At 45.6% G+C, this 112,957-nt stretch overlaps 4 protein-coding genes and 1 pseudogene across 9 annotated transcripts; 2 read left to right on the top strand and 3 right to left on the bottom strand.

Annotated features, from left to right (window-relative positions):
• Positions 1-31,921: 31,921 nt before the first annotated feature.
• On the bottom strand, positions 31,922-32,041 carry LOC142834498 (small nucleolar RNA SNORA70; annotated as a pseudogene).
• Positions 32,042-33,011: 970 nt separating this feature from the next.
• Positions 33,012-55,960, top strand: Zbtb8a (zinc finger and BTB domain containing 8A). Of its 2 annotated transcripts, none has more exons than XM_075947072.1 (5): positions 33,012-33,409; positions 40,310-40,403; positions 44,939-45,759; positions 48,126-48,295; positions 55,291-55,960. In XM_075947072.1, the coding sequence occupies exons 3-5, from the start codon at positions 44,940-44,942 to the stop codon at positions 55,621-55,623; spliced, it is 1,323 nt and encodes a 440-aa protein (XP_075803187.1). In that variant the 5' UTR covers positions 33,012-33,409; positions 40,310-40,403; position 44,939; the 3' UTR covers positions 55,624-55,960. The 2 variants fall into 2 exon arrangements, with proteins under 2 accessions (XP_075803187.1, XP_075803188.1); XM_075947073.1 differs by lacking the exon at positions 33,012-33,409 and adding an exon at positions 36,721-36,749 and having other exon boundaries at positions 55,291-55,763.
• A 991-nt stretch (positions 55,961-56,951) lies between these two features.
• Positions 56,952-69,949, bottom strand: Zbtb8os (zinc finger and BTB domain containing 8 opposite strand). 3 transcript variants are annotated; one of them, XM_075947074.1, is made up of 7 exons: positions 69,387-69,949; positions 64,998-65,022; positions 63,349-63,470; positions 63,076-63,158; positions 61,462-61,514; positions 60,602-60,638; positions 56,952-58,391 (listed from the first exon to the last, which is right to left on the bottom strand). In XM_075947074.1, exons 1-7 carry the CDS (start codon positions 69,481-69,483, stop codon positions 58,305-58,307), a joined length of 504 nt encoding a protein of 167 aa, XP_075803189.1. In that variant the 5' UTR covers positions 69,484-69,949; the 3' UTR covers positions 56,952-58,304. The 3 variants fall into 3 exon arrangements, with proteins under 3 accessions (XP_075803189.1, XP_075803190.1, XP_075803191.1); XM_075947075.1 differs by lacking the exon at positions 64,998-65,022 and having other exon boundaries at positions 58,219-58,391; positions 69,387-69,493; XM_075947076.1 differs by lacking the exon at positions 61,462-61,514 and having other exon boundaries at positions 58,242-58,391; positions 69,387-69,515.
• A 197-nt stretch (positions 69,950-70,146) lies between these two features.
• Rbbp4 (RB binding protein 4, chromatin remodeling factor) lies at positions 70,147-91,433 on the top strand. Its single transcript, XM_075946339.1, has 12 exons — positions 70,147-70,276; positions 70,749-70,896; positions 76,002-76,147; positions 82,784-82,957; positions 83,509-83,624; positions 83,740-83,900; positions 83,998-84,124; positions 84,783-84,860; positions 85,799-85,875; positions 87,174-87,231; positions 87,342-87,452; positions 90,470-91,433. Exons 1-12 carry the CDS (start codon positions 70,261-70,263, stop codon positions 90,533-90,535), a joined length of 1,278 nt encoding a protein of 425 aa, XP_075802454.1. The 5' UTR covers positions 70,147-70,260; the 3' UTR covers positions 90,536-91,433.
• A 480-nt stretch (positions 91,434-91,913) lies between these two features.
• Sync (syncoilin, intermediate filament protein) lies at positions 91,914-112,254 on the bottom strand. Of its 3 annotated transcripts, none has more exons than XM_075946336.1 (6): positions 112,092-112,254; positions 105,057-106,212; positions 96,594-96,718; positions 96,373-96,449; positions 94,721-94,769; positions 92,831-92,918 (listed from the first exon to the last, which is right to left on the bottom strand). In XM_075946336.1, the coding sequence occupies exons 1-5, from the start codon at positions 112,139-112,141 to the stop codon at positions 94,729-94,731; spliced, it is 1,449 nt and encodes a 482-aa protein (XP_075802451.1). In that variant the 5' UTR covers positions 112,142-112,254; the 3' UTR covers positions 92,831-92,918; positions 94,721-94,728. The 3 variants fall into 3 exon arrangements, with proteins under 3 accessions (XP_075802453.1, XP_075802451.1, XP_075802452.1); XM_075946337.1 differs by lacking the exon at positions 112,092-112,254 and adding an exon at positions 108,524-108,615; XM_075946338.1 differs by lacking the exon at positions 94,721-94,769 and having other exon boundaries at positions 91,914-92,918; positions 112,092-112,253.
• Positions 112,255-112,957: the final 703 nt, after the last annotated feature.

Raw genomic sequence — 112,957 nt, 5'->3', positions numbered from 1 at the left:
GACTTCTAGGTATTATCTGGTCATTGAAGGGTTAAAACGTTTGTTTGTCTGTTTTTTCAAGACAGGTCTCTCTGTGTAGCCTTGGCTGCCCTGAACTCACTGTGTAGACCAGGCAGATCTCTATTATAAGTCCAAGGCCAGCCTGGTCTATACAGTTCCAGACCAGTTTGTGATACATAGTGAGACTCTATCTCAAAAATAAATAAGTAAGTAAATAAAGTTTTGGAATTTTATTAAAGTGTTGAAAGTTTTTTAAGCCAGTCTTCTACCACGTGTCACCTGAAGCCAAACAAAAAGCGCTGGGGATGTGGATTCAGTCCTCAGCATTGCAAAACGAATTCACTGACTAGATCAAGAGTTACACTTCGAACGTTATCAGGGTCCAGAAATATTTTTCTTGCCTGAAACAAAACCGTTATTTGCAGTGGGACATGTTGGCCCATACCTGCGAGCCTAGTCCTGAGGAGGCCGAAGCAGGAGAATTTGTAGGCCAGCCAGAGCCACATAGTACGTAGCAAGACGCTGTCTGTAATAGACTACGAGAGATCTCAACAGAAAGGGCACTCAAATGGATGTATGCATTTACCTTACAGGAGTTGTAGTTGATATTTTGCTCTTATTTAATCTGTTTCAATTTTAATATGACCTTTCTACCTCACAATTCAGCTTCTCTGCCTGCTTCCTACCTCCTTGGGTAGAGCCATGACTGATCTTATTCAGCTATCTTGTGACTTCTTCATGTCTCTGGGTAAGAAAAAAATCAATTTAAAGGTTTTACCATAAAACACTGCTTCTCGGCTGGATATAATTTTGTGCTACACAGAAATTTGACATCATCTGGGTTACCTTTGATTGTTAGAAGCAGGGCGGGGAACTTCTGGCTTCTGGTAGGTCTAGGCCAGGGATGTTGCTGAGCCATCTTACATTGGAGAGGCCCCAAAAACAGGTCAGCAGGCCTTTACTCTCAGTACCCAAGGAGGCGGAGACAGGTGAGTTTGAGGCCACCCTGATTTACATAGCTACCTCTAGGCAAACTAGGGATACATAAGTGAGACCCTGTCTCAAAATAAATAAGTAAATAAATATAAAAATTAAAAAAATCAGTAGTACCAAGATTGAGAAATTCTAGATAAATGATAAATTGGGGTTTTAAAAATGATCTTTTATTTTTAAATTTTGTGTTTTGTCCTGGATGGTGTGGCTTTAATCCCAGCACTTAGGAGGCAGAGGCACAAGTCACTCTCTGAGAGTTCGAGGTCAGCATGGTCTACAGTGTCCAGGTAGCTGAGGCTGTTACGCAGAGAAACCCTGTCTTACAAAACAAAACAAATTTTGTGTTCCGTTTCTGAGACCAGGTGTTTCACAGTTTGCCCAATGTCTGATGTACCTTTATAATGCAGAAACTTAGACATCCAGCCGCGTATGGGTATGAAATACCAGGTGTCTCAGCCAGAGGATCAGGAGTTCAAGGTCATCCTCAGCTACAAACAGCCTGGTCTACAGAACCAATTCCAGGGCCAAGAGGGCCTGTCTCAAAAACTTAGAATAAGATTGAGGAACTGGAGCTGGGCGGTGGTGGCGCACGCCTTTAATCCCAGAACTCGGGAGGCAGAGGCAGGCGGATCTCTGTGAGTTCGAGACCAGCCTGGTCTACAAGAGCTAGTTCCAGGACAGGCTCCAAAACCACAGAGAAACCCTGTCTCGAAAAACCAAAAAAAAAAAAAAAAAAAAGATTGAGGGACTGGAGAGATGGCTTAGTGGTTAAAGAGCTCTCATTGCTCTTGCATAGGCCCCAAGTTCAGTTCCCAGCATCCTTGCTGCCTGTAGCTGTAGCCCCAGGAGCAGTTGATGCCTGTGGTTTCTGCAGGTAGCTGCATTCGTGTGCATCTACTCACACCCACACAGTCATACAAAAGCACACGTAAGAGCAAAATCCAGAAAGAAAGAAAAGACTCCAACTCTGGTTTATGTACCTAGAATCGTGCCTTCCTGTCTCTGACCTTTTGGTGTTTTTTGTTTTGTTTTATTGTTTTAAGATGGGACCTCACTGTTTGCCTCACCTCAGCTGGGACTCAGCCTCAAACTCAGAGAGGCCTGCTGCCTCTGCCTCCTGGGTGACTGCCTCGGGGTGGCGGAATCTTGGAGGAAATCAGGCTGCGAAGCCCAGTGTGTACTGTGTTAGTACTCTGTGATGTCTCAGATCGTTCCTTCCTAGTTGACTGTCTGGAGTGTGTGTCAAGCACATTATAACAATAGCTGGTTCGCTGTAGTCTGTCATGTTTTAAAGAGAGCTGCTTCTCTGGCATGTACTGTCAGAACATAAGCAGGATCCCCTTTTAAACATGCTTTCACATTTAGTGGTCATTGTTTATCATCCTAGTATCTCATGAGGTTAATGGTTTATGTTGGGGATTGAACCCAAGGCCGCTCACAGCTAAGCAATCAGAAGCAAGCAGCATACCACTGACCCATACCTGTAGCCCTTGTCCTCCCCCCCCCCTTTTTTTTCAAGACAGAGAAATTTCTGTGTAGCTCTGGCTGTCCATGATGACATTTTTATAGGTAGATTCACAGCTGGGTCCAACACTGACCACGACTGACTTGAGTTTATATTACATCATTCTGGCACATTCAGTCCAAGTTCATAAAAGGCAATTTTTGTCTTGTAGTAGTTTCAGTGCGTGGATGGGTCTAAGATACAAACTTAAAGTGAGGTTCAAAAGTGCCTGTTTAGGAATCTGGTTCTCTTGAGGGGAGGGAAGGAGTGTACTTGTGGGCTGGAGAGATGGCTCAGAGGTTAAGAGCACTGACTGCTCTTCCAGAGTTCCTGAGTTCAAGTCCCAGCAACCACGTGGTGGCTCACAACCAACTATGAGATCTTGTGCCCTCTTCTGGGCGGCAGGTGTATATGCAGGCAGAACACTATGCATAATAAATAAATAAATAAACCCACAACTTGTAATTAAGAAATGACTTTGACGTCAGGCAGTGGTGAGCACACCTTTAATCCCAGCACTTGGGTTCCAGAGGCAGGTGGATCTATGAGTTGGAGGCCAGTCTGGTCTACATAGGCAATTTAAGCTAGCCAGTACTATACAGTAAGTAAGACCCTAACTCAAAAGGGGGGAAAATGAAGAAATTACTCTGAGCGTGGTTTCTGACCATTTGGCAGAAAGATGCTATTTTGCTGTTAATGGGTGTAGGAGCAGAGAGAAAATGATCACTAGCTTAGGGTGAGAACTCTGTGCTTTGCCAAAGGGTTGGTAGGAGCAGGCATGGGGATTTCGCAGGAAGGCATCCACCAAGATGCACACCTTGATGATGTCGTGGATGTGAACCAGCTGTGGAGGGCTGTGCGGGGTGTGGTGAGGGTTTTCCTTTAGAAGAAGAAGACACGTTCCAGACACTTGTGTATCTTTTACTATCCATACCATTGTCCTTGGCTTCTCAGCAGCCCTCTGAAATTTTTTTAAAAAATTTATTTATTTATACTGTAAAATGTATGACTTTTTTTTTTAAATGTATGACTCTTATCAGGTTGTCAGGGGAACAGAGCTAGGAAAGCTAACTAAAGGTCAAAAACCTCATACAGAAAGCAAATGAATCATTTTTATCAAATATGAAGTAATTGCACAATAGATACTCCACCTAATTCTTATAATCAGAGAATTTTCTTATCAAAATATAGCCAGCACTTAGGGCTGGAGTGATGGCTTGATAGTTAAAAACATTTGCTGTGGCCAGGTGGTGGTGGTGCACACCTTTAATGCCAGCAATTGGGAGGCAGAGGCAGGTGAATCTCTGTGAGTTTGAGGCTAGCCTGCTCTACAGAGTGAGTTCCAGGACAGCCAGGCTACACAAGAAACCCTGTCTCTAACCCCCCGCTGCCAAAAACCCAAACAAACAAACCAACAGAAAAAGAACATCAAGAATATTTGCTGTTCTTCCAGAGGACCCATGCTAGACAGCTCAGCTCACATCTGCCTATAACTCTAGCTCCAGGGAATCTGTTCCCTCTTCTGATTTTCTTGGGTACCTGTACTATGTCACACACACACACACACACACACACACACGCACACACACACACATACACACACACACGAGAGAGAGAGAGAGAGAGAGAGAGAGAGAGAGAGAGAGAGAGAGAGAGAGAGAAAGGGAGAGAGAGAGAGAGAAAGGGAGAGAGAGAGAGAAAGGGAGAGAGAGAGAGAGAAAGGGAGAGAGAGAAAGGGGGGGGAGAGAGAGAGAGAGAAAGGGAGAGAGAGAGAGAGAGAGAGAGAGAGAGAGAGAGAGAGAGAGAGAAATACATAGCCATCACCAACTCAGTTTTCCTCTCTTGAGTAATGTTCATTCTTGTGCTTAGCTACTTATGAGTGATACATTGTTTACAATTTTTACTGAAGGGTTTTTTTTTGTGGGTTTTTTTGTGGGGTTGGAGATTGAGTTTCTCTGTGTAGTCCTGGCTGTCCTGGAACTTGCTCTGTAGACCAAGCTGGCCTTGAACTCAGATTCGCCTGCCTCTGCCTCCCAATTGCTGGGATTAAAGTATAACCTGAAACTGTGTTTATGTTTTCCGGCTGCCCAGACCTGAATAATCACAGAGAAACTATATTAATTATAACACTGCTTGGCCAATGGCTCAATCACATTTCTAGCTAGCTCTTATATCTTAAATTAACCCATTTCTATTAATCTGTGTATCTCCATGAGGAAAATGCCATTTGAACCTTGAAGAGACTAGAATGCAGTGCCTAAGATCCATTGATTTGATACCAGAAAAACCAGTTCTGAGTCCTGCTTCTGCCATAGCTAGGTCCTTTCCTATCTTTGGTTTCTTTATCAGAGAAATAGGAACAAAATTAGTACTGACAAGGGCTAACTTGGAAATAGCTATATATTGCTCAGGATGGCCTTGAACTCCTGATCCTCCTGCCTGTAAATGGATACCTCTCTTTGGTTTCCTGGCTGCCCAAACTCGAATAATCACACAGAAACTAATTTAACTACAACATTACTTGGCCAATAGCTTAGGCTTCTTTAATTAACTCTTACATCTTAAATGAACCCATTTCTATTAATCTGTGTATCGCTACAAGGCTGCAGCTTACTGGGTAAGGTTCTGTTCTAGTGTCTTTCTCTTTTTGGCAGCTATATAGCATCTCCTGCCTACTCTCTTTCTATATTTCTGTTCAGATTTCCCGCCTGGCTTTACTCTGCTAATCCATCAGCCAAAACAGCTTTATTCATTAACTAATAAAAGCAACACACAGAAAGACATCCCACATCATTAAAGGTGTACACCCCACTACTCAGCTTGCTCTGAAGTATTATAAGAATTGGATAAGCAATCAAAATGGGACCATCAAAATATTGTCTATCAAGTGTTCATGGTACTTGAAGGTCCTCTGCATACTACCAGAGGAGAAGGGAAATCATCACTATCTCCCAGCTACAAGCTCTGCAACCTACAACAGTGACCTGCCTGCAGGACAGACCAGCGCAGTACTGACATAGATGTCACCTGAGTAACCAACCACGGTTTTTTATTAGACATGAAGGTGCAATCTAAGAGATGGAACCCATTCCTGACACTGCTAAAGGGACTGAGAACCTGCGATTGGACAGGCCATGGAACTAGGGACAAACCTGGTGCTGTTACTCTGCTACAGGAACTTAGCAATAAACGACCACTAATGACATTCTGCTATAGCCAAACATCAGTTGCTCGCTCAGTCATCAGAGAAGCTTCTTGAGGTAGACGGGAACTAACACAGAGACCCACACTGGGCAGTGTGGAGGGAGTGAGAGATTTTGGTGCACCAGGTCTTAATGGGATGTCTTCATCAAAGTCCACCCCACACCTCACACCCACACGCCCCACAAGGCTCAGGCATCTGTGAGTAGGAAGAGGGTAGAAAGATTTTAATTGACAGAGGTGATGAGTGAGTCCAAAGAAACGGTGTATTTCAGATACATCAGGACAGATGCATATATGAACTCACAAAGACTGTAGTAACACACACAAGGCTTTACAGGTTTAGAGAACATAGGGTAACAGCACTGAAAGAGGAAAGGGGACATAGACCTCCCCACCCCTAACCAAGACACTTGCTGGCAAACAACAAACAAACAAACAAACAAAACCAGTTCCTTCTGCGGAGTCTCCCTGAGCATATTAACCAATAGAAGTTCATCAACACAAAACAAAGCAGTATTTTTGTAGACTTTGTCTCATTTTGCTTTGTTTGGCATTTTTTTTGTCTTATTGGTCTTTTGCTTGTTTATTTTTCTATCTGTTTTAAATTTTTTTTCCAGACAGGGTCTCTCTACATAGCCCAGTCTGTCCTGGAACTCGCTATATAAGCCAGAACTCAAACTCACAGAGATCCACCTTCCTCTGCCTCCTGAGTGCTGGGATTAAAGGCACGCAGCCCCAGCCCTAGCCTCATTTTTGTTTTTGTTTTTGTTTTTTTTTCGAGACAGGGTCCTAGCCTCATTTTTTTGTGGGATTTTTTTTGTGTATGTTTCTTGTTTATTTATTTTGTCTTTTATTTGTTTGTTTTTAAAGAGAGAAGTAAAAAAGAACAAAGTTGGGAGGTGGGGAGGAACTTTGAGGAATTTGAGGAGGAAATATGATCAAATATTTTCTTTTTTTGTTTTATTGAGACAGAGTTTCCCAGTAGCCATGGAGATAGTCCTAGGACTCACTGTGTAGACCAGGCTGGCCTTGAACTCACAGAGATTTACCTGCCACTGTATCCAAGTGCTGGGGTTAAAAGTGTGCACCAACACTGCCTGGTATGATTAAAATATTTAAGTGAAAAGTATTCTTTAAAAAAAATGTCATAAAGCCAGGTAGTGATGGTGTACACCTTTAATCCCAGCACTCGAGAGGCATAGGCAGAGGCAAGAGGAGGATCTCTTTGGGACTGAAAGGCTGTAGGACCAGGCTGGACAGAAACTTCTGTCTACAGAGTTCAGTTGCCACCACCCACATGGCAGCTTACAACTATCTGATGCCCTCTTCTGATGTGCAGATGTACGTACAGACAAAGCACCCATATATAATACATATAAAAATATGTGTTACAGGGTTTCAAGAGGTGGCTCAGAGGTTAAAGCACTGACTGCTCCTCCAGAGGTCCTGAGTCAATTCCCAGCAACCACATGGTAACTCACAACCATCTATAATGAGATTTGGTGCCATCTTCTGGCCTGTAGGCATACACGCAGGCAGAACACTGTATATATATAACATAAATAAATCTTAACAGAAAATATGTGTTAAGCTGGGCAGTGGTGGCACACACCTTTAGTCCCAGAAATTGGGAGGCAGAGACAGGTGGATCTCTGTGAGTTTGAGGCCAGCCTGATCTACAAGAGCTAGTTCCAGGACAGCCAGGACTCTTACACAGAGAAACCCTGTCTCGAAAAATCGAAAAAAAAATGTGTTTTAAGCTGGGTGGTGGTGGTGCATACCTTTAATCCCAGCACTTGGGAGGCAGAGGCAGGCAGATCTCTGTGAGTTCAAGGCCAGCCTGGTCTACAGAGCTATTTCCAGGACAGGCTCCAAAGCTACACAGAGAAACCCTGACTTGAAAAACAAATAAATAAATAAAATAGAATAATTATTTCTAAAAGTCCAATGTCATCTTTTGCTACATAGCAAGTTTGAGGTCTACCAGGAATACTAAGAACCTCTCCTTAGGGGCTAGAGAGATGGGTTAGTGGTTAAGAGCACTGGCTGCACTTCCAGAGGACCTGGGTTCAATTCCCAGCACCGACACGGCAGCTCCCAACTGCCTGTAACTCCTGTCCAGGGCATCTGCCCCTTCATACAGACATACATGCAGGCAAAACACCATTGTACAGAAAATAAAAATAAATAGCTAAAAATAATTCAGTTTGACTTTAAAAATAAAACCAAACAACTACATATATTTGTCTGTCTGGCTATCTATCTATCTATCTATCTATCTATCTATCTATCTGTCTATCTATCTACAAAGGAAGCTCTTTTTGAAAATCCTATATTCTCTGGTGTTGTTCATAGTCGTATGTATGATGTACAGGTGTATAGGTCTTACTATAGGGAGATTATTGACTGGAAGCTCCTGAGGGTCCCACCTGTGGTAGTCTGATGGGAACCCTGTACTCACCCAGGAGCCAGCAAGCACTGGGCTCCGTGATTGCTATGTCATGGAGTGCCCGAGTGCCCTTGCCTGCTTCAGTTGCTTCCCATCAATAAGTGAAGATAGCTGGTTATTTATTCAGGAGTTACCCAACAATTATTTATGAAGTTCTGACTGTACGTCAGACTCTGATTTTTTTCAGTGAGAGAGCACCGTGCTTTTCAGGGAAAGCGGTTGTCACACAGTGTGTGGTGATGCCAGCAGGAGCTCGGGGAACAGGCAGGTGGGAGCCCTCACCCTGGCTTACAGCCTCAGCACAGGCTGTCTTGACCAAGTTCCTTTGTTGTGACCCCACGGCAATGAACTCCCGATTGTTTCGGGACAGAAACAAAGTGTACACGCTTCAGAACTAGAGATGTAGTTCTCTTGATAGTGTGATCCTCAGCACCTTCTGTTCCAGGCATTGTGGCATTTGGAGGTGGAGGCAGGAGGATCAGGGATTCAAGGTTATCTTCAACTGCATATAATTTGAGGCTAGCCTGTGTTAAAAAAAATAAAGCAAAAACAAAAACCACTGATTGCCGGTTGTGGTGGCGCATGCCGGTAGGATTTGCTGAAGGAGGCAGAGGCAGGAGGATCACGAGTTCGAGGCCAGCCTGGGCTACATATTTAAAAAAAAAAACACTGATTGCAGAATATTCTAATCTTTAGAAAACATATTTCAGACACTCTAGAATTCTTAAAAAAAATCAGTGTTTCTAGGCATTGGTGACACACGCCTTTAGTCCCAGCACTTGGGAGGCAGAGACAGGTGGATCTCTGTGAGTTTGAGGCCAGCCTGGTCTACAGAGTGAGTTCCAGGACAGCTAGGACTGTTACACAGAGAAACCCTATCTGGAAAAAACTACACCAAAACCCAAACAAACAAACAAACAAACCATTAGCGTCTACATAAGAAAGTAAGAGAGTAAAACCGCTCATTGTAAAAATGTAAAAAAACAAAAACAATACTTATTTTTCAATTAAAACTAGATTTAAAGCAACAGCAAACAGCTATTGTTTGGTTAATTTCATATGAGAGATAGAAGGAAACTGTTACTGCTGTGGCAAATAGAGAGGCCCATAGCCTCTGGCCTGGGCTCTGGTCACCCATGAGAGCTGGTCGGCATCTCAGGAAGCCGCAGGACAGCTCTCAGACAGGACTGTCAAAGGATTTGAACAGTAGGAAGGACCTGAAGCACGCTCCACTTTACAGAGACCTAAAATGAAGTTCCTAGTTCCCCCACGGCTGGGTAAGGTCAGAAACCAGGTCTTGACAGTCTTATGCCGATAGCAAATACATCTGGGCAGGCAGAAAATCCCACCCAATGATAACATTTGTTTCCTTGGTTACCTATTGGACCAAAGTGCTGCTTGGGCATGTATGATAAAGTATGTATGATAAAGATCACAGCTCCCTGTGATCATGGCCTGCATTCTTGTCATGCTTAGACAGGAAGCGGGAAGCCACAAGTTGAGTGTAGGGGAAGTTAATGTAATGTCTTTGCCTTATAATACTCCCATAGATCTGCAGCTTTGTTACCACCACCACCATACACACACAAACACACACATACACACATTTACACACACACACATACACACATTCACACATGCACATATAATGTAAATTGAAATTTTTGGCTTGTCTAACTACTTAATATACATCATGTATTTTATCTTAATCTATTCATTCTATTTGTTAAAAACCTTCGAAAGTAAAAATATCCAACATTTCTTTTTCTTTTCTTTCTTTTCTTTTTTTCAAGACAGGGTTTCTCTGTGTAGCCCTGGCTGTCCTGGAACCCTCTTTGTAGACCAGGCTGGCCTTGAACTCACAGAGATCCGCCTGTCTCTGCCTCCCAAGTGCTGGGACTAAAGACGTGTGTCACCACTGCCTGGCCCAATATATTCTTTTTTTTTTTTTTTTTTGAGATTGAATGTTTGTTTATTCAGGGGGTTATGGAGGAGGAAGGGTGAAGGGGAGGACAGAGGAAGAGAGAGAGAGAGAGAGAGAGAGAGAGAAGAGGAGAAAGAGACAGAGAAGGGGGAAAACAGAGAAGTGGGGAGAGAGGCAGAAGCGAAGCTGCCTCTCCGAGAGGAAGATGGAAAAGAGCCCAATATATTCTTGAAATAATAATATTATTATTATTATTATGGTTTTGGTTTTTTAAACTGGGTCTCTCCGAGTAGCTTTAGAGCCTATCCTAGAACTCGCTCTGTAGATCAGGCTAGCCTCTAACTACAGAGATCCATCTGCCTCTGTCTCCTGAGTGCTGGGATTAAAGGTGTGTGCCCCCACCGTCTGGCTTGAAATGATTTTTCCAGGACTGAGGCTGTAGCTCAGTTGGTAGTGAGCTTGCCTTACAAGCATGGAGCTCTTGATTCCTGGCTCCTAGGAGATGGAGGCAGGAAGATCAGAAGTTTGAGTCAGCCTCAGTGACATAGGATTGTGCTACATGAGTTAAGAGCACGTAATTGCACTTCTAGAGGACCTGCGTTTAGTTCCCAGCACCCACATAGCAGCTCCTAACCATCTGTAACTCCAGTTCCAGGGGTTGTGCCTCCTTCTTCCAGCCTCTTCAGGCACTGTAGGCAGGTGGTGCATATGTATATGTTTATGTATGTATGCAGGTTAAACACTCAAAAATAAAAATAAACCTTCAAACAGTTGTGAGTATGTGCATGTGTGTGTGTGCATGTATGCAGATGTTAAAGATGCCAGAGCCGTGGGACACCTGCAGAGGAGAGCTCCTACCAAGGAGTGGAAGCAGCCTAAGAGAGAGAAGTGTGTTGCAGTCAGCGGGCTGAAAGGAGGTCTGAAGAGCATTCTCACATCAGACATGGAGATGCAGTTTGTCCATCTGGTTTTCGGTCTTGCTTTGGTCTGGTATTTCCTCACTGTGCTTCCTTCTCTGCATTTTGGAATGGTGTTGTATGTCCTGTGCTATTGTATGTTGGAAGGATGTGATCTGCTTTTTGATTTTGATTTTTTTAAAGGGAAGTACAGTTAAGAGATTGCATGAATCTCAGAAGAGACTTTGAACTCTAGACTTTTAAATAAGTTTGAGGTGGCTCAGCAGTTAAGAGCACTAGCTGCTTTGGCAGAGGACCCCGGTTCTGTTCCCAGCACCCACATGATGGCTCACCACAGTCTGTAACTCCAGTTCCAGAGGATCTTTTGCCCTCTCCTGGCTTTCACAGACACCATGTACCAAGTGTCCAGACCTATACAGGCAAACAGCCATACACATAAAATAATTTTTAAAAAAGGAGTTGACAGATACCACAACAACACAGAATATGTAAGCAACCTAAGATGTGAGTTCCATAGACACATACTTTTCATAGTAAAGCCTGACTTCATTTTTGGTCACCAAGTTTCCAGGTGGTTTTACTTCATCTTACATGGGCATTTGTCAAAATGGAGATTTTTTTTTTTTTAGAAGAAAAGTAGGACATGGCGGCACATGTTAATCTTAGCACTCAGGAGGCAGAGGCCAATGGATCTCTGATGTGGGAGTGTCATATCAATCTGTTGATTTCATTGGCTAAGCAATAAAGAAACTGCTAGGCCCATTGGATAGGCCCACCCTTAGGTGGGTGGAGTAAACAGAACAGAACGCTGGGAGGAAGAGGAAGTGAGGTCAGACTCCACAGCTCTCCTCTCGGGAGCAGAAGAGAGGCCATGCTCCGCTCTCCCAGGCAGGCGCACGCAATGAAGCAAGCCGCCAGGTCAGACATGCTGAATCTTTCCCGGTAAGACCGGTGCTCACAGATTATTAGAGATGGGTTGATTGGGATATCAGAATTAGCCAGTAAGGGCCAGAGCTAAGGGCCAAGCAGTGATGAAAAGAATACAGTGTCTGTGTAATTATTTCGGGGCATAAGCTAGCCGGGCAGGCGGCTGGGGTTTTGGAGATGCAGCCCTGCCGCCCCTTATTACTACAGATCTCTGTGAGTCTGAAGCCAGTCTGGTCTAAATAAATGCATTCTAGGCTGGCCAGGACTATAGAGAAGCCTTGTCTCAAAAAAAAAGTGTGGGGGGGGGGCAGGGAAGGAGAGAAGTCAAAATTGGTAATAATCTTGATCATGAGCAAAAGAGCAGCTGATAATCAATCCTTAAAAAAAAAGGTGAGAAGCAACCAACACAGCTGCTCACGCCTGTCATCCTAGCATGTGGGAGAAAGACAGGTGTGGTGGGGAAGACGGCCACAAACTTGAGACCCGTCAGAGCTACGTAGCCAGACGCAGCCTCAAGCCTTCCTCCCTCCAAATGAAGAACTTTGGGGCCTTCATGTTCAAGCCAGGTCCGGTCTTCTGGTCCAGCAGTGTCCACATTCTGTGTTGCTTTGCTGGTTCAAGTTTCTTTTTAAAGATTTATTTTAGGTATACAATGTTCTGCCTGCATGTATCCCTGCAGGCCAGAAGAGGGCACCAGATCTCATTATAAATGGTTGTGAGTCACCATGTGGGTGCTGGGAATTGAACTCAGTATCTCTGGAAAAGCAGCCAGTGCTCTTAACCTCTGATTCATCTCTCTAACCCCTGTTTTGGGTTTATATATATGTGTGTGTATGTAAGTACGTGTGCGTGTGTGTGTGTGTATATATATATATATATACTTATATATATGTACACATAACTATAACTATATGTATATATCTAAAACCATGAAACAGTAAAGTAATAAATCAGTGGCTATCACCCACAGGAAACTGACTTCTCATCTCTGCTGTCTCAACATTTTATATTGATGGTTTTAAAACATATGTGCATATTTGGGTTTTAGTGTGATCTCAGCTGAACAACAGTTTCAAATATTTTTCATTTGAAGGCAGGAAGTTGGTCCAGTTTCAGCAATATATTGATATAATTTTACATTTTTTAAAATGTTGAAGCTGAGTTTATTTAAGATGAGCTGGGCTCGCTGCCTGCAGTTGAGGAAAACATTTATAGATTCCACATAACAATATATAACTGTTAATGTTAAATACACTTCCCGTCTGTCTGAAGACTCATTAACTTCATTTAGTATAAGAAAAAAAGCTCTTATTCTGTTCCTGGTGGAACAAGGATTAGGCCACTTCTTGCTTGCTGCCTGGTTTTTGGAAACGATTTTTTTTTCCAGGTTCCCCTCTGTGTTGCCAATGCCAGTTTTTCCACTGTAGTGGCAACATATATTGGTTGTGACTGGCATCTTTTATCTGCAAAGCCTAAAATGTTTGTGGTGGTTGTGAATGAGATGCCCCCCATAATCTCAGGCATCATACGCTTGGTGCCCAGTTAGTGGTGTTGTTTGGATGGTTTGGGAGGTGAGACCTTGCTGGAGGAAATACGCAACTGGAGCGGGAGTTGAGAGTTTAAAGACTCACCACGCGGTTCCTAGTTTTCCTTCTCTCTGCTTTGGGTTCAACATGGGAGCTCTCCGGCTTCCTCTTCCTGCTGCCGGGGACTCCAGCTCTTTAGAAACGTTAAGTCCAAATCAACTCTTTCTTCCATAAGTTGCCTTGGTCATGGTATCTTACCATAGCGACAGAGGATTAACATATATGCTGCTCACCACTCCTTTCCACATTTGCCTACCTATTATTCTCACGGACAGGACTGCAGAGCTGTTACTCTTCCTCCAGGAGGTTTAGACCAATCTGTAAGGAGGGAGAACAGGGGCTCTGCCTGCTCTGTCACGGCACCCAGCACCTCCGTGTAGTTCCTAGTACTCCTCTGGCTGACAGAGAGTGGCAGAGAGCTGAAGTCTGGCTGATGAGCTAACAATAGAGACAGCCATGGTCTGCTCTGTTGTAAGACAGTGGCTCTTGTCGCCCAGGCTGACCTCAAGCTGTAGCTGATGACCATAAAGTGCCAATCTTTTGCACTCCACCTCCTGAGTGCTGAGATTGCAGGGGGATGCAACCAATGTCCTTCTTATTCTCTGCTGGGCATTGAAACCAGGGCCTCACTCATGTCAAGGAAGTAGTCACCAGCTCAACCACACCCCTATCCACAGGATCTGCCTTCCAGGCACCTCCGGTTTAGCAGTAGACATCCCAGAGGGATGCCGTAGCATTGGGACTTTTTTGGGGGGGCCTGGTGGTTGATATAGGGTTTCTCTACATAGTCCTAGCTGTCCTAGAATTCACTTTATAGACTACATCGGTTTCAAATTCACAGAGATCTGCCAGTTTCTGCATTCCATGTGCTGGAATTAAAGGTGTGCACCACCACTGCCAGGCAGAGCATTTGTTTTGATCAGAGCACCTTTACCTTCAAGGAACAAACACCTGCAAGCGTAAGGCAACAGATGTCAAAGAGTGGCTGGTGTCAGAACTACCAAGTTCAGCTGCATCTGTGAGAGTAGGAGACAAGGTCTGAGAGGAGTTGTGTTTTCCAGGACGAACCCAGACCTTAGCGCATGGTGGAAGTCCCATGTAGGCTGTAAAACTCAGCATTAGACAGCACCACCAGCCAAAAGAAAACAAAGACCTAATCAAGCAAAGTCCATGGTTCTGGGAAAGCCTATAAATGTACTAACCTTGCTTTTTTTTTTTCTTTGGCTTCTGTAGATCTGGTTATGGCTAACTCTTCCTGTTAACCAAAGTGTCAGCTCAGGGCATGGTTTTTGTGCTTAAAAGCTCACCCTGGGAAAGGCTTGGGATCCCAAACATCTGGCTGGCGTAGGAGGTCCTTTTGTCTATGTGTTGCTTTTATTGGTTAATGAATAAAGAATTGACTTGACCTATAGCATGGGAGGAGGAAGGCGGAGTTAGAGAGAAGCCAGCCTGGTCTACAGAGTGCGTTCCAGGGCTACATAGTGAGACCTTGCCTCAACAAAACACATAAAATCCTTCAGGGAGAGGCAGGCCTAGTGGCACAGACTTGGGGGGTTCGGGAGGGAAGAGTGAATGTCAAAGCCTGCTGGGCTATAAAGTGAGTTCTAGGTCAGCTTGGACAACTCAGTTTAAACTAGAGAATACCGCCGGGCAGTGGTGGCGTATGCCTTTAATCCCAGCACTTGGGAGGCAGAGGCAGGCGGATCTCTGTGAGTTCCAGACCAGCCTGGTCTACAAGAGCTAGTTCCAGGACAGGCTCCAAAATCACAGAGAAACCCTGTCTCGAAAAACAAACAAACAAACAAAAACAAAAAACAAATAAACTAGAGAATAAAAAGAGAAAGGGGTTGAGCTCAGAACAAGAGTGGTGCCCAGCACACAAGAGGCCCTGCGAGGTTGCCCAGTACTACGGGGGAAAAAAAGCAAAACTCTTCCAGAGTGGACTAAGGGTCTATGTCGCTTAATGGGTGAAATCTTGCCTGGCACAGGTTGGAAAACATTTCAATGCCCAGAAATGGCCAGAAAAGGCATTTCCTCAGATGACAGGGCACCCCTTCAGCCAGGCAGGCTGGGTATGGTGGGGTGCAATGGCTCATTTGGAAATTGGGGTAGGATCAGCTTCACAGAAGAAGAAAATTGTGGCCGGTTGTGGTGGCGCACACCGGTAGGATTTGCTGAAGGAGGCAGAGGCAGGAGGATCACGAGTTCGAGGCCAGCCTGGGCTACACATTTAAAAAAAAAAAAAAGAAGAAAATTGTGTCATGGAGCTGGGGATGTAGCTCAGTGGCAGAACTCGTACCTAGCAGGCATGAGGCTCCTGGTTCAACCCCCAGCATCGCCAGAATAAAAATTATGGGCTTGAAGAGGGGGCTCGGCTGGTAAAAGCGTTGGCTGCTCTTCCAGAGGACCCAGGTTCAGTTTCCAGCTCCCACATGGCCTTACCACCCAGTGTATCCAGTTCCCTCTCCTGACCTCCACAGGCAGCAGGCATGAATATGGTAAAATACATTCACATAGGCAAACATTCATACACTAGAGGGGGGGGCACTAGAGGTGATAATGCTACCTGAGTTAGGGTGAGAGCCTGTGTCCCCAGAAGCCCTAGCAATCTAGGCTCAGTCACATGTCCTTGATAAACCAATTAAAAGACCCCAAGAGATAATGAAAAGAAAAAAAAAAGAGAGAGAGATATTTATTCATAACGGCCACACTGGGACAAGGTACAAAGAGATTCGGTGGCCTTCCAAGGATATCCACATATGAACATGGGAGTAAGGTTCCAACTGAGGGCAAGAAGTAAATGCAATTAAGTGGGCTGGAGAGATGGTTCAGGGTTAAGAGCCCTGGCTGCTCTTCCAGAGGTCCTGAGTTCAATTCCCAGCAACCATATGGTGGTTCACAACCATCCATAATGAGACCTCCTCTGGCCTACAGGCACACATTCAGATAGAATATTGTATACATAGTAAATAAATAAATCTTCAGAAAAAAAATATTAATAATGTATATATCTAATCAGTCCCAGCTAAGGTGTGGTTCTGCCCATCACTGACCAGCCATTGTCTTGGCTCCCACTGAAATCACTTCCCTTTTCACGGATCCATATTCCCTGTTTGATTGGCAGCAGGCTTCAGCCTTTTCCTTCTCCCAGTCTGTGAAGCCCGAGGGAAAATCCCGACTTCCAAGGCTACTTTGTTTCAATGGCCCAGGTAACCAGAGTGAGAGGCACAAACACCTTTTAGATTATCCTCATTCCTTTGAGGAATTTTGTTTCCAACTTGAGAGAATCGGTGACAAAGGGCTGCTGTGTTTTCTTCAATTCCATTTATAGCTAACATCCAGAATAGGCAAGACCTTAGAGACTGCCACGTAGCGGTGGCTGCCTGGCTGGGCTGGTCGGACCTGCACGGGGTGGGGCTTTAACTCCTTGTGCAGTTGAGGGATCACCTTGAACTCCTGATCTTCTGCCTCTGCCTGCTGAGGGCTGGGGTTGCAGGTATGCACCCACACACCTAGCTAAATTGTCTTTTAAAATGTTAAACTTTTATCACGCAACACATCGATGTGTATTTTGCCGTAATGAAAAAGTCCAGTTACTGTTTCTGGACTCCTGGGAGACCCCATGGTAGAGGATGCTCCCCTGGAAGGACTGTGGGATAATGGCTGAGCTATACCCGGCCTCTGCCGGTGAAAGGCAGGGAAGGCACCCGAGCCTTCTGGCGGCAGCAGGGCAGATGAGGTGTGTCTGCAGCAGTCAGGCGCCGCGGCCGCGGGAGGGTAAAGCCTGGGAGGCTGATTTATGGAGGCTGTGTTGGTCTTGATTCACTTCTGGCTGTGCATCTTAGGCTCTTGCAGAAGCGATGCTGCGTCCTCGGCGCTTGGTATTCACCAGTACACGATTTAAATCTGTCAGATCTCATTACTGATAATGTTCGTTTTTGTCCTAAATTAAGGTGACGTCTGCCAGAATTCTTTGCTGGAAAGTTATTCCTGGCAATTAAAAAGAATTTTGTACTTAAATTACCAATTTCTCTTCTTTTACATTTGTTTTTAAAATTACTTATTTTACATGCACGAATGTTTTTCCTGACTGTATGTATGTGCCTCACATGTGTGCCTGGTGCCTGGAGATCAGAGAATCCCCTGCAACTGGAGTTTTGGATGGTTGTGAGCCACCAAATGGGTGTGGGAGTTGAACCCAGGTTCTCTGGAACAGCAAAGGCTCTAAACCACTGGGCTATCTCTCCTGCCACACCTGTTTCTTTTTAAATGCTTTAAATGTAATCATTTTTTAAAACGCAGACTCTCCGTGTCTTATTTTATTCTTGGGGTTGTAATCTGCTATGCCATTTATTTTTAATGTTCCAAAGCTAAGCCCATGAGAGCTTTTTCAAGTCAGCTGCCTGTGTTTCCACTCGATGTGCCCCAGTTGCTCTTTGACTATCCCTCCTCCTGACACAGGGTGTTCTGGACTCTCGGACGTTCTCCAGGCCAGGCTGAGGCTTAGAATCACATACTTCTCCAGGTTGTCCTGGTCCTGCTTAATAAAGAACACATCAGCTTGAAACGGCTATATACAGAGACTGCTCGTTCGTTTCCTGGGCACCCAGACCCAAATAATCACACAGAAACTGTGTTAATGATAACACCGTTTGGTCAATGTCTCAGGCATATTTCTAGCTAGCTCCTACACCTTAAATGAACCCATTTCTATTCAGTAATGTTTCCTTCTCCATTGGCAGCTACATGGCGTCTCCTTGACTCCGCCTACTCTCTATATCTCTTCCAGCCTGGCTATATTCTGCCCTGCCATAGGCCAGAGCCACTTTATTCATTAACCAATAAAAGCAACACATATACAGAAGGACAGCCCACATCAGACAGGGTTTTCCTCAGGCTCAGGCTGGTTTTAGATTTTGGAGCCTGCCTCCTGGGCCTCCCAAATATTACGATTCTATAAGTAGGCCCCACCAGAGAGCAGGAATTTATAAACCAGATCTGAGCTCAGTGTGGTACACACCTGTAATCTGAGCACAGGTGCACAGAGACAGGAAAAAGCAGATGTTGTCACAGGAGACCTTACCTTTGAAAACAAAAGAAAAAAAGAAAAACAAAATAAAAAGAGTCATGGTGGGCTGGGCATCACATACAAATGTGTCTATATCTATATCTATACCTTTATACACACACACACACCTTTAATTCCGGTACTCAGAGGGGGAGGTATACAGATCTCTGAGTCTACATATTGAGTTGTGAGTTCCAGGCCAGCCAGGGCTACACAGTGAGTCCTGTCATGAAGAAGTGGGTGAGGAGGAGGGAGAGGAGGAAGAGAAGGAAAAAAGAAACAAAGGTTTATATGGGAGTTCATAGCTTTTGCGGTGTTGCTGCTGTGAGGCCCTCAGTGGAGATCTCATACACTGATAGGTGACTTAGATGGCATAGGAAAATCACATACAGTGATTATGGAGTTATACCTAGAATAAAATACATACAGTGATTGGCTAGACAGACTCCAGTTCCAATCAACCCCATAGCCGGGCGGTGGTGGCGCACGCCTTTAATCCCAGCACTCGGGAGGCAGAGGCAGGCGGATCTCTGTGAGTTCGAGACCAGCCTGGTCTACAGAGCTAGTTCCAGGACAGGCTCCAAAGCCACAGAGAAACCCTGTCTCGAAAAACCAAAAAAAAAAAAACAATCAACCCCACAACAGTCATCACTGTATTTTCCTTCCTCTGTTATTTTTCTAAATACCTGCAGGAAGGACGAGTGCTAACACATGTGTTCTTCATTTCTGTCATTACAGTAAAGTAAAAATTCAGCAAAATTGAAAGTTTTAGTTTTCTGTGAGTGGATGTGTGCCACAAGTATGCCCGATGCCCTTGGAGGCCAGAAGAGGGTGTCAGACCCCTTACATTTGGAGTCATGGGTAGTTGTGAGCTGCTATGTGGAGTCATGGAACTGAACCTGCGTCCTCTGGAAGAGCAGTCAGTGCTCTTAACCACGGAGCCAACTCTTCAGCTCCTACGCATTAGTAAAATTCAGACCAAAAGTAAAGAAAGGAAAACCAGCCACCACAGCCATGTAATCCTGGCATTCAGAAAGCTGAGGCAGGGGGATGGAGACATCCAGGATAGCCAGTGCTCCAAAACAAGATTATCTCAAAGAAACACAACACCAGCCCACGCTTTGGTAAGGTTATACTCAGCCTTTTAATCATTTAATTCATTTATTTGTTATGAGTGTTATGGGAATATAACATGTCACAACACACATGTGGAGTGGAGGGCAGATAAAACAGGGATCAGTTCTCGCCTTCTGTCATACAGGCCCCAGAGACGGAACTCAGGCAATCAGTCTTGGTGGCAGGCGCCGCTCCCACTGAGCCACCTTGCCGACCCCTCAGCCTTTTCTTTGTGTAGTAGATGCTTCCTTTTAGTTCCTTGAAATCGTACTGTGAAAGCAATTTTGCAGAGGTAGGCAAATTACAACCTACAGGCCCGAGCTGGCTCTCTGCCCATTAGTGTATCCTTGTGAGCTAAAATTAGTTTTTAAACTTTAAATGGCTGAAACAAAATCAAAAGAGCAATAATATTTCCTGACATGTGAAAACGACATCCATTCTGAAGTTAAGTGTCCCTAAGTGGCCGACTCCCTTGGAGCCCTGTCACATGGGCTTGCTCAAGGAGACTAAATTGCCTGAGGACTCCAAATGTCTATCTGCCCTTTACAGAAAAAAGTTTGCTGGCTTTGCAATATTAGAGTTTAATCATAATTGTGTGTGCATGTGTGTGTGTGTGTTGTGTTGCTATTGCTGTGTGGAGATCAGAAGTCCAGATGCCATTCCTCAGCAGCCGTCTGCCTTCATTGTTTCGTCTTAAATGTATTATTTATTCAAGCATTTTATACATGTATACAATATATCTTGCTCATATCTACCTCCCATACCCCCTCTCCATGTCTTTCTCCTAGCTCCATATCTTATTTTTATGATTTTTAATTTGTTGAGTTTATGGAGTCTACCTTTGTCTTTTGAGACAGTGTCTCCCATTGGTCTGCTGTTTGCTGAGTAGTTTAGGTTGTACCCAGAGAACCAACCGCATGGATGTTCCTGTCTTCACCTCTTAGTTGCTGGGATTACAAATCCTTGCCACTAGGCTGCAATCTGGGGACCTAATTCAAGTCCTCCAGCTTTCACTGCAAGCATTTCAGGGCCTGAGCTGTCTTCCTGACCCCTCGATCCATCATGGTTTCAAACTGGCTACTTAATCCATGTTTGAAAATGTTATGGGAGCCAGACAGTGGTGGCACACACCTTTAACCCCAGCACTTGGAAGGCAGAGACAGGCAGATCTCTGTGAGTTCGAGGCCAGCCTGATCTACAAAGTGAGTTCCAGGACAGCCAGGACTACACAGAGAAACCCTGTCTTAGAAAACCAAAGGAGGGAAAAGAAGAGGGAGGGAGAAAGAGAGACAGAGAGAGAAAATGCATGAGAAACTAGTATAAGATCACACACCTTTATGCCTCACCCTCAGGAGGTTAAGACAGGAAGATTGTTTGGACTTTGAAGCCAACCTGGGCTATAGAGAAAGTTCCAAGACCATCTCTCAAAATAAATAACATGCCTTTCATCTCAGCAGTCAGGAGGCAGAGGTAGATGGATCTCTAAGGCCAGCCTGGTCTACAGAGTGAGTTCCAGGACAGCCAGGTCTACACACAGAAACCCTGTCTCAAAAAAAACAAACCAACAAACCTAACTGAGCCATGTTATTTGGAGGCAATCTGTGTAGTTCTGAGTTCTTCACTAGCCCAATATGTCAGCATACACCGGTTGACTCAGCTACTTGGAAGGCAGAAACAGGAGAATGGCTTAAGGCCACCAACCCTTCACTTTGAGGCCAGGCTTGGCGCCATAGTGAGACTCTCCCTCAGGGCAAAAAAACTCAGGGCTGGAGACTTGGAGACATGATTCCACACCGGCATGAGGACCTGAGTTTGGATCCCCAGGACCCAGTTAGAAGTGGGATTCTGAGGTCACCTGCAGCCCCAGTGCTGGGTTGGGGGATGCGCAGGTCTCTGGAGCTCACTGACCAGCTAGTCTAACTGAATTAAGGGAGCTCCAAGGTCAGTGAAAACAACTATCTAAAAAAAAAATTAAGGTGTGTGGGCTGGAGAGATGGCTCGGCAGTTAAGAGCCAGGTAATTTCAAATAGAACGATAGAGACTTAGTTGAAAAAAAAACAAAAACAAAAACTAGGGCTGGAGAGATGGCTCAGTGGTTAAGAGCATTGCCTGCTCTTCCAAAGGTCCTGAATTCAATTTCCAGCACCCACATGGTGGCTCACAACCATCTATAATGAGATCTGATGCCCTCTTCTGGCTGCAGGCAGACACACAGACATATTATTGTATACATAATAAATAAATAAATATTTTTTTAAAAAAAAGATTTAAAAAAACTGCATTTGGTGGCAGCAACAGACTTGTTGCCAGTGGGTCCAGAAGTCCCACCATACCCTGGCCTGAGCACTGAGAGGCTGCAGGGCAGCAGAAGGCAGTCAAAATACCTGTTTCAGATGCAGCCCTGAAGCAAGCAGACAGAAAAATAACATCTCAGAACATGTTCTTCTTTGGTTACTTTCAACCCGTAAAAAATGTAAAACAATGTTAGAATATAAGCTTTAAGGAAAAAAAGGACAATGGACAAGATTGGGCACGTGGTCTGTAATTTACCAACCCTTGGTTTACAACAGCTGACATTTGCATATATTTCCCGGGTTTTGTTTGTTTTTTTCTTCTTTGATTTTTGTTGTTTTTGTTTTGTTTTGCTTTCTTTTAGACAGGGTTTCTCTGAGAACCCTCTCCCCCCCAGAACTCTCTCTCTCTCTGTAGACCAGTTTGGCCTTGAACTCAAAGATCTGCCTGCTTTTGTCTTTGTACTGGAGGGAGTTTTTGTTTTGTTTTTAATTGGGGGAAAGAGAATGGGGGAAAGTGGGAGAGGAGGTAGGAGACTGGCCTTTGGGGACAGGAGTGGCAGAAGAGAAGAGAAAGACGGAGAGATGGGAGGTGGTCAAGGCACTTTGAAAGGAGAACCTAGTTAATGTGCGCAGGAGGTGCTCTTAGTGGCTGCAGCTGAGGACGTATCCTGTCAGGACCCCAAGGGCAGGCCAGTGCAGATGCCTGAATACTAACATTCATCCCTTCTTATTTATTATAAAAAGGTGAGGAGTTAGAAAGGGGTAGCAGGTGAGGCGGGGATGAAGCCGCCATATTCTCAAGACTACTTCCTGCTGACCTGGGGGTTGTTGTTCATCTCTGGGGGTCCTGGGAAAGCTGGGATGCTGGCCACGTCCTGGAGTAGCTGGTTGTTTTGCTTCACTGTCCAGGCTCTGTGGAACCATCAGGCGCGGCTTGGACTTGGCTGTTCGAGGTGCATCCAAGTCAACTCCCTAGGGCTTAAGACATCTGATCCAAGGACACCACAGCACCGCAGGGACATGTTTGATGGTCTTGTGCCTCACACACTATGGCCAACAGTTGGTAGTCCTGCAACAATAGCTGATTAGGAATGGCCAGTGGGTCTCCAAAAAACATCCCAGTGGGAACAAGGAGGTATAAGCAGTCAGTTCCCATGAATGAGGAAGAGATTCAGACCCAAGGGTCTGCAATTCCTAGCGTCCCAGGAATTCAGAGAGGGTCGATTTCGAGAGAGGCACAGGCTGCCCAGTGGGTCATCACGCAAAGCATGTGGGGCTAAGGGCTCTGAGACTGAGAAAGACACAATCATCTGATACCAGGGCTTCGAGGAAAGACAGAAGATGAAGAGAGGACTGTGCTCGGGAAAGAATGGTCAGAGACAGGTACCCCGCCAGAGACCCGATTGCTAGTATTGAATGGAAGGCCAAGCTGCTAGTTAATAAAGAGAGCAGATCTGTTGAGGGTGAAGCAGGTGGGTAGGGTCCCCCGTGATTACCTTTCGGTGGGCTCTGCCATTGAGCAAACATACCGCAGGCAACAGAGTTAATGGAAGAGGTTTATTGGGGGAGGGGGAAGCAGAAGAGTGATAACCTCCTTCCTTCCATCTATCAGGATGGCTGAGAGAATGTTGTGGAGGTCCTGTACAATGTCAGGATATAGAGTGCCAGGAAGCCGGACGGTAGTGGCGCATGCCTTCAATCCCAGCGCTTGGGAGGCAGAGGCAGGTGGATCTCTGTGAGTTCCAGGGCAGCCAAAGCCGTTACATGGAGAAATCCTGGGAAACAGGTTTTTGGTAAGCTTATTCCCCATGAGTGAGGCAGAGCAAGATCCAAGAGGTTTTTATCAAGCGAGGATTGAACGAGAAAGGCACAAGTCGCCCAGTGAGTCACTGAAGGAGTGTGGTGGGTGGTGGCGGGGCCGTCGAAAGACCCGAGGGTCTGAGAAACAAGACAGGCACAGGCTGCCCCGTGAGTCATCAGGCAAAGAGCGGGGGCCAAGGGCTCTGAGCTGGAAAGAGCCATGGTTGCCTGGTACCAGGACTTAACAAGGCCAAAAGGCGAAAAATGAAAATGCTCGAGAGATGAGTCCTCACTGAGGAAATAGCCAGAGGTGAGGGAAAGGGAGGGGCTAACCAATCGTGCCGGTTTTAGACGTAGGGACCAGGCGATCTGGAGAAGAAAGAGAGGCTAACAGACATGGACTGGGCTCCAGGGTCCTGGCGTGCCTCAGACTGCTTGCAGGCTCGAGGAAGTGTCAGAAGAGCCTTTCCGGATCAGGGACCAATGTTGTCATTTAGAAAAAGCAGCGCCAGGGGCTGGAGAGATGGCTCAGCGGTTAAGAACACTGACTGTTCTTCCAAAGGTCCTGAGTTCAATTCCCAGCAACCACATGGTGGCTCACAACCATCTGTAATGAGGTCTGGTGCCCTCTTCTGGGGTGCAGGTATGCACACAGGCAGAACACTGTATACATAATAAATAAATAAATAAATAAATAAATAAATAAATAAAATCTTAAAAAAAAAAAGCTCTTATAAAAAAAAAGAAAGAAAAAAGAAAGAAAAAGCAGCGCCAGAGAAAGATACAATGTGGCAGCGCTCAGGTGGAGAGAGTTTTTATTGGGAGAAAGTGAATGGGGAAATGGGGGAGGGAAGAGGTGAGACTGGCCTCTGGGGACAGGGATGGCAGAAGAGAGACACCGACAGAGACAGAGAGAAAGAGGGAGAGATGAGAGGTGGGCAGGGCCCTTTTGAAGGGGAAAGTAGTGAATGTGCGCAGGTGCTCTTAGTGGCTACAGCAGAGAACGCATATCCCAAGTATCCGTTCAGTACAGATGCCTGAATACTAATAGTTAGCTCCAGAGGAACTAGTGAGCTGGTAACACTCCTTAGTAGTGGGAAGTCAGGGGTCACAGGTCCTCATCTGGTATCCCCCCATCAGTCCTTCCTGCCCCCAGCAAAACATAATCTGGGAGGGAACGTGGAGGGGGACGCTACAGCATACATGGCGGTTTCCGATACGATGACCCCCAAGCCATGTAGTACTATTAGGAAGTGCGGTTTGGGAGTAGGTGTGGACTTGTTGGAGGAAGTACGTCACTCTGGGAGTCGGCTTTGAGGTCTGCTAAGCTCCTAAACTACATCCAGTGAAACAGACTACTTCCTGTTGCCTGCAAGCCGAGATGTAGGACACTTGGCTTCATCTCTAGCACCATGTCTGCCTGCATGCCACCATGATGCTATGATGATCATAAACTAAATCTCAGAAAATGTCAGCCACCCTAACTGAATGTGTTTCATTTGTTAAGAGTTGCTGTGGTCACGGTGTCTCTTCACAGCAGTAGAAACCCTAACTAAGTGAAGAGGAGGTAGACAGTTAAGTTGAAGGTGGGATTCCATGACGTGGCTTTCATGAGGTCATTGTGGGGGGGGCATGACTTTTTTTTTTAATCACTCAAGCTTCTGTAAATTACCCCTCACCCATGCTTCTGGAAATAATCCCAATAAACTCATTTTTAAACCACATTGCACTTCAGGGGACTTGTTTCTTTGGTCTATAGGTGGCCTATCTGAAGTGAATAGACTCTTGTTCACATCTCTGCAGTAAAAAGATCCCATTATAGCAGAGAGGAAGAGCAAGGGGACCAATGGATATGCACAGTGCTTCTTGGAGCTCCTGCTCAGGACCGGCGTGCTGCCACTGCGAACACCACCAGCTCCAGTGGCACACCCAAGCCTGGAGAGCGGGCACGCAACATAGTCTACCCTTCAAAAGCCTTAAAAGGCACATGCTAGGTTGGGTGGCGGTGATGCACACCTTTAATCCCAGCACTCGGGAGGCAGAGGCAGGCGGATCTCTGTGAGTTCGAGGCCAGCCTGGTCTACAAAATGAGTGCCAAGACCATTATACTGAGAAACCCTGTCTCAAAAAAAAAAGTCACGTGGTAAAACTGGAAGGAAGTCCACGTCCTGAGAACACCAGTTCCAAACAAACATTAGGACGATACTAGTCACATGTGCTTCAAGAAATGGCCTGTATCCATGGTCTGTGATAAGGATGGAAAGAAAATGCAAATGTGAGAGGCCCATAGAAATTTTTTTTTTTTGTTTTGTTTTTTGTTTTTGTTTTTCAAGACAGGGTTTCTCTGTAGCTTTGGTGCCAGTCCTGGAACTAGCTCTTGTAGACCAGGCTGGCCTCGAACTCACAGAGATCCGCCTGCCTCTGCCTCCCAAGTGCTGGGATTAAAGGCGTGCGCCACCACCCTCCAGCCACAAATGAATTTTTTTAGTGTGCTATTTCTGGGAAGCCTGGTGCTGGTGTTTTTATGTATATGTGTGTGTCTGAGTGCACCATGTGTGTAAATGACCGAGTAGGCCAGCAGAGGGCGCCAGATTCCATGGAACTGGAGTTACAGGCTCTTGTGAGCTGTGTGTGTGTGTGTGTGTGTGTGTGTGTGTGTTGGGGACTGAACCCCATTTTTCTGCAAGAACAGCAAGAGCTTGTAACCACTGACTGTTTCCCCAGTTCCCAGCATCGAGATTTTGGTGGGGATGGTATTAAATCTGTTCTGGTGAGATGGCCGTTTTCACAATGCTGATTCTTCCTCTGCCCAAGCATGGGAGGTCATTCCACCTCCTTCAGTTCTCACCATTCCCCTGAATGTTCTGAAGATTTTAATATAGAAATTGTTCATTTCTTTGGTTCTGGGTATTGCAAGGCCTGTTTTTAAACTTTATTATTCATTGTATGGTGTGTGTGTGTGTGTGTGTGTGAGAGAGAGAGAGAGAGAGAGAGAGAGAGAGAGAGAGAGAGAACTTCGGGGAGTCCATTCTGTCCTTCAACTATGTGGGTCCCAGGGATCAACTCAGTCATCAGGCTTGGCAACAAGTGCCTCTCCTGTGAGCAAATTCTCTGTCCCCCGTTTGCCTCCTTCCTTCCTTCCTTTATTGAGGCAATTTTGAACAGGCCTGTTTCTTGATTTCTCGATTTCTTCTTCAACATGTTTGCCACAGGTGTGAAGGAAAGTGACTGATTTCTTTCTTTCTTTCTTTCTTTCTTTCTTTCTTCCTTCCTTCCTTCCTTTTTCAAGACAGGGTTTCTCTGAAGGTTTTTGGAGCCTTTCCTGGAACTAGCTCTTGTAGACCAGGCTGGCCTCGAACTCACAGATCTGCCTGCCTCTGCCTCCCGAGTGCTGGGATTAAAGGCGTGCGCCACCACTGCCCAGCTAAGGCGATTTCTATGTTTACGTTGTATCCTGCCCCTTGGGTGAAAGCAGTTACTCATTTCCAGGACATTTTAGGGTCTTATGATAGAATCATGTTGTCAGCAAGGAGGGGCACCATGGCTGCTTCGCTTCCTGCTCATGTTCTTTTTCTGGTGCTTTTCTGATTGGAGGGCCCCGAGAATTCCAGCACCCTAGTAAATAGGCGTGGGAAAGTAGACGCTCTTGTTTTGGTTTATTTGAAGCACAGGATAAGGTTGAGACTGTCTCAACTTCTCGGCGTGGCTAAGGATGACCTTGAGTTCCTGATCCTCCCTGCCTTTAGCTTCAAATGCTGGGGACAGGTGTGAGTCTCTCCTGATTGGTGGAATCTTATTTCTTTTCTACTCATCTATTTAAATGACTCCCGTGTGGAAAGTAAGAGTCTTTGTTTGCTCGGATAGTGGTGGTGCACACCTTTAATCCCAGCACTTGGGAGGCAGAGGCAGGCGGATCTCTGTGAATTTCAGGACAGCCTGGTCTACAAGAGCTAGTTCCGGGACAGGCTCCAAAGCTACAGAGAAACCCTGTCTCAAAACACAAAACAAAACAAACAAGCAAACAAACAAAAGATCAATATCTCCAGCTTGTTAAGACTAGCAGTACCTTCTCCAAGACCTAATGTCTTAGCGCTAACTACGGCTGTCCAATTCTATCCACCTTCTTGAATTGAAGTCTTCTGTGGTTTCAGTAACAATACATCGACCCATGTGTCTCTTCCCCCCTCTCCAGTCCCTTCTCAGACTCACTTGCAATTTCATCTTCTTCTCTCCACTAGATGAAGGGATTGCTAAAGGTTTGGTCCTAGACTGGAGTGGTGGCCCGTGTCTAGAATCCTGGCAAACAGGAGGCTGAGGCAGAAGTAGGTTTAAGGTCAATGTGGCTATATAGGGGGAACTGCTCCAAAACAAAAGCTGCCTTAACTTGCTTTCTATTGCTGTGATAAACACCATAAGAAAAGCAGCTTGGAGAAGAAAGGGTTTATTTATTTGGCTTACATGTCCTGATCACAACCCATCACTGAAGGAAGCCATGACAGGAACTCAAGTGAGGCAGGAACTGAGGCAGAACCCCAGAGGAACAATACTTACTGCCTTGTTCCCCACGGCTTGGGCCACCTGCCTTCTTACGTAACCCAGGGCCACCTGCCCAGTGGTGGCACCAGTCACAGCGAGCTGGGGCATCCCACATTAATCATCAGTCAAGAAAATGACCCCACAGCCTTGCTTATAGGCCAATCCGATAGAGATGTCCTCCCAACTGAACTCCCCTCTTCCCACATGATCCTGATCTGTGCTAAGATGACAAAAAAGGCAAAGAAAAAGAAGAAGAAAAAACCCCAGCCTGAAGCACTGACCCTGGAACTACTGCTCCGGGCTTTCAGATGACGTATGTACAGGAAGGATGAAGACGTCAAAGACAGCAACCTGTGTCATGGAGATACCTCGTTCTCAACATGTCCAAGCCGGTTCCATCATCTTTGTGACTCCTCTATTCCAGTAAACAAAACAGAACAGGAGACAAAATCTGCTCTTCTAGGCTCCTCTTTTTCTTTCTTTCTTTTTCCTTTTCTTTCTTTTTTTTCTTTTTTGACAGCCCTGGATAAGCCGGTGCCATCTATGTAGACCAGGCTGGCCTGAACGCACAGTGATCTGGTTGCCTCTGCCCCCCTAGGTGCTGGGGTTAAAGGCGTGCACCACTGTTGTGTGACAAAACTTTCCTTGGGGAGACAAAACACTCCTTTACTCACCCCAGACAGGGAACCCACAACAGACTCAAGTATAGACACCATCACAGTCCAGCTTGGTCAACCAGTGAACTTTATTGGGGTTAACTTACAGGAACAGAAATGACTCAAAGGCATCACTAAGGCCCACCCCAGCTTGGGGGACAGCTCACAGAAGCTAAGAACCTAGAGAACTGCACAGCCTGTAGGCTGCTCAGCAGGCTGGAGAGTCCTTTCCAGGAGCCTCAGTTGGCCTCAACCTTTTTCTTTCTTTCTCTTTTTTTCTTTCTTTCTTTCTTCCTTTTTTTGGGGGTTTTGTTTTTTGTTTTTTCGAGACAGGGTTTCTCTGTAGCTTTGGAGCCTCTCCTGGAACTAGCTCTTGTAGACCAGGCTGGCCTTGAACTCACAAAGATCCGCCTGCCTCTGCCTCCCCAGTGCTGGGATTAAAGGCATGCAACACCACTGCCCGGCTTCTAAACCTTTTTCAGGCAGCTCATCCGAGAGTCGTCTTTGCAGCTGGACTCTGCAGTCATGCATTGGTGGCGCACACCTTAAATCCCAGCACCCTGGAGGCAGAGGCAGGTGGACCTCTGAGTTCGAGGCCAGCCTGGCCTACAGAGTGAATTCCAGGACTGGCCCCAAAGCTACATGGAGAAGCCTTGTCTTGAAAAACCAAACAAACAAGATAACTCAAACAAAAGAACAGCTGGGCTCTGAAGTCCCTAGCAAGAAGGGGCCTAGGAAATCTGCCCCGTTTCAGGAAGTTCTTGAAGGTATTTCTTGTTTGACTCTCTACTTAAAGAGCCACCTACATCCTGGATGGAAAGTTTTAATCTCATAGGAGACTGTTACACAACAACCATCACCCCTGACTCCTTTTTTGCTTTCTTTTTTTCTCTTGGGGGGGGGGCGGATAAGATTTACAGCATTCTCTGTGTAACCCTGGCTGTCCTGGAACTTGCTTTGTAGACTAGGTTGATATCAAACTCACGGAGATCCACCTGCCTCTGCCTCCCTCCTGAGAGCTGGGATTAAAGGCATTGCCACCGCTGCCAAACTGAGCCGAGAGTTTTTATTCACTAAGGTATTTGAAGAGTCAACAGCAAACACCTTGGTCATAGTAGGTGCTGAATAAATTGAATAAATTCCTGTAAAATCGGAAGGAGATTCAGGAGAGATGGCTCTGCAGAAAGGGCCCTGGAGGCGGTCACAGCGTGTTAAGTTGGGAGCATAGACCCCCAGCCCCTCGCATCTATCCCAGCCTCCAGGCCTGAGAGTTGTATTGGTCTGGACTCCAAATCCCAGGATGCCAGGTCCTGATCCCCACCACAGAGTATTTAAACGAACTCCCGAAAGAGGAACACGTGGTTTCTTTTTCTTCCTCCAGGTGGTCATGTTCGAGGCCTCCCGTTCCCCGAGGAGCGCAGGACTCCCATTTTAATTTGGCTTGATTGGGAATTTACGTCGGCAGAGAGCTTGTGTTAGGAAAAATTCCTAACACAGAGGACCTAGGTTTGAGTCACAGAACTGACTTGGTGGCGCACAAGCATCCAAACTCCAGTTCCAGGGGATCCAGTCCCCTCCGCTGGCTTCTACCACCAGCACCAGACACATAAATGGTGTGGAGACATATATGCACATAGACAAAACATTTGCAAACATAAAATTAAAATTTTAAAAATTGAAATGAATTCTCCTCTGTAAGAATATGAACTAGGTCAGGTGGTAGTGGCGCACACTTTTAATCCCAACACTCAGGAGGCAGAGGCAGGTGGATCTTTGAGTTTGAGGCCAGCCTGGTCTACAGGCCTGTCCCAGACTCCAGGACACCTAGGACTACACAGAGGAACACTGTCTTGAAGAAATAAAAGAAATGAACAACAATATGAATTAGAGAGGGTTTTAAAAAAGAAAGATAGGAAAAATGGAAAAAGAAACAAAAATCCACAAGAATAATTAAATAGTGATAAAGGAGACAACACACTCGCATTGAGAAGGGTGAACTACTGAAGCCCAGAGGGCAAAGACAAAAGAAGAAATTCTCATTTTTCCCCTTGGACTGCAATGCACCAACAGCCTTATGTGGGCTCTGCAGAAACTTGTTTAAAGAACTGTTTTTGCACGCTGGGCGGTGGTGGCGCATGCCTTTAATCCCAGCACTCGGGAGGCAGAGGCAGGCGGATCTCTGTGAGTTCGAGACCAGCCTGGTCTACAAGAGTAGTTCCAGGACAGGCTCCAAAGCAACAGAGAAACCCTGTCTCAAAAAAAACCTGTTTTTACTTTATGTGTTCATTTATTTTTGAGGAAAGGTCCAGGCGAATAGCCCAGGCTAGAGTGGAATGCCGACTTCTTCAGCTTTACCTTTGCCAGTTTCTGGCCTTACAGCACGCATGGTTCTGTTGGCCATTTGTATTCACTAAAATAAAACCTTTGGTCAGGTGCAGAGGCACACACACACCTCCCTTGCCAAGACGGTGATAGTCTGAGTCCGGGAATTTAGGGTGGCATGCAGAGTGAAGTAAAGCTCTGCCACGAAAGAACCCCCGCCTCCTCCCACAGTGGTGAGATTTATTACTGCACATGACTTGGTGAGGTACAGGAGAACACAGTGGATGCCCCTAGGAATGCAGGCCTGCCACTGTCCAGGGGACCACAACTGAGGATATAGTTGACCCCACAGCCATCGGGAAGGAGCCGTTTCTCAGGGAATACGTCTTCAAATTCACCTGCATTACATGTGATGGGGCCCCACTGCTTTGAGATGTGGATCAGCTGCTGACCAGGAACTTGAACTTGCCTCCAGGTGGGGCCTGGAGCATATGTTCCTCATCAGGCATCTTGGAGCAGAGGACAGGGTGACCCGGCTTAAGTGAACCCTGGCCTTTGTGCCCTGGGGCTTCCCAAAAGCTTCCTGCATCCCGTCTGCAGTCTAGAGTGGGCATAGCTGCTGGAGAATTGTTTCCTACTTCCTTTAGGACAACCACATAGGTAAAAGGCTGCTCTGTGCAACCATCGCACGCCAGGCGCCCCCATGGGGCAAAGGGACCTTCCTGGTTGGCTCAGTTGGCTGCTGAATGCGTTTTGTTTTGAGGCAGGGTCTACACAAGCCCTGGATAGCCGCAAACTCTCTTTGTAAGCCAGGATGGTCTTGAATACAGAGGGACCTGCCTGCCTCTGCCTCCCCAGTGCTGCTGTAAGCTTTTGCTATTATGTCTAGGTCTTTCTGGGATAAACCTTCAATGGGGTGTTAGCAGAACTGCACATTCAGCAATGCTGATCACTAATGATATTCTCTTTTGGAGAAAGGGTCTCAGTACCTTCCTCTGGCTGTCCTGGAACTCACTGTGTAAGACTGGGGTGGCTTCCAGCTGGAGAGATCTGCCCGCCTCTGTCTCCCAGAGTGTTGGGATTAAAGGCTTGCTAATGGTTTTCAAACAAGTTTCCATTATCTCAAAAGGTGAGGAAATACATCTACATCACAAAGCCCCCCCCCCCTGGAGTGAACAGGTGTGACGTTCAGAGACGACTGAATGACAAAGAGGAAACCACAGACACAAGAATCAGACAAGAGCTTGGGAAAAGAACCTCTCAAAAAAAGGCAACCAGTATGAGGAATAACAAAACTAATTTAGTTTATAGAATTTATGCTGGTGTAGAGGGAAAATTCAGCGATTTACTGTTATAGAAAATGCATAACCTGATGTTTGCGGCCTAAATATTTGGGACGTGTCCGGAGAGAAGCTTGATATTCGATCAACTTTTGTACAAATCCTTCTGTTTTTACTAGTCTTATATCAAGAATCATGTTCTCGGGATCTCAGCTTCTCTGGGCTTGCCTTTTCAAATGGCCCTGCCGGGGACCTACGAAGGTTTCTAAAAGGCTATCCCTGTCTAGAATAAGTGCTTCGACAAAAGGGGAAATTTTGTGGAAATTTCTTCCATTTGACGTTGCTAAACTTAAGTACAATAATGTCACATGTACTTATACAGTAATTGCGGGCACGCCTAAGTCCCTCCCTCTCTCCTTAAACCAATATCCCCACATCTTAGAAATCCAGCCCTTCTGCCCTCCGGAGGCGCCTTTCCCAACGTAAAGTACAATTTTAAAATTTAAGCTCCCTACTAAAAGAATGATCCGCAGTCAACTGCTAGGGAATCTGGGCGCCCCAGTGCCTGCGGAGGGTGCAGCCGGGTGTGGGCACGGGCAGGGGGAGTGGGCGAAGCTGCTGGTTGGTGCCTGAAATCTGTGCGTTGCCCCTTTAATTGTGTCCTCAGCCCTCGGGCGTTTCTGTCCAACGCCCACGTCAGCAAATACCTTTTGTTTCTCCCACGTTGGGGCTACTTGTTTTAGGGCGCACAGCCTCAGCTTCGGAAGGGGGTGCTTCCCCCACCGGGAACCGGGAATTGCTCCGCAGCGCGCACGAGCGGCCAGAGCCCCGCGGTAAGTGGCTGCGCGGGCGCGGGCGGGCGGAGGACGGCCAGGGCGTCGGGCCCGGCCCGAGAGCCTGGCGGAGGGCGGCGGGGCCGCCGGGGTGCACCCCGGGGATGCAACCGTAGCCCGTGCGCGGGGCGACGCAGGGGCGGCCGGGCGCCATTTGCAGCCGGGGGCGCAGAGCGGCGGCTCCGAGGACCGGCGACGGCCACAAAGGAGGCGCGGGCGGCGGCGGCCCCGGGCGCGGCTGCGGGACAATGGCTGCGCCGTCGCCGCCCGCGCCCGCCCCGCCGCCCGCCCCGGCCGGGCCCCGGGAAAGGCGGGAAGGCGCCGGAGCCTCCTGGCGGCGGCGGTGGGAAGGAGGCGCCACGGAGTCGGGCGTGTCCGCAGCCGTCGGGCGCCGCGGCGGGGGAGGGGCGCGGGGCGCGGGGCGCGGGGCGCGGGGCGCGGGGCGCGGGGCGCGGGGCGCGGGGCGCGGGGCGCGGGGCGCGGGGCGCGGGGCGCTGCAGCCCGGCGTCCTCATTCCGCCCTCCACCCTTTCGCTTTCAATCACAACGCGACGGTTCCGGGCTTAGAACCGAGGGCAGAAGTCTGGAGCTCCCAGCTGGCTCCCGGGAGAATGTCCCTGGCATCTCCCACCTGGCGACACTGTCTGCTTTGGTCCCTTCGCGTCTGGCGGGCTTACTCGCCCTTGACCGTGCGGTTAGCTGTATTCCTCGCTTTTCCGAGACGTGTTTGGAATGGGATTCACACCTAGCGGGCACCCAACCGCACACGCGCTAACACCTAGAAGTCTATATTTGCAGGACTCTAGTAAATGGAGTGGTTTCACTTTCATGAAATAGTTCACTTAATTTCTTCCGAGACGACTACCAGTTCAGTCTGTTTATTCTACCTGAGGAAGGAAAGACTCTAAGCACCGAGTTTCACTCCTAGGCAGGAAGCAGCCCCAGGAGCAGTCTCCAAGTACCAAAAAAATCTTCACTGATCTTCATCACTTAAATCTTACTGCTATTTGCCTATTTATTTTTTGTTTTAAACTGGGCTCAGGCTAGCCTTGGCATTTTGATACTCCTCCTTCCACCTTGTGAATGTTGGGATGAACTAGTCGAATTTCAGTCTGTTTTAACTCCTTCAATGGCATAATTTTTTTTTTTTAGTATTCAAAGAGATTGATCTAAGGTTAGTTGTTTTTTTATTCTCCCTGATTTTTATGTATTTATTTTTTGGAGACAGGTCCCATGTACCCCATGCTGGCCCACAATCTATGTAGTTTTTGATGGCCTTGGTCTCCTGATTCTCCTGCAGCCACCTGCCAAGTGCTGGGATTACAGGCATAGATCTCCACACCTGGTCCTGTTCTGTGCTTCATACATGTTACACTGGAGCTCTACCACTGAGCCATCCGCCCAACCCTCTCCAAGCTTTAAATGCTTCTTCACATCTTACCAAAAAGCCAAAGGCCCATAAAGCCTTTAAGTCTCCAAGGCCTTATAGGAATTTGGCTCACTGTGTGTGTGTGTGTGTGTGTGTGTGTGTGTGTGTGTGTGTGTGTGTGTGTGTGTGTGTATTTTTTGCCGGATTGAATTCAGGGCCTTGCACATGCTAGGCAAATGTTCTACTATTGAGATACATCCCCAGACCCTTAGTTTTCTTTTTTTTCCCCTCAGTTTCTCTCTGTTGCCTTACCTGCCCTGGAACTTGATCTGTAGACCAGGCTGGTCTCAAACTCAAAGATCTGCCTGTCTCTGCCTTCCGGAGTACTGGGATTAAAGGTGCGCACCACCACCTCCTAGCCTCATTTTAAAAATTAATTTTATTTTTGAGATGAGGGTTTTCTGAGTGGCCTAGGGCTGCCTTGGACTTTCTTCTTCTTGCCTCAGCCACCCGAGTCAGGGGCACATATACTACAGGTGGCCTGCTTTCCCCACCGGTTCTCCATGGTCCAGTCTTACTTGTTCCCCTTCAGGGCCTTTGCACCTGTTCTTAACTATGCCTGGAATAGTCTTTCTGATACTTGGACATCACTCAAATGAAATGAGGTGGTTTTTTTTTTCAACTATAGTTTTGAGTCTCTCTTTTTTTAAGTTTTAAACGGGTGTTTTGCCCGTTTGTGTACCAAGTGCATGCATGGCACCAGAGGAGGGTGCTGGATCCCCTTGGATGGGAGTTGCACATGGTTATGAGCCTCCTTGTGGGTGCAGGGGAACGAATCCAGGTCCTCTGGAGAAACAGGACTCTTAACCACAGCCCGTGCTCTTAACCACTGGGCCATCTCCCTAGCTGTTAAATGTGGGTTTGTGTTGTTTTCCCCTTGAGGCAGGGCTTCTCTGTGTAGCCCTGGTTGTCCTGGAACTCACTCTGTAGACCAGGCTGCTCTCAAACTCAGAGATCTGACTGCTTCTGCCTCCCTAGTGCTGGGATCAAGGATGTGTGCCAGCAGATGTTCTTATATTTACTTTTAAGATTTCCAGTTTTAGACCCTGTAGCCCATACATGCTGCTAAAACAAATTATCCGGGACTGGGTAACACATAAGGAAGAAATACTGCTGGGTGGCGGTGTACTCCTTTAATCCCAGCAGAGGCAGGAGTTCGAGGTCAACCTGGTCTGCAGAACAAGTTCCAGGACAGCCAGGGCTACAGAGAGAAACCCTGTATTCGAAAAACAAAACAAGAGGGGCTGAAGAGATGGCTCAGAGGTTAAGAGCATTGCCTGCTCTTCCAAAGGTACTGAGTTCAATTCCCAGCAACCACATGGTGGCTCACAACCATCTGTAATGAGGTCTGGTGCCCTCTGCTGGCCTGCAGGCATACACACAGACAGAATATTGTATACATAATAAATAAATAAATGAAAAACGAAACAAGAACGGATATTTATTCTCACACTTGTAGATGCCGGGAAGTCCACGATTAGGTGTTGGCAGTGCCCTGGCAGGTGAAGGGTGCTCCCTGCTCCAGGACTGTGCCTGTCCCTACGTTCACCATGAGGTCATCTCCGTGTCCTCATTGGTAAGATGATAGAAGGATGAAGAGGGGCCAGATTCACTTCTCCGAATCTCTTCATAAGGATGCTAATCCCATCCATGAGGGCAGGGCCCCTGTGGCCTGATGACCCCCTAAAAGCTCCTCTTAATTCTCCCCCTCCGAGAATTAACTTTCAGCATGAACTTTGGAGGAGACGCAGCCTTCTCCAGCACGGCTCTTAAGATGGACTTAATTCCTAATCTTCCCAGAATTACATCCTCTGAAGAGTACAATCACGATTCAAAGAACACAATTGCCGTTCCAGTTAGCTCAAATTTAGGAGGCAGGGATTTTTGCTAAGACCAACACACTAAGGTCTAGGTAAGTGGTTCTCAACCTGGGGGCCGCAAAGCCCAGAGGGGTCGGATATTAGACATCCCGCATATCGGATATTTCCATTATGACTCATAGCAGCAGCAAAACTACAGTTATGGAGTGGCGTCGGAATCATCTCAGGGTTGGGGTCACAACACGGGGAACTGTATTAAAGGGTCGCAGCATTAGGAAGGTCGAGAGCCTCTGCTCAGAGTCATTGCTGTGTATAGTATCAGGCTTTACTTGTTACCCAAATCTGCATGGCTTTTTTTTTTTTCTATTCCAAAGACCTTCAAACTTAATGGTTCCAAATATATGTAATTGTCTTTTCCCACCACCTTTTTTTTTTCTTTTTTCTTTTTTTTTGGATTTTTTGAGACAGGGTTTCTTCGTAGCTTTTGGTTCCTGTCCTGGAACTAGCTCTTGTAGACCAGGCTGGCCTCGAACTCACAGAGATCCGCCTGCCTCTGCCTCCCGAGTGCTGGGATTAAAGGTGTGTGCCACCATTGCCCGGCTCCCACCACCTTTTAAAATGGGAATTTTGACTTCTGTAATCTTTGGGACTCCTATAGATATTTAGCGCAGAGATATTGCAAATGTCCCATTTGACTTTTCGATGGGCCCTGAGTTAGTCTAACTTGCTGATACAACTTGTAAAATCAGTCTACTGAAAAAGGAAAATCTGGAAGTCAGTATCCATGCCTGCGGCATAGTCCTATATGCAGAAAACAAGCCTTTCTTCATGTAGGATGCTATTTGCCATTGTGAAGTATGCTAAATGGTATCAAGTAGTAAGGAGCCAGTTTACTGAGCACTTCCTGAAGGGACCAGCACACAGCCGGATGCTCCTTCCCAGACCCCAGATTAGGCATGGACCACACACCTTTCTTTCTTTTTTAAAAAATAATTTATTTATTTTTATTTTATGTGCATTGGTGTTTTGCCTGCTTGTATGTCTGTGTGAAGGTGTCAGATCTTGGTGTTACAGACTGAACCTCCTGACATAGGTTTTGGGAACCGAGCTTGGGTCCTCTTGAAGAACAGCAAGTGCACGCCCATCCTGTGAGCCATCTCCCCAGCCCTGACTTCTGATTTTCATGCTTGAAAAACTTATTGGAAAATATAATACATTAATTAATGGAGGCCAGGGAGACAATTCTGAAGGTGAAGACATTTGCCACAATTGATGGCCTGAATTTGATCCCTGGAGCTCCCAGGATGCTGGAGAGAGTCTATTCCCCCATTGTCTTCTCACCTTCAGGCCCCCACTATGGGGTGTGTACATGGGGCAACACAAACACAATAACAAATGATTGTAATTTTAAGATTACAAGAAACACTTGCTGTAGTGTGTGTGTGTGTGTGTGTGTGTGTGTGTATGTGTTTTAAAAGATCGTTATAACTGGATCACAATTGGAAGCTAGCTTGGGCTACATAGTAACATTATCCAACCAGGCGATGGTGGTGCACACCTTTTATCCCAGGGGAGGCAGGCCGTGAGTTCGAGGCCAGCCAGGTCTATAGAGTGAGTTCTAGAATAGTCAACTCTACATGGATAAGCCCTGTTGCAAAAACAAGAACCAGACAAGAATTACCATTGTTAACATAATGTCTGCATTACTGAGATTCATGATATTTGCATGCATGTACAACCCATGTGCTGTCTTCACAGCCATGAAAGCTTCCATAAACTCGTCTGCCGGCATTAACAGTCCAGCCGTGGGAAGATGGTTCCGCCTCATTTCTGCCTTGGAGCTCTCATAAAAGATTTGTTATTTTACATGGGGGCTGGTGCGTGGGGTGGGGGAGACTAACTGCAAAGGAGACTGGGAAATATGCTTTTTAGTTTCCCTTAAGGAAGTTCTAGAGGTGTCTGAGTATGCGTTAGGGTGGAACTTGGTGATTGTCACCCCAAAATGACATGTCATCAGCATGTAAAAACTGTATGGGACACAATCTAGGCTTAGAAATCCTTCTCCCTGATAGCTTAGAATTCACTTTTGCTGGTCACAGCAGAGACTTACCCCTAAGTCGCCCTGGTGAGCCCAAAAGCTGTCAGAGTAACCGCTCCACCCAGGTTCTCCTGGCTCCTTAGGACTGGCTAACAGATGAACTTTCCCTATAACAAGTTTTCCTCTCTCAGACTCCTGGATTTCCTGTGCATGGGAGGGAACATGTGCCCGTAATCTAATACTGTGGAGGCTGAGGCAGGAGGATTCATGATGTCGCAACCAACAGACAGTAAAACCAGTTGTTCCTCCAACTTCTCAGTTTCGTTCACAATTTCCAGCCTGCTGCATTAGTTGCCAGTGTTTGCTAAACTTCTTCTGTAGCCAGTTTATTACTTTTTTAAAATTTTATTTATTTATTTATTTTGGTTTTTCGAGACAGGGTTTCTTTGTGGTTTTGGAGCCTGTCCTGGAACTAGCTCTTGTAGACCAGGCTGGTCTCGAACTCACAGAGATCCGCCTGCCTCTGCCTCCCGAGTGCTGGGATTAAAGGCGTGCGCCACCACCGCCCGGCTAGTTTATTACTTTTTTTAAAAAATATTTACTTATTTATTATGCATACAATATCCTGTCTGTGTGTATGTCTGCAGGCCAGAAGAGGGCACCAGACCCCAAAACAGATGGTTGTGAGCCACCGTGTGGTTGCCAGGAATTGAACTCAGGACCTTTGGAAGAGCAGGCAATGCTCTTAACCACTGAGCCATCTCTCCAGCCCAGTTTATTACTTTTTTTTTTTTTTTTTTTTTTTTGGTTTTTCGAAACAGGGTTTCTCTGTGGTTTTGGAGCCTATCCTGGAACTAGCTCTTGTAGACCAGGCTGGTCTCGAACTCACAGAGATCCGCCTGCCTCTGCCTCCCGAGTGCTAGGATTAAAGGCGTGCGCCACCACCGCCCGGCAGTTTATTACTTTTTTGAGGCAAGGTCTAAGGCAGTCCTCAGACTCACTAAGTAGCCAAGGCTAGCCTTGAACCCCTGATCCTCCTGTTACCCTGTTCCAAGTGCTAGGATTCAGGCTTGTTCTACCCTGCACTAAAGCATGTTAATTTATTTATCGAGGAATCCAAAACATCAAAGCTATTGTTGTTGTTTTGTCTTTTAGAGACAGGATTTCTCTGTGTGGTACTAGCTGTCCTGGAACTACCTCTGTAGACCAGGCTAGCCTCAAACTCATGGAGATCCCCCTGCCTCTGCCTCCTAATGCTGGGATTAAAGGCGTGCGCCACCATTCCCACTGGCCAAAGCTATTTTTTTTTTTTTTGATTTTCCGAGACAGGGTTTCTCCGAAGCTTTTGGTTCCTGTCCTGGAACTAGCTCTTGTAGACCAGGCTGGTCTCGAACTCACAGAGATCCGCCTGCCTCTGCCTCCCGAGTGCTGGGATTAAAGGCGTGCGCCACCACCACCCGGCCTATTTTTTAAAACTAATGATCTGTGCCAAATTATCTATTTTTACATGCTGAACACTGATGCCTAAACTATCAATAAATAATTAAGTACCTTACAAGATTACATCTCTTATTACAAACGCTCACTTTGTGTGTCTCTCCTTTCTCTCCACAGACACAGCTCCTTTTGTGACGTCATTGACTTAGCGTCTTTCATCTTTGCCCTTCAGTGGTCTTCAGGTGTCAAGACTAGCATCTGCACATTCCAGGTATGAGAAAACCTGTAGACCGAGACTGTTCATTTTCCGGTTTCCCAGACCCGAATAATCACACAGAAAATATAGTAATTACAACACTGTTTGGCCAATATCTCAAGCATATTCCTGGATCACTCTTATATCTTAAATTAACCCATTTTATTATTTTATATTTTACTACAAGGCTCATGGTTTGTTACCTCTTGCTTCTTGAGCAGCTACATGGTGTCTCTCTGACTCTGCCTACTCTATATATTATCTCTTCCAGCCTGGCTATATTCTGCCCTGCAATAGGCCGAAGCAGCTTCTTTATTAATCAATGGTAATAAAACATATTCACAGTGTACAGAGGGGCATCCCACACCAGAAACCATTGCTTTGGTGCTGGACGTTGGCCTTGGGTATTCTACCAAGGAGCTCCATCCTCACCAAATGTGAAAAGTTTAAGTCTTTTGCCTCATTAATATAAATATTAGCCGGTTGTGGTGGTGCACGCCGGTAGGATTTGCTGAAGGAGGCAGAGGCAGGAGGATCACAAGTTCGAGGCCAGCCTGGGCTACACATTTAAAAAAAATATATAAATATTAATTCTATATATCAGTAAAATACAATTTCTATTTTACGTGTATCCATGTTTTGCCTGCATGTGTGTCTATGTACTGCATGCATGTAGAGGCCAGAGAGGACCTGTATCCCTTGGAACTAAAGTAACGGATGGTCGTGAGCCATCCTGTGACTGCTGGGAATTGAATTAGGGTCCTCTGGAAAAGCAGCCAGTGCTCTTAACGTCTGAGCCATTTCTCCAGCCCCCATAGTTATAACTGATATTATACCTCATCTAAACACATATATAGCCAGGTGCAGCAGCAGCAGCAGCATGCACCAACCAGCCTGGTCTACAAGAGCTAGTTCCAGGACAGGCTCCAAAGCTGCAGAGAAACCCTGTCTCGAAAAACCAAAAAAAAAAAAAAAAAAAAAGAATTTCACAACTCTGCACTTTATATGTTACAGAATGCATTTATTGTTTTCACACTCCCTGTGTAAAGTGTTCAGCATTCTGATCTTGGTTCGTTGTTTCTGCTCACTTACTGTTAATTTTCTTCTTGTGTACACTGTGCTTGTTTGTGTATGAGTGTGGGCGTGTGGAGGTCGGAGGACAGCTTGGGTGTTGGTCCTCAGTGGCCACCATGTTTGAGGCAGGGTCTCTTGTTTGCTGCCTCTGTATGCCGGGCTGGCCAGCCCCCACATTCCTGTGGTGTCTTTGGTCCCTGCGTCCCATCTCACCAAGGCAGCACTGGGATTGTCACTGGGGAAACCGGGATTCCCATTTGCATCCTTACTCTCCTTAATAGAGTAGTTTTAAAATAGGTTCAGAAGGAAGCTTGAGGACCATTTTATTAGAGCTGGAAAGAAAAACAACAGGGCAAGCAAGCTGTAAATCTTGGCAGCTGCGGGGGAGGGAAATGGAGAGGGGAGAGAGGTGGATAGATGATAGGTACGTAGATAGATTAGATGATAGATAGGTAGACAGACAGACAGGAGTTATACAGGCAGGCTTGGCAGTGCTGTGTGCTGGAGGCTCCGCAGCCCACTCCGTCGAGATTGGGATAAGCCCATGATCTCAATAAGGGGATAATTATTCCTCCCGTCTGCTTAGCATGTCTCCTGGTGAATCCGCTTTCCTGGGGAATGATCTCCTACCCAGGTGATGAATAGTCCAGCTGGGTTAACCCTCAGGGGAAGAGACAAGAGTATAATATTCCAGTCTTTAGAGCATATCAGAATGCCATAGTTCTCATATTTCATTCTTTTGACTAGGGGCAAATAGTTTTCCCTTAATGGAACAAAAAACCCTGATAGCTCCATTTTACCCTATAGTTTTTTTAAATCCTAAGAAGGGACAAAATTGACACTTCTGTTTGTCACATTACCGGGGGTCCAAGGGAGCCCTGGAAGGGGAGAAATCCATTTGTAGTGCCTTCTGGTCAGGACAGAACCAAGAAGATTTTACACTTCTCCTATCCCTAAACTGCTTGGCCTATGTCTAGCTCTTGTTCTCATCGGGATTACAGATGTGCACCACGACGTCAGGATTTCTGTGGGTTCTGGGGGTCAGAACATAGGTCTTCAGACTTCTGTGGGAAGTCCTTTCTATTCCAGCTGTCTCCAAGCCTCCTATACTGTCAAAACTTTAACGTAATGTTTTTCCTTGAGAATTTCCTGCACGTATACATGTATTTTGGCCATATCACTGTCTATTCCTCACCCCCAGCTTCCCCTGTGCCCATACTTCCCCAACATCACGTCCTTCTCCACCCCCCACCCTTCTTCATAACCCGCTGAATCCAGTTAATGTTGGCCATATGCACATGAGCGTGAGGTCATTCACTGCTAACATAACCTATCAGTGGGCCGCAACCTCCCTCCTCCAGTAGCCGTAGACAGCTGTGTGCCAGTGCCTCCTCAGTGAAGACTGGGGCTCGTGAGCCTCTCATCGTCCATGCTCTCGTCCATGCTTCTGTGCTATTCTTGTTGGGGCCCCAGGCTGCTGTGAGTCCGTGTCCAGTCTTTGACAGCACTCCATTGCACTCCTCCCATCCTCTAGCTCCTGCAATTCTCTCTCCCTTTTCCACTGAACCTTGGGGGTAGGGTTGAGTAGATGTGCCATTTAGGCCTGAATTTTCACAATCGCTTATTCTAAGCACTTTGACTAGTTATGTGTCTCTGCATTAACTGTTGCCCACCACAAAAAGCTCCTCATGGCCAGGCAGTGGTGGCACACACCTTTAATCACAGCTCTTGGGAGGCAGAGGCAGGTGGATCCATGTGAATTGGAGCCCAGCCTGGTCTACAGATGGAGTTCCAGAACAGCCAGAGCTACACGGGGCTATACAGGGAGACCCTGTCTCGGGGGGGGAAAATGTTGTAGTGATATTTCATTTGTATTTTAATAAATAAAGCTTGCCTGAAGGTCGGAGAATAAAACAGCTCACTGGTCAGCTTTACAGACCAGGCAGTGGTGACATACACCTTTAATCCCAGTAGTCATACTAGTTTGTCATCGAAACCAGGCAGTAGTGGTGCACGCCTTTAATCCCAGCCTTAGAGATGGGAAGAGACAGCTCTCAGTCTCATTCTGAGATTCCTGGAGACAGGTTCGTCATTTCGGACTGAGGTAGAAGTAAGAGCCAATGGCGAGCTCTTTTGCTTTTCTGACCTTCAGGTTGAATCCCAATCTGTCTCTGGATTTTTATTAATCGTGCTACAGAATGTTTAGATTTATTCTTAGGAATTTGGGCTGGAGATAAACATGTGAAAGCTAACAATGGAATTGAAGCAGGCAGCACAGGGACTGACTTAGTACCAAGGGACTCCTTTTTTTTTTTTCTTTTCAGTACAGAGTTTCTCTGTGTGGCCCTGGCTGTCATAGAAATCACTTTGTACACCAGGCTAGCCTTAAACTCAGAGATCCACCTGCCTCTGCTTCCAGAATGCTGTGATTAAAATCATGTTCCACCTCTGCCCGGTAACCCCCCCCCAACCACTGCCCGACCAACCCCCCCCAACCACTGCCCGGCCGACCCCCCCCAACCACTGCCCGGCCGACCCCCCCCCCTCTTACAATGCACCTGGTAGCCTAGCTCCTTTACCCTGCATCCACCTGCAGAGCTGCACTTAGGCCTCTCTCTAGGCAACAGAACAGGTTCTCCAGACAGCTGCGTCAAGCTCCTGGGTAAAAGTCCTCATGAATTATGGGAAATTGCTCTGCTGCGAAGCTGCATCCCAGGTTGTCTTTACTTTCTGTTTTGGGGCATTCTCTCCTAAGTGTTCCCAGGCTAGCTTAGAATGGTCCCCAGAAGGGTGCTGAGAACTCCTCGTAGTCACAATCCGACTTAATGGAACGAGGCAGTATTTCCGAGGCGCAAGCATGTCTACCTCGGAAGCTAAGATCTCCGTAGAGACAGCAGAAGCTGTGTAGATCGCATGGAAAGGGAGCGCAGACTCCACTGCTGCTTTTACTTTTGGCTCGTGTTTTGTTGGTGCTGGAGACTGAACCGGGGAACTCTCCCATGGTACTATGTACCTGTAACCGGATTTTTCTGTCTCCAGACTGATTAGGATGTGTAAACCCTTTCCTTCCCAAATGGAAAACAAAGTCCCTGTTAACAGAAACTGCGAACGTGATATTAATGAGCATTGGCAGATACTCTTCGGGGCTAGCCCGAACTCTCCACTACAGTGATATTTTATTTATGTTTTATTTTGAGATGGTCTTGCAAGTTTTCCAGGCTGAGACCTGAACCCTCTCTGTAGCTCAAGTGGGCCTTGATCCTCCTCCTGCCTCACCTTTTGAGTAGCAGGGACTACAGGCCAGCACAGGAGATCCTGTGGACCCCACTATCTTCTGTGTCTTGGGGACTGTGTTCCTAAGAAGGAACAGGTTTAGATCGGGAACGAGCTTTCTGAGTCCTGTTTTCTCGCGTGCCATTTCTCTCTGGTAATCGCGTGTCGCTCCTCTCCAGTAACCCCGTGCCGTTCCCCTGCAGAATGGAGATCTCCTCCCACCAATCACACCTCCTGCAGCAACTGAACGAGCAGCGCAGGCAAGACGTGTTCTGTGACTGCAGTATTCTCGTGGAAGGCAAGGTCTTCAAAGCGCATCGAAACGTCTTGTTTGCTAGCAGCGGCTACTTTAAGATGCTGCTGTCCCAGAGCTCAAAGGAGACGAGTCAGCCAGCCACAGCCACGTTTCAGACCTTCTCCCCGGACACCTTCACAGTTATCCTGGACTTTGTCTACTCCGGCAAACTCTCTCTTACTGGACAGAATGTCATAGAGGTGATGTCCGCCGCGAGCTTCCTTCAGATGACTGATGTCATTAGTGTATGCAAGACTTTCATTAAATCTTCCTTGGACATCAGTGAGAAAGAAAAGGATCGCTATTTCAGCCTCTCAGATAAGGACAGCAGCTCGAATGGTGTGGACCGCCCCTCTTTCTACAGTAGCAGCTGGCAGGAGGAAAGTGCATCTCCCCGTTCTCACCTGAGCCCAGACCAAGGCCCAAGTATAGTAAGTGGAAAGTTGTGGCCCAAATACAGTTACCACGCCGCGCCCCAAAGGAATGCCCCGCAGCCTTTGGCCAACGAACACAGGAAGGATGCCCTTAAAAAGAGCAAGCACTTGAGACTGTCGCAGCCTTCTCAGCCTGTTCATCTTAAGTCGGGGAAAGCAGAAACACGAGCGTCCGATTCTTCCGGCCACGTTTCCCAGTCTGAAGAGCAAGTACAGATTGACGCTGAAGTAGACTCTGCTCCCGCTGGCTTCCAGTACAGCCAAGGGTCTGACGTCACATCCAGGAGCTTTCCAGGTACCCAGACCCAAACACCCTTAGTTTTAGGTGCCATGGCAGTTGAACCAAGTGATTTTTTTTTTAGAGATTTATTTTTTTTATATTTATTTGTGTGTGTGTGTGTGTGTGAGAGTGCGCGTGTTTGAGCATGTGTGTGTGTATATATGTATGATGCCCACAGAGGCTAGAAAAGCATATCAGATGCCCTAGACTTGGAATTACAGATTGTTGTGAGCCTCCTGACATGGGTGCTGGAAACCAAACTCCGATCCACTGGAAAAGCACCTCATTTTTTTTAAGTCATTTTTTTTTTACTCAAATTTATTTCATAGGACATGAATTTAAAATGTTAATTCAAAATATAATACTGAGTACATTTAATGACAGTCAAAAGAATAGAGTAATCAGATTATATACACATACACAAAAAAAAAAAAAGAAAAAGGAAAAAATGCCTGACAGTGTCTTGAGGCAGCAACACACTTTTGCATGACTTAGCCCTGGATTCTGTCTCCAGCCTGACAACAAAAAGCCTTAAAAAGTGGAAAAGAATAAGGCAGGGGGGCTGGAGAGATGGCTCAGAGGTTAAGAGCATTGCCTGCTCTTCCAAAGGTCCTGAGTTCAATTCCCAGCAACCACATGGTGGCTCACAACCATCTGTAATGAGATCTGGCGCCCTCTTCTGGCCTGCAGGCATACAGACAGAACATTGTATACATAATAAACAAATAAATAAATATTAAAAAAAAAAAGAATAAGGCAGGGGTATGGAAAGTATAAGCAGAAGAAAGCAAGCTCTTATAGCTGGGTGTGGTAGCTCACACACTTAATCCTAGTGCTGGGACGCTGAGGCAGGATGCTCACTCTGAGCGCTAGGCCAGCCAGAGCTACTCCGTGAGACCCTGTCCTGAGAAGCTAAGCAAGCCCTTGGTGAGATGGCTCACTTGCCACCAAGCCTGAGGCCTTGAATTCCACCCCTGGGGTCCACACAGCCGAAGGAGAAAAGCAGGTGGCGACTCCTGCAAGCTTTCCTGACTTCCACATGCTCAGTTTGGCAACATGTAACTTACACGCACGCACATGCACACATCACAAATAAGTAAATAAATATAATCTTTAAAAATCTAAAAAAAAAAGAAATAGGGATTGGAGGTTTACCTCAGTGGTAGAGCACTTGCCTAGCAATTGAAAGGCCCTGGGTTCGGTCCTCAGTCAGGGAGAAAGGGTCTCTTTTAAATGTGGTGGCACACACTTTTAATCTTTGTACTTGAGAGGCAGAGGCAGATAAATCTCTGTGAGTTTGAAGTCAGTCAGGACTGACAGTGAGAACCTGTCTCTAACAAACAAATAAACAAATTCCCTCTTAAAAATGAATTGCTACGCCGGGCGGTGGTGGCGCACGCCTTTAATCCCAGCACTCGGGGAGGCAGAGGCAGGCGGATCTCTGTGAGTTCGAGGCCAGCCTGGTCTACAAGAGCTAGTTCCAGGACAGGCACCAAAAGCTACAGAGAAACCCTGTCTTGAAAAACCAAAAAAAAAAAAAAAAGAATTGCTAGGGGCTGGAGAGATGGCTCAGAGGTTAAGGGCACTAGTCAGGACCTCTTCCTGAGGTCCTGAGTTCAATTCCCAGCAACCACATCGTGGCTCACAACCATCTGTAATGAGATCTGGTGCGCGAGTAGGCATATATGAAGACAGAACACTGTATACATAATAAATAAAAATCTTTAAAAAAAAATGAATTGCTTGTTGGGTGATTGTGGCCACGCCTTTAATTCCCTCACTCAGGGGGCAGAGGCAGGAGGATCTCTGTGAGTTCAAGGCCAGCTTAGTCTATGAAGTGAGTTCTTAGACAGCCAGAGCTGTTACACAGAGAAATTCTGTCTCAAAAACAAATAAATAAATAAACAAATAAAGAAAGAATGAATTGCTGAGGCCAGACGATGGTGACCTACACCTTTAATCCCAGCACTTGGGAGGCAGAAGCAAGTGGATCTCTGAGTTTTAGGGCAGCCTGGTCTACAGATCGAGTTCTAGGACAGCCAGGGCTACACAGAGAAAGCCTGTCTCGAAATGCTTCCCACCCCAAATTTCATTAATTAAAAAAAATTGATTGCTTTATTTTGGCTTGTGTGTGTAGTTTTACAGTCTGGTATTACCTTTTTTTTTTATTTAAAATCTAATGTGGAGTAAAATGATAAGGCTGGTAGTCTAAATGTACCTGGTCTTTGTATTCAGGTTACTCGTGTGTGCCCAGGATGGCTAACTCAAGTTGTTTGTCCTTGCCCCTCACAAGATTGGGCTCACCAGCGTCTTTGGATCCCTTACACTAACAGAAGTGTTCCTATGGTCTCTGAATGATCTAATCCAACTGTCTCTGACAGATGATCTGCCCAGGCTGCGATTCAAGTGCCCATACTGCACGCATGTTGTGAAGCGGAAAGCAGACCTCAAACGCCACCTGCGCTGCCATACAGGAGAGAGGCCCTACCCGTGCCAAGCTTGTGGGAAACGCTTTAGCAGGCTGGACCATCTGAGTAGCCATTTCCGAACAGTATGTAGACGAGTTTTCATCATTCTGCTTCCTGTAACGTTTGTGCACTTAGGTGCTTTTCTTTTTCTTTTCTCTCTCTCCCAATTCTATCTCTCTTTCCCCTTCTGGTCCTGGGGGATTGAACACTGCATCACGCATGCTGAACTGAATTACACCCCCGCCTCTCATTTATCTAGTTAAGTAATGGAAATTGGGGGTGGGGCGGTGACTCGTTTGGGTCCCCAGCACCCACATAGAAAATAATCCAGGGGTGGTAACGCACACATGTAATTCTAGCCCTGGGACAGTAAAGAGCAGAGGCTCCTGGGAGCGCCTTGATAGCTACTCTTTTTTTCTTTTCTTTTCTTCTTTTTTTTGATTTTTCGAGACAGGATTTCTCTGTGGGTTTGGAGCCTGTCCTGGAACTAGCTCTTGTAGACCAGGCTGGTGTTGAACTCACAGAGATCCGCCTGCCTCTGCCTGCCAAGTGCTGGGATTAAAGGCATGCGCCACCACCGCCCGGTGATAGCTGCTCTTGCTAAATCAGTGAACTCCAGTTTAAGTTAAAGACTCTTTAAAAAACATTAGGTAGGGGGCTGGAGAGATGGCTCAGTGGTTAAGAGCACTGACTTCTCTTCCAGAGGACCTGAGTTCAATTCCCAGCAACCACATGGTGGCTCACAACCATCTGTAATGAGATCTGGTGCCCTCTTCTGGCGTACAGGGAGGCAGAATGTTGTATACATAATAAATAAATCTAAAAAAAAACCAAAAAACAAAAAACATTAGGTAGAGGGTCTGGGGAGGTGGCTCAGAGGTGACGAGCACTGGCTGCTCTTCCAGCTTCCAGAGGTCTTGGGTTTGGTTCCCAGCACCCACATGGCAATTCACAAGCATCTGTAACTCTACATTATAGGGGATCTGACACCCTTTTCTGTACTCCATAGGTACCAGGCACTTGTGCTGCACATGTATGCGTGCAGACAAAACACTCTTATACACAGAGTAAATAATCTTCTAATCAGTAAGAAGACACGGAACAGCAACCTCCACATGTATGTCCTACACATACAGATGCACACACACATAGCACACAACCACCCATCTAAATTCATGGGAGAAAACCTCTTCCCACAACTCCACCACACTGCGCACTCTTGGCCCAGTGAAATGGCTCAGCGGGTAAAAGTCCTTGCTACCCCGTGACCTAAGTTTGATTCCCAGAACCCAGAGGAACCCCACAGTTATCATCTAGCATCACCATGGCACACACGTTCGCACACTCACACACACACTCACAGACACACATGCATACAAGTAATAAGATTTTAAAAAATGATTCCAGAAATACTATTTTTGTTTTGTAAAGAAATGCATAGATTTATATAAAGTTATATAAAAAAATTATTCTGTGACTCAATGGGTAAAGACACTTCTGTCACACCCGAGAACTCACTTTAATTCCAGGGACTCACATGGTGGGAAGAGAGAACCAATTATTTATTTTTTTATTTGTTCTCTTTTTTCAAGACAGAGTTTCTCTGTGTAACAGCCCTGGCCTGGCTTGGCCTGGAACTTGCTCTGTAGACCAGGCTGACCTCAAATTTACAGAGATCCACCTGCCTCTCCATCCTGAGTGCTGGGATTAAAGGCTTGTCCACCACTGTCCAGGTTTTTTTTTTTTTTTTTGAGAGCCAATTCTTGAAAGCCATCCTGTGACCTTTACGTATGTGCCGTGACACACGTGTACACAGAGATGCACACTAAATAAAGTATAAACACTGGTCTTGAACTCAACAAGGACTACCTGTCTCTGCCTCCAGGATTAAAGGTGTAATTTTATAAAATTATATATATATAATTTTATTCTCCTTTGGGACCTTGGGAGATATTCTTTTGGGGCTATTTTTTTTTTTTTTTGATTTTTCAAGACAGGGTTTCTCTGTAGCTTTTGGTTCCTGTCCTGGAACTAGCTCTGTAGACCAGGCTGGCCTCGAACTCACAGAGATCCGCCTGCCTCTGCCTCCCGAGTGCTGGGATTAAAGGCGTGCGCCACCACCGCCCGGCTGGGGCTATTTTTTTATATTTCTATTTTAGTTCATATCAAATCTCATCTGCTTTGGTTTATTTCTCTGCTGGGAGACAAAAATCAACCTGGACAGATGTTCTAAGTGTAAGGTAAACACCGTTTATGCAGGTGCTCAGCATCTGCTGTTGATAACCGAAACCTGCTGGGACCTCTGTCGGGCTGAGCCCAGCCTGCCTCCACTATACCTTCTTTCTAGTCTGGATCAACTTCTCCCAAGTCTCCTAAGGGAAGTAAGAAGGCCACTAGACACTGCCAGTCAGGGACTCTCAGGAAGTACTGTTCAGTGCTCCGTGCCTCATGGTTTAATATGGTATAACAATGGACTGGGTATAGCTCATGCCTCTAATCCCAGTACTCGTGAGGCTAAAGCAGGGGGATCACCATGAGTTTGAGGCCAGCCTGGTCTACAGAGTAAATTCCAGGCCAGCCTGAGCTACAGTGTAAAAGACCCTGTCTCTTTTTATTTTTTTTAAATATTTATTTATTTATTATGTATACAATATTCTGTCTGTGTGTATGCCTGCAGGCCAGAAGAGGGCACCCTACCCCATGGTTGTGAGCCACCATGTGGTTGCTGGGAATTGAACTCAGGACCTTTGGAAGAGCAGGCAATGTTCTAAACCTCTGAGCCATCTCTCCAGCCCCAAGACCCTGTCTCAAAAAAAAAAAAAAATCCAAACTAGGGCCAGGGATTGACCGAGTTGGTAAAAGTGCTTGCTGTGTGAGCATAGAACCCGAGTTCAGTTCAGGCCCTGGGACCTCTCAGAGACAGCTGCAAGGCCACAGCAGCCAGGAGAGATCCTGCCTCAAAAAGACGGAAGGGAAAGCCTGACACCAGACCTCCACGTACTCTGACACATGACATGCACACACAGAGGGATACACATGCACAATAAACAATAAAAGGAGATGGCTCAGTGGTTAAGAGTACATAGTACCAGCCGGGCATGGTGGTATACCCTTTTAGTCCCAGCAGAGACGGGCAGATCTCTGAGTTCGAGGCCAGCCTGGTCTCCAGAGCGGATTCCAGGACAGCCAGGGCTACACAGAGAAACCCTGTCTCAAAAAACCCAAAGGAAAAACAAAAGTACATAGTAGTCTTACAGAGGATTGCACAGCCCACAACCATCTATAATTCTATCCAAGGGAGCCAGTGCCCTCTTCTGACCTTCGTGGACACACACGCGTGTCATATACTCATACACACACACATACACAAAGAAAAACGAACCTTTTATTTATGTGTATGTAAATATATATTAAAATATATGCCAAAATACAATTTCCTGAAAGTACCAGCTGCCAAAAATTCTTCTTTGATCTCCACCTGCCTCCCATGGCACTCATGCAATCACAGGGTCACACATACATCATGTAATCACCACCACCACCACCAGCCTTTTAAGAGGGGCATAGAGGGGCATGCCTGAAATCTATTTATTTATTATATATTCTCCCGAGATTTTCTTCTCTGCATTTCTTTTACATGCTGTTATGTCACCTGTGTTCCTTGGTTTCTTTTTTTTTTAATATTTATTTATTATGTCTACAATATTCTGTTTGCATGTATGCCTGCAGGCCAGAAGAGGGCGCCAGACCTCATTACAGATGGTTGTGAGCCACCATGTGGTTGCTGGGAATTGAACTCAGGACCTTTGGAAGAACAGGCAATGCTCTTAACCGCTGAGCCATCTCTCCAGCCCCAACCTGTGTTCCTTAGTGAATAGCTACCTTTCCACTGCAGGAAAATTTGATTGATTGATTGAGCACGCAGTTCAGTTCTGATTCTCCCATACTCCCCATCAAATACCTTTTACAGCTGGTTTGTCTGAGCCAGAGTCAAGTCTATCTCATCGCTAAAACCCATAAGTGTATTTTAATCTAGCATGATTTCCCCCACTCACACCCTCCTGCCTCATAACACTGGATTGTTGAAAATACTAAGCCATTTATTTTACAGAATATCCTACCTCGGAGTTTGCTAGCTCGTTCTTTTACCAGCCTGCACTTTTATGTACCAAAGTTTCATCCTTAATGGATTCAGATAAAGTACTTTTGGCCAGAACACATCAAGGCCAATGTCTATCTCGCGCATCACGTAGGAAACACTAACTGGAGGACTGGTCATTCGTGAGCACACCTTGCTCACTTTGCTGGGATGCTGGTACCATGCACACGCCTCTACACTCTCACAGGTGCTGCCTTTGCTGGGAACTGATCTGGTATCTGCAGCTGTCCATTTCCCCCTCAGTCATTTACTTAAATGGTATTTTCAGAGCAAAGGGTGAATGTCGGGATGGCAAGAGGACTCGGTGGATGAAATGCTCGCTGTGCCAATCCAAGCAGCTACACAAAGGGCCAAGTGTACACATCTTTTTTTTTTTTTTTTGAGACAGGATTTCTCTGTAGCTTTGGAGCCTGTCCTGGAACTAGCTCTTGCAGACCAGGCTGGCCTCAAACTCACAGAGATCCGCCTGCCTCTGCCTCCTTAAGTGCTGGGATTAAAGGTGTGCCACCACCGCCTGGCTATACACAGCCTTTAAAACTTATTTTAGGGGGCTGGAGAGATGGCTCAGCGGTTGAGAGCATTGCCTGTTCTTCAACAGGACCTGAGTTCAATTCCCAGCAACCACATGGTGGTTCACAACCATCTGTAATGAGATCTGGCGCCCTCTTCTGGCCTGCAGGCATACATGCAGGAAGAATACTGTATACATAATAAATAAAGCTTAAAAAATTTATTTTTAATGTGCAGTCTACCCCCCCCCCGTGTGTGTATCTGTGTATGGGTTTGTATACATGGGTGCAGTGCTCATGGAGGCCAGAAGAGGGAGTCAGATTCTCTAGAATCTGGAGTTACAGGCAGTTGTGCGTTGTCCAATGTGGCTGCTGGGAACTGAACTCAGTCAGGTCCTTTGGAAGAGCAATATGTGGCTCCTAAACACTGAGCCAATCTCTCCAATCCTCACTAGATAAATAGATAATTTTTAAAAATATGTATGTTTGTCTGCATATATGTAAGTGCATTGCATGCTTATGCCTAATGCCCACAGAAGCCAGAGAGGGTCCTGGGTCTCCTGAAACTGAACTTTTGGATGGTTGTAAGTCACCAGGTAGATGCTGAGAATTGAACCCAGGTCCTCTGGAAGAGCAGCCAGTGTTTTTAACTGCTGACTCATCTCGAGCACCCATCTAACTTTTTGGGGTTTTGTTTTGTTTTGTTTCAGTCGGTTTCTTTGTGTATCCCTGACTGTCCTGGAACTCACTCTTGTAGACCAGGCTGTCCTCGAACTCAGAGATCCACCTGCCTCTGCCTCCCACTGCCCAGCTGCCCATCTAACTTTTTAACCAAAGTATCTCATGACCAATAAGTCAATTGATCCTCTCTTTCAGCCCTATGGGTAGCATCCCCATCAATGGTAAAGAAGCAGGCAGGGATAACTGTCTGATGTGTGGAAGAACTGTGGTCTTGGTTACTTAAAACTGTCTCCATTCAGGGTAGTCAGGTTCCCCTCTGTGTGGATAACACTTTTCTCTGCTCAGTATTTTGAACAACAGTTTGAAACTGGTTTATCACGTTTAAGTTTGTTCTGAGACACTTAGTTAATAAATGACAAGGACGTGGCCAAGCCAGGATCAGGAGCTGAGCCTTTTATCCCCCAGTGTGATCTACTTCCTAGCCAGGATCAGGACCTGAGCCTTCTATCCTCCAGTGTGGTCCACTTCCTAGCCAGGATCAGGACCGGAGTCTTCTAACCCCAGTGTGGTCCACTTTCTAGCCAGGATCAGGACCTGAGCCTTCTATCCCCCCCATGTGGTCCACTTCTTTCTAGCCAGGATCAGTACCCGAGCCTTCTGAGCACCCCCCCAAATGTGGTCCACTTCCTAGCCAACCTTTTATTAACAAAAATAACCAGTGATCATTGCAGAAATGTTGGTAAATTTATTACTTGGGATTATATTTTTCTTTCTCTAGTAAAAAAAAAAGTACACGAAGTAAATTTTGGGTTTTTTTTTTTTTTGTTTGTTTGCTTGCTTGATCTCTAAGTTTAACTATATAAAGAGTCTTTAGAACAGGGTCAGTGAGGTAGCTCAGCAGTGAACAGCACTTGCTCCACAAACCCTGGTCATCTGTGTTCAATCCCCAGATCCTACATTGAGGAGGAAGGAGAGAACTGCACGTGCTCCCCTCCCCAAACACTCAATAACAACAGCGGCAACAGTAGTTTTTCAGCTCAGCAGTGGTGGCACACACCTTTAAATCCCAGCACTCTGGAAGCGGAGGCAGGTGGATCTCTTTGACTTTGAGGCAAGCTTGGTCTACAGAGTGAGTTCCAGGACAGTCAGGGATACACAGAGAAACCCTGACTTGAAAAATAAAGATAAAATGACAACAAAAGTTCTTAAAAGTCCTTAAAACAGCACATGACACAAGCCAGGCCATGGTGGCGCACGCCTTTAATCCCAGCACTCGGAAGGCAGAGGCAGGAGGATCTCTGTGAGTTTGAGGCCAGCCTGGTCTATAAGAGCTAGTTCCAGGACAGTTAGGGCTGTTAAACAGAGAAACCCTGTCTCGCAAAACAAACAAACAAAAGAACAGCACATGGCACATAGTGTTTGGAACTTTCACACTGGGAAGGAACCCCCTCCTCACATGTCAAAGTACTCTTGGGTTAATGAAAGTGTAGAATTATTAGGCATTTGATAGTAAGAAGAAAGCCACTACAGCCATTGTTTGGAGAAAGCTGGTATGTGATGTGTCTATGGTGTGCACGTGTCACTGATACTTGGGAGCTTTTCTGATAATTAGGTGTCCACATGCATCTAAATGCATGGCTTTGAACATCTTAAGTGTATGAACTGGTCCCTAAAATAGCAAACTAACCCACGTCTGAAAATTTTAATCACTGCTTAAATCTCTACGCAGATCCACCAGGCCTGCAAACTTATCTGCAGGAAATGCAAACGCCATGTGACTGACCTCACAGGACAAGTGGTCCAGGAGGGAACCAGGCGCTACAGACTGTGTAATGAGTGCCTGGCTGAAGTCGGCATCGACAGCCTCCCTGTGGATCTGGAAGCTGAGCAACATTGCGTGTCCCCCGCAGACGGAGATAAGGATTCCCGATGGCATCTGAGTGAGGAGGAGAACAGATCCTACGTGGAGATTGTAGAGGACGGGTCTGCCGATCTGGTTATAAAACAAGTTGAAGATAGTGAGGAGGAGGAGGAAAAGGAAATCAAACCCAACATCAGGTAGCCTGAAGTGACTAGTCACTGAGCGGGCACTCCTGCCTGCAGTTTACAAGGACATTTGTACCTCTCCGTGGGCAGAGCCTAGCTGATGGATTTCTCCTGCTGGCTTGGAAGTGACCTGATGTAACTTGCATGCTTTCCGAATAGGTCACTGTATCCATTCTGAACTCTGTCGCCCTGAAATACATCGCTGCTCTGGGAAGACCTTGCTTGCACTGGCATGACGGATGATCAGTTACCCTTTCTGTTATTGTGCAGATGCCATCTCTTTAAATATTGGAAAAATCTATTTAGCAAACTTTTTTAAGTAAATATTTTAAATAAATCTATCACAACACTTTAAGACAATCTTCTATCACATTTTTCTGTTTGGGGGAGGAGGCGGGTAGGTGTAGGACATGTATGGGAGCCGAAAGATAATTTGTAGGAGTTGGTTCTCTCCTACCATGTAGGATGGAATTCCAGTCATCAGGCTTGGTGGCAGGGCCCCTCACCCGCCAATAAACCCGCCTGCAAAATGTTAACGCATTTTAAACCTGAATCTCATAAGGAACCAAATAAGACTGAATTTGGGAGTCTGGCTACCCAACAGGAAATTTATTAAAAACTTCAAGTCTGCCGGGCGGTGGTGGCGCACGCCTTTAATCCCAGCACTTGGGAGGCAGAGGCAGGCGGATCTCTGTGAGTTCGAGACTAGCCTGGTCTACAAGAGCTAGTTCCAGGACAGGCTCCAAAGCCACAGAGAAACCCTGTCTCGAAAAAAAAAACAAAAACAAAAAACTTCAAGTCTTGGGGCTTGGAGAGATGGCCAAGCAGTTAAGAGCACTAGCTCTTCAGAGGACACATGTTCAATTCCTAGCATGGCAGGTCACAAACATCTGTAACTCCAGTTCCAGGGGATCTGGCATCTACTTCTGACCTCCATGGGCACCAGGTACTCAAGTGGTATACTGACATACGTACAGGTAAAACATAATTTTTTTTTTCTGAGCTAGTGAGTTCTTTTTGTTGTTGTTGTTTTGTTTTTTGAGACAGAGTTTCTCTGTGTAGCTTTGGGGGCTGTCCTGGCACTAGCTCTGTAGACCAGGCTGGCCTCAAACTCACAGAGATCCACCTACCTGCCTCTGCTTCCCAAGTGCTGGGATTAAAGGCATGTGCCACCACCACCTGGCTCATAGTTGAATTTTTTTTGTCATAAAATTAATATTACTCACTGGGCACACCTTTAATCCCAGTACTTAGCAGGCAGAGGCAGGCACTATGAGCTCAAGACCAACCTGGTTTATATAGCAACACCTGGTCTTCAAAAAAAAAAAAAAAATTAACAGAAAGTCAGTGGTAGTGGTTGTATGAGTTTAATTCCAGCACTCTGGAGGCAAAAAGCAGGAGGATCTCTTAGTTCTAGGCCAGCATGGTCTATAGAGTGAGTTCCAGGTTAGCTAGGGATACACAAAGAAACCCTGTCTGGGGAAAAAAAAAAACAATAAATAAGTAAACATAAATAAAATTTCACTTTAGGGCTGAACTATAAACTCAGTGGTAAAGCCCTTGGTTACTGTGATGGGGCTTAATCCCCAACACTGTGAAAAGAAGTAATAAATAAAATTATATGTCTAAGGGTCTATATGTAAGGTACAGTATCAGATATTTCTTCTAAGAAAATAAGAAGTTGGGGCTGGAGAGATGGCTCAGTGGTCAAGAGCACTGACTGCTCTTTCAGAGGACTGGGGTTCAATTCCCACATAAACCCACATGGCGACTCACAACTGTCTTAAGATCTAATTGCAGGGGATCTGACACCTTCACACTAATGCACATAAAATAAAGTTAAATAAACCATAAAATTTTTTTTTAAAAAAAGAAAAAATAGGAAGTATCATTGTTATCAGAGCCTGGTGATGGTGGTGCACGCCTTTAATCCCAGCACTTGGTAGGCAGAAGCAGGTGGATCTCTGCAAGTTCAAGGCCAGGAGAGCTAGAGGTGTAACACAGAGAACCTGCCAAACAAGTAAACAAACAACACCCAAAAACAAACAAACAAACCAGGACACCTCTAGTCCATTTTCCCGAGGGTTCCACTCAGAACCAGCCAGAACACAGGATGGCCCTGTCCCTTAGCAACCTAAAAAAAAACACAACCTCATGGTGCATGCTCTCCCTGCCCTACACTTTCCTTTTTTGAGACAGAGCCACGTTAAGTTGCCCTGGCTAGCCTTAAACTAATTCTACAGCCAAAGCTGGCCTCAAGCTCAGGATCCTGAGTGTTGTGATCACAGGCATAGACTGTCTGTCATACCTGGATCAAATTATTTTGTTTGGAATTGGATGCAGACCCATGCTGGAGCGCTTGCATTCCACCAGCAGGTGAAAGGCTACTGCTGCAAATGACCAAGTACAAGACTGTTCCTCAAAAATCGAAGAATTCATTACCTAGGACTCATAGACCAAGGCTACACACTGGTTTTCCATTTCGGAAGTCACACTGTAAATTCCCAGTTCTCTAATTCCATTTAGCAAAGACACTATAGAAAATAAATCTTTGCATTTTGTTAAAAGGAAGACAACAAGTCAGTTCTTCCTAAGAGTCTGTCTTCCTTTCTTCCTTCCTTCCTTCCTTTCTTTCTTTCTTTCTTTCTTTCTTTCTTTCTTTCTTTCTTTCTTTCTTTTCTTCCTTTCTTTGGTATCTTAAATGTCGATGATCACAAACACTTCAGGTTTCTCTTCATTGTAGACTTGCATCGCCGAGTATGTTATTGCTTTGACTTCTGTTCCCTGAAGTTGGAGTTAAAGGAAAAAGAAAGAAACTGGATTTAGAATCTTTGGTAGGAATTGGCAGAGAGTCCAACTGCAATTCTGACTCGGGAAACTGGTGCCTATCAAGTTAGTACAGAGGGCGGCTGGCATGAGAAAATGAGGAGCGGAGCACAGCGGAAAGAGCCATGAGACTTGGAGGAGCCAGCGCTGATGCAGGCACCAGCTGGCTAGTCGGGGAGGCTGGGCACAGGTCTGTTTTTTCATTTATAAAATAAGACAGACCAAACAACACAAGCTTTTCTACACTAGGCCAGGACTCCCCTTGTCCCTACCCACTCCTTACGGATTCTTTTCTTTGCAGGTCTGGCTGGAAAGTGACAGAGAATGACACAGGTCAGAGCTCTCCCAGGATTCTGATACATGACAGTAGCCCACACCCTGTCCCAGTTTAGAACAAAAGGATTAGATGTCCTCTTACATTTCTTCCAACTTATAAAGAATCTGTAATAATAATGTGCCATGTAACAGGTGAGGGCACCTGCTAGCTCTAATGCAGGCCTGTGGGACGTGAAGACGCCACAGGAGGTAAGTGGCGCCATTTGTAGTTTCCCTCTATTATCACCTACGGCAAATTCTTTTTCCACCGGAGGCACTGCCATCAGATACACATACATGCATATCTCAAGTGGCTGTTTACTGACCAGTTTATCTACACAGGCAACTTTTCTCCCCTCAGGGACACTTCACGTTCTCCCCAGGCATCTCCTCTCCATTCTCACTCTCAACCAACACCGCTTCTTAAAGAAGGTCAGTAAGAAGTAACTCACATATCCACCATCCACTCTGTCCTCTATCTACTGTTCCTGCAGTAATGAATGGCCTGTTCCAGGCCTATCAGAAGGCCAACTCTACAACTATGAACCGATTCCACACCACCACTTAACAACGTTCCACATCCTCTCCCTCTCCAGTGTATCTCTCCCTCCTTACTCATTTACGCTTTGCATATAAACCTGCTACAAAACCTCCTAGCTAAATAAAACCGGATAAAATAAAACTTCGCTTCAATATTGACCATAGTCCTCAGCTAACTATGTTACTAGTTTGTCCCCTTTTCTGCAGTCATTTCCAAATGAATTTGTTTATTTGTTTGAGACAGGGTCTCCTTGTGATTTTAGCTGTCCTGGAACTTCCTATATAGACCAGGCTGACCTCGAACTCACAGATTTTTCCTGTCTCTTCCTCCCGAGTGTTGGAATCAAAGGTGTGCACTACTACACCTGGATTTCCAAATGCATTTTTTAAAAATATTTATTTATTTATTTATTATGTATACAATGTTCTGTCTGTGTGTATGCCTGAAGGCCAGAAGAGGGCACCAGACCTCATTACAGATGGTTGTGAGCCACCATGTGGTTGCTGGGAAGTGAACTCAGGACCTTTGGAAGAGCAGGCAATGCTCTTAACCTCTGAGCCATCTCTCCAGCCCCTCCAAATGCATTTTTTAAAAGTAAAAAGAGGGGGGTTGGAGAGATGGATTAGAGGTTAAGAGCACTGGCAGCTTTTACAGAGGTCCTGAGTTCAATTCCTAGCAACCCATGTTGGCTCACAACCATCTATAATGAGATCTGATGCCCTCTTTTGGCATGCAAGAATATATACAAACAGAACACTGTATACATAATAAAAAAAAATCTTTGAAAAAAGGAAAGGTAAAAAGAGGGCTGGAGATATAGCTCAGTAGAGGAACATTTGTGCAGCATTCACAAGCCCTACATCCAGTTCCCAGAGAGAGAGCATTTCTCCCAGCATCTTCATTGAGGAGGAGACCAAGCCTCTGGTGGCCTGTGCCTGTAATCTCAGTCCTCCAGAGGCAGGAAGAGACAAGGAGATCTCTGGTCTACATAGTGAGTTCGAGTCTAGTGAAAGACAGACAGAGGTTAAGAGGTGAAGAGATTCTATTTCAAAAATAAGCAAAAAGTCCACCCAAACAAAGAAAAGAACCAGACTTTAAAATTCTTCACAATCTGTAACAAATTTGACCCTTGAGCCCAATGCTGACTGCTAACTGACCAAACAGATGCATGACTCATGCATGCTGGGTAAGAGACGCTTGCACAAACCTGCCACTTCACACCAATTAAAACTGAGTTTACTTTGGCATTCGCAGATTCTACATAAGAGAGCACGAAATGCTTTCAAGGGCTAGACTCCTAAATATACCATACCTGAGGGTGCTTGGACAGTGAAAATTCTTCTCCCCACCTTGAGAACGAAAGTTAAAAACATGGTTATTATTTCTACAATTTTCTATTTTTTATTTTATTCTCTACATTTTAAAGTAAGTGTTATAAATGTAGTCCCAAACTGAAGAAGCAGAAGAGATGGCAGGATCGGATGAGTAAGATGCACAGGTCTAATGGAGAACAAAGTACATGATCCATGGGCTCTAATTATGTTTTAGATGTTGCTAACGAAATAGGGATCAAGCTGAGCATGGTGGCACACATTTAATCATAGCTGGGAGGTGGAGGCAGGCAGAGCCCTGAGTTTAGGGGCAGCCTGGTCTACGGAGTGAGTGCTAAGACAGCCAGGGCTATGCTATCTTGAAAAACCACACAGCAATTGCTGGGATCATCTTGAGGGCTGGAGATGCTCAGTGGCTAAGGATACTGGCTGCCCTTCCAGAGAACCCAGATTCAGTTCTCAGCACTCACACAGCAGCTTACAACTGTCTAACTCCAGCTCCAGGGGATATGACATTCTCTTCTGTCTTCTGCAGGCACTAGGCACACATGTGGTGAACAAACATGCATGCAGGTAAACACCCACACATACAAAATAAAACATCTAAAATTGGAAGTCGAGCTTAGGAATCAGAAAGAACTTTCTTTCCACAGGTTCCCGAGTCTCTACCATTCAGGTGAGCTCACACTCCTGGGGGTTTCCCTCAGCTCAACCTCCAGGCCTAGCAAGGTGCAATTCTCCTGACTCACCACTTATATTTGTTGTTTTGCCCACTGGAATCAGTGGAGACTATATTTTAACTTCTTTCATAACTTGCTACATAACTAGTTTCAGAACTTACCCAATTGACCGTAACTTGAAATTTTTTTGATCAATATTGAGTACTTTCACTTCCTAAAGAGGAAAAAATTAACATTTTAATTATTAACTAGTTAATTAACTTTATTTTAAAATTATTTTTTAGATAAGGTCATACATTTAGTCAAGTGAGCCTCAAAATATAGCAAAAGATAACCATGCATTCCAGACCCTTCTGCCTTCATCTCCACAGTGGTGGAATCATAAGCATGTGCCACCATGGTGGCTTTTATGAAGAACCAGAAATTAAAACCAGGGTTTTGGGAATGCTAAGTAAGTATTCTTCCAACTGAGCTACAACCCCAGCCCAGAAAATCATTACTTAAAAAAAGAAGAGTCAGGCAAGTATATAATGCTTATATACTTGGCAAATGCTTATAACCTGAGTTCTTGAACTCAGGCGAGGGGCCTGAGGCCAAGGCCACTTGGGATAAGGAATAAAGACCCTGTCTCAAAAACAAACCAAATTCATATTGGGACATTTACTAATATACCTCTAGCTTATCACATTTTCTAGAACACAGTATCATACTTCTCTGAAACAAAGAAAATTAAAATGTCAAGTAAAGCACAAGAAAACAAGGTCTTCTATTATTTATTCAAGGGAAGTATCCATGAGAAGTAGATATTCTAAATCCAGCAGTGAAAGCCAGGTGTGCTGCCACATGCCCGAAGCACGCAGGAGCTAAACAGAAGGATCAGGAGTTGAAAGCAATGCTTCACCACAAAGTGAAGATGAGGCCAGTCTTAAGATACACGAAACCCTGTCTCATGGTTCCACATGTAAAAGAGTCAAGGGGCTGCTGCAGGAATAGCTGTAGTAGATCACAGTGTTTAGGATGTGCAACCTTAAATCCCAGCATCAACAAGGGAAAAGTTAAGAGAAGATATCTTTAGAGGAGATGCACAGTTCTAATTGTGGTCAGTCCGTCTGTAACAACACTGCCCTCTTCAACTTTGTGTGAGGAGCGGATAAACCAGGGACAGACGGACTTCTAAAAACACAAGGGCCGTGTGTCAGATGCTGGACAGGTGTCCCAGAGGCTGACTGTAGCAAGCATTTGCCTTTTCCTTTTTTTTCCCATTAAGAAATCTAAAATCAAGCCAGGTGGCTATGGCACACACCTTTAATCCTAGCACTCAAGAGGCAGAGACAGGTGGATCTCCGTGAGTACAAGGCCAGCCTGGTCTACAGAGAGAGTTCCAAAATAGGCTTCAAAGCTACAGAGAAACCCTGTCTTAAAAAACAACACCTGGGGCTGGAGAGATGGCTCAGCGGTTTACGAGCACTGACTGCTCTTCCAGAGGACCTGGGTTCAATTCCCAGCACCCACATGGCAGCTCACAGCCATCTATAATTATAGTTCTAGGGGATCCGACACCCTCACACAGAGTATATGCAGGCGAAACATTAAGTACAGTGTACACTAAGTAAAAAAAAAAAGACCCATAATTTGTACAAATCAACATTACCTCACAAGTCTACATGGACTGGTATTTGGATCATATACGTTATTTTCAACTATTTGCTCAATTTTACAATATGAACAAAGAACCTACTCGCTCAACAAACAAGGAAACCAAACCCTGTGCTTACCCGGGGTATGAAGTATTCATCAGCACTGAACTTGTAAAGCCACTCATCCAAAAAGTGAAACAGCAGAGACTGCAAGTCATCTCCTACACAGGGACAAGGGACCATGACAGTTTAGTGACTGCTCTCCAGGAGTTTGGTTAAAGTACAATGAAGTTCTCTGGCTCATTTAAAGATTCATAATCCATCCTATTGTTCTTACTGTGACAATATATTCAGATCACGCAGACATTGCACACCCATATAGTAATTTTCCCTTGAGAACATATCAGTTACCTTGGGTTTCTACTTCTACTGTTTGGAGGGGTTCCACAGTGCCAGTATCTGTCATGTAACCAAACATGGCCATGGCACACTGTTCAAATGCTTCCTCCAGGGTATCTCCCCATGCATGTAACCTAAAAAAAAAAAAATTAAAATTAAGACAAAAATAAAAGGAGCCACAGTGTTTATAATCTATACGAGAGAAAATTCCACAACAAAATCAAAAGAAACCAATTTATTAAGTATAAAACTAGATGTCTAATTTAAAGGCATCAAAATTGGATGCTTTTAGACCATCATTTTACATTTAGAGCAAAACAAAATAAAAGGAGAAAGAAGTACACTTGGGCCAGGAAGTTTGCTCAGCAGGTAAGGGTGCTTGCCACCGAGCCTGACTCCTCCAATTTGCCTTCTGACCTCCACACATGAACTGTAGCACTCTTGTTTTCTCCACACAGATGCGTCTCTCTCACACAACACAAAATAAATAAAAATGTAATTACATGGTGGGGCACGACTTTCAACACAACACTCAGGAGGCAGAGGAAGGTGGATCTCCGAGTTCAAGGTCAGCCTTATCTGTATATTTATTTAACAAATTCCAGGCTAGCAAGGGCTGTGCAGTGAGACCCTATCTTAAAAAAGAAAAGATGGGCCAGGCGGTGGTGGCAAGCGCCTTAAATTCCAGCACTCTGGAGCCAGAGGATCTTTGGGAGTTCAAGGCCAGCCTGGTATATGGGAGCTAGTTCCAGGACAGGAACCGAAGCTATGGAGAAACCCTGTCTCATAAAAACCAAAAAAAAAAAAAGAAAAGAAAAGATGGGGGCTGGAGAGATAGTTCCGTGGTTAAGAACACTGACTGCCCTTCTAGAGGTCACAAGTTCAATTCCCAGCAACCACATGGTGGCTCACAACCATCTGTAATAAGATCCGGGTGCCATCTTCTGGCCTGCAGGAACACATGCGGGCAGAACACTATATACATAATAAATACAAATCTTTAAAAAAAGAAAGAAAAGATAGAAGTGGAGAGTTGGCTTAGTGGTTAAGAGCATTTCTTTCTTTTCTTTTCTTTTTTTTTTTTGAATTTTCGAGACAGGGTTTCTCCATAGCTTTTGGTTCCTGTCCTGGAACTAGCTCTTGTAGACCAGGCTGGCCTCGAACTCGCAGAGATCCACCTGCCTCTGCCACCCGAGTGCTGGGATTAAAGGTGTGCGCCACCACCGCCGGGCTAAGAGCATTTCTAGCTCTTGCAGAAGACCCAGGTTCCAGTTCTAGTACCCACATGGTGTCTCACAACCATCTTTAATTCCAGTCCCATCTGATTACCTCTTCTGATCTCCTCAGGCTCCAGGGACACATATGGTACATATATACATTCAGGCAAAATATCCACACACATAAGATAATAAACTCAGTCAGGGTTTCCCTGTAGCTTTGGAGCCTGTCCTGGAACTCACTCTATAGACCAGGCTGGCCTCAAACTCACAAAGATTTGCCTGCCTATGCCCTCCAAGTGCTGGGATTTATGGTGTGTGCCACCACCGCCTGGTAATAAAATAAATCGTGGAAAAGTAAATGTAATTAAAATTTATTAAAAAACTAAAACATTCATCCTTGTATTTAAAGACACAGTTTTCAGGAATAACTCTTGTACTCACTGGACATCAGCTGTATGATCCAAATCTGAGGGAGAAAGGGAAAAATATGTGTAAGCCACTCTACTTGATCCTCAAGACATACAGACATTACTCTAGAGTATTAACAGGCAGCAGGCAGAAACAGCAGTTAAAAGGACCTCTAGCTTATTGCTACTCATTAAGAACATCATCCTAGTGGGATATTAGGCTCACACCTGTAATCCTAGTACTTAAGTGGCACTGGCATATAGTAACACCGCATCTTTTAAAAAAAGAAAAAGAGAGGGCTAGAGAAATGGCTCAGCGATTAAGAACACTGGCTACTTTTCCAGAGGACATGAATTCAATTCCCAGCAACCACATAGTTGCCCACAACCATCTGTAATGGGATCTGATTCCTTCTGGTGTGTATGAAGACAGGTCACTAATATACATAAAACAAATAAATATTAAAAAAAAAAAGGCAAGGGAATGGCTCAGTGGCTAAAGGCACTTCCTGTACTGAACCACCTAGTGGAAGGAGAAGACTGACTCCTGGAAATTGTCCTTTGACCCACGCATGCATCCTTCACCTCCCCCACCCCATACACACAAGAAATAAAGTGTAATCTGGAGAGATGGCTTAGCAGGTAAAAGCACATGCTGTGCAAGGCACTATGGAAAGAGTTCTGATCTCCAGAATCCATGTTAAAGTCGGACACAGCAGCACATGCATCGATTATCCTAGTATGCTCACAGGAAACAGGAAGAGGAAACAAGAATCACTGTACCAGTGGTTCTCAACCTGTGGGTCATGACCCTTTCTCAGGGGTCACCTAAAACCATCAGAAAACACACATATGTACATTACAATTCATAATGGTAGCAAGATTACAGTTATGAAGTAGCAATGAAAATCATCTTATGGTTGGGGTCAGCACAACAAGAGGAACTGTTTTAAAGGGTTGCAGCATCAGGAAGGTTGAGAACCACTGATCTAGATATTCCTGGGCCAAGAGACCCTGTCTCAAAGAAGGCAGAAAATGCCAAGTGGTGGTGGTGCACGCATTTAATCCCAGCACTCAGGAGGCAGAGGCAGGCAGATCTCTGTGAGTTCGAGACCAGCCTGGTCTACAAGAGCTAGTTCCAGGACAGGCTCCAAAACCACAGAGAAACCCTGACTCGAAAAACCAAAAAAAAAAAAAAAAAAAAAAGGGAAAGCAGAAAAGTAAGGAATGACATCCAAGGTTGTCCTGACTTCTATGCACGTGTGCACTCGCATCCCTGAACATGCACATACACACTGACACACCACACATCCCTAAACATGCACACACACACTGACACACCACACACATGAAGCTAAAGCAAACAAGAGATGGTGCTGGATGGATGCTCATCCATGAGCACTCGCTGGCTGCAGAAAATGTGGACCTGCAGCACTGAATGGGGCTCCCAATCACTTGTAACTCCAGTTCCAGGGGTGGGTAATAGGCATGCATGTGGTGCACATATATACATCTCTCAAAACACTCATACACAGGAAGCATAAACAAATCTTCAAAAAATTAGAGAAAAACTCTTAAAAGTAGGAAAACACAAGGAAGTTAGACCTTTTATTACATAATTACTCAAGGTTAAGTCTTTCCTAGTATTATTTTATAAACAAAGTAGCCTACCCACTTGGTTCATATTTAAACGAATGACAAATTCTGGAAAGCACCAAGGCAGGAGTCTTCTAGGTGTTTTGTCTCATTCTGCTTTGGTTTTAGACAGTGAGTCTCCCAATGCAGTCCCGGCTGGTCTAATCCTCCTGCCTCAACCTCCATCTGGAGTGTTGGGATTACAAGCATGCACCACCAAGCTTCTTATAGGTATCCTAAAACATCTAAGTTGGGTGCAGCAGGAAGGTCATCAGTTTGAGGCCAGTCTGGTATATGTATTGAGCTCAAGTATGAAGTTCATAGAATGTCATGTTTCCAAAGACCACGGACCCCAGTGAAAGTTAAGTTTAAAAGGAGGGGAGTTGGGCCGGGCGATGGTGGCGCACGCCTTTAATCCCAGCACTCGGGAGGCAGAGGCAGGCGGATCTCTGTGAGTTTGAGACCAGCCTGGTCTACAGAGCTAGTTCCAGGACAGGGTCCAAAGCCGCAGAGAAACCCTGTCTCGAAAAACCAAAAAAAAAAAAAAAAAAAAAAAAAAAAAAAAAAAAAAAAAGGAGGGGGAGTTAGGAATGGAGATTAGTAGAGGAGTAGAGAATTACCCTGAATTCAATCTCTGCTAGAACAAATTAAGTAAATAAATAAGCGTTAACATAAATCTCAAATTATTGTTGGTTTTTTTACTTTTTTTTTTTTTTTTTTTTTTTAGTTTTTCAAGACAGGGTTTCTCTGTAGCTTTGGAGCCTGTCCTGGCACTAGCTCTTATAGACCAGGCTGGCCTCGAACTCACAGAGATCCGCCTGCCTCTGCCTCCCGAGTTTTCAAATTATTGTTGGGAACTGCAGAACTCATAGTATATAACTGTTTTATCAGAACACCCACATTTGACCAAAGTCTATTATGGCTTCTAGTAGCAGAAGGCCACATCTCAGATAGAGCACAAGTCTTAGTTAAAATGCTTGCCTGAGAAAAGCCTAAGAGAGGTTGGAGAATTCCCTTTTTGTTCTAGCCAACACTTGATAAAAGGCTCCTAATCTCCCTATTTTACAGCAAGTACCAAAGAAGCCCAAAAACTGTGAATATGTATCCTTTCTGGCTCCAAAGAATCTTTCCAAGGGCCTGTTCTTTGAGATGTTAGCACAGCCCGGCCTCTTGTCTCAGGTCTGTGGGAGGCTGGAACTCAAACTTCCCAAACTGCCAGGGCACAGATAGAACTGGCTGGCCTTGGCTCACTGACTATAGCAATTATAATGACTAATCTATTGTACTTTGTTACTTCTGACTTAGGAGCCTTGCCCTGCCTTCCTCACTCTCCTTGTAAAACAGTCGCTATGAACACAGTGAAGCTCATTTTCACCATCAGCGTCAGCATCAGCGTTACTGTACTCCAATTTGTGTCTGCCTGTGCTACCTTTGATGGGGGCGAAGAAGCCCCCAACATAAAAGAAGAGAGCATGGGTTCATTCCTATGAACCACTAACATAGAAAATTACACTCTAGGATTAGAAAACACAATAGGAAATGGCTTCAAGGCTAAGAGGCTGGAAAGGAACCGAGGGAATGTTCTAAGATGACAGAACTGTCCTATCTCAAAGTGAGCTGCTAAACAGGTATATCTGTTTAGCAGCCATAATAATCCGGGCCAGGTGTGGTTGCTCAAGTCTGTGACCAGCATCAGGGAAGGGGAGACAGGAGGATCATCTTAATTTTGGTCCACCTTGTGAGATCCAGGCCAGTGAGAGTTAGGCTGAAACCATGTCACACAAAAAGCAAAGCACTTAACACGTTACTCCTGTATATGTTAGTTATACTCAATTCTTTAAAATTTTATAAAAAGATGACCTATTGCTACACAGGGTGGTTCTCCGATTCTTTCATCTCAGAAACCCTATCTTCAAAGATTACTTTAGTGCTAAAGCTCAGTGGTAGACCAGCTCATGCACTGGTCTAGCAGGCCCATTAAAGACACAAGAGTCTTGTTTGTTTCTGAGACAGGGTTTTACTCTGTAGCCCTGGCTGTCCTGGAACTCACTGTGTGGACCAGGCTGGCCTCAAATTCAGAGATCTTCCTGCCTCTTCCGCCCGAGTGTTGTAATTAAAGCTGTGGAGGCTCACACAAGGACTTTAACGAAGAAAGAAAAAAAACCCAACAATCTCAAAATACTCATTCAAAAAAACCCTATTTTAATGAACATAAATCACATTTCTGTGAAAAATAACTTATTGTGTCAAAGTTTAGAGTGGTATTTCTTATTTCAAATATCTTTGAACGTGATGCAATATATTCATTAAGTATATAATAATATCCGACCTTGGGCTGTGGAGACAGGCAGGCAGAGACACAAGTCTCTTGACTACTTTCCCAGTCATCTAACGTGGTCACACCATTCTACTGGGAGAAACTTGAGGACGACAACTCGGAAAACGCTCCAAAATACAATTCGAGCCTAGTATAATTTATAAAGATAAATGTTGGGCAAGTGCTATACCACTGAGCTACATCCCCAGAGAAGAGAGGGAAATGTGGTTTAGCCACACGTGGACCTTTTGAAGACTATAAGGAGAAACAACAGGGGCTCAGGTTTCTTCTTCCCAAATAAAGTCATATTTTTCTTCACCGTCCCCCTATATTAGGTACAAAACGATCTAGAATGCGGGCACACTTGAGATTATACCAGGAGCACCTGTGGAGCAAAGAATGGGCGAGACAGGAAGCTGCAGGTAAGCCGCTGAGGTCGCCCTCCGCAAGAGATGTGAGCCACCTACTCACATTCGTACTTTCGATTGACCGGAGGATACTTGTCCTTGATCGCCTTCTGTTCCTCCGTCAAATTGTAATCTCTTACATCTTCCTCTTCTGGAGCCATGATTGCAAGACTTCGGTATTCTACTTCCGCCCTTCAGCAGCTAGACTTCGGACCTGCGCCATAACTTCCGCCCTACACCCCACCCCTTGGCAGCCAGGCTAAAAGGACCAGGACTCTATTTCTCGGAGCTGGCGGAAGGATACCACCTCTTGCGCCTTCACCCTAGGTCCTGCCTTCTACATAGCATGTTTTAATAGATCGGTAGTAATAAGTATCCTACGTTTTGCACTTATTACTACTAGTTCTTCCTAAAATCGAAGGGAGTAAGTTAAAAGACACCTTGAGCTAGGCACCTGTAAGTCTGAACGCTGATGCATTTTTCTCCTCGGAGTTGCTAACCAGACCCAAAAACACTTCAAATTTCTTTCGCTACCCTGAAGGAGTCGTTTGCATAACGGTCCCCGAAGAAAATGGCTGCGCGTGAGCGTGTGAAGGCTAAACCGGTCACGTGACCTGCACGGGAATCGTCCCAGCAGGCGGTGTGCGCGCGCACTGATCCGGCCTGAGGGGGGAGGGGCGGAGCGCGCGCCCGGGCCCCGCGAAAAGTGACTGTGTGCGTCTTCATTGGCCGAGGCCGCGGATGCTCCGCCCACCCCACCGGCTCCCGCATTCCCATTGGCCGATGTTGGCGCGAAGGCCCGCGAGCCTGCCCCCCACGCACGGGCCGCAGGAAACAATAGAGGCCGCGCGCGCAGAGCGAGCGCTCGTCGCCTCCCCGTCCCTCCTGCAACGCACGACCCCGGGATCCCCCCAGCCCCTCCCGGCTCGCCTACCGCCATGGCTGACAAGGAAGGTGAGTGTGCCGAGGCGGGCTCGGGAAGGAGGCGCGGGGTGGCGAGGCTGTGTCGTGGCTTGTTACGCGGCCTAATCCGGAGAGCAGGCCCTACTCTCTCCGGCGGGGCGGGCTAATAGCGCGCTGGCTCCTCCGGAGCGGATGCGGGACTACGCCAGCTCGGGGCCCAGGCGATGGCGACTCTCCATCGATCCCTCTGCCTGCCGGGGCCCGGTGCTCAGGCCTCCTTCTGGGTTTGGTGGACTTGGTGCCTCGAAGCCGGCCGAATAACGGAGTGCCTGGCTCGGGTGGCCCGAGGACTTCCGGCCCTCCGTGGCGGAGAGCAGCGTTGGTGTCTGCGCCCTGGGAGAAATTAAGACGAATCTCCATTTCGGTGTCAGAACCGGGGAGCCACGCCGGTGGCTTTGAAGAGGTTTGATCGCTTTCCGTTTCTGTCCGCTAACCTCATTTGTTTTTTTAAAAAAATTTTTAGCTGCCTTTGACGACGCGGTGGAAGAACGTGTGATCAACGAGGAGTACAAAATATGGAAGAAAAACACCCCTTTTCTTTATGATTTGGTGATGACCCATGCTCTGGAGTGGCCCAGTTTAACTGCCCAGTGGCTTCCAGATGTTACCAGGTGACACCAATCTCTTGGATATTACTTCTTTGGTATTTCAGGTCTTGAGTTGGTCTTCCATGTTTTGTTTTTTTCTCTCCAGCCACTAGAAGGGGCATATGATCAGAGCCTCTGAGTGATGTTTATTTTCCTCGACCAATAAGTAGTAAGGGTAGAAAACAAGAAGATAATTTTTTAATTTACTCTGCTGGAGAAATGGATTTCATCCTCAGCATTGAGTCGAATTGCTATCTTGTAACTGTCATCGACTGTGTAATGTTACAACTTGACAGATTTTAGAAGTATTCTGTGTCCAGTTCGTTCCACAAAACATTTGAATTCTCAGTCATTTGTGATAGCAAGGTAAATCTGGGACCTGCCTTCAAGAAATCCCTTGGTTGAAGGGGCAGGTGTTTGAGCTTTAGATAAGGAGTTGAGGTAACACCTCAAGAGGGCTAAAGGGGTGTGATGTTTAGTGACAGAGTGCATACTGGCAGGGACTTTGATCCTTGAGTCCTAGCGTGAGGTTGCATACACAAAATATTCTAGCTAAGTTGAAACATCTGTCAATACCAGCACTGGCGGGCAGAGGGAAGCGAGTGGCGATACAGAGATAAAGGTGAATGTCGACTGTTATTGATGGGAACTTGGCAAGACTGAGTGTGCATTCTTTTGTAACTCTGTAAGATATGTACAGAATCCGGCTGTGAGACTGAGGTCAACAGCTCATAGAAATTGGAAGTGAAGAGCTGTGTTGTTTGAGGTTGCTAGGAGTTGAACCTTGTGCATGGTAAGCAGGCAGTACCTCTGAGCTACATCTCTGTTCTCTGTGTAACAGGAAATTTTGTGTGTCTTACTCAAAACTAAGAATGAGGCTGCTGCCTATGCAGCGTTGTAGGTGAAAGTGGAGACCTTTATTTGAAGGGTGCTATGCAATCCACGCAGACACCTGGAACTTTTGCAGTTGGAACTTTTTAAAATGTAACCAGGTTCAGAATTAGTTGGGAACTCAAGCTTAGTAGAGTCATTTCTATCTGTTCTCATGGTCATTAAACCATTGGTTCTGAGTGCTTGTGGTGGCGCACAACTGGAACCCCAGCCCTTAGGAGGTGGAACACTGAGATCAGGCGTTAAGGCCACCCCTAAGTTTGTTTGTTTGTTTGTTTGTTTTTCGAGACGGGGTTTCTCATGTAGCTTTGGAGCCTGTCCTGGAACTAGCTCTTGTAGACCAGGCTGGCCTCAAACTCAAGAGATCCCTCTGCCTCCCGAGTGCTGGGATTAAAGGCGTGCGCCACCACTGCTCGGCATTAAGTTTCTTAAATATCGAGTATTTTTCACTTCAAGTTGGAACAATTATTCATAATGTTGTATTTAAGTCTAGCCCAGCCCAGTATTAGTTTTTTGTCTTACTGAATTGAACCTAGGACCTCTGGATACTAATTTAACACTCTCTAGTGTAGATATAGTGTATATCCTCTAGCTGTTAAATTCCAGTTATTTTGTGTCTGTCATGCAGTCTATACTGCCTAGTATTTGTGTGCATTACTAATTATTACTCCTTACTTTATAAAGAAATTTATATGTACGGGTGTTTTAGTTTATATGTATGGGTGTTTTAGTTTGCTTTCTATTGCTGTGATAAAAACATGACCAAAAACAGCTGCGGGGGGGGGGGGGGCGTTTCACCTTAACAGTTTATAGTCCATCATGGACCGCTGGAAGCCAGAATTGAAGCAGAGGTCCTGGAGGAGCACTGTTTCCTGGTCTGTTCGGTTTGTTTTCTTAACATAACTCAGGCCCACCTGCCCAGGTACTGCTCACGGTGTGCTAGGTCCTACATAGATCATTAAGCAAGAAAACACTCAAAGTTGCCTACAGGCTAGTCTGATGGAGGTAATTCTTCAATTGACATTTTTTTTTTCTAGATGATTCAAGTGTGTGTCAATTCACAGACTAACCAGCACAGGGTTTTTTTTGTTTTCTCTTGCGTGTACTGGTGAGACCAGAAGAGGGTGTCAGATCACCTGGAGCTCCAGTTCCAGACAGTTGTGAGCCACCACATGGGTTCTGGGAACTGAACCCAGGTCCTCTGCAAGAACAGCAGTGCTCTTAACCACTGAGTCATCTCTCCATCATCTACTCTAGGCTCTTTAAGGAGTTGTGTCTGTGTGCTTTTATTTGTTTTGAATTTATGTGTATGCATATTTTGCCTGCATATATGTGTGTATACTATGTGCGGGTTTGCTGAGGCCAGAAAATGGCATTGGATCCCCATGGGTCTGGATTACATACAGTTGTGTGCCTCTGTTTAGGTACTGGAAATTGAACCAGGATTCTTAACTGCAAAGTCATCTTTCCAGCTCCAGGGAGTCATTTGTAATCATCTCAATGTTTCAGATGGGAGCGTTTGTAGAATGCTTACTTGAATATATAAAGCATTAGTTTGGGCAGGTGTTACACTAAATAAAGCAGTTGTGAGGACCACATATCAAACCTCAGCACTGGTATAAATGCCAGGTGGACATGGCAGCACACCTGCAATTCCAGGAGGCAGAGACAGAATCACAGAAATAAACTAGCTATACTGGCAGGACCAGTGAGTTCTGGGTTCAAGAGAGTGATTGTCTTTGGTCTGTCTGGAGGAAAGGGGTCAAGAAGGAAACCTTTGCCAAGTTCTGGCCTCCGTATGTACAAGCACAGTACATATATACATACTGGAAGGAAGGAAAGAAAAAGCCAACTCTAGATTCTGAGGGAGGTCCTTGCAGGTATCCTAGCAGGGAAGTGAACCATGCGAAGAGGTAATAATGAAAACCTTGTCCAGATTAACTTCATCAACCTGGATCCAACTTCAAGAAGTTGAATGCCAGGAGGTTCATTGTCAGCATATTTAAAACAGTACAATTTGGAGCTGGGCAGTGGTGGTGTATGCCTTTAATCTCGGCACTCAGGAGGCAGAGGCAGGCGGGTGGATCCGAGTTCAAGGCCAGCCTGGTCTACAGAGTGAGTTATAGGACGGGCTCTAATACTACGGAGAGAGATGGCTCAACTCTTCCAAAGGTCCTGAGTTCAATTCCCAGCAACCACATGGTGGCTCACAGCCATCTGTAATGAGGTCTGGTGCCCTCTTCTGGCCTGCAGGCATACATACACACACACACACACACACACACACACACACAGAGAGAACATTGTATACATAATAAATATAAATAAATATTTTTTTAAAAAAACAAAAACAAAAAAATACAATACAATTTGGGGAAAGATTTCCAGGCAACAATCAGTCCAATTCCATGTGTGCAATAAGGCACAGAGTTTGACTACATAGAAATTATTTTACAAAGTACATGCAAACATGAGGGTGGGTTCTATAGCTAAATGAAACACCTATAATCTAATGTCATCTCTGACTGATAGCATAGAGGTCAGCAGGCCATAAAGTTCTTTTTAACCTAAGGATGGATATTGGTCAAGGGAAAGAAGAGTCTAGAATTCTGGGGAATTAGAGTAAGGTCTGTCCCTACAGGTAGCAAAAAGGTCACCAGGTCATTAACAACCTCCACTCTCCGCTTTCTGGGTGCAGCAGGTATTTGGTTTGTATGTTCTCCATTGAGGAGTCACCCTGAATGATTTACATTCCTGATTCTCTGTAAAAAGCAAGAATTATCCCCACTTCCAAAATGTTTGGAACAGTGTATTCTATTCAGTAACTTGTTCTGTAGACCAGGTTGTCTTTGAATTCAGAGATCCACCTGCCTCTGCCTCCCAAAGGTGGGCTCTACCACTACCCACCTAATGTTCTTTTTCTTTGGGGGTTATAAGAACTCTTGCATATGACCAGGCACAAACTTTACTGTGGGGTTTTATGCCCTAGTTTCTCCTCTCCTCTTTTTGTCTCTTTCACCTCTTAACAAAGTTCTTGGTAAACAAGACTCAGGCAGTTTTCTTCTCACCCATTGTAAAGGGTGTGTAGTTGACTTACATTTTTATTCCAATAAACTGGGAGAAGAGTAAACTTCTCTAGAGTAAATTTTAAGTTTTTGGTCAAGTTAAAAAAAATTAAGTGCTGTATTTGTGTTCTAGCCTTAATAGAGAGCTATTAAAGTAGGAAATAGACTGGCAAGTCGACTCAGTGAGTAAAAGTGCCTATTGCTAAGCTTGACAGCTTAATTCTGGTCACCTGGATCCTTGTGATGGAAAGAACAGATCCTCATTTGTTTTATTTCTGTTGGAGGGAGGTGACTGCATTCCCAGCGTGGGTGGTGGGTGGGTGCTCAGGGTCTTCTGGAGCTCGAATTTCAGGTGGTTGTGGGTCACTTGGCATGGGAGTTCGGAACTGAACTCAAGTACTCTGTAAGAGTAGCAAGCACTGTTAAGTGCTGAACCATCTTTCTGGTACTATTTTTTCAAAAGAAAATAGGGGCTTCGGTAATGACTCGGTAAAGTGTTTGCCTTGCAAGCATCAGGACCATGCAGTCAATCCCCAGCACCCATGTTTAAAAGCAAAACAAGACAAAAGGTAGAGTGATGGCATATGCCTGAAGTCTCTTAGTGATGGGGAGATGGGAAGAAACCCTTGGGCTCCACAGCCAACCTTGCTAACGTTATTGGTGAGCTCTAAGACAATAAGGCAAGCCTAGAATCAACAGAGGTGAATAGCCCTTTTTTTTTTTTCTTTTTCAAACTAGGGTTTTTCTGTGTACTAACCCTGACTGTCCTGGAACTCAATGCAAAACCACCTGCCTCTCCCTCCTGAGTTCTGATACTAAAGGCCTGTGCCACCACAATCACTCATGAATAGTATCTTAAGATTTAGTGACACTTAATTGTCCTCTAGTATCCATATGCATGTCTATTTGAGCACACGGGGCTGGTTTTGTTTTTTGAGACAGGGCTTATCTTTGTAACCTCTGGCTGGCCTTGAATTCATAAAGATCCACCTGCCCCTTCTAGTGCTGGGATTACAGGCGTGCCCACCGCCGCCTGGCTTGTTTGTTTTTTGTTTTGTTTTTTTTTTTAAAGTAGGAACTAGTCCTCAGTAATGTTGTTGTCAGGTGTACATTACTGACTTCATGATTTCTTGGGTTACTAATTTGAATAGTGATGATTTGTTGTTATTACAGGCCTGAGGGGAAAGATTTCAGCATTCATCGACTTGTCCTGGGAACACACACATCGGATGAACAAAACCACCTGGTGATAGCCAGTGTGCAGCTCCCTAATGATGATGCTCAGTTTGATGCCTCACACTATGACAGTGAGAAAGGAGGTAGGACTCTTGAGGATGAAAGAAGTAATGGTGTATGGGTTATGGCTTTCAGATCCAAATTACATTGAGGTACACAATTTAGTTGGGTGGCCTCTTATGTTATTGGGAAAACTAGTTTGCAATGAAGAGTAATTAACACAAAATTTGGTTCTGTGTATTTGCTGTAAGCTGCCCTCTACTGTATTGGTCATGGTGGGATTTCTGCGGTTCCAGCACCAAGCATTTTACCTTCTAAACCACCTCTATCCTACAAGCTCATTTTATTTATAAACTTAAGGTTCTAAGTTTGTGTCTATTATATTTTGGTTGTTTTCAGGTAACCGATAACCCAGGCTGGCTTGAACTTGTAATCATCCTTGCCTTCACTTTGACATTCTGGGAAAGATTGAGTTAACAAACCTGACCTCTGCTATTTTGTTAAGAAAAACTGTACAATTACGAATTATTAACTTTTCCTCTAATGCCCTCCAACTTTTCTCCATTGAAATGCCTTCCCCATTCCAAGATTTCAATATCATTTGTTTATTCCTAGTACTTTTAACTGAAACTTTGGTCTTTGTTTATTTTGCTGCTCTGTGTGTGATTAGAATTGAGTCTCATTCCCTGAATGTTTCTCTTACTTTGCGGAATTGGGGGCAGTATGCTGTCTACCTCTGAGCTTCTTCCTCTGACTAGTTTGGTTTTGTGTGTTGGTGTAGGTATGTACCGCCCTGCCAGGTGGGAAAGGATTATCACAGGTTCAAGGCCATCATGATCTGTATATTGGGATCCTGACTGAACTATCTCAAAACTTCTTTCTCCCCAGAAATAGTAGCAAAAAAAAAAAAACAAAACAAAACCAGTAATATGAATAACAGCTATGGATTTTTAAATTTGGTTATCTCACTACCCCAGGGTTACACACCTTATTTCCCTTTTATCCCTTTGCCAATAAGCGGATAGGCTTAGTACTTAAATGTGGGGGAGTGGTGACTTCAATTGATCCTATCAGTGATGGGTACAGTTATGTCTAATAAGTCTGTAGCACAAATTCTAATTGTTCTTAATAAAGAACCCAGAGTCAGATATTGGGGGGGTGAAATCTGAGAGGTCAAAGAAGCAGAGCAGACAGCTACTAGAGAGACCTTTTACCTCTACCAATGTTCAAACCCAACAGGCAATCCTGTAACCAGACTATTTATTATGTATAGTGTTCTGTCAGTCTATATGCTTGCTGGCCAGAAGAGGTCACCAGATGTCATTACAGATGGCTGTGAGCCACCTTGTGGTTGCTGGGAATTGAATTCAGGACTTCTGGAAGAACCATCTCTCCAGCCCCATGAGCTGTTTCTCTTTTAGACAGATTGGATCTTGTGTAGCCCAGGGTGGCATTGAACTCACAGAGACCCCTCTGCCTTTATCTCTCAGGTCGTGGAACAAAAAGTTTGTGCCAGTACTCCCTGGCCTCTAGTGGCTTAGCTCTGCACTCTCTGATCTTCAGGCAAGCTTTATTTGTTAAAACTCAAAATATTACTACATAAGTCTCTTAGGGTTGTATCTCAGTGATAGAACACTTGCTTAGCATCTGCAAGACTGTGGGCTCTGTGCCTAGCACCACAGACACAAAAAGAAAGATGGTTTTTGAGAGATTACTAGGTAAATAACTTCTCACCTAAAAAAGGAAATGCATTATAAAAATTAATGAGTTAAGTATCATCATTGATTGTGATAAAATAATTTGGTTATTTGGCTTGTTAAAATATATTGGTGTTAAAATACATTCTTTGAAATTCCACAATGTTTATGATCCAGACAAGTAACTTTGTTAAAAATCAGAGTGAGGGAGCCTTGTTAGGCCATAATATTGGTTAAGGGTCGGCAACCTTCTAGGGTGCTGGAAATGTTTTGTTTAGTTGGTTGGTTGGGGGAGGGGACTTTGCAATTTTTCTTATCTTTCTTTTTTTTACAGTCTCTGTGGAGTTTAGGCAGGTCTGAAACTCCCTTAAGTAGTCAAGGCTTGGGGGCTGGAGAGATGGCTCAGTGGTTAAGAGCATTGCCTGCTCTTCCAAAGGTTCTGAGTTCAATTCCCAGCAACCACATGGTGGCTCACAACCATCCGTAATGAGGTCTGATGCCCTCTTCTGGCCTGCAGACATACACACAGACAGAATATTGTATACATAATAAATAAATAAAATGTTAAAAAAAAAGTAGTCAAGGCTTTGAACTGGTGATCCTCTTGATTTAGCCTTTTGTTTTTGGTTTCTCTATGTAACAGCCCTGGAACTTGCTTTTTAGACAAGACTGGCTTTGCACTCACAGAGATCCACCTGCCCCTGACTTAGCCTTTTAAAGGGGGGTTTCTTTTATCATCTTTACTGTTTTAATGTATGAGTGTTTTCTCTGCATATAAGTCAGTGTACCCACCACATGTGTGCCTAGTGCTTGTGGAGACCAAAAGAGGATTATCAGAGCCTGTAGAAGAGGCAGCGGGCTGTGTTCCCAGCGCACAGCCACCCAGCTAGCTTTACTCGAAATAATTACACGGAAACTGTATTCTTTTAAACACTGCTTGGACCATTAGTTCTAGCCTCTTATTGGCTAATTCTCACATCGTGATCAACCCATTTCTAATAATCTGTTGCACCACAAGGTGGTGGTTTACCAGGGAGATTCTTTACCTGCGTCTGTGTCGGATGGGAAAATCATGGTGACTGCCTGAATCTGCTTCTTTCTCCCAGCATTCTATTCTGTTTACTCCGCCTACCTAATTTTCTGTCCTATTAAAAGGCCAAGGTAGTCTCTTTATTTAACCAATGAAATTAACACAAAACAGATGACTCCATCAAGAGCCCTTGGAACTGAAGTTACATGTGGATGCTGAAAATCAAACTCTGGGTCCTCTTGAAGAGCAGCCAGAGCTCTTCATCAGTGAGCCATCTCTGGCCCATGGGAATGTGTTCACCGTGGTTTGCATTCCCCTGCTATACACATGGATAAAGAGTTACAAAGCCACAGAGTCTGTTCATTTTTATTCTGTTGGTACTGTGCTTTAGGATGGTTTTATCAGTGTTTTGCCTTTGTTAGAAGAAACAAGCTAGGAAGAATTTTTTACTTTCAGTTTTTTTAATATTTCAGGCCTTTCATGTTTGAATGGATCCTTCCACTATCTACTTTATAGTGACAATCTATAATTTTAAGTAGGTGTAGCTGGTGGAGTGATAATGTTTCAGTGGTAATCTTTGTGGCCTTTGGTTCAGTGCAAAAAGAAAAAGACACATCTTAATCTGTGTTAAAACTCAATTTGAGAGCTGCATATGGTGATACATGTCTTACAGTCTCCGTACTTGGAAGGCAGATAGATCTTTAGTTTGAAGCAAGCAGGGCTACTGAGACATGGGCAGACAAAACAAAAATATTCTCAATTTGAAGTCTCTAAAACTGGACTCCTGCTAGTATAATTTTTAAGTATATATGCCCCAAATGAAAACATGCATTGTATAACTGGTAGCCCCTTTTCCTGTGGGTTCTGCCAAGTGTTGCTTTTCTCCTGTATGTTGCTACTTTTGACAGTCAAGTCTTGTGTAGGTATGTGCTTACCTGTAACATGAATAATAAAAATCCAAAGACAGAAATTGGGATTCAGGCTGAAGATCAGAAGAGCAAAACAGCCAAGCCACCAGAGAAGTCTTATTCTACCAAGGCTGGGCGACTGCAAACTGATCCCGCAGCCTCTGTCTCCTCCCATCTTATATTCACCTTTAGTGCTGGGATTAAAGGAGTGAGCCACCACCACCTGGCTGTGTTTCTGTGTGGCCCAGGGTGGCCTTGAACTCACAGAGCTCCATCTGCCATTCCAAACCCTGGGATTAAAGGTGTGTGACACCACTGTCTGGCCTCTAATATCACTATACTTACCATGTACTTAGACTGAATTCCTTGAGATTGCCTATCTAACATTTATTTATACATGCCTATATGGGTTGTGTTGTTTGTATGTGGAGGTCAAAGGGCAACTCTGCCTTATGCCTTGTTGAGGCAGGATATTTGCTATTTTTGTCCTACTGGTGTAATGAATGCTCAAGGTCCTAGTCCTGTGTTAATCTTTAGTATGTCGTAGAGTCAGGCATATGCAAAGGTTTATTTATTTCCCCCCTCTTTATAGAATCTTTTTTACTTTTATTGCTTTTTAAATTTTTTTATTTTATGTGTATTGGTGTTTTTCCTGCATGGTATGTCTCTATGAGGGTTCCAGATCCCCTGTAACTAGAGTTATAAACAATTGTGAGCTGTCATGTCGGTGCTGGGAATTGAACCTGGGTCCTCTGGAAGAACAGCCAGTGCTCTTAACTTCTGAGCCATCTCTCCAGACCCTAGAGCCGTTTTTCAAGACAGGGTGTCACTATGTACCCCTGGCTACCGGACTGGTCTGGAACTCAAAAGATATGAGTGCTCTGCCACCCTAGAGGCAGGATTAAAGATGTATTCCATAGTGTGTACACATACAGGCAAAAATAGATAAATGAGGCTTCTAATCCTAGTACTTGGGAGGCAGAGATAGATAGGTAGATCATATGTGTATTCCAGGTTAGTCTGGTCTATATAGCAAATTTGAGGATAGCCAGGACTACAGTGAGACCCTGTCTCAAAATAACTAAATAATGAATGTAATAAGAATTATTTTGAGGTTGAAAATTGCATAATAGGCTAACAGTGTTATTCATTTATATCTTTGCTCTCTGAAAATATTTTTATCCTTTAGTTAGTGACACTTTTTTAGGGATAGTAGTATATGTCTGTTATCTCTGCACCGGAGTGATAGAGATAGTTCATCGCCATCCTTAGCTACATAGTGGGAGGGTAGCTTGTGCTAAATGAGACCATGTCAGTCAGTCAATAAGTGAAGTGACATTTGAGTAGCGGTGTTAGTGACAGAACATTTTCATCTGTACATGACTCTAAACATAAAGCCCTTCCCAAATCACCAAACTGGGAAGCAACAGAGAGAGCTACCTGGGTCTAAGTCTAACACTCAGTATTTTCTACCATATCCTGCCTTCTGTAAGTCTTCTACCATTAATTACCCTCTTTTCTTTTATATAACCACAAATTATTTATTTTGTAGCGCTGCTGGGAGATAGTTAACTGTGAATGAAGAACACATGAGATGGCTCAAGGAAAAGATTGTCGTCACCTGAGTTGTCCTCTGGCCTCCACATGTACACATGGCACACATAATGACAAGTACATTTTAGAGCCAGGACAGACAAGGCTGAATAGTGAGAACCTGTCTCTAAAGCCCAATAATAAAAAAATAATTCATAAAGTTTTAGGGATAATTCATAAAGTTTTAGGGATACTAATGAAAAGGGATTTACTAGGCCTGGTAGCAAGGTCTGTAATCCAGGCTGTTCAGGAGACTTGAGTCAGGAGGACTTCAAGGTTTGGAATCCTGCCTAGTCAACTTAGTGAAAAGGTTTTTAAAAATGAAAAGTTACAAGAGTTTGTTTGCCTAGCGATGCAGATCAGTGATAGAGCAAGCTAGGGTCTAGCATGAAAGAAGTGACTGGAACAGAAGACTGCAGTGTGTTTGTTTTCTCATTGAACTAAAAAAGAAAAGAAAAGAAAATACCTTGAAGATATGCAGTTTGGTGGAATTTATGTTGTTTGTGTTTTTTCAAGCTAGGGTTTCTCTGTATAGCTTTGGAGCCTGTCCTAGAACTCACTCTGTAGACCAGGCTGGCCTCAAACTCAGAGACCCGCCCACCTCCATGGACACCAGATACACACTAGCACACATGTAAGAAAATACTTACACACACAAAATATTTTTAGCCAGGCAGTAGTAGAGCACACCTTTAATCCCAGCACTCAGAAGGTAGAGGCAGCCAGCTCTCTGAGTTCGAAGCTAACCTGGTCTACAGAGTGAGTGCCAGGACAGCCAGAGCTACACAGAAACCCTGTCTTGAAACAGCCCCTCTCCCTAATTTTTTTTTTTTCTACTCTGTAGACCAGGCTGGTCTTGAACTTAAGAGATCCTCCCACCTCTGCCTCCTGAATACTGGGATTAAAGGTTTGCACCACCAGTACTTGGCCCCCAAAAGTTATTTTTACATCAAGTGAGATTTGAAAACTGCCAGGAACAGCCTTTTAGCAAGGAATAGTGGCCATCATATTTGTAATCTTGGCACTCAGGAAAATTGCTGAGGCTAGGCTGTAGAATGAAGATTTTGAGAAGGAATGGGAGAAAGAGATGAAGGACAGAGAACCTCTATGTAGTGAATTGAAGGCCTGTCTGGAAAACAAACAGAATGAGACTCACAAGGCCTTTTTTTTTTTTAATTCCTCCTCCCTGAGACAAGATCTTACTATAAAGCCTTAGCTAGTAGCATAATGCTCACTTTGCAGACTAGGCTGACCTCTAACTCACAAAGATCTATTTGTTCTTCCTGGGAGTGCCAAGATTTAAAGGTATAGCACTGCCATGGCTGACTTGGGATTCATACCTTCTTGATTTTAATTGGTAATGTAGTGCTTATTACTGACCTATCTGTAGTTACGGGTGTATGTATAAATGTAACACTGTGGTTCTCTAAATGGGTCGGTCTTCTAGTCACACCACTTGGTTGATTAAGTACTTTTTGCTTCTGTGTACAGAATTTGGAGGTTTTGGCTCTGTCAGTGGGAAAATTGAAATAGAAATCAAGATCAACCATGAAGGAGAAGTAAACAGGGCTCGGTACATGCCCCAGAACCCTTGCATCATTGCAACAAAGACTCCATCCAGTGATGTGCTTGTTTTTGACTACACAAAGCATCCTTCTAAACCAGGTACTTCCCCCTTTTTAATCAGATACAGGTTCCATTTACTCAGAAATATTCTGTTATTTTTATAATATAACATCTTATGTTTTTTTTATTGATATGTGTGGGTATTTTTATGCTTCTCAAGTGAAACGATGCTTTATGTAGAGGAAATCATAATTTTGGAACTGAGCATTATATAGTTGGCCATAATGGCTTTGTATTTTGTATAATAGGCGTTTTGTTTCTTTAAAGATTTGTTTAAAATCTGAAGAGTGCACCAGATCTCATTATAGATGGTTACAATCCACTATGTGGTTGCTGGCACTTGAGCTCAGGACCTCTGGAAGATCAGCTGGTGCTCTTAACCTCTGAGCCATTTCTCTAGTCCCCTGTTAATTTTTTTATATATAATGTAATTAACTTTATTTTATGTGCATTGGTATGAAGGTGTGTCAGATCTGGAGCTGGATTTACAGACAGTTGTGAGCTGTATAATAGATGTTTGACATAATTTTGCTTAATAAACCCAGAGAGGCAATGGGCTGGATAGTCTAGATATGTCTGTTACTTTGCAGACCCTTCTGGAGAGTGCAACCCAGATTTGCGTCTCCGCGGACATCAGAAGGAAGGTTATGGTCTTTCTTGGAATCCAAATCTCAGCGGGCATTTACTCAGTGCTTCAGATGACCATGTGCGTATCCTTTTAGTTTTGAAGAAAATCTGGAGTTATTGCAATTTGGCTTCTTTTGGGGGGATATGTTGGGGAAGTGAGAGTCTTTTATATAATGGTTAATTTTATCTTTAAGACCATCTGCCTATGGGACATCAGTGCAGTTCCAAAGGAAGGAAAAGTGGTGGATGCAAAGACCATCTTCACGGGGCATACAGCAGTAGTAGAGGACGTTTCCTGGCATCTGCTCCACGAGTCTCTGTTTGGGTCAGTTGCTGATGACCAGAAACTTATGATGTGAGTGGACCCTGTTGTTTATTTTTTAATATGTACGTTCAGAGTATTGTATTAGTCACCATTTCAAGCTTCGTTTCCTGTTTTCTCTTAAATGAAGTTGGGATACTCGTTCAAACAATACTTCCAAGCCAAGCCACTCAGTCGATGCTCACACTGCTGAAGTGAACTGCCTGTCTTTCAATCCTTACAGTGAGTTCATTCTTGCCACAGGATCAGCTGACAAGGTCAGTTTGCTTTGTTTGAATTGTTCAGGCTTTATATCTTATGGTTAAGGGAATTTCACCTACATGCATGTCTTTAGCATGGTGTATATGCCTGGTGTCCATTGAGACCAGAAGATAGTGTCAGATCTCCTGGGATTGGAGCTACATACATTTGTGACACATCAAATGTGTGCTGAACCGGCCCTCTGGACGAGTACTAAGTACTCTTAATCACTAAGCCATCTTCAGTATCTTTTAAATGTGCAAAGATATCTTAGTTAATGTTTTAAAGTTTGTCTTGTCTTTGAGATTTTTTTAAGAATTTATCAGGCTGCTGAGCCTGAAGATCTGAATTCAGTCCCCCAAGACAGAAATGACTACAGGAGATTACCAGCTCCACTTCTACAAGTTACCCTTTGATCTCTACACGGTTGTCATGGAACAAGTGTGTATATACACACACTAAATTACTTATTTGGCAGGGATGGGTGTATATGTACAGTGACATTGTGTGGGGGTTGGAAGACAACTTGCCAGAGCTTTGTTTCCACTGTGTGGATTCTGGGACCAGACTCTTTACCAGGCTTGGCAGCAAGCATCTTTATCCACTGAACTATCTTTCTGGCCCTAGGCTTTTCTTAATAAGTTTATCTTGATTTCTTTTTCTTATTGTATGTAGACTGTTGCCTTGTGGGATCTGAGAAATCTGAAACTCAAGTTGCATTCCTTTGAATCACATAAGGATGAAATATTCCAAGTAAGAGAAACCTGTGCTGCCTGCTCTCTTCCCTTCCTTCCCCTTCCCTCCCTTTTTTCCCTCTCTCTGTACAGAATATGGGTACACACCAATAATTCTAGTACTTGAGAAGCTCACAAATCAGAGCACCTGGAAATGGAGCTCAGTTGGTAGAGTTTTTACCTATGATGCAGAGCAACTCATACACCAGCATAGTGGCACACACCTGTGATCCCTGCACTAGGAACAACAGATAAAGTCAACCACAGCCACAGAATAAGTTCAAGGGCAGTGTGAGCCACATTGAGAAATAAGACCCTTTCTCAAGATTTTGGAAGTGGTGTACCTACCTATACATCAATGTTACTCTTTATACTCAGTTCTCTCCCTTTTTCTTTCTCCCCCCTCCCTCCCTCTCATTTTCATTCATTAAGCTTGCCATGTGTCTTTTGGGTTTAGCTGAAATCTGAACTTCTGCCTCCACAGATTGATCTGTTTTGAGACAAGGTTTCCCTATGTAAGAACTATGACTGTCCTGATACTCTTTGGACCAGGCTGGCCTTGAACTCACAGAGGTCTTACCTGTCTCTGCCTCCTGAGTGCTGGGATTAAAGGCATACACCATCACCGCCCAGTTAATATTTGTCCGTTTTAACAGTATTCACTGCCTTTTATTTACAGAGTTTTGTAAGATAATTTGAGATATTTTCCTATTCTATTTTCTTTCCTTTTTTTAAAATATTTATTTATTATGTATACAACATTCTGCCTCCATGTATGCCCGCATGCCAAAGGAGGGCACCAGATCTCAGTACAGATGGTTGTGAGCCACAATGTGGCTGGGAATTGAACTCAGGACCTCTGGAAGAGCAGCCAGTGCTTTAACCTCTGAGCCATCTCTCCAGCCCTCCCATATTCTATTTTCTAATTTGTTGAATTTTTTTTTCTCTTGGATTTAGGTTCAGTGGTCACCTCACAATGAGACTATTTTGGCTTCTAGCGGTACTGATCGTAGGTTGAATGTGTGGGATTTAAGGTAAGTTTTGTGTTGGTTACCCTATCCATGGAGTTACAGAGTTGTTTTGGTTGTTTTTTTTTTTTAATTTATTTATTTATTAAAAATTTCTGTCTCTTCCCTGCCACCGCCTCCCATTTCCCTCCCCCAATTAAGTCTCCCCCCAGCCCGAAAAGCAATCAGGGTTCCCTGTCCTGTGGGAAGTCCAAGGAACCCCCACCTCCATCCAGGTCTAGTAAGTTGAGCATCCAAACTGCCTAGGCTCCCACAAAGCCAGTGCTTGCAGTAGGATCAGAAACCCATTGCCATTGTTCTTGAGTTCTCAGTAGTCCTCATTGTCCGCTATGTTCAGAGAGTCCGGTTTTATCCCAGGCTTTTCCAGACCCAGGCCAGCTGGCCTGTTTTGGTTGTTTTTTGTTGTTGTTGTTTGTTTTGGGGAGACAGGGTTTCCCTGTGTAGTCCTGATTATCCTAGAACTCACTCTGTAGACCAGACTGACCTCAAACTCAATAATTTCACCTCGTTCTGCGTCCTGAGTTCCAAGCCTGGCAAAGTTACTGTCTTTACATTTGTCTTTGTTTTTGAGTCAAGGCTTCTATATAGCTTTGGAGCCTGTCCTGAAACTTGCTCTGTAGATCAGACTGGCCTCGAACTCACAGAGATCCACCTGCTTCTGCCTCCGTGGGTGCTGGGATTAAAGGCATGTGCCACCACCACCCGGCATCTTTACATTTTTCAAAGATAAGTGCTCAGGCTGTCTTAGGTTTTCTTTTTTCTTTTTTTTTTTTTAATAGTTATTTATTTATTATGTATACAATATTCTGTCTGTGTATGCCTGCAGGCCAGAAGAAGGCACCAGATATTACAGATGGTTGTGAGCCACCATGTGGTTGCTGGGAACCGAACTCAGGACCTTTGGAAGAGCAGGCAGTGCTCCTAACCTCTGAGCCATCTCTCCAGCCCCGGTTTTCTTTTTCTATAAAGAGACAGCCATGACCACAGCAGCTCTTATAAAATGTTTAATTGGGTAGGTTATAATTCAGAGGTTTAGTCCATTATTATGGTGTGACAGGGCAGTATGCCAGCAGACATGGTCTGGAGAAGTGGCTGAGAGTTCTACATCTTGTGCAGACAGCAAAGTGAGCTAAGACATTGGATGTGGCTTGAGCATGTACGAGACTCAAAGCACGCCTCCACAGTGATACACTTCCTCCAACAAGCCACACCTCCTAATAGTGCCTGTGAGCTTATGGGGGCCAGTTATATTCAAGCTACCACACAGGGTGATGTTTTCTGACTTAAAATTCTTTTTTGTTAAGTAAAATTGGAGAAGAACAGTCCCCAGAAGATGCAGAAGATGGCCCACCAGAGTTGCTGGTACGTTATATATAACCTTTCAGGTACTTTGGGGTCTTCTGTGCTTTAAGCAGTAGGCTATGATTTAATGTTGTCTGTGTTTAATGTCTTGGTTTTGGTCCCTCTTCCAGTTTATTCATGGTGGTCACACTGCCAAGATATCTGATTTCTCCTGGAATCCCAATGAACCTTGGGTGATTTGTTCTGTATCAGAAGACAATATCATGCAAGTGTGGCAGATGGTAAGTGTTCAGCAATTTATTTAGGGGACATTAGATACGTGAGACCATCATCACACACACTTCGGATGCAGCTGTCATCTCTGCCCTGTTTTCTTCAGGTGTGGCTTCGATGTTTTGGTGACGTTTTCCCTGTTGGGTTTTGTTTGTTTGTACTTTTTTCTTTTTGGTTTTTGAACAGTTTTCCCTGGGTAGTCCCCAAGATGACACAGATTAAATTTTGTTTTTTGTTATTACTATGTGGCCAGGTTTAGCTTGTTGGTAACTGAAGCTGGGGCTTTTGAGTTGTGAACCGTTACACTATGAACTCAAAGGGAGCTGGGACTGTTAACAACTTTGTGTGCTTGTTTATAAGCCAGGTCACTGCTGTGTGAGTTTTTTGTTTTTGTTTTTTAAGATTTTTGTAACTTACCAGTTTTAAGTTCTGATTATTTTTTTCATAGCATTAAGCAGTCTTTAACTGCTTTAAATCTTGATATAAAGATTTTTTAAATTTAAATCAAGAACTTTATAGAGCCAAACCTCATCATTAAGTCTCTAAGCAGACTGAGGAGATGTCAACAGCTTGATTTTTAAATGATGATTGGGTTGGTTGGTTGGTTGGTTGGTTTTGAGACAGGGTTTCTCTATGTAACAACCCTGGCTGGCCTGAACTCAAAAAGATTTGCCTGCCTCTGCCTCCCAAGTGGTAAGATTGAAGGCATATGCCGCCGCCGCCCTGCTGAAAGCCCTGGTCTTTTTTGAAAGAAGAGGAGAGACAGGTAGTAGATTTTTGTGTATTGTCATAACTATATATTAAAATTTACCTTAAAATGTAAAATTTTTATTGCTGGTACTTGAAAGATTTCATAACAGTCATTTTTATTAGTTGACATAGATTATGAATGGCACTGTAAGGATTGTGTCATTTTAATTATGAAAGGAATGGTTTGTTTTGTTTTTTTAGGCAGGATTTTTTTGTAGTCCTGGCCACGCTGGAACTCTTCTGTAGACACCAGGCTGGCCTTGAACTCACAGATATGCCTGCGTCTGCCTCCCAAGTTCTGGGATAAAAGGCAAGTACTGAGATTAAAAGCATACCCACCGCTGCCATCACTATCACCTGTAAAGATTTATTTGTGTGTGTGTGTGTGCGTGTGCGCGTGTGCGCGTGCGCGCGCATGTGCGTGTGTTGGTTTTAGAGGCCAGAAGGAGGAGTTGAAATTACAGGCAGTTGTGAACTGGTGACTAAGAGACAGTTTATCTTATCTCTGCTTTTTAAAACTTACACTGAGTTCCAGGAAAACCAGGGCTACATAGAGAGACCCTGTCTCCAAAAAGCCAAGAAGGAGGCAGGGTGGGAAAATGCGCCTTTCATTCCAGCACTCAGGAGGCAGAAGCAGGTGGATCTCTTGAGTTTGATGCCAGCCTGATCTACAGAGTGAGTTCCAGGGTAGCAGAGAAAGCCTATCTTTGGAGAAAAATGACCAAAAGAAAGGGTTGTAGAGAAATGAATTAGATCCCCTCCAGGGTCACTGCCTCTATTTGTTATGCTCATATAATAAGTAGTACCTGCTTAGACTTTGTCCTGTGTTTTGGCATGGTTCTGCTAAGAAACCATTGGGATTTGTAGCTCAATTCTGCTCATGATGATGATGCCTTTTGTACCACACCTGAGTCTGTTCCTAAGGCTTTGGTGAGGCCCCTGGATGGCCTCACAGCTGGGCAGTCAACAGGAGTGCTGAAAATTAACCTCTTGGAACTCTGCTTCCCCAGTCGGGAAGGGAGATTAAGCTCTTAGCTTGCTCTAGGTAGTTTGAGCATCCAGATTCTTGGAGTCACATTGACTTGCTAGGAGAGTAATACGCTCTGCTCCCTCCTGTATCTCTTCCATTTGGTCCCTGGGTTTTCTAAATACAGACATACAAAATAGATACCCCAGGAATAAGCAGGGTTATACCCTAGATCTTGGGAAAGCTGAAGCAAGAGATCACATATAAACATCAAAATCTCATTCTTTAGAATCATAGCAAATTTTCAAACCAGTCAAAGGAGTTTTTGCTAAACCCTCAAATTTTATAGCAATGTTGGATAGAAGTGAGAGGGTAAGCCTGCAGATTTGGGGTTACAGCGCTCCTGAGGTGATGCCTGTTGGGTCTGGTATTGGTGATTGTTGATGTGACTGGGTTCTTGGTTCCACGCATTTGATTTTAGACTTAGACATTTCATCAACTACTGGGGGTGGGTGTTTGTTATGTAAAGTAGCTTTTCAAGACATTTATAAATTGAAATTTGGATATAAAGTTTGGGTAGTTTCATTTAAATTTACTATTCAATGAGGTTTTTTCCTACTCCAGAGTTACACATCACAAAAAATACTAGAATATTTTTGTCACCCTTGAAAGAAATTCTTTGCTTATAAGCATCAATTTCTGTGTGTCTCATAGAAACCTCTGGTTTGCCGGGTGGTGGTGGCGCACGCCTTTAATCCCAGCACTCGGGAGGCAGAGGCAGGCGGATTTTTGTGAGTTCGAGGCCAGCCTGGTCTACAGAGCTAGTTCCAGGACAGGAACCAAAAGCTACAGAGAAACCCTGTCTCGAAAAATAAAAAAAAAAAAAAGAAACCTTTGGTTTATATTTTAGCTGTTACCAATAATATATCTGGTTTAAGAGTTCAGGAATGAAGATCACCACACTTTGTAAAAATGCCCTGTAGGAGAAGCTGTGGCCTGCTCCTAGTTTGTACTGGAACACACCTGTTCTGTTTGATTCATGTTGTCTGTTGCTATTTTTATTCAACAACAGCATTGAATGGTTAGAACTATATGGCCTTATTTGAAACGTTATCAGGGACCTTGTAATCAGGCACCTTGGCATAATATATTATGGAAATAGACTTCAAGAAATAACTGTTGCTGAGCAGTAATGGCACACACCTTAATCCCAGCAGGCAGATCTATGGGAGTTCCAGGATAGGCTCCAAACCCGAGGGGTGGGGGGGCGAGGGAAGAAAAGAAATAACTGCCTTCTCTCTCTGGCAGGCTGAGAACATTTACAATGATGAAGACCCTGAAGGAAGTGTGGATCCAGAAGGACAAGGATCCTAGACATGTCTGCACTTGTGATTTAGACTCCCCTTGTTTTCTTCTGAACCCTGAGATGGATTTAACACTGGTTTGAGACACAGACTTTGTTCAGCTATCCGGCTACAATAGGTGCCACCAACAATACTATTAGCCCAAACCATGGGTGTTTTCTAAATCTTTAACTGGGGGACTTAATTCAACAAAGCCACAGACTTATATTTAAATTTTTCTTCAGGAATTTTCTAGTAACAAACCCAGGTCTGAGGTGGCTTCAGAAATGGGACATTGTGTGTGATTATTTTCTATGAATATTGTAAGATGACAGCTTGCAATATTTATACTCCTGGCTTGAACACCTACTTCACTTATTTCTTATCCACTCTAGTCACTTTCTTGAGAATATGAAAAATTTGGGATATAGCTTAAGAAGAAAAATAATCATACATAATATGCCCCATTTCTGAAGCTACTTTAGACCTGGGTTTATTACTAGAAAATTCCTGAGGAAAAATTTATAAATTTATAAAAATTAATAAATTTTATTCAGGAATAAAAATGACATCTTGAAATATTTATACTCCTGGCTCAGACACCTACTTCACTTGGCTTTTGTTGTGCAGTTTTTTGTTTTTGTTTTTTAAACTTGGGACCACCAAGTTGTGAGATGTATGTTTTTAACTGACAGTCAGACCACTGGTGAACTGTCAAGTTGAGAAAGAGTGAATTGCTAGTTTGTATTTGTTTTTAAAATTAAATTAATCCTTGATAAGAGTTGCTTTTTTAGGAGTTAGTCCTTGACCACTATAGTTTGAAGCCATCTCCATTTTGGTTGACCTGTCTCACCATCAGGCCTGTTACTACTCTCCATGACTAACTGTGTAAGTGCTTATAATGGAATAAATTGCTTTTTTATAAAGTGTCCTGTGCTGCTGAGGTTTTTTTCAATATCCATCAAACACCAGTCTACGGCTTCCTGAAGAATAGTTTTGGATGATAGTTGTTTTCCATGGTCTTGACTGTCAAGATTAAAATAAATGTAATTGATCCAGAAGCATAAAAAATGGACTTTACTCCTGCCAGGGAAAGTGAAGGCATTAACAGTATACAAACTAGTCTTGGTAAAATTACATATTTTTGAAGTCTTTCCTAAAGAGCTACACAAATTTCTAAGATGTCAAAGGCAGTATAATAGAGAATTTAAGGCAGAGTTTAAACTTGAAAGAGGCTTGTGTTAGAGACCTTGTATCTGTCCAGTGTTTTTTACTGGGACCCCCTACTTTTAAAGGGCTGGTTATGAATGCCTTTGCACATGCAAAAACCAGATAAAATGACTGATTTTGCTTGAACTGTCTAGATGACTGTCACCTCCAGAACCAGTGATGATTTTTTTTTCTTTTTTGGAAAGCTGAATAATGGAGTGTCTGGTCCAATTTCGAAGTGGTTCCTGTTCTGATCGTTTTGGTGTGTGTCGGGCTGGCTGTGATGGCACAGGTCTTTAACCCCAGCACTAAGGATCTCTGAGTTTGAGGCCCTCCTCTATGTAATGTGTTCCAAGAAAGCCAAATCACTACATGGTGATACCTTGGGTGTGTGTGGAGAGGAGTGTCTTGGTGATGGACACCTGTAATCCTACTAATTGGGGGTAGAGGCGAGATCAGAAGTTCAAGGTCATCCTGACCTACATAACAAGTTAGAAACCAGCCTAGACTACTTGAAAATCTTGTCTCATAAAAGACAAACTCGACATTGTCTTTAATCTCAGTACTGTAGAGGCAGGCGGATCTCTTTGAGTTCAGGGCCAGCATTGTCTGAAAAGTGAGTTCTCAGCCAGCCAAGGCTATATATGAGGTCCTTTGTCAAAAAAAAAAAAGAGAAACAAAAAATCGCTATCTTGGCTCTGTTTTAAGAGTAAATATTTTTAGAGTGCAGACATTAAGGGGGAAATAGCTTTGTGAAAGAGTCATTTAAAATCTCATAGCTCAAAGGGACCCAAGTAGTGGATCTGTATAGCAAAGATTGGCTGCCTTTTGACCCCAACTTTTCCCCTTGAATGTTCTTGGTTTGGGTCAGCACAAAGCAATAAATAATCTTCACAATATTGTCAGATGTGATAACATCTGTTATACCCAGTGTGCTGCTAACGGATAAAAAGGCTCATTTCCCATCCCACAGTGCGTTAAGATCAGTACTAGCAGCCTACAGAAAGAATCCAGATAATACCAGTTGACTGGTATTCTGCTTCCAGCCAACCCTAAAATCTCTGGGCAATTTTCACAGGATGAATTGCTTGCCCGCTGCTGGCACTCTTTCCTGTTTGGTGAAAAGTCCATCCCTGGTGGTGCTTTGATACAAATGCTTTGTTGTTTCTGGGTTACATATCCGGCCATACATTTCTAAAGAGTTCCTGTAAGATTGAAAGAAATACAGTTAAGTTTGCACTTTGTACAATTTGAAATAATACATTAAAAAATTTTATAACAATGAGCTTCCAAGGTTTTCTGAGGGTAGATTGTAGTTTGATTGATTTTACCATGTAGCCTTGCCTGACCTGAAGTTGACTATGTAGACCAGGTTGGCCTTTAACCCAGATCCAGTCTGCCTCCTTAGTGTTGAGGTTAAAGTCGTGTCCCTGGTACCACCATACCTGGCTACAATATAAAAACTAAATACAGTCATCTGTGACAGTGGGGTGAGAGAATAAAGTAAGCAGACGTGGTGTATGGCAACAATTTTAGCACTCGGGAGGAGGCAGGACGAGTTCAAAGTTCTGGTGGTTTTGTTTTGACTTTTGAGGGTGTGTGATGTGTGCACAGGAGCCCATGGAGGTCAGAAAGAGACACCGTATCCCCTGGACCTGGAGTCACAGGAGTTGAAAACTGCCTGATGAGAATCATGGAAACTGACGCATGTTCCTTGACACGAGCAACAAATGTTCTTTTTGGCCACCTGACACCCTCTTCTGGCTTCTTGTGGACACTGTACACACAAATATACACATAGTAAAACACCTATACACAAAAAATAAAATCTTGCCAGGCAATAGCTGGAGAGATGGCTCAGGTTAAGAGCACTGGCTGCTCTTCCAGAAGTCCTGAGTTCAATTCCCAGAAACCACATGGTGGCTCACAGCCATCTGTAATGAGGTCTGGTGCCCTCTTCTGGCCTGTAGGCATACATGCAGGCAAATACTATGTATAAAGTCTTGCCAGGCAGCTGGGCGGTGGTGGCACACGCCTTTATAATCCCAGCACTCTGGAGGCAGAGGCAGGTGGATCTCTTGAGTTCAAGGCCAGCCTGGTCTACAAGAGCTAGTTCCAGGACAGGAACCAAAAGCTACGGAGAAACCCTGTCTCGAAAATCCAAAAAAAAAAAAAAAAAAAACACCAAATGTTCTTTTTGTTCTTTTAATTTGTTGTCCTTTTTTTTTTTTTTTTTTTTGAAAGGATTTCTCTATGTAACAGCTTAAGCTGCCCTGGAACTAGCCTTTTTTTTTTTTTTTTTTTTTTTTTTCGAGACGGGGTTTCTCTGTGGCTTTGGAGCCTGTCCTGGAACTAGCTCTGTAGACCAGGTTGGTCTCGAACTCACAGAGATCCGCCTGCCTCTGCCTCCCGAGTGCTAGGATTAAAAGGCGTGCGCCACCTTCGCCCGGCTGGAACTAGCTCTCATAGACCAGGCTGGCATCAGACTCAAGAGATCCTCCTGCGTCTGCCTCCCAAGTACTGGGATTAAAGGCGTGCACCACCACTGCCTGATCTTTTCAAGTGTGTGTGTGTGTCTGTGCTTTGCCTGCATGTGTTATGCTTGGTGCCTGAGGAGGCCAGACAAGGGTGTCAGGTGCCCCAGAAGTTGAATTATGGGTGGCTGTGGGCTCTGGGACTCAAACCTGGGTCCCCTGCAAGAACAAGTGCCCCACAGCACTGCACCATCTCTAGCCCGTCTCCTTCAGCCCAGGCAGTCCTTGAGTTTAGGGTGCTCTTGTCTCACAGGCACCCGATGGCAGACGTGCACCACCCGCCCCAGTTATGCTGGGGTTTGTTCATGCTGTCCATGCACTCCGCCAACTGAGCTGCATCCTCTGCTCGGATCCTCTGTTTAGATTGTTATCCTTTCCAGTCCGTACAGAAGCGCTCATCAGGTCATTGTCAGTTGCAGGGTTGTAACTCCCAGGTGATCAGCATAACCATAAAAGAAAATCTAGAAACTTACCGAATGAATCAGTTGAAGTTACTGCTTACCAGTTGGTATCCAAATTTAACTAGGAAGGAAAATGTATGGACATCTGTATTGTATACAACTTAGCTTCTGGGTTGTTTTTTTCCCCCCTTCTTGCCCTAAAACTTCCCAACTACTGAATAAGTCCCCAGCTTTTGTATTTTTATTATGTGAAAAGGGGCTGGATAGATGGTTTAGCATTTAAGAGCACACACTGCTCTTCCAGAAGACATAAGTGTGGTTCCCGGCACCCAGTGGGGTGGGTAGCCCATAACTGCCTTTAGCTTCTGTGCTCCGCGGGTACTGTACTCAAACCCTCTCTGACAGATGAGTGGACATGTTTGGTGATTATTTTATACATTGACTAAATTTGGGCTCCAGGAGTATTTTCAATGGTTTTTTAACTGAGTCATTTATTCCTGTTGGCCTCCTTTGTCAGTGTTAATTTGATAATAGGATTGTCTTTTGTGCCATACCAAGGAAACTGAATATCAGAGTTGGAAGGATGTATATAGAGCCTGGATTTTGTTTGCTTTAAATATCTTTTATTTTACGTGTGAGTGAATGTTTTGCCTGCCTGTATGCCTGAGCCTGGTGCTCATAAAGGCCAGAAGAGGGCACCAGATCCTCTAGAACTGGATTTATAGACGACTGAATTGCATGTGAGTTCTGGGAGCCAAACCTGTATTCTCAGCTAGCATTCTTTTTTTTTTTTTTTTTTTTTTTTGGTTTTTCCAGACAGGGTTTCTCTGTGGTTTTGGAACCTGTCCTGGAACTAGCTCTGTAGATCAGGTTGGTCTCGAACTCACAGAGATCCGCCTGCCTCTGCCTCCCGAGTGCTGGGATTAAAGGCATGCGCCACCACCACCCATCTAAGGCCATACCACCCTGAACACGCCTGATCTCGTCAGCTAGCATTCTTAACTGCTGAACCGTCTCCGGCCACTAGATGATGTATCTGTAATATAAAAGTTATTGACGCTGGATGGTGGTGGCGCACGCCTTTAATCCCAGCACTTGGGAGGCAGAGGCAGGTTGATCTCTGAAAGTTCGAGGCCAGCCTGGTCTACAAAAGCTAGTTCAGGAAGGCTCCAAAGCTACAAAGAAACTCTATCTTGAAAAATAAAACACAAAAAGCTCTTGACGATCGTGGTAATTAATCCAAGTACTTGGAAGACAGAGGAAAGTGGATCTCTGTGAGTTCAAGGCCAACATGGCCTACATAAAAGGCCAACCAAAGCTACAAGGTGAGACCTGTCTCAAAAAAATTATTGGTGAGGCCCAGCAAAATGGCCAAATGTAATTTTGTGTCTCATTAAAAATTAAAGCTTTCTCAGGCATTAATCCCAGCACTTGGGAGAGAGAAGCAGGCAGATCTCTGAGTTCGAGGCCAGCCTGGTCTACAAAGCAAGTTCCAGAGCAGCCACACCGGTTACACAGAGAAACCCTGTTTTGATAAACCAAAAAATAACAATAATAAAAAGATATTAAGTAACCAGGTACAGAGGCACATGCCTGTAACTACGCATTGAGGTAAGAGAATCCCAAGCAAAGGCAACAGCTAAGACCCTCCAGATAAGGCATTAGTACTGTTAGGAAAGCAGCGATAACGAGCAAACCCCCTGTCATCTGTGCACGAAGATCACCTTGGGATTGGGCCTCGACTCCACCTGCCTGAGAAGTAGCTGCATCAGCCTGTTCCAGACTCTTGGGTAGCATAGCCCTTTAAAAAGAGAGAGCCGGTTTCCAACTGTTTGAAAGTCAGTTCCCCAAATGATTTTGTTTTCTTTCGTTAGATAAGATATTCCGTGAGCCCTCCCCCCATCAGTCAGTAGTAGACGTGGCTTGGGAAGCAGAGAAAACTGACTTATATGTTGAGAGCTCTTCAGCGAGGCTGGTCCTCAGCTGCTCCATCTCTTTGTTCTTCTGTTGCTGGACCTGCACGCCGCTTCGTAACTGCCTCTGTCTCTCCTCCATCTCCTCCAGCTGCTCCTGCGCAGAAGGGCCAGATGTTTGTGAGCCAGACGATAAACACCTGACATCTGCTATATACAGCACTTCACATTGTTGTGTGATTGTTTTGTTACCGTGTGGTTGGTTTGGTCCCCCTTCCCCCTCACATACACACACATACACAGTTTTTCTGTGCATCCTGTCTGTCCTGGAACGTGGTCTGTAAACAAACTGGCCTCGAACTCAGAGATCCACCTGCCTCTGCAGGAAAAAGAGATTCACCACTATGCCCAACCTGTATCATTGAATATAGTGATACTGAGATTGATACTACCTTCATAGGATAGGTTAGAAAATCAGTTCTGAGGCCTGGTGGTGGTGGCTCACGCTTTTAATCCCAACACTCAGAACAGCCAAGGCTACATATAGAAACCCTGTCTCAAAAATACAAAAAGCTGGGCAATGGTGGCACATACCTTTAATCCCAGCACTAGGGAGGCAGAGGCAGGTGGATCTCTGCATCCGAAGCTAACCTGCTCTACAAAGAGTTCCAGGATAGCCAGTGCTGTTACACGGAGAAACCCTGTTTCGGAAAACAAGAAAGAAGTTTCTGAGAAGTATCTTGACAACGAGACACTACTGTGAAAATGCCCGGTGGTGGTGGACACGCCTTTAGCCCGAGCACTCCAGGGTGGCAGGAGGATCTCTGAGTTTTAGACCAGGGCTACGCAAAAAACCCTGCTGAAAAACTTAAAAAGAAAAAAGTTTACCAATCATTTTATTATTTAAATCTTAACAAGAGTGGAAAGGGAAGCTGGAGAGATGGCTCAGCTGTTAAGAGCACTTGTTTTTCTTGCATAGGACCCAGGTTGGATTCCCAGCATCCACACAATGGTTCACAACTATTGATAAATAGTTCTAGGCTCCAGATCTGATGCCCTCTTCTCCCCTCCGTGGGTACCAAACACACATGTACACACATACATACAAGCAAGACAAAATGAACAAATCTTTTTGAAAAAAAAAGGTACCTAGAGACTCAGGAGGCAGAGGCAGGTGGATCCTTGTGAGTTCGAGGCCAGCCTGGTCTACAGAGCTAGTTCCAGGACAGGCTCCAAAGCTACAGAGAAACCCTGTCTCGAAAAACCAAAAAACGATAAATAAATAAAAGGTACCTAGAGGCTTAGTGCCTGACATTAACTTAGTGCTAAGTCAGTTGTTGACATTCCTCATAATCCATAAACTTTCTTCTAGAAACATATTAAGGTATTTTTAACTTTATATGGGTTGGAAGGTGTTAAGGATTTATCTGCACTTTGTCAATTATTGAGATTCTTTAAGGTTTAAAAATCATTTCATAGCCAGGCGATGGTGGCGCACACCTTTAATCCCAGCACTCGGGAGGCAGAGGCAGGCGGATCTCTGTGAGTTCGAGACCAGCCTGGTCTACAAGAGCTAGTTCCAGGACAGGCTCCAAAGCCACAGATAAACCCTGTCTTGAAAAACCAAAATAAATAATAAAAAAAAAATAAAAATCATTTCATGGGGGCTGGAGAGATGGCTCAGCAGTTAAGAGCACTGGGACTTCTTCCTAAAGGACCTGGGTTCAGTTCCCCCACCTACCTGGCAGCTTACAACTGTCTGTAACTCCAGTTCTAGGGGATCTCATACCTTCACACCAGTTCACAGAAAATAAACACATTTTTAAAAAAATCATTTCACAGCTAAAACCAGAGTCAAACCTGAATCAAGGGCTAGAGCTGTAGGTCAGTGGTACAGCACCTGCCAGCATGCCCACACCCCAGTCACCGTCAGCACTGAAAGGAGAAATGTTTTAGGAACCAGGCATGGTAGAACACACAAGCACTCTGAAGGTGGACGCTAGAGGATCTTGAAGTTCAATAAAATTCTTAGTTACATAATGAATCTGGGGCTAGCCTGGACTACGTAAGACACTACCTTTAAAATAAACGAGTATAGGCTAACAACTTGTGTGTGTGGTGCTGAGGATAGCGACTGAGTGCTCTACTGCCTTGAGTTCTGGGAGGAAAGGAAGATGCTCAGCAGGTCCAGCTTGGATCCTTGAAGGATCAGGATGAGGAAGCTGGGATGTGGCTCACTTGGTACGGTGCCTTGTCTACAAAGCCCTGGGTTTGACCCCCAGCACAGCATAAATTGCGGTGGCAAATGTATTTTGGAGGTGGAGGCAGAATCAGAAGTTCCAGGCCGGTCTGGGCTGTATGTGACCTTGTCTCCAAAGGGTCGGGGCCCTGGGGACACAGGGTGTTGCCGTGGGGAAGTCTTCTAAGGGCAGTTGAGAAATAACTGAGTCTGTTTTGGGCACTGCTATTATTAGAAGGTGCTCTGATCTGAGTCAGCTTTGATATTGTTCAGAGGTGCATCCGTCTGTGATACTGGGCCCTTGCGGAAGCTCCCCCTTAACCAACACTATCAAAAGCTCTTTTTTTAGTGTTCAGCCCTGCCTGGGGGACCACACAGATGTGGCCTTCCCACCTAGGAACGTGGCATCTGAAGGGCGGTGTCTGCACACTGCCCCACTTTGGGTAAAGCAAAGCACGTGGGTGGGGGTGGGGCAATGCTGCATGGTGCATGGAGACAACACGGTGATGCTTGCCTCTGACCCCAGCACTCCGCCCAGACTCGAGGTTATTCCTGATCACCGTGAGTTAGGAGGCCAGCCTGGAGTCCCTGAGACTCCATCTCAAAAGAAGTTAAAAAAAAAGAAAAAAAGGCTGGGTGAGATGACACACACCTTTAACCCCAGCAGAGCTCTGTGAGTTCAGAACCGGTTTGCTCCACGTAGTGAGTTAGTTCCAAGACAGAGCTGTGTAGAGAACCTGTGTCAAAAAAAAACTTAAAAAGCGGAAAAACATAAATACATGGAGAAATTGCGTAGTGAAGTGCTGACAACACAATATGAGAACCTGTTAATCCCCAGAATCATGGGTGTTTACAATCCCAGTTTTGGGAGGGGGGGGCAGAGACAGGCAGGTGCCTGGCACCTCTCTGCAGTCTAGCAAATCTGGCTCCACCACCACCAGGCCAGTGAAGACCATCTCAGAAAGCTGGGTGAAGCTGGACACCTTTTAGGTGAGGAAGCAGGCATAGGTGGGTGGAAGCCACCTGATCCACAGAATAATTTCTGGCCAGCCAAGGCTCAATAGACCCTTTATTAAAAGAAGGGGTGGGGGCGGTGGGGGACTAGAGAAATGCCTCAGTGTTTGGTTTGGTTTTGGTTTTTTGAGACAGGTTTCTCGGTGTAGCCCTGGCTGTCCTGGAACTCGCTCTGTAGACCAGGCTGGCCTCAGATTCGGAGATCTGCCTGCCTCTGCCTCCCGAGCGCTGGGATTAAAGGCGTGCACCACCATCAGTTGATGAGATGGCTCAATGTTTAAGCATTTGATGCTCTTTCATAGGACCCAGGTTCAATTCCCGGCATCCACATATCAGCTCACAAGCAACTGTAACTCCAGTTCCATGGGATCTGATGCTGCCTTCCGGCCTCCTTGGGCACTACATGCATGCATACATGCAGACAAAACACCCATACATAAAATTTTTAATTAATGGTTGAGCCGTGAAGGAGTCAGTGCTCTTAACCACTGAGCCATCTCTCCAGTCCATCAATATTCCTTAATAAACTCCAAAGTCAACCGGCGGTGGTGGCACACGCCTTTAATCCCAGCACTTAAGAGGCACAAGCAGGCGGATCTCTGTGAGTTTGAGGCCAGCCTGGTCTACAAGAGCTAGATCCAGGACAGCCAAGGCTAACGAAACCATGTCTCACGTGAGCTTGGCACCACCGTAGGAGCTTCACCAACAATAACTAGCCCATTGTATGCAGCCTGGAAAGCGACCTTTAGCCCTGGTTTCTAAAAACTAATAACGCTCCTCGATACCTCGGTGCATATACATGCAGCAAGCGTGTGCAGTGCCTAGGGCACTCAGAAGAAAGAGGGCATGGATTCCTCAGAGCTGGGGTTACAGGAAGGTGCAAATGGCCCAATGCAGATACTGGGAATGACCTCTGCGAGAGCAGCAAGCTCCTCCCGGCCACCAGCCATCTCTCCGCCTGGAAATCCCATTTTTACTGTCTCTTGGCCTTTTGGTTAAAATCGGGTATGATCCTGTTTTACCTGGAAGGGAGTGGGGCCAGGATTTGCAGTTGGTTCTGAGCTCACCCCTCATTACTTTCCTTAGACACAGACTCTTCTGTCTTCTCTGTGAAAGCCCAGAAGGCCAAAATGAAGTGCCTGGCACTCCACACTGCTCTGCTAAACAAAAACAAAACAAAAACAAAAACACGGAGGGAGGGCTTGGCAGAGGTGAGGGAAGAAAATGGAGTGGGTAAATGTGATCAGAATTTATTATATAGGGGCTGGAGAAATGGCTCAGCTGTTAAGGGCACTGCCTGCTCTTCCAGAGAACCTGGGTTCAATTCCCAGCACCCCCATGGCAGCTCAGCTACAGAGTCTGTAACTCCAGTTCCAGGGCATCTGATACCTTCACACCACTACATATAAAATAAATTGAAATAAAATATAAAAAATAGAGCTACAGTACTGAAAACAGCCTGGTACTGGCATAAGAACAGACAGGAGGACCAATGGAACCAAACAGAAGACCCGGATATCTGTCCACACATCTTTGAACACCTGATATTGATAAAGAAGCAAAAAATATCAAATGGAAAAAAGAAAGCGTATTTAACAAGTGGTGCTGGCATAACTGGATATCAACATGTAGAAGAATGAAAATAGACCCATATCTATCACCATGCACAAAACTCATTCTCATGCTATCTACGCTGGAGCAGCCGACGCCAGACAAACGGCTCCTCTGTCTCCCTCTCTGCTCAGTTTCCAAACATTTCGTACCTCCCAGAGGTATGAGAAGTAATGAATTCTGCGGAGAACTTACTAGTACATAATAGCTACTGTTAGTCGCTCGCCATCCCCCTTGTTTCCCCAGGCGGGAGTGAGCATACCTAGTTCATCCATACAAAGACTATTCCCAGGACTGTCCTATGGCTCAGCACACTGAAGTACGTTCACTTCGAACTGCATATTTCAGCAAGTCTAAGATTGCCATAGTTAACCTTCTCAAATCAAGCATTTTTGGTACAGGGGGAGGGGCTAGAACTCACCCTATAAGCCAGGCTGGCTTCGGATTCAGAGATCCGCCTGCCTCTGCATCCTCTATGCTGGTAGTAAAGGTGATGTCACCATGTCAGGCCTCATTCTTCTCTCTTTCTGTGTGTGCAATAGCAGAGGGCAAGCCCGGGGCTTCGTGCATGCCAAGCAAGCTGCCTACCACTGAGCTACATCCCCAACTTAGGAAACCTGTTTAGCATCGATGATGTTTGGATTTTATGAAAACGTTCGTTTTGTCTGGCATCTCTCCCAGACTGCAAACTGGGAGAACAGCAACACGTCATCCCCGACTATTTTCTGTCTTTCCTGCCAGCGCCTGAGCCTGATTCATACGAAACACAGAAACGGTGAATGGAGGGATGGTGGCGGTGATGATATCACCAGACTGACTCCGAGGGGGCAGGCCCAGCCTGAGAAATCCCAGGGCACCCTCGACAAGTAACCAGAATGAAACAGGAAAGTCTTCAGCAAACACTGTTTGGCGACCCTTTCAGAAAAACAGAATTTGGAGCTAGGAGGTGGGATAGGCCTTGAAACCTCAACCCCTGAGGCAGAGACAGGAGAGCAGAGTTTGAGGCCAGCATGTCCTCTACAGTGAGACACTGTCTTAAAAACAGCATACATGGGGCCAGAGAAGTGCCTCTTGCAGAGGACCTGAGTTCGATTCCCAGTCCACATCAGGCAGCTCTCAGCCACCTGTAAGGCCAGCTCCCAGGGGATCCCATGCCTCTAGCCTCTGACGGCACCAGCATGCATGTGCACTTACCCAAAAAATACACATAATTAAAAATAAAATCTTAACCGGGTGTAGTGGCCCCCCTTTAATCCCAGCACTGGAGAGGCAGAGGCAGGCAGAACATGTGAGTTTGAGGCCAACCTGGTCTACAGAGTGAGTTCCTTGGCAGTCAGGGCTACACATAAACCCTGTCTTGAAAAAACAAAAAGTAAATAAATAAGTAAAAATAAAATCTTTTGAAAAATCATAAGCACTATAGTAAGATACTCAGCAAACCATTTCCAAGATTTCTCTTGAGGGAAAGACATACAATTTCAAGTTTATACAAGCAGATATATGTTTCGAAAGGCAAATGTAGCAAGTTAGATATGATGGCACATGGCTATCCTCCCAGGATTTGGGAGGCTAAGGCAGGAGTATCTGGAGCTCCAGGTAACATTTACTTTGGGGCTAGTCTGGGCTGCTTTAGACCCTGTCTGAAAACAAAGCCGGCTGTGAAAGGCCCCACGTGGAAACGTTCTCAGCGTGCCTAGCAACTCTTGGCTCAGCATCTGCCTAGTGTGTCCCCTAAGCTGCGTGGCAGACAATAAAAGGAGATAAGTAGAGATAGCCCCCGCCTTCCGCACACCCAGTCTGTGCAGCCGCAGACGTAATTGTTTATCCACACGGTATTTATACCCCACTCTTCTAAAAAGGACTTAGAACTGGCTCACACTTAATCAGAAATAACTCGGGTACAAGGGATATGGTGGCATGTACAAAAAAGGAAAATGCAGAGATTCCAGCCCAAACCCTGGACGATGGCTAGGTGGTATTTGGGGGTGAATGCGGCCGGTAGAGGAGGGAATGAACTCATTGGACTCGGCCTCTCTGGCTCTCCCTATAGCCAAGCATGAGTCACTGTTGAGTTAGAATTTAAAAAGGCTTCTGAGGAAGGAGTAGGCAGACACAGGTTCAAACTACTTTACTGAGCCCCAGTTCCTTGTGTTTAAAACCTAAGAATCCAAGCCAGGTATGGTAGCCCATTTTACCCTGGTAGCACAGGCTTGCCATCCTAGCTACATGGGGGGAAGAAGCAGGGAGATCTCAAATTCAAGGCCTGCCTGAGCTACTGAGTGAGTTCAAGACTAACCTAGTCAAATCGGGCCCTGTCTCAAATAAAAAGAGAACTGGGGTGGGGGGTTGGGGGGTGGAAATATGGCTCAGTGGTTAAGAGCATTGGCAGCTCTTCCAGAGGTCCTGAGTTCAATTCCCAGAACCCACTTGGTGACTCACAACAATGGGATCTAATGCCCTCTTCTGGCCTGTAGGCATAGGTGCAGATAGAGCATCATATTTATAAAATAAATAAATCTTAAAAATTGTATTTAAAGGCTTGGTGGTGGTGTACACCTTCAATTCCAACACTCAGAAGACAGAGGCAGAAGGGTCTCTATGAGTTCAAGGCCAGTCTAGTCTACAGAGTGAGTCCAGGGCTGTTACACAGAAAAATCCTGTCTCAAAAAGCAAACAAAATCTATTAAAGAGAGAGAGGATTGAGGATAAAGCTCCGTGGTAGAGAGCTTGCCAAGCATGCATGAAGCCCTGGGTCCAATCCCCGGGATCCACTGGCCCCACCCCAACAGAGTTATATAAACCAAAAGTGAAAATAATTGTCAGGGTGGGGTGTGGAGCTAGAGAAATGGCTCAAGGGATAAGAGCTTGGTGTTCTGAAGAGGGCCCAAGTGCAGTTCCCAGCACCCTCACTGTAGCTCACAGTTCCAGGGATCCATTGCCCTCTTCTGGCCACCTTGGGCATTGCATGCACATGGTGCACATACATACATGCAGATAAAACATCCATATACATAAAGTAAACAGAGTAAGATTTTTTTTTCAGAGTAAGATTTTTTAAAAAGGGGATGGGGAGGGGATATGGTTCAGTGGTGCAGTGCTTGCCAAACAAGCACAAGACCCTGGGCTCAATCCCCAACACACACAAACAGCTGTGTACACCAAGAATTCAAATACCCATCAAATCCTAACGCTGGCCTTAACCAAATGAAATAAATACAGAGCTAGGGGAAAGAATGAGTTAGCGGAACCAAGAGCAGGGTCCCTGCTTTCACACTGAATGGTAACCCCACCCCAAATGCATTAGACCTCTCTGGGTATGGTACACGGATAGTCCCAACACTCAGGAGGCTGAGGCAGGTGGATCTCTAAGTTTGAGGCCAGCCTGGTCTACAGAGTGAGTTCCAGACAAGCCAAGGCTACACAGAGAAACTTTATCTTGGAAGGAAAAAAAATAAAACAGACCTCAGACTTCCCTTCACCTAAATGACATCACTTCTGCTGGCTATGGTGGCACACACCTATAATCCCAGCGCTCAGACGGCTGAGGCAGGAAGGGTCTCGAGTTTCTTAAGGTCTCCCGGTCAGCCTGAATGACATAGCAAAACTCTCCGACACAGAGGGCAAGGCCTACCCTGTACTGTTGAACCTCCTCGTCACGTTTCTGCCTCACGAGTGTGATCTGGTCCTCCAGGTTCCTGTTCTGAAGGTGGAGCTGCCGGGCCTCGGCTTGCAGGGGTCTCAGCGCCTCCTTCATCTTTTGGATCTCGGCCTGGGTGTCCTGTAGCGCTTTGGTCCCTGCCTCTTTCCTCTCCAGGAGCCGCAGCAGCTGAGGCTCGTACTCCTCTTCCAGGCCCTGGCGGCTTTCTGCCATGAGATTTTCAAACTGTGTCGACAGCCGCCGACTCTCCTGGAGGAAGTGCCCATCGCTCTGGGTTGGGGGTGCTTCTAGTTGCTGCTGCAACTGCTCCTTCTGTTTCTGATAGGTGTCGCGGAGCTGGGTCAGTTCTCCTGAGAGCTGGGCTGCCCGAGTGCTCAGCGCTTCCTTGCAATCGGCAAACTGAGCCACGTCCTGCTGGCGGCACTCCAGCTGGTATTGGTAGGCCACGCATTCCTTGGTCACCTTGAACAGCTTCTGCTTCACCATCCGGATCTCCTCCCTGAGCCCATCGCGCTCCAGCTCGGCCTGGGCGTGCAGTTTATAGGCAGCCAGGATGTCCTGGTGGATTTGCTGCACCTCCTGCAGGGCTGGTTCCCGGAGCAGCACAAGCTCGTGGATAAGCTGGTCCCTCTCCTCTTCCAACTGGGAAACAGCCTGTACACACTCCTCGAAACGGCCCTCCAGCAGCTCCAGGTCCTCCATGCTGAGGTCCTCCTCTGTGCTGGGAGTCGGTGGAGCCGGAAGGCTTTCCTCCGGGGCCACCATTTCTCCCTCAGAAGCAGTCTGCTCCGGGCTTGGGTTCTTAGCTGGCTCTACAGGCTCCTGGGACAACTGTACCTCATCTGGTTTCACAGGCTCCTCCACAAACAAGGGCTCCTCTGAACTCACCGGCTCTTCCAGATCCAGAGCCTCCTCCGGCTGCCTCGATTCATCGATACACAGTGTCTCCTCTGGCTTCTCAGACTCTTCCACGTAGAGGCTCTCTTCAAAGTCCACCGAGTCCCCCAGATAGAGAATGTCTTCTAGGTTCACAGTCCCCTCCAAAGATAGAGTAGCCTCTGGGATCAAAGTCATGGCCTTCTTCGGGGCTTTGGCGTCCTGAAAAGAACTGGTCTCTGTGCCTGTTTCCCTGCAAGAGAGATGATGGACGTGAAGGAGAGCCCGAGAGCCCGATTCTGTTGACGAGTCAACAGGGCCTCCACCTCAGGGCTAGCTGCAGCAGCTTCGCAGACTCTCTACTCCCTTGCTAATCTGCCTCTTCCACAGCCAGCCAGTCCACTGTTCGCATTCCCAGACAGCACCACAGCGTCACTGGCTAGCCTCACTCTCAGACACTGCCGGGTGCCCCACAGTTCTACACAACATGTCCAAGGGTCTACACGGAAAGACTCTCTTGGGAAGACAAATGTGGGAGGTAGTACACGCCTCCAATCCCGGGACCTGGGGGATGGAAGGAGGGGGTCAGGAATTCAAGGCCAGCCTCGGGTACTTAGAGAGCTGAGGCCAACCTGGTTTCATGAGAAACTGCACCCCCCACACACAAAAGGGGTTCAGGAAGTGGCTCAGCACATAATGGCACTCACCACCAAGACTGATAAACTGACTTCAATCCTTGGTGTCCAAATGGAAAGAATCAGTTTCTACAAGCTGTCCCATGAGTGCACCCCCCAATAAGTAAGTAAATATTTAAAGTGGGGGGCAGTGCTGGACAGCTGGCTTAGTGGTAAAGAGCTCTGGGGTGTTGTTGCAGAGGACCCAAAGTTTGGCTCCCAGCATCCTCGTGATGGCTCACAACCACCTACAACTCCATCCAGTTTAGGGAGGGGTATGACACCTTCTTCTGGTCCCATGCACCCCTTCCCACATACATACCAAAAATAAATTTTAAAAATTAAACATAAAACCGAATAAATGAAAAACCACAGCTGCCGCCAGGCAGTGGTGGCACACACCTTCAATTCCAACACTCTAGAGGCAGAAGCAGGGGCTCTTGGTGAGTTTGAGACAATCCTGGTCTACAAAGTGAGTTCCAAGACAGCTAGGGCTGCACAGAGAAACTATCTTGAAAAAAACTGGAAGTGAAACAAAACCAAGGGGCTGGGGAGATGGCTCCAGTCAGTAATGTGCTTGCTTTCCACACAAGAATGAGAACCTGAATTTGGATCCCCGGCACCCATGCAAAAATCCAGATGCTGTGGTCACACTAAGCCTAGCACCGAGTGGACAGAACAGGAGAACCCCAGAGACTTAGTGTAGCTTGACTGGTGAGCTCCAGTTTCGATGCTGAGGAGGACACCCAAAATTGACCTCTGGCCTCCACACACGCGCACATGTATGTGCACGCACGTGAACACACAAGCATAGCTCAGTTGGTATAGTGCTCAAGCGACATTTAGGATGCCTTGGGTTTGATCCTGGCCTGGCACTACATAAAACCAGGTGTGGGGCTGGAGAGGTGGCTCAGCGGTTAAGAGCACTCGCTGCTCTTCCAGAGGTCCTGAGTTCAGTTCCCAGTAACTACATGGTGGCTCACAACCACCTATAATGAGATCTGATGCCCTCTTCTGGTGTGCAGGCATATATGCAGGCAGAACGCTGTCATAAAGCTTAAAAAACAAACAAACAAGCAAACAGGTTGGTGGTGCATTTCTATGACCCCAGCCCTCAGGAAGTAGAAGCAGAAGAATCAGAAGTTCAAGATCATCCTCAGCTGCATAGAGTCCAAATTCAGTCTGGCACCCATATATGTATATGTACACATGCACATATGTGCCCATGGATCCAAACACTAATGTTGAGAACCATGCTGAATAGCTTTTCCCCCTTAATCCTCGAGGAAGGTGGTGTGGGAGTCCCCTCTGCATGCTGTGAATATCATTGGTTAATAAAGCAACTGCTTTGGGCTTATAGCAGAGCTATAGGGGAATAGAGCTGGGGGCAGGGGAACTAAACTGAATGCTGGGAGAAAGGAGGCAGAGTCAGGGATAAGCCATAAAGCCGCTTCTGGAGACAGGTGTGCTGAAACTTTGCTGGTAGGCCACGGCCTCGTGGTAATGCACAGATTAATGGAGATGGGTTAAATTAAGATGTAAGAGTTAGCCAATAAGAAACTAGAGCTAATGGGCCAAGCAGTGATTTAAATAATACAGTTTCTGTGTGATTATTTAGGTTCCGAGCAGCCAGGAGATGAACAAGCAGCCTCCTCCAACAGGAAGGGTCTCTCAATCAAACCCAGAGCTCACATATTGGCTAACCTTCCCAGCCAGCCTGCTCTGGGGATTCCCATCTCCTCCTTCCAGGGCTGAAATTACAGGTGGTTGGCGGCATCCAACCAGTACTGTTTTGACCGAGCCATAGACCCAGCTTCAGGAGAACTATAATTTGGGGGCAGCTGAGCTTGAGGTGTCAAAAAGTACCAAGTGAAGATAATCAAAACCTACTTCTTTAGGGGGAAAAAGTGGGTGGGCATTATTGTGCATGCCTTTAATCCCACGCAGAAGCAGGGAGCTCTGCATAGGTCCTTATCCAGTCGGATCTGCACTGCAAGTTCCAGGCCATCAGGGCAAAATGTTGAGACCTTCTATGAGAAAAAAAAAAGTCTGGTGACTGTGGCGCACGCCTTTAATCCCAGCACTCAGGAGGCAGAGGCAGGCAGATCTCTGAGTTCGAGGCCAGCCTGATCTAAACTGTGAGTTCCAGGACAGTCAGGGCTACACAGAGGAATCCTGTCACAAGGGGAGAAAAAAGTGAAGGGACGAGGTGATTGCTTCAAATTTACATACTTTTTACATTTTATCTATTTAATATGTGTTGGGAGGGCGGCGTGTGTGTCACAGTGTAAACGGTGAAGTCAGAGAACAGCTTATGAGAGAGGCAGTTCTCTCCTTATGTATGGGTTTTGGGGGTGGAACTCAGGATGCACTCAAATTACAGCTCTCCCAGCCTCCAAGGCAGGGAGATTAGCAAGAGGTGTGCACTGCTGGTTCCTGCCCCATGTAACTGCCTCCCTGAAAACTGACCCTTACAAGAGGAAGTCTCCAGCCTCCGTCCAGCATCTTCCATCCACTGTCAGGTCCCTAGTCCAAGCCATGATCTGTTTGCTCTATTTTGTACCAGCTTTTTTTTTTTTTCAAGACAGGGTTTCTCTATGCAGCCTCGGCTGTCCTAAAACTTGCTCTGTAGAGCAGGCTGGACTCAAACTCAGAGATCCACCTGTCTCTGCCTTCTGAGTGCTGGGAATAAAGAAAGGCATGTGTCGCCACCACATAGCTGTATCTGCCTTATAATGGGCCTCCTTGCTTCTCTGCAGCTCAGTCTAGCTACAATTCGCTGGCTACAACACGGTTGCTCCGCGCCACATTTCCAAAGCCTTTGCTGTAACGCTCAGGATGAGCTGGTACCCACTACGTAGTCCAAGCTGGCCTAGAGCTCTCCCTATCTTTTTTTTTTCTATTTACTTATTCTTATAAGAATGGATGCTTGGCCTGCATGCATGTATGTGCACCACAGGAATACATGGTGCCCTCAGAGGTTAAAAGAAGGCATCAGAGCCAGGTAGTGGTTACATACACCTTTAATGCCAGCACTCGGGAGACAGAGGCAGGTGGATCTCTGAATTCAGGCCAGCCTGGTCTACAGAGTGAGTTCCAGAACAGCCAGGGCTACACAGAGAAACCCTGTCCCCCAAAAAACTAAAACTAACAAACATAAAGAAGCATCAGATCCCCTGGAACTGGAGTTATGAATGGCTGTGAGCCACCACGTGGGTGCTGGGTACCCAATCCAGGTCTTCTGCAAGAGCACCACGTACCCTTAATAGCTGAGCCATCTCTCCAGTCCCGAACCTGGAAGTCTTAACAATCCTCCTGCCTCAACCTCCCAGGTGCTAAGACTACAGACATGTGTCTGCATGCCGAGCTCTCAGAGTTTGAAAGAGGTGGTCCTAGCTCACCATTTTTAGCCTCAGCTCACATCACCCCTGCAACCCCTTCCCCCACCCCAGCGCCTGACAAGCCAGAACATGTGGTAACTTTTCACACCTCCTACTCAGGGCCCTCAATATCTGAAGGATCTAGCTGAAAAATGCAACTTCCTGAATACCAATGTGCCTAAAAACACTAACCCGAGCTTCCGGAGAAGGTAGGACTCCTGGCGCTGGGAAGGAGCACCTGCTCGGGCAGGCAGGTACACCTAGCCTGCTCTGCCAGAGTCCCCGCTTTCCCAGCTGACGGCCTTTGCGTCGTGTTCCACCTTGGAACGACTTAACCATGTTCGAGGCACTATTCTAAGCGCTTACATGAACACTCGCTTTTAGCCGTTCATCTGTTATGCCCAGTGCAGAGATGAGCAAGTCAGGGTGCAAGGCGTGGGAAGCACACCTGAGGTTCTGGAGAAGGCAGCAGAGCTACCCTCTGCCTGAGACTGCGCATAGGCCTAAGGAGGGTTTGGAGCATTGCACTCAGAATGTCTTTTTTCGTTTTGTTTTGTTTTTGAGGCAGGGTTTCTCTGAGTAGCCCTGGCTGTCCTGGAACTTACTTCGTAGACCAGGCTGGTCTTGAACTCAGAGAGACCCACCTGCCTCTGCCTCCAGAGTTCTGGGATTAAAGGCACATGCCACCACCACCTGACTCTGAATGTCTTTCTAGGGTGTTGGTGGAGTGTAGGGTCAGGGGGTGAGGCTGAGATGGGGAGAACTTGCCTAGCATATAGGAATTCCTAAATTCATTCCCAAGCCCAGAAAAAAAAAATTTGGTTTAGTTAACAAATGTCTGATCATTCTCCAACTCCATCCCAGACGAGGCCCACTGCGTCCTCACAACATTTTGAATGTAGCTCACCTTCGGAGCAGCAACTTTGTTTTATGAAAGTGCATGTGTCCGTTGGATGAGAGGGGACATCCTGAGGACAAAGCCAGTTGTCTGTACCCTAGTGTGGGGCCCTCGGAAGGCAATCAGAAGCCAACTGAACTCCAAGGGGAAATCTGCCCAAGGTCAAATGGCAGAGCCGGTGTGGGTGTGTAGGACCCAGGCCTCCTGACTTCTGGGCTGAGCTGCCACGCCACCCTGGGTACCAGATGTTGTCAACAGCCAGCTGCTTCTCTACTGAGCTGGTAAAGACGCAGATTACAGGAGACCAAGCAGAGAGGAGCATGCTCAGCTGGGGCCCCTGACCTCAGTGCCACTGCCGCTCTGTCCGTCCCCAGAGGACTTGGACAACTCCTTAACGCTCTCCATCAGACTGTGACTGGTTGTGTGTATGACATCAGGCAGACAAGAACTTGTGTCTGACGTCAAGCTTGTTAGTATGTGTGTGGGAAGTTCAGGGAAAATGCATGTCCTAAGGTCCAGCTCAGCTTTATCTTCTCACGTGACAACAGAGGGTACCAGAAGTCTTCCCACGATTTGATAGACCGGGAAGTCTCTGGGCCACAGCATGACTTGGGACAGAACGGCTCCACACACACCAGGGGTCAGATCCACAGTGCGGGCAGCTGCTGGGTCCAGCTATGGCCCAGCGTTGGGCTAAGAGAAAAATCCCTCTATAGGCCTTCACCGGATCCACACGGGGAAGAACAAGCTGACTGAACAGACTGGTAACTTCAAGCTGGCAGGTGCCCAACCCTGCACCAAGTGGCTCAAATACAGTGGATTATCAAATGGTTTCTTCCTTGCCCCAAGAACAGTGAATGAAAAATAAAGGAAAATAAAAATAAAACTTGTACTATGCTTGGCCAGTTGAGCCAAGTAAATCTTGACAGGTTGCTAGCCTGAAAGGATTAATTCTCATGCAGCCGGTGGAAGAAGTATCCCAAAATACCACAGACCACCAGAGGTGTCAGGTCCCCAAGTCAGGGCCTCCCATCTCCCTTCCCCGGGTGACTCCGCCCCGTGCCACACCCGGGCCGGACCACTACCCACGGCGAGGAAGGGGCCGCGCGGGTGGAGGACGGTAGCCCACCTAGCACCCCCTCTCCTACTGGGTGGCGACACGGGCCCTGGAGGCTCCTACCTCTCAGGCCGGGCGCCGTCCCCGCCGCGCAGGGGTTCCGGACTGGCCATGACTGCCCGACCCCGGGCTCGCCCGGAGCGTTATTAATAGCCGACCCCGCCGGCGGCTGTGCCGGTGCCCGCGTCCGCCGCACTGCCAGCTGCAGCGGACACCAGATCCCGGCGACCCGGGCCGGACGCGCCCACTTGGCCCGGACCATCTCCCGCGGGAGGAGGGCGCGGGCCCTGCGGCCCTGGGGGCGGGGAGAGGGTGGGAGGAGGATGGGGGGCTGGGATGGGGTGAGATGAGGGGCGGCCCAGCCGCGCTTCCCGAACCTTCTTCTCTCTCCACCTTTCCTTCTGGCCCGGGTTGCTCGGCGAGGAGAGGAGGGGGCTGTGCAGTCTCAGGGGAGCAGTTCCCGGACCCAGTGGAGGCGGGCTACCCAGAGAGACCCAGCGCCCCTCGTGCAGCGCCCTGCGATCCCCACCCGCACAAGGGCTTGGAGAGCGGCCACCCTCCCGGTGTCCCGCAGCTGTCGTGAAGGGGTGGGGCAGGGCGCCTGCTGGAGAAGGGGGGTTACCCGCCACACCCCATGCGTCTGGGGACAGCTGGGGGCCACGGCTCGGGTTAGAGAAGGGCTGAGAAAGAACTGCAAAAAGGCTTAAGGCCGGAAAGTTGAGTCTGTGTTTAACGCAGGTCTCCTCCCTTCCCCCACCCCCAACTTGGGAGGTCTTCTGAGACCCACTTGTGGCCGCTGCCGTCGTGTTTCAAGGCATATACCCACGCCTGAGTCCTCGGTCCACCGCCCGTGTTGGGGCAGAGTTCCTCACTGAAGGCACCCTCCCCTACCCCCAGTAAAAGTTGTTGGGCCCCTTCCCAGACCTGGG

The sequence above is a fragment of the Microtus pennsylvanicus genome, chromosome 13, assembly GCF_037038515.1.
Source record: "Microtus pennsylvanicus isolate mMicPen1 chromosome 13, mMicPen1.hap1, whole genome shotgun sequence".
Classification (NCBI taxonomy): Eukaryota; Metazoa; Chordata; class Mammalia; order Rodentia; family Cricetidae; genus Microtus; species Microtus pennsylvanicus.
The sequence above is the reverse complement of the archived record's forward strand: the minus strand, read 5'-3'. Positions and strand labels throughout refer to the sequence as shown.

Excerpts from the sequence above, each read along its gene's own strand:
- Sync (XM_075946336.1), bottom strand. The coding sequence starts at position 112,141 with ATGGCCAGTCCGGAACCCCTGCGCGGCGGGGACGGCGCCCGGCCTGAG. Across the intron at positions 96,719-105,056 it reads AGGAGGTTCAACAGTACAGG|GAGCAGCTGGAGGAGATGGA; the intron begins GTAGGCCTTGCC and ends CCTTCTGCGCAG. Across the intron at positions 94,770-96,372 it reads AGTCGAGGCCCAATCCCAAG|TTAAATTTGGATACCAACTG; the intron begins GTGATCTTCGTG and ends TTTCCTTCCTAG.
- Zbtb8os (XM_075947074.1), bottom strand. The coding sequence starts at position 69,483 with ATGGCTCCAGAAGAGGAAGATGTAAGAGATTACAATTTGACGGAGGAA. Across the intron at positions 63,159-63,348 it reads AGTAGAAGTAGAAACCCAAG|GAGATGACTTGCAGTCTCTG; the intron begins GTAACTGATATG and ends GTCCCTGTGTAG. Across the intron at positions 58,392-60,601 it reads CACTGTCCAAGCACCCTCAG|GGAACAGAAGTCAAAGCAAT; the intron begins GTATGGTATATT and ends CTCCAACTTCAG.
- Rbbp4 (XM_075946339.1), top strand. Across the intron at positions 87,232-87,341 it reads ATGGCCCACCAGAGTTGCTG|TTTATTCATGGTGGTCACAC; the intron begins GTACGTTATATA and ends TCCCTCTTCCAG. Across the intron at positions 87,453-90,469 it reads TCATGCAAGTGTGGCAGATG|GCTGAGAACATTTACAATGA; the intron begins GTAAGTGTTCAG and ends TCTCTCTGGCAG.
- Zbtb8a (XM_075947072.1), top strand. The coding sequence starts at position 44,940 with ATGGAGATCTCCTCCCACCAATCACACCTCCTGCAGCAACTGAACGAG. Across the intron at positions 45,760-48,125 it reads CACATCCAGGAGCTTTCCAG|ATGATCTGCCCAGGCTGCGA; the intron begins GTACCCAGACCC and ends TGTCTCTGACAG. Across the intron at positions 48,296-55,290 it reads TGAGTAGCCATTTCCGAACA|ATCCACCAGGCCTGCAAACT; the intron begins GTATGTAGACGA and ends ATCTCTACGCAG.